The sequence below is a fragment of the Natrix helvetica genome, assembly GCF_964273705.1.
Source record: "Natrix helvetica genome assembly, chromosome: 16".
NCBI classification, from domain to species: Eukaryota; Metazoa; Chordata; class Lepidosauria; order Squamata; family Natricidae; genus Natrix; species Natrix helvetica.
Genome location: NC_138563.1, coordinates 3,553,661 through 3,691,699, shown reverse-complemented (window position 1 = coordinate 3,691,699; position 138,039 = coordinate 3,553,661). Strand labels below are relative to the sequence as shown.

The 138,039-nt window shown below is 46.0% G+C and overlaps 9 protein-coding genes and 1 long non-coding RNA gene across 14 annotated transcripts in view; 7 read left to right on the top strand and 3 right to left on the bottom strand.

Moving 5' to 3' along the window:
• NR1I3 (nuclear receptor subfamily 1 group I member 3) overlaps positions 1 to 12,613 on the top strand; it is an 18,828-nt gene extending 6,215 nt beyond the window's left edge. The window contains 9 exon segments of the mRNA XM_081968236.1: positions 182 to 348; positions 1,524 to 1,654; positions 3,604 to 3,800; positions 5,322 to 5,527; positions 6,330 to 6,475; positions 10,415 to 10,487; positions 10,489 to 10,526; positions 10,895 to 11,000; positions 11,933 to 12,613. Of these exon segments, the coding sequence (XP_081824362.1) occupies positions 200 to 348; positions 1,524 to 1,654; positions 3,604 to 3,800; positions 5,322 to 5,527; positions 6,330 to 6,475; positions 10,415 to 10,487; positions 10,489 to 10,526; positions 10,895 to 11,000; positions 11,933 to 12,071 (1,185 nt within the window). The 5' untranslated portion in view covers positions 182 to 199 and the 3' untranslated portion in view covers positions 12,072 to 12,613.
• Positions 12,614 to 12,845: 232 nt separating this feature from the next.
• On the bottom strand, positions 12,846 to 22,394 carry TOMM40L (translocase of outer mitochondrial membrane 40 like). Its single transcript, XM_081968254.1, has 9 exons — positions 21,809 to 22,394; positions 21,330 to 21,397; positions 19,918 to 20,010; positions 18,369 to 18,470; positions 17,906 to 18,011; positions 16,877 to 16,999; positions 15,275 to 15,351; positions 14,530 to 14,632; positions 12,846 to 13,910 (listed from the first exon to the last, which is right to left on the bottom strand). The coding sequence occupies exons 1-9, from the start codon at positions 21,912 to 21,914 to the stop codon at positions 13,771 to 13,773; spliced, it is 918 nt and encodes a 305-aa protein (XP_081824380.1). The 5' UTR covers positions 21,915 to 22,394; the 3' UTR covers positions 12,846 to 13,770.
• Positions 20,042 to 30,769, top strand: LOC309400000 (apolipoprotein A-II-like). Of its 2 annotated transcripts, none has more exons than XM_081968299.1 (4): positions 20,042 to 20,051; positions 27,570 to 27,654; positions 29,022 to 29,199; positions 30,501 to 30,769. In XM_081968299.1, exons 2-4 carry the CDS (start codon positions 27,603 to 27,605, stop codon positions 30,619 to 30,621), a joined length of 351 nt encoding a protein of 116 aa, XP_081824425.1. In that variant the 5' UTR covers positions 20,042 to 20,051; positions 27,570 to 27,602; the 3' UTR covers positions 30,622 to 30,769. The 2 variants fall into 2 exon arrangements, with proteins under 2 accessions (XP_081824425.1, XP_081824426.1); XM_081968300.1 differs by lacking the exon at positions 20,042 to 20,051 and adding an exon at positions 26,510 to 26,560 and having other exon boundaries at positions 27,573 to 27,654.
• Positions 30,770 to 33,221: 2,452 nt separating this feature from the next.
• UFC1 (ubiquitin-fold modifier conjugating enzyme 1) lies at positions 33,222 to 36,075 on the top strand. The gene is made up of 6 exons (XM_081968608.1): positions 33,222 to 33,381; positions 33,662 to 33,729; positions 34,439 to 34,502; positions 34,650 to 34,726; positions 35,090 to 35,180; positions 35,532 to 36,075. The coding sequence occupies exons 1-6, from the start codon at positions 33,259 to 33,261 to the stop codon at positions 35,601 to 35,603; spliced, it is 495 nt and encodes a 164-aa protein (XP_081824734.1). The 5' UTR covers positions 33,222 to 33,258; the 3' UTR covers positions 35,604 to 36,075.
• A 1,016-nt stretch (positions 36,076 to 37,091) lies between these two features.
• USP21 (ubiquitin specific peptidase 21) lies at positions 37,092 to 53,995 on the top strand. Its single transcript, XM_081967953.1, has 14 exons — positions 37,092 to 37,307; positions 40,584 to 40,677; positions 41,865 to 42,702; positions 46,058 to 46,117; positions 47,799 to 47,922; positions 49,184 to 49,295; positions 49,763 to 49,900; positions 50,324 to 50,388; positions 50,661 to 50,764; positions 51,517 to 51,603; positions 52,273 to 52,351; positions 52,531 to 52,638; positions 53,354 to 53,468; positions 53,778 to 53,995. Exons 1-14 carry the CDS (start codon positions 37,112 to 37,114, stop codon positions 53,866 to 53,868), a joined length of 2,211 nt encoding a protein of 736 aa, XP_081824079.1. The 5' UTR covers positions 37,092 to 37,111; the 3' UTR covers positions 53,869 to 53,995.
• Positions 53,996 to 60,991: 6,996 nt separating this feature from the next.
• Positions 60,992 to 72,540, top strand: PPOX (protoporphyrinogen oxidase). 2 transcript variants are annotated; one of them, XM_081968225.1, is made up of 13 exons: positions 60,992 to 61,075; positions 62,460 to 62,553; positions 63,411 to 63,545; positions 64,477 to 64,592; positions 65,262 to 65,394; positions 66,938 to 67,082; positions 68,173 to 68,360; positions 69,237 to 69,297; positions 70,019 to 70,137; positions 70,449 to 70,562; positions 71,376 to 71,525; positions 71,611 to 71,653; positions 72,127 to 72,540. In XM_081968225.1, the coding sequence occupies exons 2-13, from the start codon at positions 62,467 to 62,469 to the stop codon at positions 72,261 to 72,263; spliced, it is 1,428 nt and encodes a 475-aa protein (XP_081824351.1). In that variant the 5' UTR covers positions 60,992 to 61,075; positions 62,460 to 62,466; the 3' UTR covers positions 72,264 to 72,540. The 2 variants fall into 2 exon arrangements, with proteins under 2 accessions (XP_081824351.1, XP_081824350.1); XM_081968224.1 differs by having other exon boundaries at positions 60,995 to 61,075; positions 68,170 to 68,360.
• Positions 72,541 to 73,158: 618 nt separating this feature from the next.
• On the bottom strand, positions 73,159 to 87,262 carry B4GALT3 (beta-1,4-galactosyltransferase 3). Of its 3 annotated transcripts, none has more exons than XM_081968215.1 (7): positions 87,133 to 87,262; positions 83,582 to 83,872; positions 83,038 to 83,273; positions 81,945 to 82,135; positions 80,866 to 80,988; positions 76,805 to 76,909; positions 73,159 to 75,629 (listed from the first exon to the last, which is right to left on the bottom strand). In XM_081968215.1, exons 2-7 carry the CDS (start codon positions 83,832 to 83,834, stop codon positions 75,050 to 75,052), a joined length of 1,488 nt encoding a protein of 495 aa, XP_081824341.1. In that variant the 5' UTR covers positions 83,835 to 83,872; positions 87,133 to 87,262; the 3' UTR covers positions 73,159 to 75,049. The 3 variants fall into 3 exon arrangements, with proteins under 3 accessions (XP_081824341.1, XP_081824343.1, XP_081824342.1); XM_081968217.1 differs by having other exon boundaries at positions 83,582 to 83,878; positions 87,133 to 87,200; XM_081968216.1 differs by lacking the exon at positions 87,133 to 87,262 and adding an exon at positions 86,722 to 87,005.
• Positions 87,263 to 90,312: 3,050 nt separating this feature from the next.
• LOC309399971 (palmitoyltransferase ZDHHC3-like) lies at positions 90,313 to 104,898 on the top strand (the record flags this gene model as incomplete). Its single annotated transcript, XM_081968253.1, has 9 exons — positions 90,313 to 90,482; positions 91,403 to 91,491; positions 95,459 to 95,532; positions 96,556 to 96,668; positions 99,015 to 99,076; positions 101,010 to 101,130; positions 101,625 to 101,697; positions 101,874 to 102,003; positions 102,728 to 104,898. The coding sequence occupies 9 exons, from the start codon at positions 90,313 to 90,315 to the stop codon at positions 102,817 to 102,819; spliced, it is 924 nt and encodes a 307-aa protein (XP_081824379.1). The 3' UTR covers positions 102,820 to 104,898.
• Positions 104,899 to 107,014: 2,116 nt separating this feature from the next.
• ADAMTS4 (ADAM metallopeptidase with thrombospondin type 1 motif 4) lies at positions 107,015 to 120,913 on the bottom strand. The gene is made up of 9 exons (XM_081968152.1): positions 119,594 to 120,913; positions 116,341 to 116,664; positions 115,527 to 115,659; positions 115,262 to 115,429; positions 113,931 to 114,217; positions 112,843 to 113,029; positions 110,997 to 111,172; positions 110,645 to 110,820; positions 107,015 to 108,498 (listed from the first exon to the last, which is right to left on the bottom strand). Exons 1-9 carry the CDS (start codon positions 120,215 to 120,217, stop codon positions 108,084 to 108,086), a joined length of 2,490 nt encoding a protein of 829 aa, XP_081824278.1. The 5' UTR covers positions 120,218 to 120,913; the 3' UTR covers positions 107,015 to 108,083.
• A 14,732-nt stretch (positions 120,914 to 135,645) lies between these two features.
• LOC309400009 overlaps positions 135,646 to 138,039 on the top strand; it is a 3,593-nt gene continuing 1,199 nt past the window's right edge. Inside the window, exon 1 of the long non-coding RNA XR_014176590.1 lies at positions 135,646 to 138,039. This exon is cut by the window's right edge and continues 682 nt beyond it. This is a non-coding gene — a long non-coding RNA (uncharacterized lncRNA).

The window sequence follows — 138,039 nt, the reverse complement described above, 5'->3', positions numbered from 1 at the left end:
AGATCCGCTTTAGTCAGAGAAGCGGTGAGTTAGTCGTTTCCTCTCGGCCAGCCTACCTCGCTGGGTTGTTGTGTGTGTGGGGGAAACACAGCAGCCCCGGCCGGCCTCTTCCTCACCCAACCAGCAAATCCCTTAAAACCATCAAGAAAGAAGGCAGATGAGACTCTGGCATTTCCCTTAGGGAACCGGCCCTGGCACCATGGAGAATTCCTCGGATGGCGAAGGCAGGAATCTCTGGAGTGAGGCTGACCCAGAAGGGGAGGAGAAGACCTGTGCCGTGTGCGGAGACCGAGCCAGCGGCTACCACTTCCACGCCATGACCTGTGAAGGCTGCAAAGGGTTCTTCCGGTACGCATGGAGGCCTTCGGCTTCTCTTCCTCTTCCTCTCTCTCTCTTTCTCTCAGCCTCAACCATGAGGACTAGAGCCTTGCGGAGGCTGCTTATTTCAAGCCAGGCGTTCTCTCAGCAGAGGTTAGGGACCCAAGAAGGGAAAAGAGGCCTTCCTCCTTCCCACCCACCCCACTCTTAGGTGCTTTGCCGGAAATCAAGACTGTGCCAGAAACGCGGGGAAGAATGAAAAGGAAAAAAAAGAAGAATGGAGGAAAGAAAGAAAAGTGAAGCAGCGAAGGAAGGAAGGGAGAGGAGGGAGGGAGAGAAGGGAGGTGGGAGGGAGGGAGGAGGGAGGGAGGAAGGGAAGAAGGATGGAAGGAAGAAGGGAGGAAGGAAGGAAAGGGGAGGGAGAGAGAGAAGGAAGGAATAAAGTAACAAAGGAAAGAGGGTGGGCGGTAGGAAGGAGGAAGAATGGAAGGAAGGAAGGAAAGAAAGAAAGGGGAGGGAGGATAGAAAGAAGGAAGGAACAAAGGAAGGAAAGAAGGTGGGAGGAAGGAAGGAAAGAAAGAAAGTTGGAGGGAGGGAATGAAGGAGGAAGGAAGAAAAGAAAGAAAGTCGGAGGGAGGGAGGGAAGGATGGAAGGAAGGAAGGAAGGGGAGGGGAGAGAAGGGGGAGAGGAGGAAGGAATAAAGGAATAAAGGGAAAAAGAAAGAAAAAGAAAGAAGGTTGGAGCGAGGGAGGGAAGAAATAAGGGAGGGAGGGAGGATCAAAATGGAAAAAAAGGAAGGAAGGAGGGAGGGAGGAAGGAAAAGAAAGAAGATTGGTGGGAGGGAGGGAAGGGAAGGAAGAAAGGAGGGAGGGAGGGAGGGAGGAAGAAAAGAAAGAAAGAAGATTGGTGGGAGGGAGGGAGGAAAGGGAAGGGGAAGGAAGGAAGGAAGGAAGGAAGGAAAGAAGGAAGGAAGGATCCTTTTTAATCCCCAAATCCATAAACCATCAACCCAGTCTTAAGGCTTTTGGTCTTTTAAAAGAAAATCTTGATTATTTTCCCAACCGAACTGCGAACTCATCTCCTCTCTTCATCATCTAAAAGCAAGCTCGGATTCTAGTCCTCGTGGTTCTGGCCTGAGGCAGGCGAAAGCACAGGTTTCTAGCCCTCATGACTCCAGCTCAAGCTTCTTCCCCTTGCCTTGCAGGAGGACGGTGCTGAAGGGCATCCAGTTCACTTGCCCCTTTACTCAGACCTGCCCCGTCACCAAAGCCAAGCGGAGACAATGCCAGGCGTGTCGGTACAAGAAATGCCTCACGGTGGGCATGAGGAAGGACAGTAAGTGGGAGGGGGCCAGGATCTGTCCCTCTGTCTGTCTGTCTGTCTGTCTTCCTTCTCTTCCTCTCTTCTCTTCTCTTTCTTTCCTCCCTCTCTTCTCTCTCTTTGTCTCTCTGTCGTTCTTTACCTCAATCTTTTCCTTCCTTCCTTCCTTCCTTCCTTCCTTCCTTCCTTCCTTCCTTCCTTCCTTCCTTCCTTCCCGTTTCCCTTTCTTTCTTTCTTTCTTTCTTTCTTTCTTTCTTTCTTTCTTTCTTTCTTTTTCTCCCTCTCTTTTCTCCCTCTCTCTGTCTCTCTTTCTTTCCTTCACCTCTATCTTTTCCTCCCTTCTTCCTTTCTCTTTTTTAATTTCTCATTTCTGTTTTCACTTGCTTTCCCATTCCCTTCCCTCCTTCCTCAAACAAAAACAAGAGATTTCCCTCCCAAAACTCCCAGACAGGCTCTCTGGAGCTCCCACTGATTCCATCGAGGTGAAATCAGGATCCGGGCAGGGAGGGGAGGCTGGATTTCCCTCCCACCCCCAAGCCCACAGGGCACAGATGGGGAGGGCGGGGGGGGGAGAGACAGGAACCCGAAGCGCATGATGGCAGCTGCAGCCACTGCAGGCGAGTGAGCGGTTGATGCATTGCAGCTTCGCCTTCTGACCCGCAATCCCAGTTTTGGGCAGGTTGCGAAGCAGGGTAGCAGCTGGCAGGCGCAGCAGCTGGCATCACATGCCAGGGCTGGGGGGCTCCAGGGTGGCCTCTGAATAGCCATTTGGGGTGAGGGGGCGAAGAGAGATGCTCGAAGCACACACACACCCCAAACCCGGGCAGAGACTGGCAGGGCAGAGTAATTTGAGAAAAGGCCAGCTGGAGGGGACTGGCCAACTTTTCTGCAAGCAGGAAAAAAGAGCAAAATTGGAAACCAGCATGCTAAAAAAGAAACGAAAAGCCAACTTAAGATCGGCTTCGGATTGAAAAGGCTGCTGGCGGGAGGGGGGGGGGCTGGCATGGAAGGCAGAAATAGGGTCAGGGTCTTGCTACCTGCCTGGGGGTTTACGGTCCAGGCAGTCCTCAACTTAGGAGCAAAATTGGGGATGCAGAAGGGAGGGAGGGAGGAAGGGAAGAATAGAGAAAGAAGGAGGGAAGGAAGGAAGGAGGGAGGGAAGGAGGGGAAAAGGAAGGAAGGAAGAGGGATGAAATGGAAGGAGGGATGAAACGAAGGAAGAAAAAAGGAAGCAAGCAAAGGGAGAAATAGAGAAGGAAGGAAGGAAAGAAGGAAGGAAGGAGGGAAGCAAAGGGAGAAATAGAGAAGGAAGGAAGGAAAGAAGAAAGCAAAGGGAGAAATAGAGAAGGAAGGAAGGAAAGAAGGAAGGAAGGAGGGAAGCAAAGGGAGAAATAGAGAAGGAAGGAAGGAAAGAAGAAAGCAAAGGGAGAAATAGAGAAGGAAGGAAGGAAAGAAAGAAGGAGGGAAGGAAAGGAAGAAATAGAGAAGGGAGGAGGGAGGGAGGAAGATGGATGTAATGGAGGGAGGGATGGAAGGAAGGAAGAAGAGGGAGACAAAGGGAGAACTAGAGAGGGAAGGAAGGACAGAAGGAAGGAGGGAAGCAAAGGGAGAAATAGAGAAGGAAGGAGAGAGGGAGGGAGGGAGGAAGGAAGATGGATAGAAGGGAGGGAAGGAAGGAAGAAAAGAAGGACGGAAACAAAGGGGAAACTAGAGAGGGAAGGAAGGAAAGACGGAAGGAAGAGTACGGATGTCACGGAAGGAGGGATGTACAGAAGGAAGAAAGAAAAGAAGGAGGGAAACAAAAAGAGAAACAGAAAAGAAAGGAAGGCAAGACAAGGACACTCTTAAGCCACCTTTTTCAGTAAATCCCGATCTGTCACTAAACGAACGGCTCTGAGACGGGGACAACTTGCAAACCAGCATTCGAGCCCCCGATCGTCTTTTTCCTCCCCCCATTTTGCCAGTGATCATGTCGGAAGACGCCCTGGATGCCCGCCGAGCGCTGCGTAAGCGAAAGATGCAGAAATGCCCCCCGATTCTCCCCGCCGACCCCCCGGAGGATCCTGGCTTGTCTCCTGAACAGGAACACCTGATCGAGATGCTCACTGAAGCGCACAAGAAACACTTCGATTCCACTTTCTCCCAGTTCAACCACTACCAAGTGAGCCATTAAGGGGGACCGATCTCCTCCCTTCACACAACTCTCTTAACCCGGGTTAGGCTCTCTTCGGTCGGGGTTTAAGACAGCCCCAGATCGGGGGTGTTGAAACCAAAGTCAGGCCCGTTGATACTGATAGTCCTCGATTTACGATCACAAAAGACCCCCAAATTTCTATGGCGAAGTGACGTCAGTCCCTTTCTGGCCACGGTTGTTAAGCGAATCGCCACCCTTGTTAAGTTAGCCATGCGGCTGCTCAGGGAATCCGGGCTTCCCCATGGCCAGAAGGTCGCAAAAGGGGATCACACCACCACTGCAACCGTCGTAAGTCTATGCCAGTTGCCAAGGCCTGTCTGAATTTGGTTTAGGGGATCGTGAGTAGGCTGCAACGGCCGTAAGTGTGAAACTTGGTCCAGATACACTTTTCTCGGGGCCGTCGTGACTTCCAAGGGGCCCGAAATGAACCGTTGTAAGTCGAGGACTATCTCTAGATGTCATGGTGGTGAGTCCTAAAGGTTAGAGAGTTTAGTTCAGTGCTGAACAGCGAGGAGGGAAGCGGTGATCTGTGCATTGCCCTTCCATAATACAAAATAAAATTAATCACATCAAATAAAAAATGTCAAAATGAAATAAACATCATCATTTAACGACCCCATAATCCCTTGCAAGGTAGAACCTGGGCAACTGAATAGAGTGAGCAGAGTGCTTTTACTGGCCGGATGCCTTTCGTGTCGCCAGTGCGGAGTTTTGTTCGGCAGATAATATTCTCATTGTGCTCAGAGAGAGAGAAATATCTGCCCCTACCTAGGCTCGAGCTCACAGCCTGCCGATTGTGAGGCGAGAGCTCCACCTATGGGCCTCTGCACCGCTCCTCAAAATAAAATAAAGAATCGTAACAAAATACGATGCCATGATAAAATAAAAATAAAAATGCCCAAATAAAATAAAACCAAAGGCAAAATATCAATATGAAATCGAGTACAAAAATATCAACGTCAGATAAGACCTCAGATTGGATCCTGCAAAAGAAGACATCATAATATCTCTATATAAAACTGTGTGTGTGTGTGTGTGTGTGTGTGTGTGTGTGTGTGTGTGTGTGTGTGTACCAGCATAACACTGGAACGCATCGAGCGATTTCAAACAAACTTGGTACACAGATAACTTATTCTCTGGAGAAAAATACTATGGGGATAAGATACCCCTAACACCCTTTGGGGTGTGTGTTCTGTTAAGATACAGCCTGTTGTGCCTTAAAATGGCTTCTACTGTACTGCCCTAAAATGGCATCTACTGTACATCCGACATTAGAAATTACGTTTAGTCCGGACATTTCCCCACTATATATTCCTGGCTAGTATAGAATAAAAAATACCAAACTAGAATATCAAAATGAAGCAATCCAAAATAAAATATCATATCGAGGACTTACCTGTAAGGCAGGATGGGGTTGTCCCAGCTCTGGGGGAAGGTCTCATCCACAGCATCCTCAGTGAAGGCATCTGACCCAGCTTCTCTCTGCAGCCGCCAGTCCGTCTCAGCCTCCACAATCCGGACATCCGAGGTTCTCAGGAGGCTTCCTTCTCTTCTCTGTATCTCCTGTCCGCCCACGAGGACAACCCTGAGGAGGTCCTACCTGACGTCTTCTCCCTCCTGCCCCTGTTTGCCGACCTCAGCACCTTCATGATCCAGCAAATCATCCAGTTCGCCAAGGCCATCCCAGCTTTTAGGTGAGTGTGGAGGAGTTGTGAGGATGGATGGACCATCTCCATCTTCCCTGAATCTAATCCAGGAGAGAAGCAATCTTGGAGTGAAGGAGAAACTTCCTAATGGTGAGAGGAGAATGAACCAATGGAAAGGCTTGCCACTAGAAGATGTCACTGGAGGTTTGTTTAAGGAGAGACTGGACAGTCATTTGTCTGAAATAGTATGGGGCTTCCTGGTTGAACAAGGGGTTGGACTAGAGACCTCCAAAGCTCCTTCAACTCTGTTATTCTGCTATCCTTCCTCCTTCTTTTCTTCCTTCCTTCCCTTCAATCCATCTATTTATCTACTCACCTTCCTTCCTTCCTTCCCTTCAATCCATCTATCTACTCATCTTCCTTCCTTCCCTTCAATCCATCTATCTACTCATCTTCCTTCCTTCCTTCCTTCCTTCCCTTCAATCCATCTATTTATCTACTAACCTTCCTTCCTTCCCTTCAATCCATCTATCTACTCATCTTCCTTCCTTCCTTCCTTCCTTCCTTCCTTCCTTCCTTCCTTCCTTCCTTCCTTCCTTCCTTCCTTCCCTTCAATCCATCTATTTATCTACTCACCTTCCTTCCTTCCCTTCAATCCATCTATCTACTCATCTACCTTCCTTCCTTCCTTCCCTTCAATCCATCTATTTATCTACTAACCTCCCTTCCTTCCCTTCAATCCATCTCTTTATCTACTCATCCGGAAACTGCCCGTTTCCCAACTTCTGGTAGGCTCTTCTTAAGAGCATCCCCACAACCTCCGCTTCTAATCTCGGTCTTCCTCCCTTAGAAATCTGCCCATGGATGACCAGATCTCCCTTCTAAAAGGAGCCACCCTGGAGATCTGCCAGATCCAGTTCAACACGGTATTCAACGAGGAAACGAACACTTGGACGTGCGGCCCCCACTGCTACAGCATCAAAGATGGCGCCCTGGGTAGGTCGGGGTGTGTGTGGAAGAGAATTCATGGTGCCCCTCTTGTGAGTTCACAATTGTGATGCATCACACCAGACACTTCTGCACACAGGGAGGAGCTGCCTCCACCTTCCCCTTACATCAATATTAAGATTGTGTGGACTTCAACCCCCAGAATGCCCTAGCCAGCAGAATGCGAGGGAATTCTGGGAGTTGAAGTCTTAAACCATGCTGGCTGGGGAGTTCTGGAAGTCCTCCCATCTTAAAGATAGGGAATTCTGGGAACTGAAGTCCACCCATCTTAAAGCATGTTGGCTGGGGGATTCTGGGAGTTGAAGTCCATCCCACTTAAAGCATGTTGGCTGGGGGATTCTGGGAGTTGAAGTCCATCCCTCTTAAAGCATGCTGGCTGGGGGATTCTGGGAGTTGACGTCCATCCCTCTTAAAGCATGCTGGCTGGGGATTCTGGGAGTTGAAGTCCATCCCTCTTAAAGCATGCTGGCTGGGGGATTCTGGGAGATGAAGTCCACCCATCTTAAAGCATAGACAATTGGAGAATTCTGCCAATTGGTTCACTATCTTAAAGCAAGTTGGCTGAGGGAATGCTGAGAGTTGAAGTCCACACCTTTTAAAGCATGCAGGCTGGGGAATTCTGGGAGTTTAAACCAAGCTGGCTGGGGGAATTCTGGGAGTCGAAGTCCACCCCTCTTAAAATTGCCAAACGTTGAGAAACACCCCCTACCTACACAACCACTTATGGTTGATGGAACTATTTTTATTTTTTTCCGAGAAAGGAAATGAAACCGAGAAGAAGTTGGACATGAAAGATGAACCAAACAGCCGAGACCATATACATATTTCATTACATACGAGAAATCATTCGCTGCCATTTTTAAATACCCAAGAAACCTAGCTTGTATAAAACTATATCGACCAGGTTTCCCAGCCCTCGGATCAAAGGCCGGGCCAAGCCAATGCGCCCATCAACCATCCTAAATTATAAATATTGTGATTATTTTGGCTGACGCCAGCCCGCTCCATTCTCCCATGTGCACCCGTAATGTTTAATCTCTAAATTTATAGGTCGGTAATGCGGAAACGCGCTCGCTATTTAAATCTCTGGCACATTTTCTAAAGCCACGTATGGATTGCAGAAGAAAACAAGGGCAATGATTAATTTATACGCTGCAGTATAAAAAAAGGCATCGCCTCGTCTGGCACCGTTATTTGTTAAGAGTTTCGTGGTTCAAACCGAGGGCTTGCAAACCCAGCAAGCTACGAAGCGAACAAACCACGATTGGTGGCCACGTTAGGAGGAGCCCCTCTGCCCCCATTGCTGAGTGATTGCAGCAATGATTAGTAGGGTACTAACACCACTCCATAAAGCCCTAGTAAGACCACACCTAGAATCCTTCATCCTGTTTTGGTCACCACACTATAAAAAAGAGATGGAGACTCTAGAAAGAGTGCAGAGAAGAGAAACCAGGATGATTAGGGGATTGGAGGCTAAAACCTACGATGAACAGTTGCAGGAACTGGGAATGGCTTCTCTAGGGAAGAGAAGGACCAGAGGAGACAGGAGAGCATCTTCCAGTATTTGAGGGGCTTCCCCAGAGAGGAGGAAGGGGGTCCAGCTATTCTCCGAGGCACCCGAAGGCCAGAGAAGGAATAATGAATGGAAACTGATCCAGGAGAGATTCAACCTGGAAATAAGGAGGAATTTTCTGACAGTGAGAACAATCAACCGATGGAACAGAAGTTGCCTTTGGAAGTTGTGGGAGCTTCATCCCTGGAAGCTTTCAAGAAGAGACTGGACTGCCCTCGGTCAGAAATGGTGTAGGGTCTCCTGTTTGAGCTAGATGACCTACAAGGTCCCTTCCAACTCCGTTATTCTGGCGAATGGAGAAATTAATTCTCGATGAATTAAAATAGAGAAATCTGCTTTCGTTTAATTCAGACCGGTCAGAGAGGGTATCTAATTGGGCAAAGCTTTGGCTATCCAATAGGGTGGTGGCCTTGATGGAGAATCCTTGATGTACAATGATTTGCTCAAAGTTATGACGGCACTGAAAAAAAAGTGACTTGCTTGTGGTCGTAAGGCGAGAACTGCTGTACCCACATGTAATATATTTCATTCTAGTTTCCCATTGATGAGAAAAACTGATCAAGAAAAGAACGGTTTAGAGGATTAAATGGTTAATCTACCCAAAGGATTAAAAGGGGTGAAATTTGATATATATAAAGGCAAAAGTTCCCCTCGCACATATGTGCTAGTCGTTCCTGGCTCTAGGGGGTGGTGCTCATCTCCGTTTCAAAGCCGAAGAGCCAGCGCTGTCCGAAGACGTCTCCATGGTCATGTGACTGACGTGACTCAACGCCGAAGGCGCACGGAACGCTGTTCCCTTCCCACCAAAGGTGGTTCCTATTTTTCTACTTGCGTTTTTTTAACCTGTTTTCAAACCGCTAGGTTGGCGGAAGCTGGGACAAGTATATATATATATATTATATATATATATATATATATATATATATATATATATATATATATATATATATATATATATATATATATATATATATATATATATATATATATATATATATATATATATATATATATATATTTCTTAGATTTTTTTTTTTCTTAGATTTTTAGATTTTTAGAAGTGACGGGAGCTCGCTCCATTACGCGGCGCGAGGGATTCGAACCGCCGAACTGCCAACCTTCGCGACCAACGAGGCTGCTGGGAATTGTAGTTTGGCAATCTCTGGAGGGGCTACAGGGTTTTTTTTCTCCAAAACCTGGTGTCTCATCCGTCCCTTTCAGAAAGCGACCTCCTATTCTCTCCCCCTCATCCTCGGGATCCCCCTGGGGGATTAATATTAAAAGCATTGGATTAATTAAGAGCCAGATAAACGAGGCTGAACATCTGGATGGTTGGTGTGTGAGTTTGTATTTATTTATGTATTCACGGAGTCCAGATAGATAGAATAAACTGTAATTAATCTCGGGGAGAGATTAAACCACCATGGAGCCAAGGATGGAGAAGAGATTATGGAGATTTCCCGCTGGGAAGGCAGTTTGTGTGTGTATTTCACAAGTGGGTCAAACTGGAGTCGCCTTGGGTTGTGTGAAAGCCCCCTCCTGTGGGCAAACAGGGGTATTTATCCAAAGAAGGAGAGAAAATACCAGGATGGCTTCTAGGATGTCACAAGTCACTGATCCCAGCTTTTCTTTCTTTCTTTCTTTTTCTCTCTAACACTTTCTCTCTTTCCTGCCTCTGTCTTTCTTTCTTTCTTTCCTTCTTTTTTCTTTCTCTTCTTCTCTCTCACACTATCTTTCTCCTGTCTTTCTCTCTCTCTCTCTCTCCTGTCTCCCTTTCTTTCTTTCTCTTTCCTTCTTTTTTCTTTTTCTTTCTCTTCTCTCTCACACTCTTTCTCCTGTCTTCCTTTTTCTCTCTCTCTCTTTCTTTCTCTCTCTCACTTTCTCTCTCTCCTGTCTCCCTTTCTTTCTTTCCTTCTTTCCTTCTTTTTCTTTTTCTCTCTCACTCTCTCTTTCTTCTATCTTTCTTTCTTTCTCTCTTTCTTTCTCTCTCTCTCTCACTTTCTCTCTCTCCTGTCTCCCTTTCTTTCTTTGCTCTCTTTATCTCTCTCTTTCTCCCTTTTTCTTTCTTTTCTCTCTCTCTTTCTCTCTCTCACTTTCTCCTATCTCCCTTTCTTTCTTTGTTTTTCTTTCTTTCTTCTCTTTCTCTTTTTTCTCTTTCTCTCTCTCACACTTTCTCTCTCTTCTGTCTCCCTGTCTCCATCTCTCTCTCTCTTTCCCTCTTTCTTTTTTCTCTCACTTTCTCTCTCCCCTCCCTTTCTTTCTCTCTCTCTCTTTCTCTCTTTCCTCTCTCTTTATTTCTCACACTTTCTCTCCCTTCCTTCCTTCCTTCCTTCCTTCCTTCCTTTCCCGTCCAGCTGGATTTCAACAGATCTATTTAGAGCCGCTGCTGAAATTCCACATCAGTTTGAGGAAACTGAGGCTGCATGAAGTACGTCTTATTGCAAGCCCTGGTGCTCTTCTACCCAGGTGAGACCCCCGCCCCCACCCCGTTCACGAGGGGGCTCTATCCCACCTGCCCAACATTCAGGGGAGATTAGGGTTCCTGCTCTGGATGCAAGGGGTTGGACTGGATGGCCTCTAAAGCCCCTTCCAGTCTTTTAAATTCTATATATAATTCTACTGGATCCCTGCCTTGACCAGGGGGTTGGACTAGATGACCCCCAAGGCCCCTTCTGAAGCTTTCACCTTCTGAGCCTGAATCCTAAGGAGCCTAGGATGGCTTCAGCTTTCCATTTCTTTTCCTTTGCTCCGTTTCGCTTCCTCGGGGACCACCCCCTCCTCCCAGGCCTCCCCCCCTTCTTCCTCCGCACCCCCAAAAACCTCTCCCTTCATAGATCACATGGACGTGACCCAACGGGAGGAGATCGATCGGACGCAGGAGACGATTGCTCTGACGTTGAAGAAATATATCGACCACTGGCATCCCTGGCCGGAAGGCAGGTAAGAATCTTCAAGTCCATCCATCTTAAAGCATGCTGGCTGGGGGATTCTGGGAGTTGAAGCCCACCCTTCTTAAAGCAGGCTGGCTGGGGGATTCTGGGAGTTGAAGTCCTCCCCTCTTAAAGCATGCTGGCTGGGGGATTTTGGGAGTTGAAGTCCACCCATCTTAAAGCAGGCTGGCTGGGGGATTCTGGGAGTTGAAGTCCTCCCCTCTTAAAGCAGGCTGGCTGGGGGATTTTGGGAGTTGAAGTCCTCCCCTCTTAAAGCAGGCTGGCTGGGGGATTCTGGGAGTTGAAGTCCTCCCCTCTTAAAGCAGGCTGGCTGGGGGATTCTGGGAGTTGAAGACCACCCTTCTTAAAGCAGGCTGGCTGGGGGATTCTGGGAGTTGAAGTCCTCCCCTCTTAAAGCAGGCTGGCTGGGGGATTCTGGGAGTTGAAGCCTGCCCCGCTTAAAGGATGCTGGCTCAAAGTCAAGATGGCTTTAAGTGAAATATTTTTAAAGGGATGCCTGAATTATTATAAATAGTCCTCGATTTACGGCCGCAATTGACACCAGAATTTCTGGCAGTGGATAAGCGAGTCACGCCGGATTCTGCGGCCTCGTTTTACCTCAGATATTAAGCAAACCGCTGCCGTTGTTAAGTGAACCACATGGTCATTAAACGAATCCAGCTTCCTCCATTGACAGTTTCCCACAAGCAAATTCAAGAGGGGGGGGAGTCCGATTCACTTAACGACCGGATTCGCTTCGTGACAGCGGCAATTCCCTTAAATTGCTGAGGAGAAATTTACTTTCATCACCGCCTGGCTTGGAAACGTTGGCCCCGGTTACCGTCGTAAGTCGAGGACTACATGGAATGAGGGAAGAAGGAGGAAGGAAGAGGGAACGAACTGGATGGATGGGTCTTTTAATCTTCTTTTTTTCCCCCTAAGGTTTCTCTATGCCAAACTTCTCCTTCTGTTGACCGAGCTTCGGACGTTAAAAGTGGAAAACACCCGACAGATCCTTCATATTGACGACTGTCAAAATCTCTCGTCCATGACTCCCCTGCTCTCCGAAATTATCAGCTAAAAAGGGGAAACCTCTGCTTTGCAAATAGATACAGGTTGTCCCCCGACTTACAACAGCTTGTTTAGTGACCATTCCGAGTCACTAAACAGGAAAAAGGAACATGTTTCACACTTACGGCCGTCACGGCGTCCTCAACTGCTCATATTTATGACGGCTGCGGTGTTCCGGTTTCGGTTGATCTCCTTTTGTGACCTTCTAACCAGCAGAGCCAAGCGGGGTGGGGTGGGAAGTTAGATTCACTTAGCGTCCGTGTTCCATGTTATTAGCAACCACTGCAGTGATTTACTTAACGACGGTGGCCAGAAAGGCCGCACGAGGGGGCGAAACTCACTTAACCGACGTCTCGCTTAGCAACGTACATTTGGGGCTCCGTTGTGGTCGTTAAGTCGGGGGACTGAATTCCAGCAGGCAGAGGATTCTCTTGGAAATGCTATTTTGCTCATTTTAAGAAACGCAACGAGGAAATGGACTCTTCCCTGCTCTCCCAATAGCACTTTAATGGTAGCAATTAATTAAATTAAAACATGGTTTATTTTTCCAGATTGGTTTTTCATCTTTTGTGAGTTCACTCAAAAGCTTTCCCTGCAGGTTTATTGAATATTTTCTTTTATTTATCTTTTCATCTATCTATACATCCATGGAATCGTCTATCATATCTATCTATCCATCTATCTGTGTATCCATACATCCATCCATCCATCATCTCTCTCTCTCTGGAACACGGTGGCTCAGGGGCTAAGACGCTGAGCTTGTCGATCAGAAAGGTTGCCAGTTCAGCGACTTGAATCCCTAACAGGGTGAGCTCCCGTTCCTTGTCCCAGCTTCTGCCAAATTAGCAGTTCGAAAGCATGTAATAATGCGAGTAGAAAAATAGGAACCACCTTTGGTGGGAAGGGAACAGCCTTCCGCGCGTCTTCGGGGTTGAGTCATGCCGGCCACCTGACCACGGAGACGTCTTCGGACAGCGTTGGCTCTTCGGCTTTGAAACGGAGATGAGCACCGCCCCCTGGAGTCGGGAACGACTAGCACAGATGTGCGAGGGGAACCTTTAGCTTTAACTAGAGGATTACTTCTAAACTTTGAGAAAAGTGGCACAGTTTCCCTTCTATGAAATACCAATAAAAGGCGTTAAAAGAACCAGACCGGAGGGGTTTTGAGGGACTAGAAAACTCAGCTTCGTCATCATTTTAATCATATTTAGACTAGTCACCATTGCACTGAACGTCGTCAATTTGGCTTTTTGGTCCTTGCCCCTGAATCGGCCGAAGAGCACAAACTGTCCAGGAAACAGCAGTTGAGTTGGAGGGGCGTCTTCTGAATTTCAGGATCCCCCAACACAAGTCACCCACACCAAAATGGCGCCGATCCCTCGCTCCGCTGAGGAATCTGGGCTTCTGAACTCCCCAAAGACCATCGAACGAAGAAAAAAGGATTGCCACCCCCCGGCCCAAAATCCGGTCTTAACGTTGCCCTTCGAAATCGGAGTCCTGGGTGAGAAATGGGGGAACCTTTCCTGCCCAGGGTGTGTTTCCCTCCGGGCAGGAATTGTGCACGGACCCACGGAGGCGGCTGCAGCACACCTGCATGGGCAGTGATACCCTCCGTCCATCATCCACGGCTGCCCTGCTCTAACCAAACAATGGCCTTTTTCATACCCCAACCGCCTCCTTTGTAAGCGACGCAGGCGGGTGGAAGACTCTCAACCCACGATGACGCTAAAACCACAATGGAATCGGTGCTTCCAATGGTTGAGGAAGGCGCCCAACGCTAAAGTCACGGGCAAAGGGGGGATTTTCTTCTCCAGGACGGCCCCCACGCACCAGTTACTGTCCAGAAAGCCTGAAGGAAGAAGGAGGAGGAGGAGGCGTTAGTGGCAGCTTGGCCTAGGGGTTAAGGCACCGGGGTTAGGCAACCAGGCGAGGGTGAGTTCTAGCCCCACGTTAGTCATGAAAACTGACTGGGTGACTTTGGGCCAATCACTAGAGACTGGGAGTTCTAGTCCAGCCTTAGTCATGAAAACAGATTGGGGGAGAGAGATGATCACCTGGAGACTGGGAGTTCTAGTCCTTGTCTTGAAAACTGACCCTTAGGCACGAAAGCCAGCTGGGTGACTTTGGGCTAATCGCTAGGAGACGGTGAGTTCTAGTCCCACCTTAGCCATGAAAAAGGCTGGGTGACTTTGGGCCAATCACCAGGAGACAGGGAGTTCTAGTCCCATCTTAGGTGTAAAGCCAACTAGCTGACTTTGGGCTGATCACCAGGAGACAGGGAGTTCTAGTCCCATCTTAGGTGTAAAGCCAACTAGCTGACTTTGGGCTGATCACCAGGAGACAGGGAGTTCTAGTCCTGCCTTGGGCAGGAAAACTTTTGGCCAGCAAAATGGAAAGTACAGTTGTCCCTTAGATGAGAAAGGAATAATTGGCAGTGTGGGACCTACTGATGGTTTAATTTCACTCACCCTTGAAAATCATATTGGCTTCGGGCAGGTTGAGTTGATACCCGTAAGCGAAGCTTGTCTCTTGCAGCCGGGTGTTGGCTTCGAATTCCACGCCAACCTGAATCTACCAAGGAGAAGGGGGGGGAAATGGAAGTCAAACTCTAAAGCTATTGGGGCCCAGGAAAAGTGGAGGAGGAGAAGAAAAAGTCAAAGAAAGATGTGGAGGAGGAACAGGAGACATGAAGGAGGAAGGAAGAAGGAAGGAAGAGGAGGAGACAGTGGAGAAACAGAAGGTGGAGAAGAAAGAGATGAAGAAGGAAAGGAGGAGGAGGAGGATGAAGTGAAGAAAGATAGAGAGGAAGAGAAGGAAAAAAGGAGGAGGAAGAAAAGGAGGAGGAGGAGAGAGGAAGGTTAGGAGGAGAAGGAAAAGAAGAGATTAGACGGAGAAGAAGAAAAAGAAGAAGAAAAGAAAGAGATGAAGGTCGCAAGGAAAAAGATGAGAAGAAAAGTAGGGAAAAAAAGATGAAGGAGGAAGAGGGAAATGAGAAAACAAAAGGAAGATGAAAATTAGAAGGAAAAAAGGTGAGAAGAGAACAAGAAAGAGATGAAAATTAGAAGCAGGAGGAGAAAGAGTAAAGATCAGAAGGAGATGCAGAGAGAGCAGAGGAAGAGACGAATAAAGCAATGGAAGAAGAGGAGGGAGAGAAGGACAAGGTGAAGGAGAAAGAAAAGAAGGAGGAGGAGGAGGAATGGAGGCTCAACTCACCTGGTCATTAGCTCGGTGGTAGTAACTGGCATGGGCTCCGGCATACCCCAAATTAAGGGTAGCTATCCATTTGAGAGCTAAAATAAGGCAAAAATATGATTGAATATCATTTCTAATTATTAAATATATGGCATTTCTTCTTTAGGGCAGAGTGCAAATCAAAGAAGCATTAGAAACATGAAACTATCATAAAAACAAGACCTCCTAAGCCTTAATAGATCCTTTTTCCTTGACTCCATCCTGACTCCATCCAGATCCCAGATTCCATACGGGATTTCCAATCACCCAAAAAATACATTTCCTCTTAATTAAACATGACAATTTGGCCGTCTCTGCGAATTCTGTCATCTTCGCCCCACCATTCCCAACGTTCCCAATTATTGATCTACCAGGAATGGAGCCACGGATCCATCCAAAGTCCAACTTAACTCTTCAGCCGAACTTAAATATTTGATTTTGGATTATGCTCAGTGGGAGAGGTCAAAAGTTTCTTTTCTTTCTTTCTTTCCTTCTTTCTTTCCTTCTTTGACTTTCTCTTCTTCCTTCCTTCCTTCCTTCTTCCCTTTCCTTCCTTCTTTCCTTGTTTCTCTTGTATTCCTTTTCTCCTTCTTTTCCTTCCTTCCATTTCTCTTATATTCCCTTTCTTCTTTTCTTTTTCTTTCTTTCTTTGACTTTCTCTTCTTCCTTCCTTCTTTCCTTCTTTCTCTTATATTCCTTTTCTCCTTCTTTTTCTTCCTTCCATTTCTCTTATATTCCCTTTCTTTTCTTTTTCTTTCTTTCTTTCTTTCTTTCTTTCTTTCTTTCTTTCTTTGACTTTCTCTTCTTCCTTCCTCCCTTTCCTTCCTTCTTTCTCTTATATTCCTTTTCTTTTCTTTTTTCTTTCTTTCTTTGCCTTGTCTTTCTCTTCTTCTTTCCATTCCTTCCTTTCTTCTTTCCTTCTGTTTCTCTTACATTCCTTTTCTCCTTTTTCTTCCTTCCTTCCTCTCTCCCTTCTTTTCCTTCCTTCCTTCCATTTCTCTTATATTCCTTTTCTTTTCTTTTTCTTTCTTTTTTCTTTCTTTGCCTTGTCTTTCTCTCCTTCCTTCCGTTTCTTATATTCCTTTTCTCCTTCTTTTCCTCCCTCCCTCCCTCCCCTTTCTTTTCCTTCCTTCCTTCCTTCCATTTCTTATATTCCTTTCTTCTTTTCTCTCTCTCTCTCTCTGTTGTCTTTCTCTCCTCTCCTTCCTTCCTTCCTTCCTTCCTTCCTTCCTTCCACCCCCTCCCCTCTCATTTCTTTCTTTTTCCTGTTTTTCCTGGCTTCTCAACTCCTTCTTCCCCTGAAAAACAATACACTGTTCTTTTCAGAACTGTCTTTGGGACAGGCTGCAAGACAGCGAGGCCTGAAATTTACACTGCAGTTTAGGCATGTTGGCTTCTCTTGCTGTTCTTGTCCCCTGCTGTTTTTGATCGTGGTGGGGGGGGCATTTTTAGAGCACATAAGGTTCTGCAAACCACTCTTATCACTGGGAAATGCAGGAATTGTTGCTCTGATGGCATCCGGAGACCCCTGAATTGGGGACCATCCGATTCTCCCTCCGCGGCCCTAGGAAAGGAGCTACTCACCCGTGTACTTGCCAGCCAAAGTAACAATGGTTCCTTCTTCTCCGGCACGCCGGTGATATACCAGTTCACCCCCTAGGACCAACCGTGACGTCATGCTCTGGAGGAAGTGTGCCACCAGAATGACTGCATGGAACAGAAAACATGGGAATGGGTCACCACTGGCAGGGACGGCTCTTTTAGCCCGGCCGTTAAAAAGTGACCCCTGCATTAACCATTCCCGAGTTGCAAATGACAACTATCCGTTCGGTGGTATTGTTTAGCAGAAGATTTCCCAAAGTCAGTCAGTTTAAAATGTGTGGGAAGGGAGGAAGGAAGGAAGGAAGGAAGGGAGGGAGGGAGGGAAGGATGGAGAGGAAAGAAAAAGGGAGGGAAGGAGAGAAGGAAAAAAGAAGGGAAGGTGGGAGGGAAGGAAGGTGGGAGGGAGGGAAGGAATAAAGGAAGGGAAGAAGGGCGGGAGGGAGGGAAGGAAGGAAGGAAGAAGAGGAGGAGAGGAAAGAAGGAAGGAAGGAACAAAGGAAGGAAGGAGGGAGGGAGGGAGGGAGAGAAGGAACAAAGGAAGGAAGGAGACGAAAGAAGGAAGGAAGGAAAGAGGGAGGGAGAGCAGGAAGGAAGGTTGGAGGGAGGAAGGAAGGAAAGAAAGAAAGAAAAAGAAAGAAAGGAAGGGAAGGGAAAGAGGGAGGGAGGGACACCGAGAAAGGGAGACAAAGGCAGAGAGGGTGGGAGAGAAAGAAAAAGAAAATGGAAGGAAGAAAGGAGGTCGGGAGGGACGGAAGGAGAGGAAAGAAAGGAAGAGAAGGGAAGAAGGGAGGGAGGGAGGGAAGGAGGAAGGAAGATGGATGGGAGGAAGGACGAAAGACTGAGAGACAAAGACCATGAAAGAGAGGGTGGGAAAGAAAGAGAAAAAGAAAGAGAGAGACAAAGAGAATGGAAGGGGGAAAGAAGGAAAGGAAAAGAAAGACAGTAAATGGATGAATAATGGAAGAGATGCCCATCCCTGCCAAAGATTATCTGTGTGACCCACTCACTCACCGGATTCGCTGATCAGATCGGGGTTCCCCAGGGTCAAGGTGGCAGTGCAGTCATCTCCCCGATATTCTGTGTCAAACTGCCAAGTGGTGAATTTAGCCTGTTGAGTCTGGAACAGGGAGAATCAGTCAGGAATGGCCTTTTAAACAAAGAAATACACTTCACATCCTGAGCCATTCACAGTACCAAGGACAGAGAGAAAGAGAGTGAGGGGGAAAAAAACCAGGAATGCCGTAGGATAGAAGGAGGAGAGGGGTGGGGAAAGGCACACTTGAAGAAATCTAGCATCTCAAGGGAGACACTAACTTTCTACATGCAGGGAAATCCCTCCTTTCAAAACCTGGACCTGAACTGCCATCTTTCAAAATCACTATCCCCAATGGTACATATTTATTCCATAATACATAATATTCCATAATCGGTTTTGAATTCCCAACGGAGACGCAGGGAGAGAGGCCGCTGTTACCTGGAAAACTGCTTTGGTTCGTACCCGCTCCGCTATAAGATGGAGAATTTGGGCGCTGAGGCTCCCGACGTTGCTGATATCGCCAATAAGGGTGGGAAAAGTCTAGGAAAAAGAACCAGGGGGAAAAAAAGGATTGAATGAATCTTCTCTATATATAAAAATGACTCTGAGTGTCTGTGTGTACCAGCATAACTCTGGACGCCTGGAGCAATTTCAACCAAACTTGGTACACAGATGACTTACTCTCTGGCAACAAATACTGTGGGGGTAAGACACTCCTAACACCTCTCGGGGTGTGTGTTCTGTTAAGATACATCCTGTTGTGCCTTTAAATGACTTCTACCATACTGCCTTAAAATGGCTTCTACTGTACAGCACAGTGGAGTTGCGATGGTAATGGCTTCACAGTACTCCGCAAGGGGGGCTCCCTCTGGTAAGGGGGAAAATCCAACATTAGAAATTTCATTTGATCCGGACATTTTCCCCCTATAAATAAATACCTGGGCAACGCCGCGTTATCAACTAGTTAAAAAAATAAAAACTCTCTTTCAAAGCTTATAATTTTGGCTGAAATTGCACTGCATTTCCAAGAAACTTTTCAATTATCCAAGAAACTTTTCAATTATTAATCCTTCTTCCAGGGCCTGTTTATTTCTTGATTTCTGGTAAAAGGAAAATAACATTTTTGCCCATTCTAGGAAAATGGGCTTTAAAAAAAAATTAAACATGTAATTTTAATTGAATTGAATTATTTTAAAACTTTAAATATTTAAGTGTTTTTAAAAACATTCTTTGAAATAAATGATTTTAACTGAGTTTTTTTTTTAAATAAATGACTCAAGATAGTGGACAAAACTGATACTTTCTCTTCCTATTTTCTCCCACAACGACAGCCCTGTGAGGTTGGGTTGGGAGAAGAGGGAGGGACTGGCCTAAAGCCACTCAATGGGCTAAGGCGGGACTAGAATTCACCGTCTCCTGGTGATTGGTCCAAAGTGACACAGCTGACTTTTACGCCTAAGGCGGGACTAGAACTCACTGCCACCTTGTGATTGGCCCAAAGTCACAAAGTGGTCTTCATATCTAAGGCGGGACTAAAACTTACTGTCTCCTGCTGATTGGCTCAAAGTCACCAAGCCATCTTCATATCTAAGGCGGGACGAGGACACACTGTCTACTGGTGATTGGCCCAAAGTTACCCAGCGGGCTTTCATGCCTAAAGCGGGACTAGAATTCACCGTTACCTTGTGATTGGCCCAAAGACACCTAGCTGGCTTTCGTGCCTAAGACAGGACTAGAACTCACCGTCACCTTGTGATTGGTCTAAAGACACCTAGCTGGCTTTCGTGCCTAAGGCAGGACTAGAACTCACCGTCTCCTGGTGATTGGCCCACCCTGCTGCCTTTCATACCTAAGGACAGTTAACTCACCTGATTTTACAAGCCATACTTCAAGGGATCCAAAATCCACCCACTCGTAACCTGGGAATTAGGACCCAAAAGACAAATTAAATCCCATTTTGACCGGAAATAAATCTGTTTTCGCTCACCTCTGTAGGACTGAGCTGCTGGTCTCCCACATACGTCGTATTCAGATGGTAACCTGAGTGGCCAACGGTACTCATGTGAATGGTATGGGAAACCTGCAGGGGGAAAAAAAAAACCAGCAGCAAGCTTTAAATCAGAAGACCAGGCATGCAGGTAGTCCTCATTGAGCCCAAAACGTTTGCCGCGAAGTGAAATGGTTGTTATGTGAGCTTTGCCCCGTTTTACGGCCTTCCTGGCTGCAGTGGTTTTTTTTTATATATAAGTTTTTTTTTATTTTCAAAACAAACACAACACATCCTTCTTTACACACTGTAGGAAGTGTATCAGTTCCGTGCTTTCGTGCATCTCTTCCACAGTCAACAAGCATAATTCATATTTTAACGCAAGTATTTTAAACTCAGATATTTATACGTGTTACCGTCATCACACCTCCATTTTCATTTGACTACAATTGTTTAAACGTCCTTCATCATAAAATATGCCAAGATTTAATACATAACCACATACTGGCATTTCATTTACTCTTTCTAAAATCCTCCAATAACACCGAATCCTTATGTCCTATTCTAGCTAAACATCCATAATATTGAATAACAAAGTTTTCTAATCCTTCTTTCCAAATCATTGTTTACAATTTACATCCCATTTCCTTATGTTGTACCCATACATACATACATACATACATACATACATACATATATACGTTGTTATCATTATCCCTCCTTTAGTTGACTGTATCCTGCATCATATCATTTCCCCCCCTAATAAGCAAGACTTAACTGAATCTAACTTAATTCTTTTTTTAATTAACCTTTATATGTAATCCAAAAGGATTTCTAATCTTCCTTTCATGGGTACCATTCAATATTCATATCCAATTATTACTTAGCATAAGACTATACATTGTATACATTATTATCATTAATAATAACAATAATAATAATAATAATAATAATAATAATAATAATAATAATAATAATAATAATATATACAATTATTAAACAGTGCTGGCTGCAGTGGTTAAGTGAAGCCCTGCAGGTACCACAATTGTTAAGCGAATCCGGGGCTGTGGGTCAGTAGGTCGCAAAAAGGGACCATGTGACCTCGCCCCCCCGTCACAAACACGAGTCGGTTGCCAAGTGTCAGAATTTTAACCGTGGGGAGTCTGCAATGGGCGTAAGTGTGAAACAGCGTCCTAAGTCCCGTTGTTCAGTGCTGCTGTAATTTCGACTGGCCACTAAACGAACTTATCCGTAGAAGACAACTTAGTTTAATGTTTGTTTGCTGGCTGGGGTGGGGGAAGAGATAGCGTTCCCTCCTTCCATGACTCCACACAACCACCCCCTTGCGAGGCAGGCTAAGGTATTACGGAGCCCATCATCCACTACCGATCCCTAGAAGCAAGGAGACTCACCTGGAAATGGCTACTGAGAGATTTATTAATTATCAGTTTGACGCCTTCTATTTGTTGCGGGAAAACATCTGGAATGGAAACGGTAAAAAAAAAGAGAGAATTTGAAGCCACCTTTAAATGTATTATTATTATTATTATTATTATTATTATTATTATTATTCATAAACATTTTGAATATAGTGTATTCTCAGGGTATATAAAAAAAGAGAGAATACCACCAAATTCAGAGAGCACCAAACACCCCACAGTCCTTCCTCCTCCTCTTCTTCCCCCTCTTCTTCTTCCTCCTCTTCCCTCCTCCTCCTCCTCCTCCTCTCCACAATCCTCATTCCCTTCTAGCCCTGATAATGCCACCTAGCTGGGCCATGAAACGTCTGGGAGCCAACCACCAGGCTCAGAGAGCCCCCAAGGGCCTGCCAATCAAATCTATCCCTATAGAAGCAAAATAAAAAATAAAATAAAAAATAAATACGTTTTACCTTTGCATTTGCGGTGAAGTTCGTCAAAGCTACCCGGGTTGGAGAGTCCTTCAGCCCGGCGAGCCCCTTTCCGTGGGGCAGAGAAGGGAGCCAATATATTCCCCATATCTTCTCCCTCCCTCCCTCCCTCCCTCCCCCCTTCACCTTAAGCCTGGCTACCTAACCAAGGCTTGTCCCATCCGTTTAACCACGATTGAAGGGTTGTGTTATTTCACACCAGGGAACCCCTCCTGAGCGGCTCCCGGGGAATCCAGGGGTGGGAGGAAAAATAATAATAATAATCCTTTGGCAGACATGAGGATGGAAAATAAAAATAGAATAGATGCTTCCTCTTGCTTGGAAAAATGGGGAGGGGGGGAAGAATGGGAGGCTTGGGTTTTTTTTGGGGGGGCGCAGAAATAATGCTTGAGGGAGGGCTGGGGGGGAACCAGACCCCCTTTTTTTCAAAGGGCAGATTGGCTGGGGGAAAAAAGGGGGGGTCAGAAAGGCGTCAGGCATTCAGAGACACCCCCCCAGTTTTCCTTCCCCCCCTCGGTGATCTTGATGGGGGCAGCCATCTTCCCCGCCCCGCTCCTCCTTTTCTCTCCCCCCCCCACCCCGCCCTCTTTTTCAAAGGATGCGATTGGTCCTCGGAGGAGCGGAAGCCGAGCTGAGCAGCTGATTGGATGGATACAATGTAGCCAGCGGGCCCTTTGATCTCTTCCCCGCTTTCCCTTTCACGCCGCTCTCTGATTGGCTGGAAATGTTGCGCGAACGTTCGGGGGGGGGGCTTTTGGCGGCGGCGGTCCCTCCTCGTGCCCCCCCCCCGGGTAAACCTCCGTTCTCGGGTTTGAACAGACTGTTGTAACTTGTTGTAACTTGATTTTACAAGCCATACTTTGAGGAACCCCAAATCCACCCACCCATAACTTGGGAATTAGGAGCCAAAATGTTTCTACCTACCTACCTCTGTCATCCATCTATATCCCTCCATCCTTCTGTCCACCCATCTATCACTTCTACCTATCACATCTGTCTAATTATCTCTCTCTCTCTCTCTCTCTCTCTCTCTCATCTATCTATCTATCTATCTATCTATCTATCATCTATCTATCTATCTATCTATCTATCAACTATCTATCTATCATCTATCTATCATTATCTATCACTATCTATCTATCTAATCTATCTATCTATCTATCTATCATCTATCTATCTAATCTATCATCTATCTATCATCTATCTATCTATCATCTATCTATCTATCTATCTATCTATCTATCTATCTATCTATCATCTATCTATCTATCTATCATCTATCTATCTATCTATCTATCTATCTATCATCTATCTATCTATCTATCATCTATCTATCTATCTATCATCTATCTATCATCTATCTATCATCTATTATCTATCTATCTATCTATCTATCATCTATCTATCATCTATCTATATCTATCTATCTATCTATCATCTATCTATCTATCTATCTATCTATCTATCTATCTATCTATCTATCTATCTTTCTTTCTTTCTATCTATCTATCTATCTACCTACCTACCTACCTACCTACCTACCTACCTATCTATATGTCTACCCCACCTTTCTCCCCTAAGGTCTCTGAGAGATTTTCCAACCACCATAATAAAATAATATAAAAACAAGAAGACAGAATAATAAGATTGGAAGTGACCCCTCTTGTTCTGTTAAAACAAAAATTAAGTAATAGGTTTGCACACAAAGAAGCCTCAGTGGATTGGTTATAGGTTGTGGACCACCTGTACCTTAGGTGTCCGATTCCCCCAAATTTTGGAAAATGCCACGAAAGCCTTCCCTCTCTCTGACACCTGCCGGACCTTTATTTGATGCCCTTAGCCCCCCAAAAAGCCGTTTCATTTTTTTAAAATTCTAAAACCCCACGAAGAGTGAGCACGGTGTCCCCTAATGATTAATCTTGTACGATTAATGATTGTTTCCAGATCTTGAAATTCAGGGAAGGCCTGGAAAAACCAAGTTGAATGGCCGTGGAGTTTACCACCTACAAGCCACAAGCCAACAACCTCCCCCTCCCTTCCATTTCCCGTGATGCTCAGTTTTCCAGAACTTTGGAATTTGAGAACAAACATTGGGACTCCTCCTGATCCTTTCGTTCCTCCTAGAGTCGGGAACGAGTAGCACGTATGTGCAAGGGGAGCCTTCTTTACCGTACTATTATATAGTTATATTATTAATATCATTGTGGTGAATATAACAACAAATGTGTGGATTATGACTGTTCAAATAACTGTACACAGGTCACACACTGTTTGATGGGAGATGCAGGTCATAGAAATAAAACATGGGAAGGAAAAAAGAAAAAAAAGTACCCCAGAATTCAGGAACCTGAATGAGTAAAAAAAATAAGACTTAATCCTACACTTCCTTGCATTGTTTGGATCTCTCGAAACTGTGACAAGGAGCTCAAAGTTGGTGACAGATTAACTCCTGAGTTAAAAAAGCAGGTGATTGATTGACCCACATATCCTGAACAAGGCAGCATTTTTCCCCCCTACCCTCCGCTTCCTTGTAACGTACCCCAATGCCCATCCTGTTAGCCTCACAATCTCACAACAACAACAAAGTCAATTGAAAGGAAGAGAGGAGCGAAGGGATCACGAGTCCCAGTGTTTGCTCTCCAATTCCGAAGTTCTGGAAAACCAGATTAACCAATTTAATAGGTGAACAGATTAACAGAGTTGGAAGGGACCTTGTAGGTCATCTAGTCCAACCCCCCCCCCGCCCAAGTAGGAGACCCTACATCATTTTTGACAGTCCAGTCTCTTCTTGAAAGTCTCAAGTGATAAAGCTCCCACAACTTCCAAAGGCAACCTCTGTTCCATCGGTTGAATCTCTCCTCGATCAGTTTCCATCCATTATTCCTTGTCTGGCGCTTTGGAGAATAGCTCAACCCCCTTCCTCGTCTCTGGGGAAGCCCCTCAAATATTGGAAGATGCTATTCCTGTCTCCCCTGGTCCTTCTCTTCCCTAGACCAGCCATGCCCGGTTCCTGCAACCGTTCGTCGTCATAGGTTTTTAGCCTCCAGGCCTTTGATCATCTTAGATAGATTCAGATTAACAAGAGTTGGAAGGGACCCTGTAGGTCATCTAGTCCAACCCCCTCCCCGCCCAAGCAGGAAACCTTACACCATTTTTTACATTTTTACATTTATGTTTTCATTTGGGGTGGTGGGGCAGCTGGAGGAGGAGGTGCCCATCGGATGTTTCTCTGCCCATCATGGATTTTCTTTTTAGAAAGCAATTTTCTCTGCTCTGTTTGTTTTAGTCTTTCATAAATCAGTCACCTTGCCGCGTTGGAGGTTAATGTCCAGGAGATAAGAGAAAATTGAGACATTGTCCTTTCCTTGCTCCTAAATTGCCAAAACAGCTGTTTCAGGCTGGCTTTCCCTGCTCCCTCCTGGGCCAAGCCAAAAAACGCCAATCAGTCCTTGATTTACGACTGTTCACTAGTTGACCGTTTGAAAGGGACCAAAGGCCTTTTAATTCGTGCTTACGACCGCCGGGGGCATCCTTACGACCGCTGTGATCAAAATTCAGGCGCTTGGCGATGGACTCATATTGAGAACGGGGGCAGCATCCTTGGGGGGGGGGGTCACGCAATCCCAACGGTGGCCTATTGCAACTTTCTTCCATTGTTAAGGGGGTCACTGCAGCGGTTAAATTAGTAACACGGTCATTAAGTGAATCAGGCGTTCCCCTTGAGTTTGTGGGTGAGAAGGTTGTAAAAGGGGATGACGTGACCCCGGGATGCTGAGACCGTCATAAATACGGGTCAGTTGCCCACCGTTTGAACTTTAACAGATTTAACAGAGTTGGAAGGGGCCTTGGAGGTCATCTAGTCCAACCCCCTGCTCAAGCAGGAGACCCTACACCATTCCAGACAAATGGCTGTACAGTCTCTTCCTGAAAACCTGATGAGTGATAGAGAAGGAAGGAAGGAAGGAAGGAAGGAAGGAAGGAAGGAAAGAGGGAGGGAGAGAGGGAAGGAAAAAAGAATAGCAGAATAACAGAATTGGAAGGGACCTTGTAGGTCATCTAGTCCAACCCCCTGTTCACGGAGGAGATCTAATCAGGTGACCATGGGGAAGCTGCAATGGTCGTGTGAAAAACGGCCGTGCTACTTTTTCCAGTGCTGTCGTAACTTTGAACGGTCACTAAATGAATAGTAAGTAGAGGGGTTTGAGGGGGTTGGACTAGAAGACCTCCAAGGTCCCTTCCAACTTTGTTACTCTTAGTATTACCTGTATTTTTTTTCCCCATAGTGGGTTTTTTTTTTTGAGCTCGCTCATAGTACCTTGATGGGACAGTCTAGATGTCCTTTTAGGAGACACATATTCAGCAAAGACTGAAAACAGGAGAATTGGGATTTCAACCTGTGCTTTGCCCCCTGGCAAACCTTCATTTTCTGGTTTGAACAGAATGTTATCATTCAACTGTGTGTGCATAACGGGGAAAAAGAACGAAGATCACTGTTTACACACACCCAGACAAATCTACTTACACAATTTTTTACGCAAGCCACAATTGTCCCGTTCCCAAGAGAATTGAGGGGGGGGGCTGGTTTAGACAGGGAGGGGAAGGGGACCCACCAAGGGCCAATCGTTTTCTAGGAAAGATTAGCGAGAGGGGCTGTACTTATAGGAAAGGGTATAAAAATTCTTCGACTCGGATTAAAACACATTTCTTCCCCAGATATTCTCCTTTAAATCGCAGGTAAGGCTCAATGGCTTTTCTTTAAAAAAATGAAAAGAAACAAGTAATTTGGTCTCTTAAAATTTAAATCTATGTATCTATCATCTTTCTGTCTATCTATATTTCTTTTTTCCCTTTCTATTTATTATCTATCCTTTATCTATCTATCCTTTATCTATATCTATTTTTAATCTCTCTCCATCTTTTATTTATTATCAATCTATTTATCTATCTAATCTACCTTCTACTTATTATCTCTATCTCTATGTATTTATATGTGTCTGTCTGTCTATCTATCTTCAATTTATTATATCAATCTTCTATTTATTATATCTATCATCTATCTATCTTTTATTATCTATCTACTATTTATTATTTATCTATCTTTTATTTATTATCTATCTATTCTTTTTTATTATCTATCTATTCTTTTTTATTATCTATCTATTCTTTTTTATTATCTATCTTTTATTATTTATCTATCTACTATTTATTATCTATCTATTCTATTTTTTATTATCTATTCTATTTTTTATTATCTATCTATCTTTTATTATCTATCTACTATTTATCATTTATCTATCTTTTATTTATTATTTATCTATTCTATTTTTTATTATCTATCTATCTACTATTTATCATATCTATCTATTTTTTTAATTAATTCTAATTACAATTTCTGAGCGTGTGATTTGCTAAGGCTTTTGAATCTCCTGGCCTCCGCCTTGCGAATTGATTTGCAGTATTCAAGTAAGTCAACTTTCTTTTTATAGCCCTGTCCAAACCTCAAATGCCCATTAAATAAACGGCTTATAAGTTGAGGAGTTTTCTGGCATTTCGAGAATCAAAGTTTCTAGTCCCTTCGATGGCATTAAAAAAAAAACAATCCAAAATTCAACTGGCTGAGTTATAAATTTGCAAATGATAAGCGGGATGAGCTAGGCAAGGAATGGCCTTAAACCTGTTATTTTCCCCCTCTTCTCTGTCTTTCTCTTTCTTCTCCGCAAATTCCCCCATCCCGCTTTCTCTCCAGGAGTAGGGTGAAGTCAAAGCTTGTCCCAAAATGAAGGTTTTTGCCCTGACCGTACTGCTGATTAGCATCTGCTGTGTACAAGGTATGTAAAAGTGTCTGGTTTGGTTCATCGTAACATTAAAAAAAAAGATGTTGAGACTCTGGAAAGAGTGCAGAGAAGAGCAACAAAGAGGATTAGGGGACTGGAGGCTAAAACATAGGAAGAACGGTTGCAGGAACTGGGTATGTCTAGTTTAATGAAAAGAAGGACTAGGGGAGACATGATAGCAGTGTTCCAATATCTCAGGGGGTTGCCCCAAAGAAGAGGGAGTCAAGCTATTCTCCAAGGCACCCGAAGGCAGGACAAGAAGCAACGGATGGAAATTAACCAAGGAGGGAAGCAACTTAGAACTAAGGAGAAATTTCCTAACAATGAGAACAATTAATCAGTGGAACAGCCTGCCTCCAGAAGTTGCAGGTAGTACATCACTGGAGGTTTTCAACCTGGGTATGTATCTGGAATGGTCTCGGGTCTCGGGCTTGACTAGATGACCTCCAAGGTCCCTTCCAACTCTGTTACTCCACGAGACAGAGACATTGGCCGCGACAAGGTTTTGAAGGGGGCCAGCCAATTTCCACCAATCGGGAAAGGAGCCCAATTTTATACGGAATGACAGAATCTACTTACTAACTAAGGGACACGGCGGCTCAGTGGCTAAGACGTTGAGCTGGTCCATCCGAAAGGTGTCGGCGGTTCGAATCCCTCGCGCCGTGTAACGGGGGGAGCTCCCGATATTCCTTCGAAAGGCGGTTTTGCCAGGCCTTTGCTGAAAGTGAAGGAGAGGAATTCACATTTGTTTAATAAAAACAGAGACTAAAACATATGAAGAACGGTTGCAGGAACTGGGGATGTCTAGTTTAAAAGAAAGAAGGACTAGGGGAGACATGATAGCATTGTTCCAATATCTCAGGGGTTGCCACAAAGAAGAGGGAGTCAAGCTATTCTCCAAGGCACCTGAGGGTAGAACAAGAAGCAATGGGTGGAAACTAATCAAGGAGAGAAGCAACTTAGAACTGAGGAGAAACTTCCTGACAGTAAGAACAATTAATCAGTGGAACAGAAGTTGCCTCCAGAAGTTGTGAATGCCCCAACACTGGAAGTCTTTAAGAAGATGTTGGATAGCTATTTGTCTGAAACGGTATAGGGTTTCCTGCCTAGGCAGGGGGTTGGACTAGAAGACCTCCAAGGTCCCTTCCAACTCTGCTATTGTATTATTGTATTGTAAAAGGGTTTTGTCTGCTTCCTGCTTTTGGGGGGAAATCTAGGATTAGAACAATGTTTTTTAATGCTGGGGTAACTTGGAACAGTTGCTAAACGAAGGGTTGGAAATCGAGGGTCAACTGTATTTTATAGTCGCTCCACTTGGCTTTGATTATCATTTGTGCTTCTTATTTTGATTTTATACACAGGTGGCTTAGTGAAACGGCAAGCCGAGGAAGACCCTCAGGGGGGAGGAGTCCCAACTGCCTTTACCGCTCAGTTCAATGAATTTGTCCGGAGGTTGCAACAGGAAAGCCAAGGATTGGCTACATCCATCAAAGAGAGCTTTGGGCAAACCTCCTTACAGGACTTAAGGACCCAATTTGAGTAAGAGCTGGGTTTTTCCCCCCTAAGGCCAGATGCACCAAAGCACCATAGGATAGGATAGGATTTTGGAATATAGAATAGGGATAGGGATAGGGATAGGAATATTGGAATAGAATTGAATTTTGGAATATATTAAAATAGAATAAGAATAAGAATACAATACAATAGAAAATATGGAATAGAATGGAATGGAATAGAATAGAAGAGTAGAATAGAATAGGAATATTGGAATAGAATGGAATAATAGAATAGAATAAACTCTAGAATGGAATGGAATAGACTATAGAATGGAATAGAATTTTGGAACAGAATAGAATAAGAATAGAATAGAATAGAATAGAAAATATGGAACAGAATAGAATAGAATGGAACAGAATAGAATAATAGAATAGAATAGGAATATTGGAATAGAATAGATAGAATAAGAATAGAATAAGAATAGAATAAGAATAGAATAAGAATAGAATAAGAATAGAATAGAATAGAATAGAATAGAATAAACTATAGAATGAACTATAGAAGGGAATAGAATTCTAGAATAGAATTTTGGAACAGAATAGAATTTTGGAATAGAACAGAATTTTGGAATAGAATAGAATACAATACAATAGAAAATATGGAATAGAGTAGAATAGGAATAGAATAGAATAAGAATAGAATAAGAATAAAATAGAATAGAATAAACTATAGAATGGAATGGAATGGAATAGACTATAGAATGGAATAGAATAGAATAGAATTTTGGAATAGAATTTTGGAATATAATAGAATTTTGGAATAGAATAGAATTAGAAATAATAGAAATAGAAATAAAATAGAAATGGAACGGAATGGAATAGAACAGAAGTTTGGAATAGAATAGAAATAGAATAGAGCTGGAAGGGACCTTGGAGGTCTTCTAGTCCAGCCTCCTGCTCAACCACAACCGTCATAAATACGAACTAGTTGTCAAGCATCCAAATATAAATCAAGTGACCCTGGGGATGCTGCAACGGTTATTTGTGTGGGAAACACTCCCCCACCTCTGTCCCCAGACACGTCACTTTTTTCAGTGCTGCCGTGACTTCGAGGGGTCCCTAAAGGAACTGTGGGTAAGTCGAAGGAACTGAGCTGCGTTCAGATCACGCTCGGCGTTTTGGTTTGGTTGAAAATGGAGCCTCCACGTTCTGCATCAGTCTACCTTAGGGGTGGAGCGGCCCCGGGTTAAAAGCTATTCTAAGGCGCTGTTGGGCGGTAGAAAGCGGACAAGCTTCACTCCTGCTTATTATTATTTTTACTTCCCCTCCCCTCCCTCCCTGCAGAACGGCGTTCCAGCAATTCCAGGACAGTTTTCATCCCCTCACCGAACAGGTGAGGGAAAATGTGGGCCAATTGTTCACCATCCCTCGTCTTGTCCAGCAAGCCCCCGAAGAGCAGGTGTAAAGTCGACGCTTCTCGAAATGGAGTCCTCTGTTTCCTTCGGCCCCCGGGATGTATATTTGGCAAAATCCGGGCAACCTTTTCCCTGAATCGAAACTGTTGAGACCCTAAGACCGGTTGCAATAAAGATAATTCAGTTCTTCTTCCCGTATCCGTGTGTCTAGTCGATCGAATATTCGAGTGCTAAGTGGAGACGAGCTTCGGGTCGCGAGGTTGTGGCCCGCCACCGGTGTAGTCGGACAGTGAGGAGGTTGGGGAGGAACATGGGTCAGTCCTGGGGGGTTGAGGAAAGCTCAGATGAGGTCTCTGCGTCGGAGGCAGAGAGGAGATAGACAGCAGTGAGGCAGAGGAACAGCTGGAGCCTGTTTCCATTGTGTGCCTGCGCAGAGCTGCCAGAAGACGAGAACAACTAAGAAAGCAGGGTCGACTTAGGAGTAAAGCTACAACTTGGAGGTGATTGGCCCCTTCCATGGGCAACAAAAGAGGAGCGAATGGGGAGGGGGCTTTTGCAGGAAACAATCCGTTCCTTCGGTCATTTCAAGAGTGGAAAGTTCTGTTTGTGACTATAAGAGACTCTCTGCCAAGTTTTTGCCTTGCCCTGCGTTTGGAAACTAGTTGTCTGGCAGCTGTCCAAGCGAGATAAGGTTCGTGTGGATAAACGTTCCTCGGAAAGACTGTTTGCTAAGCCTTGCAGGCTGTCGTGTAAATAAACGGGGTCTGGCCAAGACTCTGCTTCTTGTTGTTTAAGGAAGCCTGGGTCAGATCCTCCGATTTTGCATTCTGGACAATAACTTCCGCTTTGGTTTCCTGCTTTTTGGGGTGCCTGGCTTCCAGGAATCCCGGCCTGCCAACTAAATCATTACATTAAATCATCAGCCTCGGGAATGCGTTGCCAGGCCTTTGGTTCTATGGGACTCAAACCCCACTTAGAATCATGAGGACTAGTCTCTTTGAATTGTAAGAGAGGCTCCAGGTAACAAGAGCGTACAGAAGGTTTAGTTGCCAATGCGCCCAAGAGGGGGAAAGGCTTGAGGATTAATTTCCCAGATGAAGTAAAATGTTGGATGATAACAATATAGTCAGATAGATCAGCAGGCAGGCAGAGAAAGATGGATGGATGTATAGCTAGATGGAATAGATAGAACTTCTGCCCAACTCACCACATGGAGTTGTTTTGCGGGAAAATAGGGGGAGGAAGGAATATTAGGTATGTTCACCACCTTGAGTTATGTATAAATAATAATAATATATCTATAGCAGTCATGCAATCACTGATACATAATAATAATGTAGCACATTATGCACACATAATAAATATAAGTTTAAGTGGAATATCAGCATACATAATACATACATACATACATACTTATGTAAAGGTAAAGTTTCCCCTCCACATACAGTATGTGCTAGTCGTTCCCAACTCTAGGGGGCGTTGCTCATCTCCGTTTCAAAGCCGAAGAGCCAGCGCTGCCCGAAGACGTCTCTGTGGTCATGTGGCCGGCATGACTCAATGCCGAAGGCGCACGGAACACTGTTCCCTTCCCACCAAAGGTGGTCCCTACTTTTCTACTTGCATTTTTTAAACGTGCTTTTGAACTGCTAGGTTGGCAGAAGCTGGGACAAGTCACGGGAGCTCACTCCGTTACGCAGTGCTAGGGATTCGAACCGTTGAACTGCCAACCTTTCTGATCGACAAGCTCAGCGTCTTAGCCATTGAGCCACTGTGTGTGTGTGTGTGTGTGTGTGTGTGTGTGTGTGTACATACAAATACACTTTATATACTGTGTGTATGTATATTTATATGTATATTTGCTGGTTTTGTTGTATTCGGGTCTTTTCCCGTGTAAGGTTGAGATTGTCTTTGCAACGTTTCGGCAGGATCTCACCTGCCATCTTCAAGCGTGGGCTTAAAAAGACCCGAATACAACAAAACCAGCATACCTACACCCATGAAAATCTACGAAAACAAATATGTATATTTATATATACTGTATATATGTGTGTGTGTGTATATATATATATGCTGGTTTTGTTGTATTCGGGTCTTTTCCCGTGTAAGGTTGAGATTGTCTTTGCAACGTTTCGGCAGGATCACACCTGCCATCTTCAAGCGTGGGCTTAAAAGCTTTTAAGCCCACGCTTGAAGATGGCAGGTGAGATCCTGCCGAAACGTTGCAAAGACAATCTCAACCTTACACGGGAAAAGACCCGAATACAACAAAACCAGCATACCTACACCCGTGAAAATCTACGAATAGGCAGGGGGTTGGACTAGAAGACCTCCAAGGACCCTTCCAACTCTGCTATTGTATTGTATTGTATAAAAGAATACATTGATAGTGCAAACCAACCATCCAGGTTAGGGCTTAGCACGATGCGTCATTCGCATCCCCTCCCATCACGACCTGCCTTCGACCCGCAACACATTCGTTTCACACATACTCTACTGTTAATCTATTATTCTACTAGCTTGCAACTTCCGCCAGCAGTCATTATGGCGCCTCCAGCTCTTTCCCTACCCTGCACTTTCCGTACGCATTTCTGGTTGAAACCCTTCGGCCTTGATGGCTGTGGCTGCTTTGCTCTGACGTTAGTGAAGCCACTTCCGGTCCAGCCTTCCTTCTTTCCCCCTGAGTAAAGATGGCGGACGAGGCGACCCGGCAGGTAGTAGCTGCGTTGCCGTTGCTGAAAACCAACGCCGGTCCGCGGGATCGGGAGCTGTGGATCCAGCGGCTGAAGGAGGAGTACCAAGCGCTCATTAAGGTCCGTGCTTGGTCTACTTAACGGCAGGGAGAATTATATGCCGGAGACTTACGTGGCTTTATTTGAGCTATTCCCTTTGCCGACGGTGGCTCCAGAGGGTCAACGCTTCCCTTCCCTTCTAGTGATGCGAGTTAATACGGTCGTGGGAAAGAAAATCCAGGGAGACCTAGCAGCCTCAAACTTAAGTTGAATTTGCAAAGTTTGAGGCAGGAGCGTGCCTGCTTGAAGCATCCCTTGTTGCTTTGCAAAATGTTTTTTCTTTTCTTTTCTTTTTCTGTAGTATGTGGAGAACAACAAGAATGCCGATAACGATTGGTTCAGATTGGAATCTAACAAGGAAGGTACCAGGTAAGGGAAATGAAGACAAAATACAAATTTCTTGAATGAATGCATAAGGCATCTGTTCAATCTTCCAGATTCGGTACTTGGCATCGCTCAGGATTGAGCAAGTAGACCATTTCTTTTTTTTAAAAGTGAGTTTCATTATTTTTCAATTACAAAAATAAACATTCCATCTTTCCTTAAGCCGTGTGTCGTCTGGGTACAAACATCTCTATGCAATGTCGTTCCTCTTTTGCCACATCTTTCACATTCATAATTAACATTATTTCCCTAAGTTTAGTATTATAATATATTGATCATTTAAACATTATAAAACTCTCCATTTTTCTTCTTAATATCTTCTAGTAATAATATGACATTAAAAATCATTATTCTCATCATACACATACTAACAGTTTTCATCTTATTTATATCTCTAAGTGTATTGTCTCAAGTACATCACTTCTGACATCCAGAAGTCTCCCTTTACTTTCTTCAAAAATTTTGGATGGTAATCCTTGATTTATGGCTACAATTGAGCCCAACATTTCTGTTGCTAAGCAAGACAGTTGTTAAGTGAGTTAAGCCACTGTTTTACACCGTTTCCTTGCCACAGTGGTTCACTCCGGTTGTTAAGGTAGTCACGCGGTTGTTAAGTGAGTCTGTCTTTGACTTGGTTTGTCAGAAGGTCGCAAAGGGGGATCATGCTTATTCCTTTTTGTTTTGCTCTCTGTAGATGGTATGGGAAGTGCTGGTACATCCACAATCTCTTGAAATATGAATTTGCGGTTGAGTTTGATGTAAGTTTTACCCTGTGTATTAGTTGACGTTTTCTTATTCCTTTTCCCCTTTTTCTTATTTTTCTGATTTAATTTGTATTCTTGGTCTCCTCCATCTTGATGGGACTTTTTTTCTCTAAGAATCACATGTTGCTGTTTCCTTTTCAGATCCCAGTTACTTATCCGACTACGGCACCAGAAATCGCTATTCCAGAACTGGATGGCAAAACAGCCAAAATGTACAGGTGAGTTGTGCTTAAAATCCATCCTCGATCAAATACTTGTTCTAATGCCGATGAGATTTCCTTTATTCTGAATCATGGTGTCGCAGTGGTCAGAGTGCAGTACTGCAGGCTGCTTCTGCTGCCTGCTGTCTGCCTGCAATTTTGCAGTTCGAATCTCACCAGCCTCCAGGTTGACTCAGCCTTCCGTCCTTCCGACATGGGTAAAATGAGGACCCAAATTCTTGGGGGCAAGAGGCTGACTCTGTAAAACTGCTTAGAGAGGGCTGTAAAGCACTGTGAAAGCGGTATATAAGTCTAAGTGCTATTTCTATTCTGTCAATTGTGCTTTCTTAACACTTGCACTGTCTCTTTTTTTCCTTATAGGGGAGGCAAGATATGTCTGACAGACCATTTCAAACCCTTGTGGGCTCGGAACGTACCCAAATTTGGACTAGCCCACCTCATGGCTTTGGGGGTGAGTTTCTGACACGTCGGGGAGCGATTGGCTGGAAGGAGAGTAGAATTTGAAAAGAACTAGGAGCAAAGTTTTGAGTCAGATTGGATGCAGAAAATGAATTTCTGTCAGCAAAACAAGGTGTTTTTTTTTGTAATCCTGGACTTACGGCCATTTGTTTAGTGACTGTTTGAATTTGGAACCTTGCTGATGGATGTTGTGGCAGAGGAAATATTTAGATTAAATAAATGTGATATAAGCGAGAAGCATGAAAGATTTGCTAAAAGGTCTTTAAGGGTTAAAATTCTAAAAAGGGCTTCAAGAAGTGATGGAGAACTTTGTGAATTTTTGGTCATTTCCTTTGTCTTACAGCTGGGACCATGGCTGGCTGTAGAGATTCCTGATCTGATATCCAAGGGACTGATTGAACACAAGGACAAATGAAGGCCCTATCTCACTGTTTCTCTTAAGACCCTCCGGCACACGGATCCGTGATATTGACTGTCATATATTTCTGTGTCTTAATTTCTTCTTGTGGATTGTTAGCAAAATTGTGCGTTGTGTCTCTGTAACGAAACAAACAGGGAGGAAAAAAACCCCTGCTGAGCTGCTACCATTACTTGGAGTTCACCGAGATGGATATCTGTTTATTTATTTAAAGGAAAGTACCAGCATGCCAATTTTTCAGAGCGCTGGAGACCAACCCCAACTTACATGCCACTTTTTTTGAAAGTTGTTTTAAAAGTTTATTGAAAACACAGAATGCAAACAACTTAAAACAAGACCAGACAGATTGACCTCTGCAAGGAAATGCCTCAAGGTTTTCTTTCAATTTATGCCATTAAAAAAAATAGCTGGATTGTACAAAACGCCCGTGATCTCATTTCTGATTTGCAAATAAATTCTTTAGCCTCTAGTCTGAGGAAGTCTGTTTGCAACCCTCATTTTTTTTGCATGTTGTTTTCTCAATCTGGTTTTAATTTTGTCCCTGCATTCCATTGATAGATTTCAAGCTTTTGATGGTTTTTTTAAAAATGAATTTTACCTCAAATGAAAGTATAGGTAATCCTCGACTTGGTTGATTATTCGAACTGACAACAGTCCCGAAAAAGTGCATTTAAGGACCTTTGCAGCATTCCTACATTCAAAATTTCATCGCAGGGCAACCCTGCATTATCATGTTGTGGGGCAAATACATACATACATGACAATAAAGATTATACTTATACATACTTATATACCCTTTATTTCTCAATTTTAAAAATCCTATTAACAAAAGAGGTTGCATTTTGTTTCCTTGAGCGAAACCATAATAATAAACACAAGATATATATACCGTGTGTATACTGTATATATATACAATAATACAATAGCAGAGTCTGAAGGGACCTTGGAGGTCTACTAGTCCAACCCCGGAAACCCTATATCGTTTCAGACAAATGGCTATACAATTAATTTATATATGTATGTATGTATGTATATATGTATGTATATATGTATGTATTTGTGTTACAACCCCTGGTATGCCCAAATATGGGAGGGAGCCAGGTTCAAATCCCAGTAAGGGTATGGCTAGCTGATGAGAGCTAAATAGATTGAAATAGATCTATACTAGTCTCCCTTTATTTATTTATCAGCACAAATACAACACACACACACAGACACATATATATATATACATACACACACACATATGTCTTTAAAAAGTTGCTGCCAACTTGTAATTGAGAAATAAAGGCATATATATATATATAATGCCTTTATTTCTCAATTGCAATCTGGCAGCAACTTTTTAAAAACAGGCCGCGGCCTCTTTAAATCCGCGGAAAGCGGCTCCCCGTTGCCATGGCAACGGGAACCGTGCGCAGGCGCTGCAAGGCCCGCCGCAAAAACAAGAAGCGTCTCCTGGATGACGTACCAGAGAGGCGAGCGGAGAACGCGGCGAGCCACGCATGCGCCGCGCAGGAACGCCGCCTCCCTCCGCGGCGGCGCGTCGGAGGGCCGGCCGTGGCAAGTGGGCGCCTGCGCAGAATTCCTCGCCGAAGCCGGCCGCGCTCCAGGCAACGCGCGACGCGGCGCGGGAGGGCGAGGAGGAACAAAGATGGCGGCCGGAGCGGCAGGAGCCGTTGCCATGGCGTCGCGGCGGCGGTGAGGCCCGCGCTCTTGGCGGCCTTCGCGGCGGCGGCGTCCTATTTTGGGGCGCGGAGGGGGGGGGGCGTCGGGGCCGCTGAGGGAGCCGGGGCGAGCGGCCCACCGACCGGGGGGGGGTCCCGAAAGCGCCGTTATAACCGAGGTGCCCCTTCGCTGGGGGGATGCGGATAGGCCTGTGGGGGGCGGGGAGGGGGGAGGAGGGCGTCTATACATTATATAGGTGTCACACGGGGTGGAGAGCGAGGAGGGGCATTATTATGTAACCTGCAGGCGGTGGGGGGGGCGAGGCGGGTGAGTCTCGGCCGCAGGGGAGGGGTCCTTGAGAGGGGGGTGGGCGTCCCTATTCCTGTGGGGGGGGTCACCCTTTGCACCGGCTCAGAAGATGGGGAGGGGTCCCCGCCGTCTGCCCCTGAGTCTAGGGGACCCCCGAGACCCTCCCCAGCCTGTCAGAAGCGGAGGACTCCAAATCCCATCGTTGCTGCCCGTCTCTGGGCCGGAGAGATGGGAGAGGTGGTTCCCACCGCAAAAGACCCCGGGAGCGCCAGGTTGGAGAAGGGGGAGCTCAAAACCCCTGCGGGGGTGGGTGGGGGCTACGTGGGAAGCCTCAAAGAAATCCACTTATTTACTTGATTTATTCTGTCGAGCATGTACAAGAGAACAGATATAAGTATGATTGTGGGGTTTTCCCCCGCAAAAGGATGGTTTATAGCAGTTTATAGGGAGGAAATTTTGGAGGACTACAAAGCCCATCGTTGCTGCAGGGCTCGGGCCTGTCTCTGGGCCAGAGAGATGGGAGGGGTGGTCCCCATCACCAAAGAGCCCCAGGGGCGCAAGTTTGGAGAAGGGTGGGTGAAAAAAAGGGGGGGGCCTATAAATGAAACCCACTTATTTACTTTATTTATTTTGTCAAACGTCTAAGATAACAGATATAAGTATAAACCTGACTTTGGAGTTCCCCCCTCTTCCCATCCCCCAAAAGGATGGTTTATACCAGTGGGCACCAACCACTGGTGGTCGGCAAGAAAATTGAAAAATTATTTGCCTTTTTAAAAAAATTGCACTCAATATTATTGAGGGGGACGTGGGGTCTCAGCGGCTAAGTCGCTGAGCTTGTTGATCAGGAAAAAGTTGGTGGTTCGGATCCCGAGCGCCGCATAACGGAGGGAGCTCCCGTTCCTTGTCCCAGCTTCTGCCAACCTAGCTGTTCGAAAGCAGGTAACAAAATGCAAGTAGAAATGTAGGAGCTACCTTTGGTGGGAAGGGAACAGCGTACTCTGCCCTCCTTCCCTTCCTAAGGATTTCACCCTTTTTAGATACAATCCAATCCAATACAATGGCAGAGCTGGAAGGGACCTTGGAGGTCTTCTAGTCCAACCCCCTGCCTAGGTAGGAAACCCTATACCGTTGCCAAGAACTACAATTTATATTGCTATGTTGACTACAGTAGTGCCTAATACTTACCGAACTTCAGCAAGAGCATGTAAAGTTGAAAGGTTTTTTTTAAAAGATCTCTCTGCTACTCTATTTGTTTGTCTGTCTGTCTATCTATCCACCTATCCATCCCTCCACCCACCCACCTATCTAATTTATATGCTGGCCATCTTACTGTGATGTTCCTCACCTCTTGATAATTAGCTGCTTGCTAATAAGACTGTTAGTAATTGGAACTGTTTACCGGACTGCTCCATTGTTCATTTAGGGAGTTTTTTGTTAGATCTGATCGCTTTGATTCAGATTGTGATTCCTTAGCGAGTTGGATTTAGATGGGAAATGGATTCCTCTTCTTTATTCTCCTTTTCCTTCCTTGCTCTGCCTGGTGTCTTTTTCAGGCAAGAAGGTCTGCTAATTGTCAATAGTTCATCGCCATATTGATCCCAGATTGTGGGGTTTCCTATCCGGCGTGCCTCTATGGTTGCTATTGTAATTTAACTCTCTTTTTAAGGATGAGTAGAGCCATCTGATAAGGATAGATCTAATGACAGTTTATTGGAACCAAAGCTAAAAATAGCCTTTATTTCTGGAGAAAACTGCCTACGTTCTTTGAAGAACGTGTTGCTGTCCACTTCTACAGCTCTACTCGTGGACTAAATATGTATTTGACATAACCCAAATTTTGAATAGTGGCTCAGTGGCTAAGACGCTGATCTTGTCAATCAGAAAGGCCGGCAGTTCGGCGGTTCGAATCCCTAGCGCCGCGTAACTGAATGAGTTCCCGTTCCTTGTCCCAGCTTCTGCCAATCTAGCAGTTCAAAAGCATGTAAAAAATGCAAGTAGAAAAATAGGAACCACCTTTGGTGGGAAGGGAACAGCATTCTGTGGGCCTTCAGCGTTGAGTCGTGCCGACCACATGACCATGGACGTCTTCAGACAGCGCTGGCTCTTCGGCTTTGAAACGGAGATGAGCACCGTCCCCTAGAGTTGGGAAATTTTGAATTTCTCATTTTTATAATATGTCATTCTCGCTCATTTGTTTCACCTGATTTTAAAAATGCGGTGAGCAGATTTTGAAATAATTCTGGAATTTTTGTTTTTACTTCAGTTAATTTAGACGTGCGGTTTTCCCTATACTGACAACGGGGGAAAAACGTGGTTTTCTTGCAGACGTTTCATGACCCAACTAGGAAACGTCATCAGTGGTACAAGGGAATGGGGATTGTGGGGAGGAGGAGGAGGAGAAGAAGAAAAAGGAGGAGGAGGAGGAGGAGGATTGTGGGGTCCTTGGTGCTCTCTGAGCTTGGTGGTTTCCTTGCAGACGTTTCTTCACCCAGCTAGGTAACATCCTCAGTGCTAGAAGGGAGTGGGGTTGCTCTCTCTCTGTTTATATACCAGTGGCTTGCCCTGTCAATTCTTGGTGGAAGTGTGTTTGTGAGAAGCCTTCGCTGTTATTATAGTAGCTAGAACTCAGGAGAAGCTACCTTTAAGCTATAACTTATTTTTCCCCCCTTGGGAGACGGGGTGGAAGAGTGTATTTGTCAGCCAGCAAACAAGGTCAGGAACAAGTTTGTGTGGAATCTTACTTTGTTGACATGGCCTCTAGTAACAAAATTTGCCAAACCTGACTCTGCTTTCCTCTTCTCTTTCTTAACGCCCTGCATGCTAGGGTGGAGCTGAGGCTGCTTCCTAACGTCCCCGAGGCTTAAATCTCGTGTCTCTATTTTTTTGGGTAATCATCTCTCTCTGCGGCGGCGTTTCTCCAAATCTCGGCGCCTATCGGTGTTGTCCGGGAACCGAAAGCCGCCCCGCGTGAGCCCCGCTTCCTGTTCTCTTTTGCAGGGCCACAGCCAAGGGGAACCCCAGTGCAGTCAGCCACCTCTGTGAGGTGTGAACGAGGGGCCAGCAGAGTTGAGAGACACTCCGCTTGCGAGAGGTGTGTATTGTGGTGGAAGGACATTTCACACTGTTTGAGTTTTTCTTTTCCCAGCCGAGCTGTCTGTCCTCAAAGATAGCTTTCGGACATTCAAATCGGGGGGAATCTTTTGCTTTGCGGCGTCAACTTCGAACCGAACCCGGCCGGGGGCATTTTGGAGACTTCAGGGTTGCGATGAAGGGATAGAGAGGGGTAGAAGAGTCAGATGGGGGCCTTGTAGCCAGAATAGAGTAGAATGGAGTGGAATAGAAAATGGAATAGAGAATAGAAAATAAAATATAGAATATAGAATAGAATAGAATAGAATAGAATAGAATAGAATAGAATAGAGAATATAGAATAGAATAGAGAATATAGAATAGAATAGGGAATAGAATAGAATATAGAATATAAATAGAATAGAGAATAGAATAGAGTAGAATAGAACAGAACAAGAGAATAGAGAATAAAATATAGAATATAGAATAGAATAGAGAATAGAGTGGAGAATATATTATAGAATATAGAATAGAATATAGAATATAGAATAGAATAGACCATAGAATAGAATAGAATGGAGAATAAAGAATATAGAATAGAATATAGAATATAAAATAGAATATAGAATAGAATATAGAATAGAATAGAACATAGAACAGAACAATAGAATAGAGAATAAACTATAGAATATAGAATAGAATAGAGAATATAGAATAGAATATAGAATATAGAATAGAACTGAATAGAATAGAGAATAGAGAATAGAATAGAATAGAATTCTTTATTGGCCAAGTGATTGGACACACATGGAATTTGTCTTTGGTGCAGATGCTCTCAGTGTACATAAAAAGACAAGCCAAATAGTTTCCTGTGGGAATCAAGGACATTCCAATGGGAAGGGAAAGGAAGGAAGGAAGACAATGGATCCCCCAGCCATGCCTGAGCCACCACAGGTGCCCCTGACTCGAGTGACATTGAGCTCCCCCCCCCCCCCGGCCCTCCAAGGTCAAACACAACCCTGACGTGGCCCTCAATAAAATCAAATTTGACAGCTCTGCAATACAATATCGCCCATAAATAAAACTCTTCTTTGAGGGATCTTACCTGCTTGGGAGTTCTGCTTTCTATGGGGCCTTGGAACCCCGATAGGGGGACCTTTCGAATGGCGGCCTCACCCTTCGCTCTTCCCTCTCTCCTTTCCCTTCCAGGGCTCTTCACCTCCTCCTCTCCACCATGCCCCAAGCGTCGGAACATCGCATGAGCCGGGCTCGAGAACAAGCCGTCATCACCTCCCAGCCGAAAGCATCCCACAAGCTGCTGAACGGGTGCCGGGCCCCCAGCCAAGAGCACCGGGCCTGCTGCTCCTCTTCCACCCTCTCCAATGGGTTCTCCACCCTCAACACCACCACCGCCGCCTCCAAACTCCGCCCTCTGCCCCCCAGGCCGGGCAACGTGGAGGAACGGAGCAAGAAAATGGAGCTGGAGCGCGGCAGGGCCTCCAAGCGGGGCGAGGTACCCCGCGGCACATCGTCGTCCCGCCGGGGACCCCTCAAAGCAGACCACGCCCTCCGGGTGCCCAGCTGCCCGCAAGCCTGCACTGTCTCCGGCAGCAGCTCGTTCACCATGCCTCCCGGAGTTCTCCTGGGCGGGCCGGACTCCGAGTGCCGGCAAAGCAACCTGCTGCGCTCCAAGTCCATCAGCATCGGGGACTTGAGCCACCCCGGCAGCCGCGGCGAAGAGCAGCTGAGCATGGCGCTGAACCGGCTGGCCCTCCAAGACCGCAACCCATCTTGCAGTCACAAGCTGGGCCTGGGCGCCCTGGCTCTGAAGAGGAGCTCGTCCCTCCGCAGGGTCAACGTGACGTCCGTCCTCGACGGCCGCCCTGCCGCTCCGCTCCTCTCCGTTCGCACGGAAGGCTATCTGAGGACTTGCAACATAGACCCGCAGGCCATGGAGTACGGGCGTCCCCAGGATATCCTGATGACGACGAGCCCGCCTTCAAACAGGACGCCGGTTCTGAGCAGACTAGAAGACAAAGCAACAACCGTAAGTGTTGTGGCCTGCCAGCGGATCTGGCAGCAGAGTCGGACAGTGAGGAGGGTTGGGGAGGAACCTGGGCCAGTCCTGGAGTCTGGGGAAGGCTCTGAGGAGGGCTCTGTGTCGGAGGCAGAGAGGGGGCCAGGGCTGTCTGACAGTTATCAGCTGCCTTCAGAATCAGACATCAGTGAGGCAGAAGAACAGCTGGAGCCTGTTCCCAGTGTGTGCATGCGCAGAGTTGCCAGACACAAAGGGAGCAGCTAAAGAACAGGGGTTGACTTGGGAGGAAGGCCACAGGTGGATGATGAATGGACCCTCCCAGAGGAAATAAAAGAGGAGCGACAGGGGAGTGGAGTTTGCAGGAGACCATTCGTTCGTTTCATTGGTCCGTGACTCTCCGAGACTCCTGGCCAAGTTCTGCAGAGGTAGGACAAACGGCTCCTTCCTTGCAGGCTTGTCGTTGTTGCAGTTCTTGAAGTGTACTGTTGTGGCACTGATGACGTTACCTAGTTGGGTTGTGAAATGTCTGCAAGAAAACCACCAAGGTCAGAGAGCACAAAGGACCCCATAGCTGTCCTCCTCCTCTTCCTCCCCCCCTACGAACCCCACTCCCTTCTAGCCCTGGTGACGTTACCTACTTGGGTCATGAAATATCTGCAAGAAAAATTGGATGACAGAGAGCATTTAGTACCTTTCCTTTCAACCCTGAGCTACAACTATTTCCCTTCCTCGATTCCATTCTTTCGCTTTGCGTCTGTCTTTCTCTCCTGCCGGATTTACCATGATCTGCAAACGGGGAGCAGTTTCTAATCTTCACACTCTCTCTTTCCTTTTTGACTTATGCCTCTCTTTCCACCCTACCTGTCCTACTCAGAAGACTCCCCCACCTTAGTTTGCACGACCGGACGATCCAAATTCTGATTTCCCTTTTAATTTTTTCCCCGGATGCATCTGATTTTTTCAATTTGAAGCGCAAGGCTGATTTGGGGAAGGCACCCAAAGGTAGCCACTGCTCATTAACCTAAGAGAAAAGTGTGTTGCTTCCATAGTAACACGCGTGGCACAGCACACACGAAGTATCTCAAATGTCTCCCCCCACCCCCCAAAAAATCTTCCTTTTAAATACCATATTTTTCGGATTATAAGATGCACCGGAGTATAAGTCGCACCAAGATTTTTGAAGAGGTGTATTTAAAAAAAAAAAGTTTTTGCCCTCCTCGGCAAACTTTCCCCATTTTTGTGTGAAAAAGGGCCATGCAGAGAGTTTGAGAGGCCTGCAAAGTGCCACGGAGGGCAAAAACGCGACGCGTAGGGGGGTTTGGTAGGGGAAAAAGGGGTCTGTTCTTTTGCAAAAACGGGGGGTGCAGAGAGTTTGGATAGGGCGTGCAGAGTGCTCCTGGGGGGCCTTGTGAAAAACGGGCCCATTTTTCGCTCGTTTTTGCACGCCTCCCAAACGGGACGCGGGAAACGGGATGCGCGGGGTGGGGTTTCGGGAGGCCCAAAATGCTGCATTCGGTGTATAAGACGCACCCAGATTTTCACCCCCTTTTGAGTGTGTGTGTGTGTGTGTGTGTAAAAAGGTGCATCTTATACTCGGAAAAATACGGTACATGCCCCGTCATGCTCAAGTGTCTCCTGTTAATTTGTTGTGCATCTGTTGTTTGTTTACCCCCCCCCCCCCGGATTAGAGAGGGTGTCTCTATTTTTACTGTGTTGTGTAGCCAACAATCCCCGCTGAAAACCTTCACTCCCCAAGCGACTCCTCCCAACAACTCATTTGTGAGTCCGCTGTAAGGTGTTAATTAATTCCCCACAGGGGGGGGGGGGGAGAAGAGATTTCTTCTGCAGCTCTACAGGTGGTCCTCAACTTACGACCACCTGCAACTGCCGTTGCTCAGTGTGGTGTTGATGGTTGTAAGCCTGAGTCCCTTTTTTCAGGGCCTTCCTCATTCACAACGGTTGTAAGTCGAGGACCGTCTGTGCAACCGTCTCCCTTGGGGGCAATCAAACCTTCCTTTGATTCCCGCTTCTTCCAGATTAATTTTAGACCCCTTATGTGACCCTTGTCGCCATAGCCTTCCTGCGGTTGGTGCTGGGTTTTTTTGATTTGTTTTTATCGTACTTTCTCTCTTTGTCTCCATCGTTCCCTCGACCCGCCCCGGGTCCCTAAAGTAGCCTGCTCTGCTAATTAATCCCATCGCGGCGAGTCTCCAGAATTGCCAAGAATAGCTGGAAGAAAGGGGATTGGCTCATGAGCTGATGGCTTATAGAGGCAGGTGGGAGGGCTCAGCGGCCCTTTTTCACTCACCGCTGAGCGGGGCGAGGCATAGCACCCTCGTCCGGCTTCAGGGGGTCCAACCGGAGCTATGCCAGAGGTCCAGGGCGCCACTTTGGTGGAACTGCCTCAGAAATTGCACCGCACCTTATGCGCCAAGTGCAAGCTTAATGGGCGAGGGACAGACATCTCCGAGTCGGTCGTCCATACGGCAATGATGGGGCTTCTGCTGATGACCAGCAAGGTAACACTAGGAATATCCATAGAAAAGGAAGATTTGAAGGTCAGGGTTGAAATAACGGGGTGCTTGGTGCTCTCTGAGCATGGTGGTTTTCTCGCAGACGTCTCATGACCCAGGTAGGGAACATCATCAGTGCTAAAAGAGAGAGGGGTTTGAGGAGAGGAGGGGGAAGAAAAGGACTGGGGGGGTCCTTGGTGCTTTCTGAGCTTGGTTGTCTGCTTGCAGACATCTCATGACCCAACTAGGTAACGTCATCAGTGCTTCATTGCCGGAGGTTTTTAAAGAAAAGATTGGGCAACCATTTGTACATAATAATGTAGGGTCCCCTACTTGAGAAGGGGGTTGGTCTAGAGGCCCTCAAAGGCCCCTTCCAAGTCTGTTATTCTGTTTCCCTTCCTTGTTTCCTTCTTTCTCCATTGTCTGAAATGGTGTAGGGTTTCCTGCTTAAGCAGGGGGTTGGACTAGGAGACCTCAAAGGCCCCTTTCAATTCTGTTATTCTGATTTCCTCCCTTCCTTCCTCATTGTATGAAATGGTATAATGCTTGGGCAGAGGGTTGGACTAGAAGATCTCAAAAGCCCCTTCCAACCTTCTTCCCTCCCTCATCACTGGTGGTTTTGAAGAAGAGATTGCAGTACCATTTGTCTGAGACGGGATAGGGTTTCCTGCTTGAGCAAGGGATTGGTCTAGAAGACCTCTAAGGTCCCCGCCAACTCTTGATATCCTGTTATCCTGTTTTGTTTGAGGCAGCTTCAGCAAGGAACAATTGGGTGTGTGTGTGTGGCAACAGTGTGCTGTCCCAACGAAGCTGTCATCTATCCGTTTCCTCTTTGTTTTTGTTTCCTTTAGACACATCACACACTCCTGCTAGGCTCCGGGCACATAGGTCTACGGAACCTTGGCAACACGGTAAGCGAGAAATTGTCAGGCGTATCTCCCTCCCTCCCTCCCTCCTTTTGCCACTCAACGATTTCTTAAATATCTGGGGATTTTGCTTCCCTGGGACATCCTCAAAGGGATGAAGTTGAAAGTTGGGTAAATATATTTTATTTTATTTATTTGTAAAATTTGTTGGCCATGCACGTTACCCCTGGGCGGCTTACAATCTTTAAAAGACAAAAACTATACCGAGGCTAAAAAAAAAACCGACCACCAGTAAATTAAATAGAATAGAATTCTTTATTGGCCAAGTGTGATTGGACCCACAAGGAATTTCTCTTCGGTGCAGATGTTCTCAGTGTACATTAAAAAAAATATTAATCAAAAATAATAAAATACACTTAATGATAGTCATAGGGTACAAATAATCAGGAAACAATATCAGTATAAATCGTAAGGATACAAGCAACAATAATTTGAAGAGCCAAGCACTGTATAAATGAACAAGGTAGTTCTCCTTACAACTTTGGCCATTTTTAAGATAGATAGATGATAGATGATAGATAGATAGATAGATAGATAGATAGATAGATAGATAGATAGATGATAGATAGATAGATAGATAGATGATAGATAGATAGATGATAGATAGATGATAGATAGATAGATAGATAGATAGATAGATAGATGATAGATAGATAGATAGATAGATAGATAGATAGATGATAGATAGATAGATAGATGATAGATAGATAATGATAGATAATGATAGATAATGATAGATAGATAGTGATAGATAGATAATGATATATAATGATAGATAGATAATATAGATAATGATAAATATAGATAGATAATGATATTGATAGATAATGAGATAGATAATGAAAGATATATAAATAGATAATGATAGCTGGATAATGATAGATAGATAATGATAGATAGATAAATAAATAGATAATGATATATAGATAGATAGATCAATAGAAAGGAAGGAAAGAAAGAAAGAAAGAAAGAAAACACACTCAAAACATGCTCTGAAAATGCCCTAAAAACAGTTTGTTTTTTGGGCATTTTTGGGCTGTTTTCCGATGGTCAGCTGGAATCAGGAGGAAATAATAATAATAATGATAATGATGATGATGATGATATTGATGTTGATGCTGATGTTGATGCTGAGCTCGGGTCTTCCGAGCTCCATTTTCGCTAGCAGAGGGTTGCAGGAGGCTGTGATGGCCCAAAACGGAGCCCAGGAGCTCCTTTTCCACTGGCAGAAGCCCAGAAGGGCCAGTCCTTCGCTGTTTCCAGGGTGGGCTTGTGGGCCACATCTAAGCACCCCTCGGGCTGGATTCGGCACCCGGGCCTTGAGTTTGACACCCCTTGGCTATATGTTCCCCTCTATCTCAATCCCCCCCCCCCCTTCTCCCTATCGCTCAGCTCCAGTGTGGCAACCCTTAAGCAGTAAAAAAAACACAACGGCTTCAAGCAGGTCAGCTTGAGGGTTGACGGTGCCTTTGGCACTCAGGCCTTGGGTCCTTCCTCCTTTCCAAGTTGCCGGAGAGACGCGAAGGCTGGAAAAGGGTGAAACCGAAGAGAACGTTCGTTGTATTTTTTTCCTCCATTGTCCCAACATAAAAAAATTATCATTTTATGTACCAACCGAACTGCAACTTAAGGGGCCTCCCCTCGCCTTTTTTCTCCCTCCTCCCAGTGCTTCATGAACGCGGTGTTACAATGCCTGAGCAGCACCAAGCCCTTACGAGACTACTGCCTCCGTCGGGAATTTCGGCAGGAACAACCTTGCACGCTCCGGACCCAGCAGGAATTGACAGAAGGTAAGAGAAAGGGCAGGGCGCCAGGTCTCTCCCCCCCTCCTGTTGTGGCCCACCAGCGGCCTGTGGAGCTGGCAGCCGATTCGGACAGCGAGGAGTGTTGGGGAGGAACCTGGGCCAGTCCTGGAGTCTGAGGAAGGCTCTGTGTCGGAGGCAGAGAGGGAACCAGGGCCGTCTGACAGTTATCAGCTGCCTTCAGAGTCAGACATCAGTGGGGCAGAAGAACAGCTGGAGCCTGTTCCCAGTGTGCGCATGCGCAGAGCTGCCAGATGAAGGGAAGAGCTAAAGAACAGGGGTCGACTTGGGAGGAAGGCCACAGGTGGATGATGAATGGCCCCTCCCAGAGGAAATAAAAGAGGAGCGACAGGGGAGTGGAGTTTGCAGGAGTCCATTAGTTCGCTTCATTGGTTCATGACTCTCCGAGGCTCCTGGCCAAGTTTTGCAGATCTCGGTCTGGCAGCTCTCCAAGCCAGATAAGGTCTGTGACCGTAAATCCTCCCTGGAAAGACTTTGCTGGAGGTGAAGGAGCAGAATTAAATTAACAAAAGGGTTTTTTGCCAAGACAAGCAGTTTGCTTCAGGCTCTTGGGAAGCCTCGGTCAGAAGACCTGCTCATGAATACAGGAGAATTACCTAACCAGATTTCAGAGCAGAGAGCTATATCGGTCTCCAGAGAGGCTTAATCCCAAGTCTTGCAGGCCACGATTATATAAGCACGCCGGTCTTAAAGGGGTATAATTAGAAGCCTTAATGCCAGGGCAATCCCGTCCCTCGGTCCCTTGTGGGCTGTTTTTAGCCTCGGCTGGCAAATTTAAGACCCATCCCCCAGAGGGAAAGAAAGAGGGAGAGAGAATGAGAGAGAAAGGAAGAAAGAGGGAGAATGAGAGCGAGAGAAAGAAAGAGGGAGAAAGAGAGAAAGAAAGAATGAGAGAAAGAAAGTGAGAGAAAAGGAGTAAGAAAGAAAGAAAGAGAAAGAGAGAAAGAAAGAATGAGAGAAAGAAAGTGAGAGAAAAGGAGTAAGAAAGAGAGAGAGAAAGAGAATTAGAGCGAGAGAGAGAAAGAAAGAGAGAGAAAGTTGTGTCACCAATTAAAATTAAGTCCTTCTCAGTTCAATGCGTTTTATAGGAATTAATCCTCAGCAGGAAGGGCAGACTTAGTCTATTAACCTTTGGACCTAGTGAATTAGGTATAAAAATAGAAGAGTCCACGCTGGAATGAGAAGGCAGGTGTGAAACTGACCGGTGGGTGTGTCCCCCTCTTTCCAGCCTTTGCAGATGTCATCGCCACGTTGTGGCACCCCGATACCACCGAGGCCGCCAACCCCAGCCGCTTCAAGTCCGTCTTTCAGAAATACGTCCCATCTTTTACAGGATACAGGTGAGGCATATGCTCTCCTGCGGGGAGAGGGGGCGGTCTATAAATTTAATAAAACCTAAACCTAAACCTAAACCTGCTGTATTTCTACTCCCTATTTCTACTACTGGCAAAAGTTGTCATCTTACAAACCTGTGGTACAGTGTTTCCCAGCCTTAGCCATGTAAAGAAGGGGAACTCCAACTCCCAGAATCCCCCAGCCAGCCTGCTTTAAGAGGGGTGGGCTTCAACTCCCAGAATCCCCCAGTCAACATTCTTTAAGAGGGGTGGACTTCAACTCCCAGAATCCCCCAGCCAGCCTGCTTTAAGACGGGTGGACTGCAACACTGCTCCGAGGCCCGGTCCTTTACTTCCTAGCTATGGCATTTCCTTCCAGGGTTTACAATCGGACTCTCTTGTCCAGGAGTTGCGTTATCTCACATCTCGGGGAAACAGCGCAGCTTTTGACTCTCTCCCTCTTTTCTTTCCAGCCAGCAAGACGCTCAGGAGTTTTTGAAGTTCCTCATGGACCGACTCCACGTGGAGATCAACCGGAAGGGCCGCAAAAGCCCCTGCATCCTCTCCGACACCAAGTGGCCCTCGGTCCTAGAGGAATCCGAAACGTTCAGGTGAGCGGGGACCAGAAGCCGGATATTTAGTTGCACCCTCAACGGAAGACACGTTTTAAATTTATTGGTTGGCGTCGCCACTGCCCTCGTCTTGCTTCCCTTTTTTACTTCCTTCCTTTTTCATTCCTCCTCTTCCTTCCTTCCATCTCACCTTCCTTCCTTTTTTCCTTCCTTTCTTTTTTCCTTCCTTTGTGCCTTCCTTCCTTTTCTCCTTCCTTCCTTTTTTACTTCTTTCCTTTTTTCATTCCTCCCCTTCCTTCCTTCCATCTCACCTTGCTTCCTTTTTTCCTTCCTTTTTTCCTTCCTTCCTTCCTTCCTTCCTTCCTTCCTTCCTTCCTTCCTTCCTTCCATCTCACCTTCCTTCCTTCCATCCATCTCACCTTCCTTCCTCTTCCTCATTGTCTTTCTCTGCTCTCCTTCCAGTGACGATGAGCAAGCCAACCAGATGTGGAAACGCTACTTGGAAAGAGAAGACAGCAAAATAGTAGGTGAGCAGACTCTCCCTCCAATGACATAGGTGGTGTCTGGTGTGTGCGTTTGTGTGCGTGCGTGTGTGTTTGTGTGCGTGTGTGGCCATCAGAACTCAGGAACCAGATTGCGAGTGGCCCTGGAGAGCCCGTCGTCGCTTCAAATGGCCACTAAGCCAGCAGTCGTTAAGCGAGGACTGCCTGTCCCAAGCCAAACGTCTCGATCTCTCGTAAAGTTTCCAGGCTGATCCTTGGAGTGACAGAACTTCCTCTCCCTCCTTCTCTCCCACCAGACCTCTTCGTTGGCCAGCTGAAGAGCTGCCTCAAGTGCCAGGCCTGCGGCTATCGGTCCACCACCTTCGAGGTTTTCTGCGACCTCTCCCTGCCGATCCCCAAGGTGAGACCCCCCAAGGGATTGCCCAGAGCAGCCGGCTGATCCATTCAAGTCCAGAGGTTTGATCGTTGGTAGAGATCAGGGTGCTTGGGGTGCAGAAGGTGGGAGCTCTTGCAGAGGTCATCTCACACACACCCATCCCTGTTCCTTTGCCCCGTTTTTGATGACGTGTTGAAACATTTTTGATAAATGGGAAAGCGACTGCCTGGAGCACGGATGAGGTTACCTAGCTGGGTCATGAAACGCCTGCAAGAAAAAAGCCAAACTCCTTGAATTGATACCAATAAAGGAGGATATTTGTAGCTTGGGGTTGAAATATGGGGGGGGGCTTTGGCTCTCTCTGAGCTTGGTGGCTTTCTTGCAGGCATTTCGTGACCCAACTAGGTAACATCATCAGCGCTAGAAGGGGGAAGGAGAAAGGGGAGAATTGTGGGGTCCTTGGTGCTCTCTGAGCTTGGTGGTTTTCTTGGGAGACGTTTCATGACCCAACTAGGTAACATCATCAGTGTTAAAAGGAAGCAGGGTTTGCAGAGAGGAGGAGGAGGAGGAAGATAACTGATACAGATTAACAGACCTGGAAGGGACCTTGTAGGTCATCTAGCCCAACCTCTCCCCCCCCTCCAGCTGTGGGGTCCTTGGTGCTCTCTGAGCTTGGTGGTTTTCTTGCAGACGTTTCATGACCCAACTAGGTAACATCATCCAGTTGTTAGGGGAAAAGGTCTTTCTAATCAAATGCTCTCTTTGGGTTTATGCAGAAAGGATTCGCTGGCGGGAAGGTCTCGTTGCTCGACTGCTTCAAGCTTTTCACCAAAGAAGAAGAGCTGGATTCGGAAAATGCCCCGGTAAATTTCCCCCCCTTCTCCTCCTCCCCGGGGCCCCCCAGAAAATGTCAACCCATGAGATTTACGAATCAACTATGTAGTCCTCGCCTTACAACGGTTGATTTGGGGACCGTTCAAAGTGACGATGGCACTGAAAAAATGGAGCAAGCATGGTCATAAAACGGGGCAAAACTCGCTTAGCAACAGAAATTTTGGGTTCATTTGTGTTTGTAAGTCGAGGACTACCTGTAACCATTTCTACAGGATTTACACTAAGCCAAACTTACTCCCCCCCCCTTTCTCTCTCTTTCCCTCTCTCATTCTCTTTCTCCCTCTTTCTCTCTTTCTTTCTCCCTCTCTTTTTCTTTTCTTTCTTTTTCTTTCTTTCTCTCATTCTCCTTTTTCTTTCTCATTCTCTCTTTCTCCCTCTTTCTCTCATTCTTTCTCTCTCTTTCTTTTCTCTCTTTTTCTTTCTCTCATTCTCTCTTTCTTTTTTTCCCTCTTTCTCTTTCTCATTCTCTTTCTCATTCTTTCTCCCTCTTTCTCATTCTCTCTGTTTCTCTTTCTCTTTTTCGTTCTCTCCCTCTCCTCTCCAACTTGTCTTTCTTTCTCTGGCTCTCCTCCTCTCCCTCTGTCCTCTCCACTCTCTCTCTCCTCCCTCCCTCTCCCTCTCTCCTTCTCTCTCTCTAGGTATGTGACAAATGCAGACAAAGGACTCGAAGCACCAAGAAACTGACCATCCAGCGTTTCCCCCGTATCCTCGTGCTACGTATCCTTTCCCCGTTATTTGCTTCCCCATCTCCCTCCTGGCTTCTTGAGGGAAGAAAATGCAGGAGAAAGAGGGAGAACGGTGATGTGGAGTCCCCTAACAGCGAGAGGGGCTGCCTAAAAGCCATCAACATGGGAAAAGGCCTGAGTTATCCTCTCCTTGACTTGCTGTTTCCCCAGATCTCAACCGGTTTTCCACCACCCGCTATTCCATTAAGAAATGCTCTGTCTATGTGGATTTCCCCCTCCAGCAGCTCAACCTGAAGGAGTTTGCCAGCGAAAAGTCCGGTAAGTTGATCTCTTGAATTGGCGAGGATTCTTTCTGGGTATCTTTTTTTTTTTTAGAAGGGAATGGAATGGAACAACGAATGAAAGAGAGAGAATAGAGGATGGGATGGGGATGGGAGTAGGATTGAGGAATAGAATAGAATAGAATAAGGGATGGGAAGGGGCAGGGGAGTAGAATAGGAGATTAGAACAGAATAGAGTAGAGTAAATAGAATAGAAACGAAACTAGAATAGAACAGAATATGAAATAGAATAGAATAGAATAAGGGAGGGGAATGGGAATGGGAGTAGAATAGGAGATTAGAACAGAATAGAGTAGAGTAGAATAGAATAGAAACTAGAATAGAATAGAACATAGAATAGAATAGAATAGAATAAGGGAGGGGAATGGGAAGGGGAGTAGAATAGCAGATTAGAACAGAATAGAGTAGAATAGAATAGAATAGAAACAGAAACTAGAATAGAATGGAGAATAGAATAAAAACTTAGTATAGAATAGAATAGGATAAGGGATGGGAAGGGGCAGGGAAGTAGGAGATTAGAACAACAGAAAATAGAATAGAATAGAAATTAGAATAGAAACTAAGACTAGAATAGAGAATAGAATAGAATAGAATTTTAAAAAGTGTTTTTAAACGGAGCCCATCTCACCCTTGGCATCCAGCCTGTTTCCCGGTATCGGTGTACATCCCGTGCCGTTTTCTCTCTTTTGAAGGCACCCCCGTATACAACCTGTACGCCTTGTGCAACCACTCTGGAAGTGTCCATTACGGTCATTACACAGCCTTCTGCAAGGATCAATCCGGCTGGCGTGTGTTTAACGATTCCCGGTAAGTGTGTGTGTGTGTGTGTGTGTGTGTGCGCGCATTTAAACGTAGCACATAAAACAGTTGAAACTTGGGCGGGCGTTCTCCACGATGTGCGGAGAAGTGAAATACATCAAATTACAGCTCGTGCTAGACGTAACCTCCCCATTTTTATGTTTAATATTTTTTTAAAAAATGAAAAACAAATGTCTCGCTTAACCAAAGGAATTTTGGGAGCTCCATTGTGGTCGTAAGTCGAGCGCTGCCTCTACTCACTCTCTCCTCTCGGTGTTCCCCTTTTCCCAATTCCGCCCCCCCTCCTTCCTTCCGCAGGGTGTCCCCCATCAACGAGAACCAGGTCCCTTCCAGCGAAGGTTACGTACTTTTCTACGAGCTGGACGACTTGCACTGGAAGAAACAGTAAAAAAGGAAAGAAAAAACGGGGAGACAAAAGAAGTATTGATTCCCGGCCCTTTTCGACCACGAAGCCCCCTCTTAACCTCACAGAGGGCTCTTTTAAACCTTCAGAAGAAAGGGAAGGTGGGGGGAAAGCAGTGGTGGAAAAAGAGAATTAATAAAACCCAGGAAACGATTACCACGTGAGGAGTTTGGTTCTCCCAAGGCTTGGATCGCCGCTTCTGGTTTTTTTTCCTACCTTTTTAATCCAGGTTTCTTTGGGCTTTTTTTAAAAAAACAAAACAAAATACATTTTGTTTTATTTTTATTTCTTGCCTCTGTGGGGTTTTCCTCGCTCCTCAATTCCCCAGAGTTTTAAGATTAGAAGGGGGAGAGAAAAAAAATGATTTTATGGGGAGGGAAGAAGAGGATCGGAGGGTCGCAACTTCAGAGAGAGGTACACACGCCGTGAAGCAAAGCAGCCTTTTTCCTCGTCCGCGCATCCATTTTTCCCCCTTTTTCACCTTCCTTCCTTCCTTTCCTGGCTCTCTTCCCCCTAACCCTCAGGGCCAAACTTAAGGTGTGCTTTGACACACACACCCCTCAGTCCGAGACTGGGGCGCCGTGCTTGGTTTTAACAACTTTCTACACAATGAAGGGTTTGTTGTACATTTGCAGTAGATGACTTGAAAGAAAATGAAGAGATTGAAACTTTTTGTGAATAAATTTATTTAACAAAAAAAAAAAAGAGGAAACCCCTCGCTTTGTCTTTGGTTCTGTTTGGGGGGGGGGGGAAGAGGGAGGCGTGTTTCCCGAAAGGACCGGCTTTTTGAAAAGTTGTCTTGAGTTGTGGATGTTCCTTGGGGAATTTGTGGGGGCTGAGAATTTCTGAGTTTTCACTGATCCAATAATCTTGACGCGTACAGAGAAAAATTAAAGAAATTATAAGGGGCTTGCTCCTGGGGAGGAAAGCAATGGCAAACCTAGACAGCATCCTAAAAAGCAGAGACATCACCCTGCCAATCAAACGTGCATCTAGTCAAGGCGATGGTTTTCCCAGTTGCAATGGAGGGCTGTGAAGGTTGGATCATAGGGATGGTTGAGTGCCAAAGAACGGAGGCCTTTGAACTCTGGTGCTGGAGAAGAAGACTCCTGCATTGAGTCCCTTGGACTGCAAGGCCATCCAACCGGTCAGTCCTAGAGGAGATCAACCCTGGCTGCTCTTTAGAAGGCCGGATCCTGAAGAGGAAACTCAAAGACTTTGGCCACCTGATGAGAAGGAAGAAGGACTCCCTGGAGAAGAGCCTCATGCTGGGAAGAATGGAGGGCAAAAGAAGAAGAAGGGGACGGCAGAGAAGGAGGTGGCTGGATGGAGTCACCGAAGCAGCCGGTGTGAGCTTCAATGGGCTTCAGAGGATGGTAGAAGACAGGAAGGTCTGGAGGAACGTGGTCCACGGGGTCGTGATGGGTTAGACACAACTTCGCGACTAACAACAACAACAGAAAAAAGACTTTCCTAATTGATATGGAAATCTTGATGAGTGGGAGTCATTCCGGGCAGATGTGAAACACCACTGGAATGGATGAAGTAAGATAGACTGTCTCAGTGTGGAGGTTCCATTAAGACATATCAAGTCTCAACAGCTGTTGAGAATTGCCATGTTCTATCCCGTTAGGTCGCTGCCTCTGTAACTTATTTTTAACTCCTTTGCAACTGGAGAGCAGGTTTTTCCTCTGTCTAGGATAAAAGTCTGTTTGTTTATCTGTCTCTGTGTCTCTCTCTCTCCGCGTAATGGAGGGAGCTCCCATTCCTTGTCCCAGCTTCTGCCAACCTAGCAGTTCAAAAGCACATAAAAATACAAGTAGAAAAATAGGGATCACCTTTGGTGGGAAGGTAAAAGTGTTCCATGAGCCTTAGGCATTGAGTCATGCCAGCCACGTGACCACGGAGACGTCTTTGGGCAGCGCCGGCTCTTTGGCTTTGAAACGGAGATGAGCAACGCCCCCTAGAGTCAGGAACAACGAGCACATATATGTGCAGGGGAGGGGACTTTTTACATTTCCCTATTTTGAATTTAGGCCTTATAACGCCTCCCTAGGGCCAAATTAGTAAAAGAGCTCACTCAGGAGGTAGAACCTCCAGTGACAGAGGGAGTCTATAGGCCTCTTGAGCACCCTAAAGTATTTTTTTTAAAAAATAGCATTTGGTGAATGGAGAGAGCCGGTGTTGGAAACTCACCTGAGCCAAAAAGTAACATTATCTTTTTTTTTTTTTTTTTTTTTATTAAAAGAGTTTTGTACAAACAAATTTTCCCCCTTTTCACCCCCCCCTCCATACAATATAAATCTCATACAAATGCTATACCCCCCCGCAAAAATTCACATTCAAATATTATACCAAACACTTTACCCCCTCCCCACCCCCCATCTTAAAATAGATTACTCATAACCCCTCTCCTCCCAACAAAAACTATAGAGATTAGTCTTAAATTAATAATGACACATTGATCATTTTCTAAGCTAATTTAACATCTATAACTCTTAATATAAATTTCTCCTAGCCTAACAATGTTTCATTAGTCCCATCTTCTAATTTATTCATACATATATATTGCCCCACCCTCCACCCTAACCCTCCCCCACCTCCCGCACAAACCCACCCCCCTGACTTCCGCTGTATACCACTCTAATAATTCCAAACATCCCATATACTATTTACTCTGATCATCTATCGGTCTAAACATTCTTACCTAAAGGCTAGATAATAACTCCTAGTCTGGTATTTATTCTGTATATAATCAATCCATTTTGCCCATTCCTGTGTGTAATCCTCCTGTTTCTGAGCTTTTAAGAAAGCTGAAATTTTTGCCATTTCAGCGAACCCCGCCACCTTCTGAATCCATTGATCAATTGTTGGCAAAAAATCTTTTTTCCAATGTTGCGCAATCAACAACCTAGCTGCTGTAACCATATACAAGGCCAATTTTGTTTCCCCTTTGGTAAAATCCTTAACTATACCCAATAAAAACATTTGTGGAATGAATTGTATTCTTTTCTTAAATACATTCTGCATAACCCACCATATTTTTATCCAAAAAGCTTTAACCTTGTTGCAAGTCCACCATACATGAAAAAAGGTAGCATCTAGACACCCGCATCTCCAACATTTTGGTTGAACATTTGGGTACATGCATGATAATTTTTTAGGATCTAAATACCATCTGTAAAACCGATATTTAAACCTGTCGAACAACGTATTACCAGATCCACGACTAGACAAATGTTAGAATCTCATAAGCGCGTCGACCCTCAAATACAATGTGCTAAGAAAGAAGCTAAGAAGCAAACCGGAGCCATGGGAGGAGCAGGGCTGGAGATTGGTCTTGTGGAGAGAGATCTTCAGCAAATGCTTTCAGCGCTTCAGACCAGATCTAAAGATGCTTAAGCTATTATCTTGGAACGTGAATGGAATGAACTCTCCACAAAAAAGGAAAAAAATATTTTATTATTTGAAGCAATTTAATAATGATGTTGTTTGCCTTCAAGAGACTCATATTAGGCTGCAAGACCAGAAGTACTTAGTGAATTCAAAACTGGGAACATTTTATGCTGCCTCTGATTTGGTAAAGAAAAATGGTGTGGTGATATATATAAATAAAAGATTTTCAACTAAAGTTATAGAGGCAGATGACGCTGGTAGATATATAGCAATTCAATTTGATACAGACTTCGGTTCCATTTTGGTGCTAGGAATATATGCTCCTAACCAATGCCAAGAAAGTTTTTATAAGATGCTCCATTTAAAAATTTTAGACTGGAACTTTAAGAGTATTCTAATAATGGGAGACTGGAATGGAGTGATTTCTCCAAAGATAGACAAGAGTACAAAGACGAAATTCACTACCAAATTACCAAAGGCTTTTTTTGATTTACAAGACGATTTGAAATTAAAAGATGTTTGGAGGACACAACATCTAAATGAGATGGATTTTTCTTTCTACTCAGATAGACATAAATCCTTTTCAAGGATTGATTTCTTTTTGTTAACACCGGATCTACTTCCTAAAGCCAAGAAATCCAAGATTTTCGCCAGGTCACTTAGCGATCATAGTCCGGTGTGGTTACAAATTGAATTAGGGATGAGGCCAAGAAGGTCTTGGAGAGTAAATGAAAATTTATTTAGATATGAAAAAAATGTTGATGAACTTAAAAAACACATGAAGGAATTTTTCAGTTTTAATATGAATAAGGGCACTCCCATTGAAATAGTTTGGGATGCAAGTAAAGCTTATATGCGTGGGGTCCTGATACATATGAACTTTAAACACAAACAAATTAGACAGAAAAGGAGAATGGAATTGGAAGATGAAATAAAACGTAAAGAACAGCTGCTTATAATAAACCCGAATGACCAGGCGCTCCAGATGGCGCTAAAGCTGTTGAAAGATCAATTTCAGATGCTTATAGCAGAACAAACAGCAACCAATTTGCAATTTGCTAAACATAACACCTTTGCCAACGCTAATAAACCTGGTAGATGGTTAGCATATACTTTGAGAAGGAATATGAATGATAGAATTATTGATAAAATTGAGTTTCGAGGGAAGATGGTATATCAACAAGAGTTGATTAAAAAATCATTTGTGGACTATTATACTAAGCTATATGTACAGGATAATATACAGAACAAGTTAATAGATGATTTTTTGGAAGGAAAAAGGGTTGCAAAAATTTCTGTGCTTCAAAAGGCAAATTTGGAACGTCTTATAACCGCTGATGAGATCACTTTAGTTATAAATCAACTTAAATTAGCTAAGGCTCCAGGGACTGATGGTTTGACTGCAATGTATTATAAAACTTTACAACTGGAAATGATTGAATATCTTACACAACTATTTTGTAATATACAACAAGGAGGTAAAATACCTCTCTCATGGAAAGCGGCTTTTATCTCATTGATACCTAAAGATAAAGAGGGCCCTAAGAAACCAGAGGATTACAGGCCGATATCTCTTCTGAACACAGATTATAAAATATTTGCTAAAGTATTAGCCAACAGATTGATGCCGGTTATTCAAGAGATTATTCATCATGATCAAGCAGGATTTATTGAAGGCAGACATATGAAGGAGAATGTAAGGCAACTTATAGATTTAATTGACTATCTTGATAAGAATAAGCAGATCTCTGCAGTGCTGGTTTTCTTGGATGCAGAGAAGGCCTTCGATCGAGTGAATTGGAACTTTCTAACCAAGACTTTGGAAAAGATGGATATGGGACCACGATTGCGGCAGGCGATTGGAGCAATTTATCAGCAACAAAATGCACAACTTATTATTAATGGAAATTTGTCAACAACTTTCGAGATACAAAAAGGCACAAGACAAGGTTGCCCATTATCCCCATTGTTATTTATTTTAACTTTGGAAGTCTTGTTGAACGCAATTCGGGACTCAAAATCCTTAGATGGCATAGCTATCAGGCAAAAGGAATACAGAACTAGAGCATTCGCCGATGATCTGGTTGTTACCCTTTCACATCCTTTGAAATCAATAATCCAGATGAAAAATATCATAATAGAATTTGGCATGGTGTCTGGGTTTAGATTAAATCAAAACAAAACGAAAATGATGGTTAAAAACATGACAGAGACTCAAAGAAAGAGACTTGTAAGTTTAGCAGGTTTTGAAATAGTTTCTAAAGTTAAATATTTAGGAATACAAATTTCAGAATCAAACACAAAACTTTTCTCAAATAACTATGAAGTGTTGTGGCAAAAGATACAGAAAGATCTTGAAGCGTGGAAAAAGTTACAATTGTCTTTGCTTGGAAGGATCTCAGCAATTAAAATGAACATTCTACCTAGATTTATCTTTCTATTCCAGATGATTCCGGTGCTCAAGTCAGATAAAACCTTGTTAAATTGGCAAACAACATTAAATAAATTTGTTTGGAAGGAGAAAAAACCGAGAGTAAAGATGAAGATTATGCAAGATACACGTGAAAGAGGTGGCCTCAGACTCCCAAACCTTCGATTGTATTATGAAGCTGCGGTATTAACGCATGTAGCAGATTGGTTTGGGAAAACAAAAATGGAATTGCTCAATATAGAAGGCCATGATCTTGTTCTGGGATGGCATGCATATCTTTTTTATGAAGACAGGGTGGATAAAGTGTTCAACAACCATGTTCTCCGTAGTGCCTTGATGAGAATATGGAAGAAGCACCGGCCCAATTGGGATTATAAAATACCGCTTTGGTTGGATCTTGCAGACACCATGGGGATTATGAATATTAAGTCACTCGGGGGTTGTTTATATAAAGATGTGCTTATTGCTGATGGGGGCGAATGGAAGTTAAAAACTTTGGAACAGCTGTTGGAAGAAGGAATTACTTTAAATTGGTTACATTACATACAGCTTCAGAAGAGATGGGAGGAAGATCACAGGGTCGGCTTTATGGATAAAGAAGTGGAACTGATTAAGCAGATAAAAGAGACTGGTCCAAAACAAGTTAAAAGAATATATAATGTACTGTTAGAAAGAGACTCAGAAAGTGAATTGGTTAAGGATTGTATGATTAAATGGGCTCAGAATTTCGGGGAAGTGGTTATGTTGGAAACGTGGGAAAAAATATGGGTTCAGAATGTTAAATTTACACAGTCACAGAATTTAAGGGAGAATTTTTATAAAATGTTTTACAAAAAGTAACATTATCAAATGTTACTTTTCATTATCAAAAGAACAAGATGATTTAACAATTGCATTAATTTATAACGCCTTATTCTAAGCCGCACAACAACCCTGCAGAGTTGTGCAATCACACCTTAAAAAGCTGCTGCTCTCATGTTGGAGGTAAAAATCCTAGTCCTCATGAAGTTAGATCAGAAGTGGGCACTCTATTAGATCCGATCGATTTGCTTAATTTTTTTAAAAATTAATTAAAAATTAAAAAGAATTAAATTAAAAATTAATTTTAAAAAAATGGAATTGAAGCGCGATCTGGAGAATAAAATAAAAACAAAATTTGCTCAATGCTGCGTCTCACTACTTCCGTCAACATACCGAAGTCCCCGCCCACGCGGCCTCCTATTGGAAGGAACCGGCCCAATCCGAGAGGGGTAACGTCACCGCCGGTTTCGACCAATCCGGGCGGACAGGGCGGAGCTCGCCTCGCAGTTGCGCTGTTGGGGGGGATCTGGAAACTGTTGAGTTCGCTCGGCGTGGGAACCTCAGGTTAGAGGGGCCGCCGCGACACGCGTGTCATCCCTGGTCGTCTGAATGCACCCGGGAGTTGGAGAAGGCGGGATTTGCATGCGGGAGGGCTTCGTTTGTGCAAAATGGTCAGGAGAGAGGAAAAAAGCGGAGCGAGGGCGAGGAAAGCTTGTAGGGGGTGGATATTGACGCCGCTGGGAGGGTTGGAAGGCAGATCAAAAGATCAGACGGGGGAGGGGAGGGATTATGTACAGGATCGGTGCGACTCAGGGCTTCACAGATTAACACCCTGCAAGGGTTAGGAAGGGAAGAAGATCCGTGAGAAGTGAGAGTTAAGACGCGTGTGCGTGCGTGCATGCGTGCGTGTAATGGACTCATAGCAGGAGGGGCCGTGGGTGGGTTTCAGGGGAGAATGTGGATTAACTTTTCCTTCCTTCTTCCCTCTTTTCAAGAAGAGCCTGGGCAGCCGTTTGCCTGAAATAGTATGGGGTTTCCTGCTGAAGCAGGGGGTTGGACTAGAAGACCTCCAAGGTCCCTTCAGACTCTGTTGTTCCTTCCTTCCTGCTTCCCTCTCTGCCCCCTTCCCACCCCTTCCTTCCTTTCTCTCTCTTTCCATCTCTTCCTCCCTCCTTCCAAGGTCCCTTCCAACTCTTATTCTACCTTCCTTCCTTCTTCCCTTCCCTTCAATCCATCTATCTAGTCATCTTTCTCTCTCCCCCTTCCTTCCTTTTCCTTCCAAAAAAGATGATTTTCAAGAAGAAAACCCGGACAGACATCTGTCTGAAATGGCATAGGGTCTCCTGCTTGAGCAGGGGGTTGGACTAGAAGACCTCCAAGGTCCCTTCCGACTCTGTTATTCCTCGCTCCCTCCTTCCCTCCTTTCCTCTCTCCCCCCTTCCCATCCCTTCCTTCCTTCCTTTCTCTCTCTTTCCATCTCTTCCCCTCTCCCTCTCTTCCCACCTCTTTTTTCCTCTTCCCATCTCTTCCTTTCTTCTTCCCTTCCTCTTTCCCTCCCTCATAACAGAGTTGGAAGGGACCTTGGAGGTCGTCTAGTCCAACCCCTTCTCAAGCAGGAGACCCCTATCCCATTTCAGACAAATCACTTCTTGAAAAACCCCAATGATGGTGAAGGAAGGAAGGAAGGAAAAATAACAATATCGGAGCTGGAAGGGACCTTGGAGGTCTTCTAGTCCAGCCCCGCCGCTCAAGCAGGAGACAAACGGTTGTTCAACCTCTTCTTAAAAACCTCCAGTGTGCAACTGAATTCATCACATTTAATCTAACAATCCCTGCTAGCTTATGGGTTTTTGTCCCGTCACCCAAAGAAAAACTACTTTTACCCAGTTTGGGGGAATTCACCCGGATTTTTGGACACCCAAATTTATCGCATCCTCTCTCCTTTCAGATTCCTAATGCAGCTGCGAGTGGCTGTCCTGGGCGGAGGGGTGACGGGTCTCGCGGCTTGCTATTATCTTGCCAGAAGCTCCCTAGCATCTAAGGTGAGAATTTGCCCGTTGAATCACTCAATCAATGTGATTTATTGCTGTCAAAGATCAGTATTCTATCTATCTATCTAATCTCTCTCTCTCTCTCTCTCTCTCTCTCTCTCTCTCTCTCTCTCTCTATCTATCTATCTATCTATTCTGTCATCTATCTATCTATCATCTATCTATCTATCTATCTAATCTCTCTCTCTCTGTATCTCTCTCTCTCTCTCTATCTATCTATCTATCTGTCATCTATCTATCTATCTATCTATCTATCTATCTATCTATCTAATCTCTCTATCATCCATCATCTCTCTATCTCTATCATCTCTCTCTCTATCTATCTATCTATCTATCATCTCTATTTCTCTATCATCTCTCTCTATCTCTATCATCTCTCTCTCTCTCTCTCTCTCCATATATATATATATATATATATATATATATATATATATATATATATATATATATATATACACACAAAAACATATATATACATATACATACATACATACATACATACATACATACATACATACATACATATATATATATATATATAAATAAATCTCCCTCTCTCTATATATACCCCTCATTTAACGACTCCATAATCCTTTGTGGGGTGGAATCTGGGCAAGTGAATGGAGCTAGTTTTCGTGGCCAGATGCCTTTCCTGTCACCAGAGCGGAGTTTTGTTTCGCAAGATCTATTCTCATTGTGCCCAGAGATAAGAGAGAAATATCTGCCTCTACCTAGGATCGAACTGATTGTGTGACGAGAGCTCCACCTCTAGGCCGCCACTCAATCTATATTTTGTATTATCTTATTTTTCCTCTCTTTTTCCTGCCCCCCCCCCCCCCCCCGTACAGGTCATCCTTTTGGAGGGCAGCCACCGGTTGGGGGGCTGGATTCATTCCACCCAGACGGAAGATGGGGCTGTTTTTGAACACGGTCCCAGAGGGATCCGACCTGCCGGTCTCGTAGGGAAAAACACCCTTCTGATGGTAGGTTGTTCAGGTGAATGAGCCAAATGTAGTCCTTAGATCACAACTACTAGTTTGAGGTTGCAACGGCACTGAAAAAAAAACCCAACTTAGATGTAGTCCTCACCCTTACGACCGTCGCACAATCCTAATCTAAGCGCTTGGCCACTGGCACGTATTTACGACAGTGGCGGGGCCCTGGAGGTCAAACGGTCCCCTTTTCGTGACCTTCCCTGGAGGCGTCCCACAAGCAAGGACGATGGGGAAAGCTGGATTCACTTAACGACCAGGCGATTCACCGAGCCGGGATTTGTTTAACGACTAAGGTGTTGTTGTTGTTGTTTTTTAGAAAGGTCATGAAATCCGGTCAATTTTCTTAACGTTTGAGTTGTTCGGCAAAGGAAATTGTGGTCCCAGTTGTGTTGCTGGGTGTGCAAGGCATGTCTGTGTGTTTCTGTGTGTTGTGTGTGTGTGAGAGAGAGAGAGAGAGAAAGGAAGAGAGGGAGAGAGAAAGAGAAAGAAAAGGTAAGAGGCAGAAAGGGAGAGAGAGTGAGAAAGAGAAAGAGAGAGAGAGAGAAAGACAGTAAGAGACAGAAAGAGGGAGAGAGAGAAAGAAAGAGAGAAAGAAAGACAGAAAGAGTAAGAGGGAGAGAAAGAGAGAGAGAAAGACAAAGAGAGTAAGAGAGGGAGAGAGCAAGAAAGTGAGAAAGAGAGAAAGAAAGGGAGAGAAAGAACGAAAGAGAGAAAGACAGAAAGAGAGGGAGAGAGAAAGAGTGAGAAAGACAGAAAGAGAGCAAGAGAGTGAGAAAGAGAAAGGGAGAGAGAAAGAAAAAGGGAGAGAGAGAAAGAGAAAGAAAGAAAGAGAAAGAAAGAAAAAGAGAGATCATCCCACTTTGAAATTATGAGTTACCTTTCTTGGTTCAAGAGCAACGATGTTGTGATTTTATTCTAGATTTCGGAGCTTGGCTTAGAAGCCGACGTTCTCCCCGTTCCAGGAGACCACCCAGCTTCCAAAAACCGCTACCTCTACGTTGGAGGTTCCCTTCACAAACTCCCTTCCGGCATTAAGTACGTCCCTCATTCCACAAAATCCAATAATTTTGTTTTGTATGGGGGGGGGAAATGCATCCTTTTTCATTTGCACTGACCATAATATTGATTTGTGGGGTCCTTGTTGCTCTCTGAGCTGGGTGGTTTTCTTTCGGACGTTTCATGACCCAACTAGGGAACATCATCAGGGCTAGTAGCCTCATAGCACAAGCCTAGTAGCACTGAAGATGTTACCTAGTTGGGTTATGAAAGGTCTGCAAGAGAGCACCAAGGGCATCACAAGCTTCCTCCCTTTCTTTCCTCCTCCCCCTCCCCTCCCCTTCTCTTCTCCTTCTCCTCCCCTCTTCTCTCCTCCTCCTCCCCTTCTCCTTTTCTTCCTCCTCCTCCTTCCCTCCTCCTTTTCTTTCTCTTCCTCCTTCCTTTCTCCTTTTCTTTCTCCTTCTCCTTCCTTTCTCCTTTTCTTTCTCCTTCACCTCCTCCTCCTCCTTCTCTTCTCCTTTTCTTTCTCCTCCTCCTTCTCCTCCTCCACTCCAGAATCCCATTCCCTTCTGGCACTGATGATGTTACCTAGTTGGGTCATGAAACGTCTGCAAGAAAACCACCCAGCTCAGAGAGCACCAAGGACCCCTCCTTTCGACCCTGAGCTACAAATATTCTCCTCCATCGATAATATTTCTTCTGTTTCAGGGGCATTTTCCAGACAGTGCCTCCGTTCTCCAGGCCTTTCGCCTGGAGTGGGTTGAAGGAACTGTGGGCCCCTCGTGGAACGGAGCCAGACGAGACCATCCACGCTTTCGTGGCCCGTCGTTTTGGCCAGGAGGTATTTCCACGAGTTAAGAAACCCTCCTTAGCTCCCCCAGTCCAAAAATCTCATCGTTTTAGAGGTCACTCTGTTTTCCACCCAACCCTTCACTCTGCCCTTCGGCATTTTAACCTCTGCTTGTCCTACACAAATAAGTCCTTTTTTTCCAGGGGAAAATGCCCTTGCTACGTTTCTTCATCATCTTAAAAACGCAGGAAAACGTAGAAAATAAATCGGAAAGTTCGTTTTCCAAAAATTGGGGGGTTGGGGGGGGGGAAGGGAATTAAACAGCAAAGCTCGTTTTCCAAAAACACAGGAAAAATATAGAAAAGAAACCAGTTCATTTTCCAAACACAGGGAAAAATAGAAAATAACCTGAGAGGCATGTTTCCCAAACACAGGGAAAAATAGGAATTAAACTGCAAAGCTCCTTTTCCAAACATAGGAAAAATATAGAAAATAGACTGGAAAGTTTATTTTCCAAACACAGGAAAAATATAGAAAAGAAACCGGAAAGTTCATTTTCTAAACACAGGAAAAATATAGAAAATAGTATGGTATTCGTTACCAATAAAATGGTAACGAAGCTTAAACCAGAGGAGAAATTTTCTTTTTAAAAAATAGAATATTTTATATTCTGTCAAGGCTAGTATTTGGAAACGGAGGGGGGCAAAGGGGGAAGGGAAATGGGGTGGGAGTCCTTCTGCCTTATCAGCCTGATGCAGGGAAGGCTGTCCTTCTTTTAAAATAATCTTTCTTTCTGTACGAGATGATGTGAGACTAGAGAAATGTAGAATAACTTATGGGCAGCTTCAGCCTGGGGGAAACCAGACTAGCCAATGAATATGAGATGAATACTATTTGTTAAATGTATAAATTGCCTGACTCCCAATGCCTCTATTTTTTTTAGCAAGCTACAACTAGAATAGAATAGAATGTAAAAGATAGAATAGAATAGAATAGAATAGAATATAGAGTAAAATATAGGATAGAATAGACTAGAATATAGAGTAAAATATAGGATAGGATAGAGTAGACTAGAATATAGAATAAAATATAGAATAGGATAGAATAGAATAGAATATAGAATAAAATATAGAATAGAATATAGAGTAAATATAGAATAGAATAGAATAGATAGTAAAATATAAAATAGGATAGAATAGAATAAAATATAGAATGAAATATAGAGTAGAGTAGAACAGAATATAGAATAAAATCTAGAATAGAATATGGAATAAAATCTAGAACAGAATAGAATATAGAGCATCTTATGAACCCCGGTTTTTAAAAAACTGGTGAGTTTTTTTCCTAGAAAAGCTCTTTTAAAAGTTTTTTAAACACGTAAGGCCCGTGGCGAAAGGAAATGCAACAATTGGGGCGACGGGAATGTTGAAATGCAGGCTGTGCTGGTTGTAAGCCCGAGGACTGTTTGTAACTCCGAGGACTGGATTGTACGTTGCTTTTTTTACCCCAGCACCGTCATAACTTGAAACAGTTGCTAAGTGAACGTACGTAAACCGAGGACTGTCTTTAATCTCGTGGTGTTTTTTCTCGTCAGATGGCTGATATAACTATAGATAGCCTCTGTAGGGGAGTCTTCGCGGGAGATTCCCGAGCATTGAGCATCCGTTCCTGTTTTCCGACGTTATTCCTAGCCGAGCGGAAACACGGTTCCGTTATGCTGGGCATGATCCTTGCCAAAAGTGAGTTTTTAAGGGGGAGCAAAAAAGATCATCCAAACCATCCTTTTAACACAGAGGAACATTCATCTTTTTAAGATAAAATAAAATTGCAGCAACCGGAGCTAACCTGGAATCTCCATTTCCCCTGCCGGCTTCCGACAAACAGTGGAGGAAGCAGGATTGGCTTAACGACCTTGTGATTCACTTAACAACCGGCGATTTAACCTAGCAAAAAAAAAAGGTGGTCAAATTATGTGCAGCTCCTTAAAACAACTGCCTCGCTTAGCAACCAAAACGCCAGTCTCCGTTAGGGTCGTAATTCGAGGATTAAACTGTAGGTTAATCCCCAGGATTGGGCAGTTTGAGGGCTGAAAGAGAAGCCGAGCGGGTTACCTGTTGAATTTCTACCTGCTGGACAAGTGCACAAATACCTCTTATCGGCAGAGTGCCAACTTACCAATATTAAATAGATTGGAGGAGGAGAAGGTGATATATTCAGATCATGGCCTGGAACTGGCTGACCCTCTCAGCCCTCTGAGCCTCTAGGCGCCGGTACCTGGCCTTGCATCCCCGCAGGTCTTCCCTCTGCTTGGAAAGCCCATGCTCCTAGTCCTCAGTGAGGTGCCTCTGCTGAGCCTCCTTCTCGGTCAGATCCAATTTGAACTGAGCTCTTTTGCCAACTCTTTCTCCTGGGGGCTGCTTAGCTCCAGCAACTTCTCCCTGTTGGGGCCCTAAGGAGCCCAGGCGGGCAGGCGAGGAAGGGCTAAGAGGGGAGGGGTGAGTAGAGGCCAGTGAGGCGCCCCTAGACAGGAGTGACTTGTCCACGCCCACCCAGTCACATGACCACCTGGCCGTGCCCACCCAGCCGGTCATTACGCACATCATATTAGCGGTCCGCGGGAGTTAAAATTATGAATTTAGTGGTCCCGGAGGTCCGAAAGGTTGGGGACTCCTGATCTAATCCAACCCCCCACCCAGCAGAACCTACCCCATGTTTAACAGATGGTAGTCCAGTCTCTTCTTGGTGGTTGTGGGGGGGGGCGACCCCTAACCAGGTTTGGCCAACCGAGGAAGCGTTTCCAGATTCCCCCCCTCTCTTTCCTTCCAGAAGAAACTTCCACAGTGGATTGCCAGCTGATCCGCCAGGCCCAGGAAGGGCGCTGGAGCCAGTGGTCCCTGCGTGGCGGACTGGAGACCCTTCCCCAAAGTTTAGCTTCCTTCTCGAGAGAGCAAGGGGTCGAAATCCACTGCAACGCTCCTGTGAAGCAACTGAACAGAACGACCTCGGGGTCCTGGCAGGTGGGGAGAAGACCAAAGGGGGATTTGGGGGAGGGGGTGTCCCCTAATGTCCCCCCGCCCCAGTTTTCCTCCTTCCAGTCTTCTATCCTGGGGTGTGTGTGCAAAGATTGGTATCGCGCGACGGCCTCGAGGTGGAGCTCTCGCCTCACAATCGACGGCTGTGAGTTCGATCCTAGGTAGAGGCCGATATTTCTCTCTCTCTGGGCAGGATGAAAATAGAACACCGCTCTGGGGACAAGAAAGGCATCCGGCCACTAAAACATTAAAATTAGCTCCATTCAGTTGCCCAGACTCCACCCCACAAGGGATTACGGCATCGTTAAATGATGGTGATGATGATCGGCAGGTAGTCTTGGGAGTGGAGCGGTGGCATAGAGGTGGAGCTCTCGCTTCGCAATCAGGAGTTTGATCCTAGGTAGAGGCAGATATTTCTCTCTCTGGGCACAATGAGAATATTATCTGCCGAACAAAACTCTGCGTTGGTGACAGGAAGGGCAACTGCCATTAAAAAACACTCCGCTAGCTCCATTCAGTTGCCCACGCTCCACCCCGCAAGGGATTATTATGGGGTCGTTAAATGAAGGCGATGATTGCAAAAAAAAAATACTGGAATCATTTCTCCCAACTTTTGGAGTCCCCATAAAACGGCGCCCGGAAGCAGTGTCGTTTCATCTGGGCCTTAGCAAGAAGGAACCTTCCTCTGTATCGATTAAAATAAGAACACTCATAATCCCTGCACTTAGCAAGGTAGCTTATCAGGCTCGGTTAATGGCGAGCTAGATTTCTAGCTTGGGGGAATCCACGTCCTGAATAGCCCGTAAGCAGATTAAGTCGCCTAGAGAATGTTGGAGCTGACGGTGTTTTATTTTTCCATAGATTGCGCTGCGGGATGGCGTGGTGGAGGCCGATCATGTGATCAGTGCTTTGCCTGCCAGAGGTAGGAGAAACGGTTGTCGTTGTTGCAGTTTTGAAGTCTGCTGTTGTGGTAGACGATTTGGACAGTGAGGAGGGTTGGGGAGGAACCTGGGCCAGTCCTGGAGTCTGGGGAAAGCTCTGAGGAGGGCTCTGTGTCGGAGGCAGAGATGGGGCCAGGGCCGTCTATCAGCTGCCTTCAGTGGGGCAGAAGAACAGCTGGAGCCTGTTCCCAGTGTGCGCATGCGCAGAGTTGCCAGACGAAGGGAAGAGCTAAGGAACAAGGGTCAACTTGGGAGGAAGGCCACAGGTGGATGGTGAATGGCCTCTCCCAGAGGGAATAAAAGAGGAGCAACAGGGGAGTGGAGTTTGCAGGAGACCATTAGTTCGCTTCATTGGTTTGGAGACTCCTGGCCAAGTTCTGCAGAGATCGGCCTGTCAGCTCTCCAAGCCAGATAAGGTCTGTGACCGTAAATCCTCCCTTGAAAGACTTTGCTGGATGTGAATGAGCAGAATTCACAGTCAGTTAATAAAAGGGTTTTTTGTCGGGACAAGGAGTTGGCTTCAGGCTCAACACACACACACACACACCCTTACCTGTTTGAAGGAAATAGCAACCTTCAACGAAGCATTGTTACTTGGTTGATGGCTTTGGTGCAGCTTTGAGGACTAGAAACTTGGGATGGCCCACCTGAAAACAAAACATCCTGATTTTACAGCTTTTTTTTTCCCCTCCGCCCTCCCAGCTCTGGCCGACTTGCTCCCTGCCGGATTCGAACCCCTTACCCAAGACCTGCTGGCTATCCAAGCTGTTTCCGTTGCGGTGGTGAATCTACAATACGAAAACGCACAACTTCCCGTCACGGTAACTTTTCGGCTAATGTGATTCCAAAGAAAGGAATAAACAGATATGGAAAAAGGCCTAAATCTCACCACCACCACCAAGTCACACGGGGGGAAGCCAATTCACTTAAGAACCATTGTGATCTGCTTAAGGACCACATCCCAAAGGGTCCTAAAGCAGGCTCTGACTCATTTAATGACCAGCTTGCTTAGCGACAGGCATCCCGGTCCGCCTGTATGACTTTCAGGGTCTTATGGGTAAGGCTTCCAAGCAAAGCTATGGAGCGGTGTATTTTTTAAATTTTCTTTTTTTCACAATTTTTTTTTCCTCAGGGATTCGGCCACTTGGTGCCTTCGTTTGAAGATCGCCCCTTGTTGGGTATCGTTTACGACTCGATGGCATTTCCCGAGCAGGATGGTCGCAAAGACTCCGCCACTCGACTGACGGTACGAAGGGTGGGGATTATGGTCTCTTAATTTTTCGCCCATTCTTGTTGGACTTTTATTTTTTTGCAAATAGTTTTTCGTTTTTTCCCTTTCAAATCCATTCATAGATATGCATTCTTATAATTGCTATTTTACATTTATCTATTCATCATCAATCTCTATATTCATTTTTACATACATATATATATTCCTCCTTTCTTCTCCTCCTCTCCTCCTTCTGTCGGATTTTTCTACGCGTAACACAAGTGACTTTAAATTTGGAACACGGCCGAAAAAGGAAGGCATCTTGCTAATGGTGGGATTATGGCTAATTTACTTCTCCCTATAGCATTCTTTCTCAACCCACTTTAGGAGGGGTGGATTTTCAACTCCCAGAATCCCCCAGCCAATATGCTTTAAGATGGGTGGACGTCAACTCCCAGAATTCCCTAGCCAGCCTGCTTTAAGACAGGACTTCAACTCCCAGCATTCCCCAGCCAGCATGCTTTAAGATAGGTGGATTTCAACTCCCAGAATCCCCTAGGTGGCCTGCTTTAAGACAGGAGGACTTCAAGTCCCAGAATCCCCCAGCCAGCCTGCTTTAAGACAGGAGGACTTCAACTCCCAGAATCCTCCAGCCAGCCTGCTTTAAGACAGGAGGACTTCAACTCCCAGAATCCCCTCCCAGAATCCCCCAGCCAGCAAGCTTTAAGATAGGTGGATTTCAACTCCCAGAATTCCCTAGCCAGCCTGCATTAAGACAGGAGGACTTCAACTCCCAGAATCCCCCAGCCAGTGTGCTTTAAGGTGGCTGTTTTTGTTTCCGATGATCAGGTGATGCTTGGTGGCGCCTGGTTTACATCCCACCTGGGTGACCCAGACACCATTCCTCACAGTGAGTTGTTAAGCAGAGCTCAGGCGGCTGTGAAGAAGCACCTTGGCATTTCCGGGGCGCCTCTTCGCTCGATCGTTAAAGTCCATAAGGTAAGTTCTTTGAACTTATCTTTTATTTATTTTTCTCCTATCCGACTCAAAATAACTTTGTGATTTTTTTTTCTTCCCTGTGTAGTCCTGCATCCCTCAGTATACGCTCGGCCACTGGAAACACGTGGGTAAGTTTTAAGGCCGGCTCACTTAACAACGAAAGTGATTTGCTTAACAACCAAGACAAAGCAGGGCACGAAATTGGATGTGACTCATTTAATAACTGCCTTGCTTAGCAAAGGCAATCCTGATCTCAATTGCAGTCATAAATTGAGGACTTCTTTCCTCTCCTTTCTCCTCTTTCCTTTCCTCTATCTTCCTTCCTTATTCCTCTTTCTCTTCCTTCCCTTCCTTTTCCTTTCTTTCTTTCCCTCTTCCTCCTTTCCTTTCTCATCTTTCCTTTCCTCTATCTTCCTTCCCTCTTCCTCCTCTTTCCTTTCCTGTCTTCCTTCCCTTCATTTCTTCCTTCCCTCTTTCCTTTCCTCTTTCTTCCCTTCCCCCTTCCTCCTTTCCTTTCTCATATTTTCTTTCCTTTCCTCTACCTTCTTTCCCTTCTCTCTTCCATTCCTTTATCTTCCATTCCCCTTTTCCTCCTTTCCAGAAAGTGCTACTTCCCAACTGAAGCAACACAACCTGCCCCTTAGCCTGGTAGGCGCTTCTTATGCCGGGGTCTCCGTCAACGATTGCATCTTCAGCGCCCAGACGGCAGTGGCTCAGCTCGTGGGCGGCGTCTCCTAAGCATGAGCCAAGTTCTGGATTCCTGGGATCCACCCTCTCTTGAGGACTTCTTGAGGAAAGAGTTGAATAACAGAACAAGAGAGCTGGAAGGGACTTTGGAGGTCTTCTAGTCCAACCCCGTGCTCAAGCAGGAAACCCTATACGATTCCGGGCAAATTATTATACAATCTCTTCTTTAAAACCTCCAGTGATGGAGCACTCACAACTTCTGGTGGCAAGCTGTTCCACAGGTTAATTGTCCTAACTTTCAATAAATTCCTCCTGAGGTTCCACGTTGCTTCCCTCCTTGGTGAGTTCCCATCCGTTACTTCTCATCCTGCCTTCTGGTGCTTTGGCGAATAGGCTGACTCTCCCCCCCCCCCTCTTTTAGGGGGCAATTAGAGCTTTCGCCAAGCCAAGTTGACGAGACCTAACTCGGTTTGCATTGTATCTATATATGTATAAAAATGGCTCTATTTGTGTGTCTGTGTGTACCAGCATAACTCTGGAACGCCTGGAGCAATTTCAACCAAACTTGCAACACAGATGACTTACTCTCTGGAAACAAATACTGTGGGGGTAAGACACCCCTAGCACCCCTCGGTGTGTGTGTTCAGTTAAGATACATCCTGTTGTGCCTTAAAACGGTTTCTACCGTACTGCCTTAAAAATGGCTTCTACAGTACAGCGCAGTGGAGTTGCCATGGCTTCACAGTACTCCACAAGGGGGCTCTTTCTGGTGAAGGGGGAAAATCCAACATTAGAAATTACGTTTGATCCGGACATTCCCCCCCCCCCCCCCATAAAATATCCGGGCAACACTAGGGTATTTAAACGCTAGTTTAAAATAAAACCAAACCATGTTGGTTTGCACTTGGCTTAACTTGGCCAGCCATTCGTAGAGGAAAGGACAGCTCATTCTTTTCATTGGGTGAGGGAATATTTATTTTTGTAAAAAACAAACCAAACCAAATATATATATATATATCAAAAACAAGGGGGGGAGGGGGAAAGGGCACCACTACCGCGAAAAAGGGACCGACGGCTACATAAATAGAATAAATAAAAGGACACATTGGCAGTATCTCGTGATTGTGAGGTGAGCATCGGTGGGGAAATGGAAGGAACAGGCTGGGACCAGCCCTGGAGCAAAGGGGAGGAAAATATATATAATCAATCGATCTTTATTGGTTGATTGATTGATTGAAATATATATATATATCTTAGGGAAGATGGGTGGGGTAAACAGTGGATGATCGTGGTGATTTATTTGTTCTGGTTTTTCTTTTCCTGGGTGGGTGGGTGGGCGCAGGGAGCCAGAAAACACTCCAGCCGCTAAAATAGTAATAAACATATCTCCGGGATGGGGTAGGGGGAGAAGGACTTCTCCCTCCAAGCCTCTGGAACAAGCCAGTGAGCAGATCTGATAGCGGCGTTAGTGAGACCAACTCTAAAAAGCTTTCGCTCGAATAGTATTCTTAAAAAGATTTCGATTGACGGGAGACTTTTCAGAGCCGGCTTCCGCAGCTTATGAAAGCGTTTAAAATTTAAAAGCGAGTTTCCTCCCCGGAGGACGGAAAGGAGAAAGGAGGGAAAAAAAGGATAAAAAATATGTCAAGAGAAGAGATGAAGAAGAAGGAAGAGGAGTATCAAATAAAAGAGATGGAAAAAAGAAAGAAAAAGGAGCAGGAGATAAAGGGAAAGAAGAAAAAGGGAAAAAATATGGCAGAGAAGAGGTGAAGAAGAAAAAGGAAGAGAAGGATGGAGAAGAGATGAAAAAAGGGGAGGCAGATGGAGAAAGGAGGAGGAGGAGAAAGAAAAAATGGAGAAGAGGAAGAGAAGGAGAAAAGATAAAAAGGGAGAAGGAAGGGATGAACAAGAAAAAAGGAGAAAGAAAAAAGATGAGATGGAGAAAAAGGAGGAAGACGATGAAAAAATGAGAAAAAAGATAGAGATGGAGAAGAAAAAAAGATGAAGAGGAGAAGGACTAGCAACAAAGATTTACGAACAAACGGATGTCAGGAGAGCAAGCCTAGCTGCAGCTTCCCAGCTGTTTCTCCTTCGATCCAGGAAGGGGGGAGATTTTCCTGCCCCTGAAAAGACGTTGAGTGTCTCAGGAGGGTCTTTCCATTAGAAAATCTCCCCCCTCCTCCCAGTTCCTTGATTCTGGCTGGTTATTGCTTGTGAGGGGTGACGGGGGCACAGCTAGGGTGAGAGAAGATCCTGCCCCATCTCAAATTCTATTTCACAAAAGTTGAGAAGTCTGGGAAAGCGAGTTATACTTTCCTGGCGCTGGGGAAGGGGGTGGGTGGGTAGCAAGGCTCAGCCCTTCCCCCTTTTTTTAAGAAGGTGCAAAGTGGGCAATGGGGGGCGGTGGGCTTTGATTGGACCACTCTTTTCACCAAAGCTGCAGAGTTCCTCCCCTCCCACAGAAATCTCGGGACACGAGAAGGGGACCCTTTTTCCCACGCCAATCCCTCCTGTACTTCCAGCCGCCTCCGAGCGTGAATTCAGTCTGCGAAGCGCCAGTTAGAAATACGGGACCTTGGTAGATTCCCTGCATCCTGGAAGGAAGAATCAACCGGCGCCCGCGGATACGGGAACCAAATTCTCGAAGGATTCCCGGCGCCGTCCTACCTGCCCCGTTCACCTGCCCCCTTTATTTGTCCGCTCTACCTCCTTCTGGCCCTTGGCTCCGTTGGCCTGGGGAGAAAACCGACGGATCCTCCCCAAACTCCCGAGCAGGGATGAGAGAATGATTCTAAATTTCGACCTCGCGTTGACGCTCTGGGTGTCATCTCGTTCTTTTAATCTGCGGTTCTAGAATCGGTGCGATTTGTAGAGTTGGGTCGGAGAGCCATGCTCTGTGCAGCGTGTCCGGACGAAGGTCGCAGCGAAGATAAACCTATTCGTACGGGTTGGACCGTATCCTCAAAAACTTGTTTGGGGACTTCCGGGCTGGGGACGGCATCACTCAATGTTTTGAGGGTAGCATCTACCTCGTCGTAGGTCGAAGCCGCGGAGCCTTTCTCCCTCTTTTCGGATCTGGTGCTCGGTGTGGGGTTTTCTGAGATCAGGGTGGGCGTCTCCCCCTTTTTATCTGTCTCTGGAGAGGGGTCCTTCCATCCCATGGCTTGGGAGAGCTTGGCGAAAGGAGTCTTGCGCAGCATCTCCTGACGGAAATCATGATTGCTGTCTCGCGGGTAATCCCTCCCGCCAAAGTCAGACAGGGAGCCCTTTCCGATCTTGGTGGCCTGGGGGCTGGTGCCAATATCGGCGGTGATGTTGGTGTAAAGTGGCAGCAGCTCTTTGGACAGGAGCTTGTAGGAGAGAGAATTCATGCCATCTTGGCTCCACGAACGGTACGTCCGAATCAGCAGATCGAACCTGGGAAGACAGAGAGAGAGCAGTCAGCACCCGTATTCAGGGGTGAGATTCTACCGATTTGGACCATATCAGCTGGGAGCGAACCAGTTCGCTCCGAAGATGAAGTGGCTCCACCCTCCCCTGAATTTTACTGACCTCTTTATCTTCTCAGTTGAGTCGCGCAGCAGAGCGGCTGTTTCCCACCCCAGCAGTTATGCCGAAGGTACTGTATTTTTCGGAGTATAAGACGCACCGGAGTATAAGATGCACCAAGAGAAGAGGCCAATTAAAAAAGTTTTTGCACTCTGCAAACCTCCCCAAAAATAACGGCCTGGTTTTTTTGCGAAAACGGGCCCTTTTTTCTTTTTCAAAAAAAGAGCATGCATAGCCTTCGGGAGGCTTATAGAGTGCTCCTGAGGGCGGGGCGGAGCAAAATTGAGCGAAAAACGTGCCTTCCCAGCCCCCAGGAGCACTCCGGAAGCCTCCTAAAGGCAATGCAAGGCCATTTTGATGAAAGGGGGCGGGGTTCCAGGAGCAAAAAAAATGCTGTATTCAATGTATAAGACGCACCCAGATTTTCAGCCTCTCTTTTGAGGGAAAGAGGTGCGTCTTATACTCCGAAAAGGGCAATGTACGCAGTCCCCAGACTGGTGGTTAAACCGGTAGGATCCCACCACGGTTCGTATCCCTAAAAGCCAAAATCTTTCTGAAAAATCTTGCTAGGGCTGAAATCAGATCCTCTCCGACGGTGATTCACACACCAGAACTCGGCAGAGAAGGGCGTCGGTCGTGGTTTATTGCATCTATTGCAACTGGCCACCTTTTCAAGGTCCCAAGGTACAAAATGAAATAACGAGCGAACTATCTTGCAAAGAGGTGCTGCAACATGGGAAACGAGTTGATTCTGGATTTTGCGTTAACAACACTTTCCCCCCCCCTTCCATAGGGTTAACCAGCTCAGTGGACAGGGTTCAACAGCCGAATAACGGAGATGGAAGGGACCGTGGAGGTCTTCTCATCCAACCCCCTGCTCAAACAGGTAGCCCCCGTGCCATTTTGGACAAATGGCTATCTAATCTCTTTTCTTCAAAACCTCCAAAGCTCTTGTTCAAACCTTTCCTCAGCCTGCACGCTGTTGTGCCTGGTGCAACATGGCAGGATCTTACACAAACACACACACACACCTTTATACTGACCTGTGTGGGTTCTGTTCATTGCCTTGGTCGCCCTGGTGTTTCACCATTTTATAATGGCCGACAGATACCGGAGGTCGTAAAATCTTCATTGCTCGGAAGCGCAACCTGGAAAAACGGGATCCTGTTCCTTAACCTTGACAGCTTTTAAGATGGGTGGACTTCATTTCCCAGAATCCCCCAGCCCAGCCTGTTTTAAGGACTTCAAGTCCCAGAATCCCCCAGCCAGCCTGCTCTAAGAGGGACTTCAAGTCCTAGAATCCCCCAGCCGGCCTGTTTTAAGGACTTCAAGTCCCAGAATCCCCCAGCCGGCCTGTTTTTAAGAGGGACTTCAAGTCCCAGAATCCCCTAGCCAGCCTGCTCTAAGGACTACAAATCCCAGAATCCCCCAGCCGGCCTGTTTCAAGGACTTCAAGTCCCTGAATCCCCCAGCCAGCACAATTTAAGATGAGTGGACTTCATTTCCCAGAATCCCCCAGCCCAGCCTGTTTTAAGGACTTCAAGTCCCAGAATCCCCCAGCCAGACTGTTTTAAGGACTTCAAGTCCCAGAATCCCCCAGCCAGCCTGCTCTAAGAGGGACTTCAAGTCCTAGAATCCCCCAGCCGGCCTGTTTTAAGGACTTCAAGTCCCAGAATCCCCCAGCCAGACTGTTTTAAGGACTTCAAGTCCCAGAATCCCCCAGCCAGCCTGCTCTAAGAGGGACTTCAAGTCCTAGAATCCCCCAGCCGGCCTGTTTTAAGGACTTCAAGTCCCAGAATCCCCCAGTCGGCCTGTTTTTAAGAGGGACTTCAAGTCCCAGAATCCCCTAGCCAGCCTGCTCTAAGGACTACAAATCCCAGAATCCCCCAGCCGGCCTGTTTCAAGGACTTCAAGTCCCTGAATCCCCCAGCCAGCACAATTTAAGATGGGTGGACTTCATTTCCCAGAATCCCCCAGCCAACATCCATCTATTTGAAGAGAAATATATAGGGGAAGCTAAATGATTCACAACGCGTCTCTTAAATCAACCAGACACAACATGAACCAAAGCTAGCATCAATCCAAGAGGCTGTGGACTAGATTTTAGATTTTTTTTTTTTAATCTAATCTTAATTTTTAAAAAACAAACAGTAGATCTTAAACCGATGGGCTCCATTTTCCCTGTTCCAAGTCTTGAATAATATTAGGGTACCCCACTTGACTTCCAAATAAGCAGTTAAAAGGTAAAGTTTCCCCTCGCACATATGTGCTAGCAGTTCCTGACTCTAGGGGACGCTGCTTATCTCCGTTTCAAAGCCGAAGAGCCAGCGCTGTCCGAAGACGTCTCCGTGGTCATGTGGCCGGCATGACTCAACACCAAAGGCGCACGGAACGCTGTTCCCTTCCCACCAAAGGTGGCTCCTATTTTCCTACTTGCATTTTTTAACGTGCTTTCAAACTGCTAGGTTGGCAGAAGCTGGGACAAGGAACGGGAGCTCACTCTGTTACGCGGCGTGGGGATTCGAACCGCCGAACTTTTTCTGATTGACAAACTCAGCGTCTTAGCCCCCGAGCCTCAAAATAAGCAGTTAGAAATTCCAAATTGCTCTTCTCTCGCAAGAGATGCCTGGCTGAGCTTCAGTTTAAGAACCACTGTTTTAAAATTAAAATTTGTTTTAAAATTAGGAATATTTTTTCTGAACTAAAAAGGCAGGGGCCAAGGCTCAAAACCATTCGGACATGTTTGAAATGCATCAGAGGTTTTTCACCTCGTCTTTTCCCAAATCAAAAGAGGCCCCCGCAGAGACATTTAAATTTGGCCTGCTTGGGAATTGAGAGTCGGATGGAAGGAGGATCTGGTTTTGAATCTTACAGATACCTTTTTAAAAAAAACAACCCAAATTCTTACCTGGCTGGCATAGCCTCTAATTGTTTACGTGGTGTGAAGGAAAATGAGCATGCAGGACTTCATGAGAGAGAGAAGTTAAGGTGAAGAAGGAAGGAAGGAGGCAGGGAGAGAAAGAAGGAAGGAAGGAGAGAAATGGAGGAAGGGAAAGGAAAGCAAGAAAGACGGAGAACGGGAAGGAAGGAGAAACGGAGGAAGGAAAAAAGGAAAGCAAAAAAAAAACAACAGGAAGTAAGGAGAGAGAAATGGAGGAAGGAAAACAAGGAAAGAGCAAGAGAGAGACAGAACAGGAAGAAAGGAAGGAGAAATGGAGAAAAGAAAACAAGGAAAGAGAGATGGAGAACAGGAAGGAAGAGAGAGAAGGAAAAAAGGAGAAATGGAGAGAAGGAAGGAAGGAGAAACAGGAAGGAAAAAAGGAAAGCAAAAAAACCCGGAGAACAGGAAGTAAGGAAGGAGAAATGGAGGAAGGAAAACAAGGAGAGATGGAGAACAGGAAGGAAGGAAGGAATGGAGAGAAGGAAAAAGAGAAATGGTGAGAACAGGAAGGAAGGAGAAACGGAGAAAGGAAAACAAAGAAAGGAAAGAGAGATGGAGAAGAAGGAAGGAAAACAAGGGAAGGAAAGAGCGAGAAAGAGACAGGGACAACAGGGAGGAAGGGAGGAAGGAAGGAGATAGAAGGAAAGAAAGCAGAGAAAAGAAAAAAAAGAGGTGATGACATGATGGAAAGGCGAAGACAGGTGCCACTCAAGTTGCAAAACTGGAGATGAAGAATGGGAAAAAATGCTGCACGGAGGAAGTGAAAAGGAAGCCCCCGTTACATGCAAGGCAAGAATCAACCAGACAACAAGAGGTGATGCAGAAACAGAAGACAGAAACCATCAAGAAGTTTTTTAAAAAAGACATACAGGCTGACAGGTGTCCAAGAGAGAACATTCTTCTTTCCAATAATGCTGATCCCTCCAATTTTGGTCCCATTCTGACCGGGGCTTCCCAAGAGCCTGAAGCAAACTCCTTGTCCCAACAAAAAACCCTTTTATTAATTGACTGTGAATTCTGCTCCTTCACCTCCAGCGAAGTCTTTCAAGGGAGGATTTACAGTCACAGACCTTCTCTGGCTTGGAGAGCTGCCAGGCCGAGATCTGTAAAACTTGGCCAGGAGTCTTGGAGAGTCACAAACCAATTAAGCGAACTAATGGTCTCCTGCAAGCTCCACTCCCCTTTCTCTCCTCTTTTATTCCCTCTGGGAGGGGCCATTCATCGTCCACCTGTGGCCTTACTCCCAAGTCGACCCATGTTCTTTAGCTCTTCCCTTCGTCCGGCAGCTCTACGCATGCGCACCCTGGGAACAGGCTCCAGCTGTTCTTCTGCCTCACTGATGCCTGACTCCAAAGGCAGCTGATAACCGGCATATGGCTCTGGTCCCCTCTCTGCCTCCGACACAGAGCCCTCCTCAGAGCCTTCCCCAGACTCCAGGACTGGCCCAGGTTCCTCCCCAACCCTCCTCACTGTCCAAATCGGCTGCCAGCTCCGTTGGCCACTGGAGGGCCACAAATAAGATCTCAAGTGCAGGACGAAGTGCAGGTAGACCTCGACTTACAACCATAAATCATCATCATCATTTAACTACCCCATAATCCCTTGCCGGGTGGAGTCTGAGCAACTGAATGAAGCTGAGGGTTTACTAGCCGGATGCCATTCCTGTCGCCAGAGCGGAGTTTTGTTCAGCAGATAATCTTCCCATTGAGCCCAGAGAGAGAAATATCTGCCTCTATTGTGAAGCTCCGCCTCTAAGCCACCGCATCACTCCGACACACAACCACAAATGGGGGCCCCAAATTTCTGTGGCTAAGCGAGACAGTTGTGAAGTGAGTTCTGCCCCATTTTATGACCTTTCCCGCCCCGACGGATAAGCGAGTCACTCCAGCTGTTCGGTTAGTAGCATGTCATTGAGTGAGTGCCCTTTCCCCATGCTTGTCGGAAGTCCGCCAAAGGGGACCCCGGGACTCTGCGACCGTCGTAAATACGAATCAGTGGCCAAGCGTCGAAATTTTGATGGGGAACACTGCAACGGTCTGAAATGTGAAAACGGCGCTGTCACTTTTTTCAGTGCCGCGGTAATAGTCACTAAATGAACGGTCGTAAGTCAAGGACTACCTCTCAGGGAGGGGGAGGGGGGAAGAAGGTCACGCAGGAACTCACCTCATGGCGATGTCGTCGTCCTCACCCCCCCAGCCCCAGTACTGGTTCGGGAAACCATTAATCTTCATATACTGGTCTGGGGTTAAAGCCGAAACCCCTCCGAAGTATTGGTAATACGGGAGCCTAGAAACAAGAGAGTAAGAAGGTTGTTAAGCGAGCCGTGCCCAATTCTACAGAAAACGTTTCATTTGTCACGGTCGTTAAGCGAATCAGGCAGTCGTTAAGCGAGCCCGCTTCCCTTCCATCGACTTTGCTGGCTGGGAAGGCCGCAAATGGCGATCATGTGACCCGGGGGGAGGCCTGCAAACCTCACACACGTCGGTCACTTGAATTTTGATCATATGATTGCGGGAATGCTGTGCCGGTCATAAGTCTGAGGACTGGTCGTAAGTCACTTTTTTCTGTTGCAAAGGGAGGACTGCTTGGAACAACGCCTCCCATCCCTAAGAATTACTTTTCCCAGATGCCAAGCCCTCCCGAAAAGACCTATTATTATTATTACTATTATTATTATTCATCCTATGTCACATTTACACATCACGTTTTGATTTTTAAAAAAACCAACAGGAGATAAAAATATGACAGCTAAAAATCTAAACTCCCAAATGACACCTATAAGGGGGGGGGTGTTTCCTCGTCTTATGACCCACAACCGAGCCCCAAATTTCTGTTATTAAGTGAGACATTCCTTAAGGGAATCGTGTCCTAGGTTACTTGCCACCGTCTTTAAGGGAATCACTGCAGTTGGTAAATTAGTCACGGGGTCTTTAACCGAATCAGGCTTCCCCACAAACTTGGCTCATCAGAAGGGGATCAGTTGACACCCCTCCAGAATGCTACGACCGTCATAAATACGAGTCAGTGGCCCAGCCTCTGAATTTTCATCCCCTGAACACGGGGATGTTTCAACCATCATAAGTATGAATAGGGTTCCCAAGTCCCCTTTTTCCCCAGTGCCATTGTGACTTCGGTCACTAAACGAAACTGCTGTTCAGTCGAGGACTTCCTGTAGATCCCAGGAGCCGCAGGTCAATCCCCCCCTCCCCCCCGGCCGCCCTTCAGACTCTCTCTTCCCTCACTTGTATTTGAACTTATTCATAGCCACGGAGACGTGTCTGGGATTCCACTGGTCGCAAACGTAGAGATTGTGGTCGTTCTCGGGGATGAGATCCACGTCGTGAAGGAAAAGGCAGTTCCACTCTTCGTCCTTCAGCGCTTCCTTCACCCCGACGTTGAGAAGTTTGGCCCGGTTAAACGTGGCGTTCCCGGCCTGCGGGAAAAGAGGCAAAACCGTGAACGGGGATGTGTTGACCCAGGCTTCCTTAAAAAGCAAGAGTCTTGGTCCCTGCAAAACATCTTTTATTCACACGCCTGTGAATTCCTTTCATCCACAGTCCCCACGGCTTAGCTAACAGTCTTTCCGAGGAATGTTTCTCCACACGAACCTTATCTCGGAAGGAAGAATGAGCTCAAAAGGTCACACATGAATCTATTACACAATGCAAATAGGTAATCTTCAACTTACGACCACAATTAAGCCCAAAAATTATGTTGCTAAATGAGAAATTGGTTAAGTGGCTTCATTCTTCTTGCTCCATTTCTTAAGTGAAATCGGCGCACTTGCGATTAAATTTATTTGCTGCCACTCACTGTTCATTCCCTGCCTTTTTAATATGTATATGTATGTATATATATATATATATATATATATATATATATATATATATATATATATATATATATATATATATATATATATATATATATATATATATATATATATATATATATATATATATATATATATATATATATATATATATATATATATATATATTTTCAAGTTTCTATTTTAAGTTATTTATGCATATCAAGTCGTGAATGGTGTGATACCCAGGTATCGTACGTTTCAATTCAGATAAAGATAATATTATTACCCCCAATTATTACATTTCGTTTTCATTGTTTCATATTGTTCGCCCTTACCTTTTATTATTGCCCTTCAGTTCTATACCTTTTTGTTCTTTCATATATCTCTTAACATCTTAATATATTTATATACTATTATTTATTCCCCTCTTAGACTATCTCAAGTTTAACTCTTTTTTTTCCCACTCCTCGTTCGTTCCTTGCCTTAAACCACCCGTCCCCTGCTTTTTCATACATGCGTACCTGGTGCACAATATAAATTCCGTAATGGAGCTGCTGGCGCTGGAGGAAAGGATGCAGGTAGTATAACAGGTGTCGCAGGTGTGTCTCCCGGTTGCGGTGAGGAATTATGATGGCCGTGCGGGAACGGGACTCGCAGTTGAAAGGACGATACCTGCCCCCTAATTCGACGGCCGGATTTTTCTCCTGGATCTGCTCCAGCGTGGGCACCTGGCTGAAACTCACTATCAAAGGGCCGACTGAAGGGAGGAAGGAAAGAAAGAAAAAGGAAGGAAGGAAGAAGGGAAGAAGAGAAAATAACAGAGTTGGAAGGGACCTTGGAGGTCTTCTAGTCCAACCCCTGCTCAAGCAGGAGAACCTATACCATTTGAAACAAGGGATTGCCCAGCCTTTTCTTTAAAACTTCCAGCATTCACAACTTCTGGTGGCAAGTTGTTCCACTGGTTAATTGTTCTCACCGCCAGGGAATTTCTCCTTGGGAGATCCCTGCCACCTTGGACATGGCAAGAGATTTTGGGGACCCCGCGGCAGGAAGGGCCGGACTCACTCAAGTACGGCGACCGATCCGGGCAGTAGGGCAAAGGTTTGCCGGTGCTGGGACGAGCCGGCAGCTGGAAGACCAGGCTGAGGTTGGCGTAGACATCGTGCCGGCGGGAATAGTCAAAGGAAGGGCTGGTGTCGCGGCCGAAGATGGACGCCAGGTTGCGGAAGCCGCCGAAGGAAAAGTAGGCCATGAAGAGGAACTGGAAACCGATCAGGACAGCCAAGGTGCAGGGCCGGTCCAGGAATCTGCGGAGCATGGCGCTGGGAGCATCGGATCAGGTGCCGCCACGGGGTTCTGTAGCTGGGAGAGGAAGGAGAGAGAAACAGCCCATCTCAAAGCAGATATCGTTTATTCGATTTCCATCCTGCTTCTCCCCTCCCTCCTCCTTTTCCTCACAACGACCCCGCGAGGTGGGGCTGATCGGGCCCAAAGCCACCCAACCGACTCGTCCTCTGTTCCTAGTCTCAAACTTGGTACACAGGTGACTTACTCTCTGGAAACAAATACCGTGGGGGAAAGACACCCCTAACAACATGGGGTTGTTCTGTTAAGATACAGCCTGTTGTGCCTTCAAATGGCTTCTACTGTACTGTGGTAAAGTGGCTTCTATTGACAGCGCAGTGGAGTTGGCACAGTAATGGCTTCACAGTACTCCGCTCAAATCCAACATTAGAAATTAGAAGTTCTCCCTATAAATAAATACCTGGGCAACTCCAGGCTATCGACTACTTTCTATCTATCATCTATCTATCTATCTATCTATCTATCTATCTATCTATCTATCTATCTATCTATCATCTATCTATCTATCTATCATCTCTCTATCTCTCTATCATCTATCTATACAGGAAGGAGGAAGGAAAGAAAGAAAAAGAAAACAGAAAGAAGAAGAGAATATATAGAAAGCATTACAAAAGCAGATATATTTGAGTCAACGCTCAGGAATGTAGGACGCCAGCCATTCCTGCTTGGTGTCTGTGTTTGCCAAGTTTCTAGTCCTCAACTCCAAAGCGAAGGGCTAGAAACTTAAAATTTCCACCCCCGCTTCCTTCTGGCCTCCCAATACGCTTGCAAATAGCCAAAGGCACGGATCAGCCTGCTCATAAAACGCCATCTTTCGTAGCCCCCCCCCCTTTTAAAAAAGTATTATTAATTTACAAAGTTGCTCCAACATCTTGAAAGCAATCTTTTCCGCCCCAACCTCAGGCAAAAGGCAGATTTTTAAATGCCCTATTAACTAGCGAAAACCAGTTCCGTTTTTCCTTGTCCAGCAAATTTGGAATTTCTTATTCCCATCCGCCCAAAACTCCCTCTATGAGCAAGCAATCCCCAGCAGCAAATAATAATAATAATAATAACAACAATAATAACAAAATAGCAACAAGAAACTACAGTATAACTTTCATTTCCTTTAGCAACAACAATATATCCTCTATTTCCTTTCCACGTAGTAAAAAGGGAAGTAATATTTAAAAGAGAAAGGGCATTGATTGGGCAGATTTAACTATTAAATACAGGCAGTTCTCAACTTACAAGAGTTCATTTAGCGACCGTAAGACGTTAGAACGGCACTGAAAAAGTGACTTATGACCGTTTTTCGCGCTTACGACCATCGGGGCGTTCTCTGTGCTCTCGTGGTCAAAATTCAGACGCTTGGCCAGTGTCTCGTATTTACGACGTGCTCATGGGTTATGCGATCCTCTTTTGCGACCTTCTGACAAGAGCCAAGTCTAATGGGAAAACTAGATTCGCTTCAGAACCACGTGTCTTACTTAACAACCAGCAGCGATTCACTTAGGAACCGTGTCAGGGAAGGTCGCAAAATGGGGCCGAGCGCCCTTAACAAACGTCCGACAGAAATCTTGGGCTCACTTGCAGTCGTAAATCGAGGATTACCTGGGTAGGGAATCTGTTTATTTGAGCCTTTAAATGTTTCCCATTTTTATTGCGAAATCTGTGTGGGAAGAGAAGGCCACAGGGAAGGGCTATTCATGTAACAAATCCAAATTAAATTAAATAAACAGAAGGGACCACCATTTTTGCCCAGTTTCGGCTCCGGATTCCGGATACAGGCTTGGGAAAAACTGGGATTAATCTCGGAAGGCAGCTGGAGGAGATGAGCTTTAAATCCAGATTATCCAAATAAGGTTGCAAAAAAAAGAAAAAAAAGGAATTAGGGAAAATAATCACATCTGCTTTCTGGACCAGACATCATAAATGTCCTCCAGATGAGGACATATATACAGATAATCAGAATCGAGCTGGAAGGGACCTTGGAGGTCTTCTAGTCCAACCCCCTGCTCAAGCAGGAGACCTTCTACCATTCCAGACAAATGGATATCCGGTCACTTCTTTAAAAACCCCAGTGATGGAAAAGGAAGGAAGGAAGGAAGGAAGGAAGGAAGGAAGGAAGGAAGGAAGGAAGGAAGGAAGGAAGGAAGGAAGGAACAGAATAAGAGAATAACAGAATTGGAAGGGACCTTGGAGGTCTTCTAGTCCAGCCCCCTGCTCCAGCAGGAAACCCTGTAGTATAGGAGTCTACACCATTGCGGTCCTCGACATACAACCACAAACGAGCCCAACCCTTTTGTGGCTAAGGGAGACATTGGTTAGGTGAATTTCCTCTCCGACTTTATGAGCTTCCTTGACACAGTCGTTAAGCAAATCCCTGCCGTCGTTCAGTCAGTCCCGCGGCCGTTAAGAGAATCAACCTTCCCTATTGAATTTTGCGGGTGGCAAAAGGGGAACTCTCGTTAAGTACGACTCCGAATTCCTCTCACCGAGTACGCTGCAAGTGTGAAAAACGAGCGTAAGTCACCTTTCCCAGGGCCGCTGTAACTTGGAACGGTCACTAAAGGAACCGTCGTAAGTCGAGGACTCCCTGTTAATCCTTTCCTAATTTTTTTTCCTGTTTCCCCCCGCCCAAAATTTCCTTCCTTGCTTCCCAGCCTCCCCCCCCCAACCCAAGATCAGAGCCCAAGAGCTGGCACACTTGATCCCCAAATTCATGCCGGGGAAGGTGGAAAAAAAGGAGGGGGGGCTTTTTCCTCCCTTCTGCTCCCCTTTTAAACACCCCCCAGGTGGAAAATTGGGGGGGGGGGAAGCAGGAAAAATAAGGATATTCTAGCTAGCTCTCCACTTACAACAAGGATCCTTCCAAGTGGCACACTCCAATCCTGGTTTAACCACCCAGGAAGAGTTTCACATCCACCCTGTCCCAATCGTGAAGCCAGACGCGTGTCCAGTCTCTGTCGTGTGAACGCAGCCAGGGAAGGGAGGAAACCCCCTTCGCACAGGTTTCCCCACCTCCCCCGTCCCCCTAAACCGCGCTTGCAAGGGATGCTTATTGGCTTATAGAGCCCCAGATCTGCAGCTCCTCCCCAACCACGCAAGGATCGCCGCTCCCATCTTCCCCAGCCAGCCGGCTCTTTTTGCAAAGGCAAGCAATGCAATGCAATGCAATGCAATGCAAGGCCGGGGAGGCCGCTTTGCGGAGGGGGCCAGGGCTGCACCCCGATATGCTCCTGCAAGGGCCGGATTCCGACCCGGGGTACCTGAACGTGGGGGTGGGGAGAGACCCGGATCTCAGCCCCGCCCTGGGACCTGCATCTTCAGCCTTCCGCAGGTGCAGCTTCTCCGGAGGGGCGGAGAGAGAGGGAGCGAGAGAGCAGGGCTTGTGACGTCAGACAAAGGAGGCGGGGCCGCCCCCTTCTCGCCCCCGCCCCTTAAAGCGGGCTTCCTGCAGAAGGGAGTTGATTATTGTTGTTGTTGTTGTTGTTGTTATTGTTATTTTTGCACGATGTTAGGCTGTTTGTTTGAAGGGGGAGCAGGATTGGAAGGAGGATGGGGGGGGGGAGAATGCGATGCCCGCACTTTTGCAAAGCTGTTGCAAAAAAAGATGTTGAGACTCTAGGAATGGGATGGAATAGAATAGAATAGAGTAGAATACAATGCAATGCAATACAATACAATAGAACAATTAGAACAGAATAGTATAGTATAGAATAGAATAGAATAGAATAGAATAGAATAGGAGAAAGAACAGCATAGTATTACCTAGCATTCTTTATTGGACACACAAGAAATTTGTCTAATGGAATGGAATAGAATAGAATAGAATACATTACAATGCAATGCAATGCAATGCAATACAATACAATAGAACATATAGAACAGAATAGTATAGTATAGAATAGAATAGAATAGAATAGAATAGGAGAAAGAACAGCATAGCATTGCATAGAATTCTTTATTGGACACACAAGGAATTTGTCTAATGGAATAGAGTAGAATAGAATAGAATAGAATAATTAGAACAGAACAGAATAGGAGAATTAGAACAGCGTAACATAGCGTTCTTAATTGGACACACAAGGAATTTGTTTAATGGAATAGAATAGAATAATTAGAACGGAACAGAACAGAATAGGAGAATTAGAACAGCGTAGCATCCTTTATTGGACACACAAGGAATTTGCCTTCGGTGCAGAAGCTCTCAGTGTAACATAAAAATTGCATTCATCAAGAACCATAAGACACAACACTTAGTGATAGTCATAGGATACTAAATAAAACAATCGAAATCAGACTAGGAAACTCAATAATAAAGTGGGAGCGTCATCCGTGGAAGCTTTGAAGAAGAGACTGAACTGCCATCTGTCAGAAATGGTGTGTAGGGTCTCTTACCTGGCCGCAGGGTTGGACTAGATGACCTACTAGGTACCTTCCAAGTTCCAACTCATCGGTTAAAAAGTGAGAGTGTTCCTAGGAGCAAATGAATCTGAGCCCCCCTCTCCACACTTTTTAGGATGGAGATTGTGGGAAAGGGGCAACCGAGGAATGGGAATTAATTAAAGAATGGGTGGGTTAAGAAAGTTTTTTTTCTTCACCGGGGGACATTAAAACAGGTGGACTTAAACTCCTAGAATCCCCCAGTCAGCATGTCAGGGACAAGAGATTAGAGTTGCTCATGAATATCCCAACGGTCGTTCCCAGAAGCAACTGGATTTTCGGGTTATTCTTTGAAGAAAAAAATATATCCAACCTGTCAAACCAGTTTGCTTATTGCAGGAAATGGGTGGAAGGAGAAGGTGCCAGGTTTACTATAATAATGAAAAATAAATAGAAAGCTTCCTGCCCAGGGGAGTAGAAATGAAGAGAAATCCCTAACTTTTTTAAAAAAAAATTATTATACTTTTTTTTTCTTTAAAGTACATAAGTGCTTAATAAACAGTGTATTGTCTGGATCAATTTACTTACACAATAATAATAATACTGATAATGATAGTAGTTATAATAACAACATTTGTAGTAATAATACTGTTTGCTTATGTATTAGTTCAATTCTTGCATCCTTTGCTTATACACATCCGTGATCTTTTTACCTTCTAATTTCTACCTCTTTTATCTAACGATTGATAAAACAAATCCCACATTAAAAAGCATTCTGTTTCTTCCTTATCTTTTATTATTACCGTCAGCCTATCCATCTCAGCACATTCTAATATTTTTCTAATTATACTCTCCGCTGTAGACATATCCTCATTTTTCCAATATTGGGCAAACAGAATTCTTGCTGCCGTCAACCTATGCATTATTAAATATGTCATCCTTTTATGATAGCTTTCTGGTAATATACCTAACAAAAGAAATAAAAGAAAAGAAAAACCTGAAAGAGAAATTCCTAATTTTGTATCCATGGGCAGGGTGTGTGTCTCTGTGTCTGTCTGTCTGTCTGTCTGCCTGCGTGCTTATGTCTGTGTGTGTGTAAGCAGTGAAGTTGCTTTTAGAGGTTGTGGGAGCTTAATCCCTGGAAGCTTTCAAAAAGAGACTGGACTGCCACCTGTCAAAAATGGTGTAGGGTCTGCTTGGGGGGGGGGGAGGGTTGGACTAGATGACCTACAAGGTCCCTTCCAATTCTGTTAACCTGTAAATCTGAAATCCTAGGTTTAAAATGCTGCCCTGTCAATTGCATAAAGGAATCAAATTGGAAGCTTCTTGTGATTTGAAGTAGAAATGGAGAGGAAATGCTCAGTTTTGCATCCAGGGCACTGAGGAAAGCTGCAGATTTCCAGCTTTCTTTCTTTCTTTCTTTCTTTCTTTCTTTCTTTCTTTCTTTCTTTCTCTCTTTCTTTTTTCCTTCTTTCTTTTTTCTTCTCTTTCTTTCTTTTTCTTTCTTTCTTTCTTTTTCTGAATATGCGGATTTTGCTGCAGAACTGTCTTTTTAAAAATAATAATAATATTGTTTTGCTTTCCTTTTGTTGGGGGTGGATTTGCTTAATGCCAGGCAATGACTGTCGTTAAGTGAATGAATGCATGAATGAAATCTTTCCAATTACTAGAAAAAGCTCAACCCATCCAATGAAAGAGGGGGAAACATCTGCACCCCTCCAGATGTTGTCGCTCTCCTGCCACCCAGGATTGTTACTTGTTTATTTAGTGTATGGCAACCTTAAGGCTGAGCCTTCAGACATTTTTAAAAAGGTGCTTCTGGGGGTCCAGAAGCAGCTAATAGTGCCGTCACAACAACCCTGCCAGGTAGGCTGGTCTGGGAGGAGAAAAAAAAGGCGGGTAAGAAGCGGCAGGCCCCGTCTCCATGGCAACGGGAGCCGGGTGGCTGTATGCGCCTGCGCTTCCTTCCTCTCGCCCCCCCCCCCCCGTTCCACGGGCCGGCGCGCCGATTGGCCGAGTAGTGGAGCGAGGGGGCGGGACCGGAAGCGGCGGCCGGGGTTGCCATGGGGGCGGCGGCGGCGGGGAGCGGGGCCCGGTGCCGGTGCGGCGGGAAGGGGCGAGCCCGGCTGGACCCCTGCGGGGGGTTCTGCCTCCTCCTCACGTACCTGAGCGTGGGCTACGCCGATTACGTCATCCTGGAGCACGTCCTGCTCCAGCCGGGCTTCCGGGACAGGTAGGCCCGCCCACAGCCCTCTGTACATGCTCAGGAGCGCCGGGTTTGGGGTTTCTTTCCCCGGGGTGGGTTGAGGCTTCTCGATCTCCTTTTGGGAGGGGAAGGGAAATGATTAGGTGGAGGGGGAAAGGAGCCCTCTGCACATGCTCAGGAGGTCACCGACCTAGCAAGAATTTGCCCTCTGTATATGTTCAGGAGCTCAGTGATCTAGGAGGAGAAAGATGCGCTCTGCACATGCTCAGGAGCTCACTGTCCTTGTAAGAAGATGCCTTCTGCACATGCTCAGGAGCTGGATGATCCAGAAGGAAGATGCCCCATGCGCATATTCAGGATCTCAGTGCTATGGAAGGAAGATACTGTCTGCACATGCTCAGGAGCTCGGTGTCCTAGAAGGAACTTGCTCCCTGCACATGTTCAGAAGCTCAGCGATCCAGAAGGAAGGCACCTTCTGCACTTACTCAGGAGCTCACTGGCCTAGCAAGAAAGTGTCCTCTGCATATGTTCAGGAGCTCAATGATCTAGGAGAAGGAAGATGCTCTCTGCACATGCTCGGGAGCTCAGCGATCCAGAACGAAGGTGCCTTCTGCACATGTTCAGGAGCTCAGTGACCCCACAGGAGGAAGAATCTCTCCGCACGTCTTCAAGGGTTCGCTGATTTAGAAGGAAGATCCTCTCTGCACATGTTCAGGAGCTCCTTGACCCAGAAAGAAAGTGCCTTCTGCACATGCTCCCTGGCTCAAATCCTCCCGGTGGGTCAAAATAACCCCGCTGTCCAATCCGCAATCGGATAATAAGAGATTATTTTAAACATTTAACATCTGTCCAGTGCCGAGGGTGGCCAGCTGGTGGCGCTAGACATGCTGCAAATATGTGCCTGATCTTCCCATATTCATTCTAATCATCTTTCTCTTTATTTCCAGCTTCTGGTGTCCTTTCCATGCGGCGGCTTTCAACCTCGTCGTTCTGATGCTCCTGATCTGTCACACCAGGGCTGTCTTTGGTGACCCAGGTGATACTCCAAGTCTCTAGTTTTGGCAAAACTTGCACCCCTGTTGCACCCAGGCCATCGTAACTCCATAACGGTTGTGCTGAGTTGTGTATTGTTTACTTTTCCTGCCACTGGTGAACCAAATTCGGTTTCGCTTCTTGGGTGGCGCGTTAAACATTACAAAAGTTCGTTTAGCGACCGTTCGAAGTCCCTGAAAAAAAGGGGACTTATGGTCATTTTTCACCCCACTGTCACGCAAAGATTGCACGATCCAAACTCAAACGCGTGGCCACTGACTCGTATTCATGACGCTGTCCTGGGTCAGGTGATCCAAACTGGTGGTAACAAAATGTGGAACCCACCACGGACGTGTTCCTCTTAACGACCCTGTGACTGACTTAACACCTGCAGGGATTCCCGGGGTCGTAAAACAGGGCAAAACTCAACGGTCTCGCTTAGCAACAGACAGTTGGAGTTCCATTGTGGTCGTAGGTCGAGGACTCCCTGAACCTAGCCAGTGGTAACTTTCCCTCTCCGGTCAGTAGCTTAGGGCAATCTTTTCCAAACTTGACAACTTTTAAGGCGTGTGGACTTCAACTCCCAGAATTGCCCAGCTCTCTTGCAAATGTATTAAAAGTATACTGGCTGGGCAGTTCTGGGAGTTGAAGTCCACCCATCTTAACACTGCCGATGTTAAGATGTACTAAATAAATAATAAAATCCACATTGCAATATTTTTTTGCTTTCGCTGTTCTCTCGGTATCGTGTTGAAATGGGCTCCTTGATTTTTAAGGAGTGTCACTTACGGATTTATTGTCGCTTTGACAACTTCAGTTTACGCATCTTTAGAAAGTGGGGTGTTTTTTTAAAAAAAAATCTGCAGTCTGAACAAATAATTTTATTTTCTATTTTTTAAAAACTTTTAATATCCTTTTTGCTTTTTCGTTGATTTCTTTCTTTTTCCTTTCTCCCTGCTTACTACAAAGAATAGAATAGAATTAGAATAGAAAATAGAATTAGAATAGAGAATAGAGAATAGACAATGGAATAGAATTAGAATAGAGAATAGAAAATAGAATAGAACATTAGAATAGAGAATAGAATGGAATAGAATAGAAATAGAATAGAAATAGAATAGAATTAAAATAGAAAGAATAGAACAGAAATAGAGTAGAATTAGAATAGAGAACAGAACAGAAAAGAGAATGGAATGGAATAGAATAGAGAATAGAAAGAATAGAGAATAGAATGTAATAGAATAGAAACAGAATAGAATTAGAATAGAGAGTGGAATGGAATAGAGAATGTAATAGACAATAGATAATGGAATAGAAAATTAGAATAGAGAATAGAATGGAATAGAATTAGAATAGAATTCGAATATAGAATAGAATAGAAAATGGAATGGAATAGAAAAGAAAAGAGAATAGAATTAGAATATAGAATATAGACTGGAATAGAAGAATAGAGAATTGAATGGAATAGAATAGAATTAGAATATAGAATAGAATAGAAAATAGAATAGAGAATGGAATGGAATTAGAATAGAGTAGAATAGAATAGAGAATAGAAATAAAATAGAATAGAAAATAGAATAGAGAACAGAATAGAAAAGAAAAGAAAATAGAATAGAGATTGGAATAGAATTAGAATAGAATAGAATAAAATTCTTTATTGGTCAAGTGTGATTGGACACACAATGAATTTGTCTTTGGTGCAGATGCTCTCAGTGTACATAAAAAGAAAAAGAAAATGCATTCCTCAAGAATGATAAGATACAACAGCGACAGTCATAGGTTACTAAATAAGCAATCAAATCATACTAGGAAACGAATAAAACAATACAAATCATAAAGGCAGAAGCCACGAGGTCCATTCGTTTTCGTTTGGCTGCCAAGATTGATTTATAGACCTCTCCGCTTGGGCTTGTCCCTCCGGATTTATCGTCCTTTCATCTTGACTTCAGTTTGCGCATCTTTAGAAAGTGGGGTTTTCTCGTTTGTTTGTTTCTTAAATCCACAGTCCAAACAAGCCGTCCCTTAGTTTTAGATTGGCCGCCCCCGAGACTGATTTATGGAGCTCTCAGCTTCTTGCCTTCCTCATCCCAAATCAAAATATTTATCAGGCCGGAATTCTCCAGCTGCGTCACTGCCAGGAGAACATCTTCCGTTGAGCAATCGTTCCGTTGTCAAAAGTTTGTCCTGTTCCTGTTTCTGGAGAGAGGCTTTTTTTTTCCTTTGCAAATGGAAAGGGGGGGGAGAGACAGAGAGAGGATGAGTCTTTCTCTCTGCTACCCCCCCCCCCTGTCAAAAAGCTGGCGTGTTTTTCCATTTGTTTGCTTCAAAGATGTACTAATGGGCTCCTTGGATGAGATCTGAGATCGAGAACTGGAACCGTGGCCAAACAGATGCTGCCGAACAGGATAAGAACAGTCCTGTGACGTAAAAGCCACCTACTTATCCCTCTCTCTCTCTCTATCATCTCTCTCTCCCTCCCTCCCTCCCTATCTATCTCTCTACCTTTATCATCTTTATCTCTGTCTATCATAACTCCCTCCCCCCTCTCTCCCTCCCTCCCTCTCTCTCTATCTATCATATCTCTCTTCCTCCCTCTATCTATCTATCTCTATATCTTTATCGTCTTTATCTTTATCATATCTCCCTCCCTCCCTTTCTTCCTCCCTCCCTCCCTCTCTGTCATATCTCTCTTCCTGTCTGTCTGTCTGTCTGTCTGTCTGTCTATCTATCTATCTATCTATCTATCTATCTATCTATCTATCTCTATCTATCTATCTATCTATCTATCTATCTCTATATCATCTTTATCTCTATCATATCTCTCTCCCTCCCTCTCTCTCGCTATCATATTTCTCTCCCCCTCCCTATCTATCTATCTATCTATCTATCTATCTATCTATCTATCTATCTATCTATCTATCTATCTCTATCTACCTTTATCATCTCTCTCCCTCCTTCCCTCCCTCCCTCCCTCCCTCCCTCTCTCTATCTTTATCTCTCTCTATCATATCCCTCCCTCCCTCCCTCTCTATCTACTTTTATCTCTCTTTCCCTCCATCCTTCCCTCCATCTCTCTCTCTCTATCTTTATCTCTCTCTCTCACCTTGCTCCATCTCTCTCTCTCTCTCTCTCTTTATCTCTCTCTATATCTATCTATCTCTCTCTCTCTCTCTATCTCTCTCTATCTATCTATCTATCTATCTATCTATCTATCTATCTATCTACACACACCATGTTTTCCCGAAAATAAGACAGGGTCTTATTTTCTTTTGAACCCCCCCCTGAAATAAGCGCTGGACCTTATTTTTGGGGAGATCTTATTATTTTGGAGGCTCAGGAGGCCCCTTAACTTCAGCCCGCGGATCAGCTGATCCAGAGAGCGCCGAAAGTTCTGTCTCTCTTTCTGACACACTCTTGCCAGCCCTGGCCTCTCTGGGACGGCCGCTCTTTTTGTGGTTGCCGCTAAGAGAAGCGGTGCGGAAGCTAGGGTTTGTGAGAATGGCCTCACTGGTGTCTGACTCCGAAGGCAGCTGATAACTGGCATACGGCTCTGTCCCCCTCTCTGCCTCCGACACAAAGCCCTCCTCCGAGCCTTCCCCAGACTCCAGGACTGGCCCAGGTTCCTCCCCAACCCTCCTCACTCTCCAAATCGGCTGCCAGCTCCGCAGGCCGCTGGCGGGCCACAACTCCTTGCAGTTGTTAAGCGAGCCACACGGTCATGAAGTGAATCAGGCCAAAGAGTTTAGACTCCCAAATTAAAGGAATAACCGGAGCTATCCAGGGGGGGGGAAACCCCCAGAAACAAGTTGTGTAAAAGCATTATTGGACAATTATTCTTGCCTTTCAACCTTCATTTTTGCTTTCTCAACTAGAGATGGGGGGGAAGCCACAGCCATCTCGGGCGCACAAGCGTGGCGAGGCGAGGTTTTAAATTCAAGTTGAGCTAAGATCTTGGCCTCTTGCTTTTTCAGGGGTGGTGCCACTGCCGGACACGGCCCTCGATTTCTCCGATCTCCGGAGCAGCAGCAGCAGCAACAACAGCCGTGTGAGTTGTGAAATTAGCACGTTTTTCTCTACCCGCAAGAGGTCAAAGGTCTGCACGGTGGGCCCTATTGATAGCCTTGGGGGGGGGAGAGAAATGCACATTATTTCCTGTATTTTTCCTTTATGGATATTTATTGTGCATCCACCTAGATCAATCTCTCCCAACTTTGACAGGTTTATGATAGGTGGACATCAGCGCCCAGAATTCCCCAGACAGCTGGCTTTTGTGTCTAAAGGGGGACTAGAACTCCCCGTCTCCTGGTGATTGGCCCAAAGTCACCCAGCTGCCTTTCATGCCTAAGGCGGGACTAGAACTCCCCGTCTCCTGGTGATTGGCCCAAAGTCACCCAGCTGCCTTTCATGCCTAAGGCGAGACTAGAACTCCCCGTCTCCTGGTGATTGGCTCAAAGTCACCCAGCTGCCTTTCATGCCTAAGGCGAGACTAGAACTCCCCGTCTCCTGGTGATTGGCTCAAAGTCACCCAGCTGCCTTTCATGCCTAAGGCGGGACTAGAACTCCCCGTCTCCTGGTGATTGGCCCAAAGTCACCCAGCTGCCTTTCATGCCTAAGGCGGGACTAGAACTCCCCGTCTCCTGGTGATTGGCCCAAAGTCACCCAGCTGCCTTTCATGCCTAAGGCGAGACTAGAACTCCCCGTCTCCTGGTTTCTATCCTACCACCTTCACCCCCCAGTTCCAAACCAGCTCTGATGTTTCGAATGCCAGATTATTTGGAAGTGGGGGGGGGGAACGGGGGTGTCTCACCATAGAGTCCTTGGCCCAGAGCCCTCCTGAAACCTGGAGCTCTCTCCAGGAGGTACGCTCTATGGCAACGTAAGTCTCATCCTACAGCTGTCAAGTAGCGCACACTGGCTGGGGAATTCTGGGAGTTGAAGTCCACGAGCCTTAAAAGTAGCCACATTCGGAAATTCCCAGCTTAAACAAATTGGAGAAATGTTCCCTACAAATATCTCTTCCATCGTTTCATCCAGCATTCCCATTTAATTTAATTTTATTTTATTTTAGAATAACGAGGACTGGACCGTTTGCAACCGGTGCGAAACCTACCGGCCGCCCCGGGCTCATCACTGCCGGATTTGCCACCGGTGCGTCCGCCGGATGGACCATCACTGCCCTTGGTGAGGCTTCAAGATCTCTGCACCATGGGCCCTGAGCTGCTTAGCCTGATGGGTTCTGTTGCAGTTTGGTTTGAGGTTTTTCCATCCCACTTGTTTCCCTAAATGACCGGCGCGGCCGGCCTCCAAGTCAGAAACAACGTTCCGCTTTTACAGAAAGTCCTCGGCTTATAACAGTTCACTTAGTGACCGCTGGGAGTGACAAATGACCGCTTTTCACTCTTAACGACCGTTGCAGGTCACCTAACCCAAATTTCACACCGTTGACCATGGACGCTAATTTACGACGGTCGCAGCATTCCCGACTCACCCAATCCCCTTCCAAACGAGCTGAATCAACAGGAGAGTCCGTTTCGCTTAACAACCACGTGACTCACTTAACCACGGGAGCAGTTTTTATTTTATTTATTTTATTTTTATTTCTTGGATTTCTAGACCGCCCCCTCTCCCAAAAAGGGACTCGGGGCGGTGTACAGTCAATGCAGATAAAAATACAATCATAAAACAATTAAATGCATTTGGATGGAGGAGATAGGCTGTACAAGAAATAAATATATTCTAAAACCCTAAAAACATCCCCAATTAAAAACCCAAACCCAATTAAAATAAATCCCCGGGAGGTAAAACTAAGAAAGTGCCAGGCCAGCTGATTGAAATAGGTGAGTCTTTAACTTTTGACGGAAGGAACGGAGGTCGGTGGTGGTTCGAATGTCGGGGGGGAGGTCATTCCAGAGGGTTGGGCCCATCACAGAGAAGGACCTACTCCTAGGTGTCGCCCGCTGGCATTGCCTAGCAGACGGCACCAGGAGGAGCCCCTCTCTGTGTGAGCGGATAGGTCGCAGGGACGTATGTGGTAGGATGCGATCCTGCAGATAACTAGGTCCTATGCCATGGAGCGCTTTAAAGATAGTGATCAATACCTTGAAACGCACCCGAAAGGCCACAGGTAGCCAGTGCAGCTCGCGCAGGAGCGGTGTTACATGGGAGTAACGTGTACTCCCCATGATAACCCGCGCGGCTGCGTTCTGAACTAGCTGCAGTCTCCGGATGCGTCCCAAGGGAAGCCCCATGTAGAGGGCATTGCAGTAGTCCAGGCGAGACGTCACCAGCGCATGAGTGACCGTGCGCAGGGCACTCCGGTCCAGTAGGGGGCGCAATTGGCGCACCAGGCGAACCTGGTGGAACGCCCCCCTTGCCACGGCTGCCACATGGTCCTCCAGTGACAGCTGGGCATCAAGGAGGACGCCCAAATTGCGCGCCCGCTCCACAGGGGACAGTTGTTCGCCCCCTATGGCCAGCGATGGTGTCAGCTGGCTGAACCGAGGTGCCGGTACCCACAGCCACTCGGTCTTGGAGGGGTTGAGTTTGAGTCTGTTGTCCCCCATCCAGACCCCGACGGCTTCCAAACACCGGGACATCACTTCGACAGCCTCGTTGGGGTGGTTTGGGGTTGAAATGTACAGCTGAGTGTCATCAGCGTACAGGTGGTACTCAACCCCAAAACCACGGATGATCTCACCCAGCGGCTTCACATATGCGTTGAACAGGAGAGGCGAGAGGACCGACCCCTGCGGCACCCCACAAGTGAGTGGCCTCAGGGACGACCTCTGCCCCCCTGTCAACACACATTGCTTCCGGTCGGAGAGGTAGGAGCCGAACCACTGCAGAACGGTGCCTCCGACTCCCATCCCCTCCTACCGGCGCAATAGGATACCATGGTCGATGGTATCAAAAGCCGCCGAGAGGTCTAATAGGACCAGGATAGAGGAACAACCCCTATCTCTGGCCCTCCAGAGATCATCGACCAACGCAACCAAGGCTGTCTCTGTGCTGTGCCCGGGTCGGAAGCCGGACTGGCGTGGGTCTAGATAGTCGGATTCGTCCAGGTGTTGTGGAAACTGCTGCGCCACCACATTCTCAACAACCTTCGCCAAGAAGGGGAGGTTGGAGACTGGACGGTAATTAGCTAGCTCCATTGGGTCGAGCGAAGGTCTCTTGAGCAAGGGCCTCACCACCGCCTCTTCCCTTAAAGTTCCCTTAAAACGGGAGCAAAACCCACTCAGCCAATTTCTCATTAGTACTTCCTCTGCCCATCTCCCTCGTCGGATGTTGGCGGTCCTTTTTCGATCAACGTTTTTATCAAAGATTGATAAAATCTTTGATAAATCTTTCCTTGGAGGATGAAGGGAAGGATGTCGTATTTTTCCGGGTGTCGCATCACCTGTCGAAAATTTTGGGGCTCGGGTTGTGGTCGTACGCCGAGGACCTGCCTCTAATGTGATTTTTGACGCCGCTGTGTGTTTCTTTTTTAAAAAAAAGAATAGTAATAATATTTCTTTTCCTTCGCAGGATTAACAACTGCGTGGGAGAACTAAACCAGAAATACTTCATCCAGTTCCTTTTCTACACAGGTATTGTTTTAAGAAGTGGGATCCACCCGCTGGGGTCCAAGGAAGGGATCATGCATGGGAGGGGAGTGGGAGAATCAGATCTCACACAGATTTAACAGAGTGGGGAAGGGACCTTGGGGTTCATCTAGTCCAACCCCCCCAAAACAGGAGACCCCACACCATTTAAGCTTTAGCCCAGATTTAACAGATGAACAGAGTTGGAAGGGACCTTGGAGGTCATCTAGTCCAACCTCTCCCCCCCCAAAAAAAACAGGAGACCCCACACCATTTCTGACAGATACCAGTCCGGTCTCTTCTTGAAAGCTTTAGCCCAGATTTAACAGATGAACAGAGTTGGAAGGGACCTTGGAGGTCATCTAGTCCAACACCACCACCCCCAAACAGGAGACCCTACACCATTTTTGACAGATGGCAGTCCAGTCTCCTCTTGAAAGCTCCCACAACTGCTCCCCCCTCGCCATTAAGGATAAGAGAAGCCCCAGTGGTTTACACAGGTAATCCTCAACTTAGGACCATTCATTTAGCGACCGTTTGAAGTCAGCCAAAACTGACTTACGGAGGCTAAGAGGAATTCGGCTTTTTGGGAAATTGGAGGCGCACTTGCAGCCTTCGTCCACTAGAGGCTGCTCTGGCCCCACGTTTCTTCCCTTACTTATTTCTCCTATCCTCCAAAGCCTACAATTGGTTTGCACTTCGTAGTAAGGGTAGTCTTCGACTTACGACAGGTCGAGGTTAGGACGGCAGTGAAAAAAAAGGGACTTAACTCAGTGATTCATATTGCAGCAGCCCCATGGTCGCGTCCTCGAAGTTCTGACGCTCGGCAACTGACTCGTGTTTATGACGGTCGCAGTGTCCCCGGGGTCGCGTGTTCCCCCTTTTGCGACCTTCTGACAGGCATTTCACTGTCTCGCTTAGCAGAAGAAATGTTGGGCTCGAGGGAGGCTCGAGGTCGAGGACTACCTGTGCAGAATCACAGAGTTGGAAGGGACCTTGGAGGTCATCTAGTCCAACCCCCTGCTCAGAGGACAGGATAACAGAGCGGGAAGGGACCTTGCAGGTCATCTAGTCCAACCCCCTGCTCAGAAGACAGAATAACAGAGCTGGAAGGGACCTTGGAGGTCATCTAGGCCAACCCCCTGCTCAGAGGACAGGATAACAGTTGGAAGGGACCTTGGAGGTCATCTAGTCCAACCCCCTGCTCAGAAGACAGAAGAATAACAGGGTTGGAAGGAACTTTCGAGGTCTTCTAGTCCAACCCCTTGCTCAAGCAGGAAACCCTGTCCTGTTTCAGACCAAGAGTCCTCCAATCTCTTTAGGCTAGATTAGATTAGATGGTTATATTAGATTAACAGAGTTGGAAGGCACCCTGGGGGTCTTCTAGTCCACCCCCCCCCCTGCTCAAGCAGGAGAGCCCCTCTCATTCCAGACAAGTGGCTGTTCAGTCTCTTCTTAAAAACGCCCAGTGACTGAGAAGGAAGGAAGCAAGCATAAAAACATAATTTATATTAGATTAACAGAGTTGGAAGGGACCTTCAAGGTCTTCTAGTCCAACCCCCTGCTCAAGCAGGAGACCCTCTCCCATTCCAGACAAACAGCTGTCCAATCTCTTCTTTAAAACCCTCCGGTGTCGAAGCCCCCCCCCCACATCTGGAGGCCAACCGTTCTCGCCGATCCCACCGATTTTCCGACGAGGGTTAGAAAAAAAAAAAATCCGAAACATAACACTGGAAATCCCACCCGCCCCCCCCCCCATCCTCCCCCAAAACCCCTGCAAGGGGAACCCCTTTCTTCTCTCGGTTGTGGGAACGGACCAGAAGGAGGCTGCAAGATTAATGAGGGATCCAGAGAGGGAAAAGTTGGCTCGGAGACTTCCTTTTCCCCTCCCCTCTTCAATTATCTTCGGCGTCGGCTGACCTATTTCTCCCGGCCACAGGCTTGGCGAGTCTCTACGCCATGGGCCTGGTGTTGGCTACCTGGGTGTGGCCCCTGGACAGGATCTCGGCCAGCAGGGCCGAAGGCTACGAAGGCGGCGTGGCCGGCACCCCGGTTCAAATGTAAGTTAATGAAATGAAAAATTAAAATCTGAATTTATTTATTTTTTATTTCAACCCTCCTTCCCTCGGCCCTAAAAAATATTAAAAGAAAATAGAAATACAGTGGAGAGAAATTTCCCATGTCACCCGGTCCTTGCCAAGAACAACTGGCGGGCCAGATTTTTGGCACCGGGACGGAGAAGATCCAGCCAATTTGGCAACCGGATGGAAACGGGACGATCTCTCTCTTTCTCTCTCTCTCTCTCGTTTGATGGGAGCAGAAGAAAACGAAAAAATCATAACTACATTGGAGGGTTTCGGGTTTCAGCTCTTCCCTCGTTCGAACATGGGGGTGGGCGGGAAGGTGGACGAAAGGTGGGCTTTGCTTCTGGGGATCGCTAAATGAGGTTGTCCTCGTTTAGCGACCGACGTTAGAACGGCGCTGGGAAAAAAGGGCCGTAAGGCCGATCGACCCATCACCGATTCTCTGCTTTTCTCCCCCCTTCCTTTCCCAGTGCTCACCGGATTCTCTTACTGGTGGAATCCATCCTCTTCGGCCTCTTCGTCACGGTTATATTTTACGACCAGGTGAGGTTGTAACTCGGGGCGGGTGGGGAGGGGGTGGTGGTCGAGAAAGCCTTCAGGGGCCACGCGGTCTTCTACTCGCCGGTGGGAGAAAACGTCATCGCCCAAGACCGCCTCAAACCTTCTCGCCCCTTTCAGCTGCCCCCTCTCACACACCCCCGCCCCGGTCTGCCTTCCAGGTGGTCTCCATCATCACCGACGAGACGCCCGTAGAGCAGCTGCACAACCGGCTCCAGAAAGAGGGTCCCCGGGGAGGGACCCCCAGGCGCAAACCGAAGATCGCTCTCCTGCGCGAGGTCTTTGGCCGAGGTGCGTCGGGACTCCAGGACAAAGGTCCTTTCTATGTGTTTGCCTCCTCGTCCTTCTCCTCTTCCTTCTCCTTTTCTTCCTCTTCCACTTCCTCCTCTTCTTCCTCCTCCTCTCCTTCTCTTTTTCTTTTTCTTCCTCCTCCTCTCCTTATCTTCTCCTTTTCTTCTTCCTCATCTTTTCCTCTCCTCCTTTTTTTCTTCTTCTTCCACCTCCTCCTCTTCTCCTTCTCTTTTTTTTTCTTCTTCCTCCTATTCTTCTCTTCTCCTTTTCTTCTTTCTCTCCTTCTCCTTTTCTTTTTTTCCTTCCTCCTCTCCTTTTCTTCTCTTCCTTTTCTTCCACCTCCTCCTCTTATTCTTCCTCCTCCTCCTCTCCTCCTCCTTTTCTTTTTCTTCCTCCTCTCCTCCTTTCTTTTTCTTCTTCCTCCTCTCTTTCTCCTTTTCTCCTTATTCTTCTCTTCCACCTCCTCCTACAGCTCCTCATTTCCTCCTCCTCCTTCCCTTCCTCCTCTTCCACACCTCTTCTTCTCCCCCTTCCTCTTCTCCTCCACCTTCTCCTTTTCTTCCTCCTCCTTATTTTCTTCCTCCTTCATCTCTACCTGCTCCCCTCCTCCGCCTCTTTTCCTGTTCCTTCATAACCTCCTCCTCCTCCTCTTCCTCTCTTCCTCTTGGTCATGGAGGGAGGTACAAAGACTTAAAACCCTCCCCTCCGCTCTTCTCCCACCCAGGCTTTGTCATTTGCTGGTTTCTCCCTTGCAACTTCACCTCCTCGTCCTCCAGCGGGCCGTCTTACAGCTACCTGCCCAACTACGACGTCTGAACGTCCTCTCGCTTCTCTTTCTCTGTTGAGTGGGGGGAACCAAGGCACGCGCCCCCCCCCACCAACCCAATTCATCCACTGCAACAAAAGAAGGCCACCAGACAAGGCGACCCTAAGCTGGAACGGCTCCCTCCAAGGCTGAAAGAGGCTCGGCCGATCGGCTGGCCTTGGAACCTCGCCCCCCCTCTTACCTCTTCTTTCGAACTCCTGGCCCACGGTGCGCCTCTCCGAACAGCGTCCGCGCTTATTGGCCTGCCCTGCAGGGAGATTTTTGGTATGTGTGTGGGGGAGGAAACAGCCTGGACTGCAAAACAGAAATGGGACGTCCGTGACCCAGGAGAGAGATTCCCTGGGGTGAATCGTTTCTGTCCTTGGTAGATCAGTGGGTCGTTCTTAATCTTGGCCTTCCCTGACGAAGCCACTGGGCCCCAGACAGGAGTTCAACAGGTAGGGAAAGCCAAAAATGTACACCCCTTTCGGCTTGCCCCACCCACCCCGATTAAATCACAGCTGCTCCCCCCGCCTTAACACAGTTGGGAAGCGTCACTAAGCAAGGCACTCGTACGGCGATTGGCAATGATTTGACGACCCCCTTTTTAAAAATTATTTTTTAAAGTTAATCGCTGCAGTCTTTAAGCGAATCACCCCGTCCTTAACCAAATCCAGATTCCCTTGTTGGGAATTGGCTGGGATGCTCATCAAGGACAGATCCCAAGATCCTTTGCCACCGTCGTAAAGGCGAGCGTCCAAATTTGACCCTGTGACCCAGGAAAGTCCACGGACTGTCTTTTAAGCGCAAGGACCCCACAGTCGTACGGCGCTTTTTTTTCTCCGGTCCCGTCGTAACTTTGGTCACGAAGCAAAGGGTTGCTAAGTGGAGCACCTGCTGTATTTTAAATCGGGGGGGGGGTGTCGGGATTCCAAATAGCATCCAAAATTAAATCAAGAGTCCGAGGCAAAGGAAGGCTTTGATCTCCCACTCTAGCATCTGTGGGAGGTACAACTCGATCCCCCTTCTTCCTGAAAGAGCCAGCTCAGTCCCGAAAAATAAGGACCACGCCTTCCCAAAAGGTGGCTCAGTGGCTAAGACGCCCAGCTTGTCGATCAGAAAGGCCGGCAGTTTGGCGGTTCGAATCCCTAGCGCCGCCTAACGGAGTGAGCTCCCAGTTACTAGTCCCAGCTTCTGCCAAATTAGCAGAATCCTCCAAACTCACCCCCGAGCCCCTGTTTACCTGTAAATAGACTTTATTTATTAACTTTATTTATTGAGGCTGCCCCATTGGTGTTTTTTTACAAAAAGACAAATAGGTAGCTCTCACCCTTGCTGTTCAAATTGGGTTACAGCTGGCTGTTCCTCCCCTGTTTTGGATCCCTGGGACTGATAGAAGCTGGGATCTGTTATAGCTAGTATGTTATAGTATTTCTCAACCTTGGCCAATTTAAGGTGGCTGGACTTCAACTCCCAGAATTCCCCAGTCAGAATGCTTTAAGATGGGTGGACTTCAACTCCCAGAATTCCCCAGTCAGAATGCTTTAAGATGGGTGGACTTCAACTCCCAGAATTCCTCAGTCAAAGTGCTTTAAGATGGGTGGGCTTCAACTCCCAGAATTCCCCAGCCAGAATGCTTTAAGATGGGTGGACTTCAACTCCCAGAATCCCCCAGTCAACAGCTTTAAGATGGGTGAACTTCATCTCCCAGAATTCCTGAGCAAGACTGTTTTAAGGTGTGTGGACTTCAACTCCCAGAATTCCCCCGCCAGCAACCCTGAATCTGGGATGAAAAAGGCCGCTCCCTACCCTCAGAAAGATGGAGCCCAGCCCTGCCTCCTGGTCGCCTTAAAATCCCCAACGGAGGAGCAAAGCTTTGAAAACCACGAGTCGAGCTGCAAAATACATTGAATAATTCAAGACAATAACCATAAACTATCCAGCAAACAAAAGACTCCAATTCCACGCAACTTTCATGACAATCCCCGAGCCGCATCCAAAGGAGCCACCATCCGCGGGCGAAAATTTGCGAAACCGGCAATTCATTTTAAAAAATAAAATAAAAACCCACAAAAGCCTGGACTTCCAAATGTGCAAACTACACACCTGCTTTTTACTCCTCCGAGTAAACATCCCTTATCAAGATAGGTTCGGAGTAAAAAAAAAATCTCGCCCTTCCTTGAGAAAAATCCTATTTGCAGATTTTATTTTTATTTTTAAAGGCTGGGAGGAGAGCTGAGATGGAAAAGATTTTGAAGCAAAAGGAGTTTATTTTTTTTTCTTTTTAAAGCAGGCTTATCCCATTCGTACGTTGCAAAAGCCCATCTAAACTTGCAGGAACATCTGTCGGAGGCAAACACCTGCATGGGTAGATCGTGCTGGGGCGGCAAAAACATGCCCCTGTGTCGTTACTTGCCACTTGGGCATCTTGCAAAACTGAATTAATTCGGCTATCGGGATCTCAAATGAACCCATCCCAAAAGAATTCAATCTACAGCTGCTCCTCGACTTGAAGGCCCTATTGGAGGACCAGATTCCCGTTTTCTCTAAGTGAGAAACATTTGTTAAGCCCGCTTTGCCCCATTTTTACGATTTTTTTCCCCTTGCCACCCTTATTCAGCCAATCGCCGCTGTTGTTAAGTTAGTCACATGGTCGTTAAAACGAATCTGTTCTTCCCATTGACTTCGCTGGTCGCTTGACCCTGCGAGTCTCTGAATTTTGCAATAGTCGTAAGCGTGAAAAATCTTTTTTTTTTCCCCCGTTGCCGTTGTCATTTTAAAACGGTCAGTAAGCAAACTGCGGTAAGTCGAGGGTTACCTGTATTTGCCTCAAAGGCTCTTCTCACCCATCCCCTCCGTCTGTCCAATTTGGACAATTGGGGAGACTGCTGAACATCGGTGCCTCGCGTGTATTTTGGCGTTAATTTGTGGATCCTCCCCCCAAAAATATTTTTTCTCCAAAAAAATATCAACTGGACTTTCTTGTTTGTTTGTTTTTTTCTGTTGAAAAACTTTCACTTCTCCTCCGGGAAGCTTCTTCGCTTCGTTTCTTGGATGCGAAAGCGAGATGTTTTCAGGGGGGGGGGGGAGAACCGGTTGTATTTTTGGGAAGAAAACAAACAAACGCAACCTTGACCTTGGATGATGGAGAACCTCCCAAGACACTTAATTTGGGAATGTTTTGCTCTTGGGAAAATCCAGGTGCGTTTCTCATATCTACGAAACATTTATCGTGTCATCTCTGTGCGAGGAAGAGAAATTCAGGAAAAGCTGGAATCGGGCCGTTTCTTGCATAAATTGCACCTGTTGTAATTATAGGGGATGGGACAGGAAAATTTTTGATTTCTGCAGTTGGATAACCTGGGAATGCGTATCGGCGGGTCCTTCCCAGGTCTCACTCCGCAGTCTTCAAAGATCCGGCTGACTTGGGGATCCTGTCCATGGGACAGAGGGGAATCCTGGCTGAGCAGGAACCGGGCAAAAAAGATGGGCACCGCTGTGGCATTGTGGGAAAAAGCTAAAATCCCTGGCTCGCATCCTCCCGCTAACCCGGAGTGAGGAAGGATCTGAAGAAGCCATAAAGTAGGCAGTGAATCTCCCCCTCTCCCCTTTTCACAGCTGCAGAGGCCAGCTGTTGATCCCATCAACGTCTTTTTCCAAGCATCCTTCCCGGCCAACAGCTGTTTTTATAACTCATCTCAGTTCCTTGAATGTCCCCAAAACGAAATTCCAGATTGGGCTGGGCAGGAGATGCTCAGAGGTCAAGACTCCCCTTCTTAGTAGGATCGTGTGTCATCTCTTTTGTGGGTCTCTGCTTTCCGTATATCGGTGTTTCTCAACACGGCTTTCAGACCGGCGCACTTCAGTCCCCAGAATTCCCCAGCTAGCGTGCTTTAAGGAGGGTGGACTACAACTCCCAGATTACTCACCAAGACTGCTTTAAGGTGTGTGGACTTCAAACCCCAGAATTCCCAGTTAAGGTGTGTGGATGTCAACTCCCAGAATTCCCCAGTCCGCCTGCTTTAAGATGGATGGACTTCAAACCCCAGAATTCCCAGTGTGTTAAGCTGTGTGGACTTCCACTCCCAGAATTCCCCAGCCAGCAGACCGACTGTCTTTTCCGCCCCTCCCTCCTGCCTCAATCTGGGTCCCATCCCCATCAAAAACCATGCAAGCACCAGGAGCTATTGTATAAATCGCCTTAAATAAATAAAACAGCTTTTTATTGCTTTGCAGGAAAAACAACAACAAACCATTAATAAACCATAATTAATAATATTAACATAATGCTTATTAAAAAACCCAACGGATACCCAGGCTCTTCTTCCTGGCCCCCCGGGGGACTCGCCGCAGGGTTTCACGAGACCTGGAATGCTGCTGCTTTCACTGCCCGTTAAATTATAACTTAATTAAATTAACTTCGGTCGGCTGTCCCTTTGGCCACAGGATAAAACTGGGGGTGGCATTGAAGGATGTCCCCTCTGGTTCTACAGAGGGCTTAAATAGATCCACCCCTCCAGGGGGAAATTTTGGGGAGACTCTCTGGGATGGGGAGGACTACCGAGGGAAGGAACCGTGCGGGCGCCTGCTTGATTCTCTCAAAAGGGTGCGTGGCCAATTCCCCTTTCCCCGGCTCCTTCCTGCTTCCCCAAAGGGACAAAATAAATAGCTGAAATAATAAATATACTACACAGGAAAGGCCGGACACAAACCGTCCAAAGGTCCAGCCGCAGTACAGAATTGAGCCGCAAGAGAGCTCGGATCCAGCTTTGCAAATTCGCTCTCGTTTTTCTTCGGCTTCTCGCTATTTCTGTTCCACCGAGTCCCCAAGAAAGCTTTTTTTTCCCTCTCCTCTTTTTTGGCTCTGGAAAAGATTTTTCTCGTTTTGTCTTTTCCGTCCATTCTTTCCTCGTTCTGCCCCCCCACCAAAATCTCCCCACAAGTGGGAATTCATTCAACTTGAACAAACCGGTGCTAAATTGAGCCCAGTGGTGACCATTCCTGGCTTTTTCCGTTGCCTTTCCTCCCCTCTCTCCCTGGTCCTAGATCCGGCTCCTGCTTCACTTAGCGTCCAAGCCCATTGTCCGTGGCAAGACGAGAAACAATGTATGTCTTTCGGGCCCGGTTCCCTCGCAATGGGGGGGGGTCCTCTTTGCAAAGACAAGCAAGGGGGAAACCTCTCTCCCCCGGGAGCTCCCGGCCTCCCCCAAGGTGGGGAGAAGGGGGAACGGGAAGAGTTTGAGACCCCTGCCCCACATCCTCGTGTCAAGAGGCCCTATTTGCGCCCTCGTCGACTCTGTAGCACCTCCAGAATTCGGGCCTTTTGCTTCAGCCACTGGTTGGAGAGGCGTTTCGTGGCCTTGGGGAGGAAGAAGGTGTATTTCAGACGAGGGGTCTTCTGATCGGACACCACCAACGCCTGCACGGTGAGTGGCTCTTTCAACGGACCCGGGCCGGTGATCATCTCCATGGGTTTGGTGGCCCCGCTGTAGCGCAAAGTGACGCCGCCCCGGAGGTGGACATCTTGTTCGGAGGGGATCAGGACGTAGTTGCCGTTCAGGGCGTAGGAGCCGTCCTGCCGGCGGAGGGCCAGGTAAATGCCATCACTGGACGAGGGCGAGCTGCTAATCTGGCAGATTAGGATGCTGGTAGCTCCGGCAGGGATGGTGACCACGTCGTTGTAGCCGTACCTGCGGGGCGGAGAAATGAGAGGCAGGGAGGTGAAAGGCTGAACTTGGACAGGAGGGAGATTCAGTACGATGTTTTATTGTTTTATAAGTCGCTCGAGATGGTGGGCGTCCTTAATGCACCTCCCTCCTCCTATTTTCCTCAGAACAACAAACCTGCGAGGTGGGTTGAAGATTCACCTGGCTTTCATGCTTAACCCAGGACTAGAACTTGCCTCTCCTAGTAATCAGCCCAGAGTTATCCAGCTGGCTTTCCTGTCGTAAGGCGGGGCTAGAACTCCCAGTCTCCTGGTGATCGGCCCAAAGTCACCCAGCCAACTTTCATGCCTAAGGCGGGACTAGAATTCCCAGTCTCCTGGTGATTGGCCCAAAGTCACCCAATTGGCTTTCCTATCTTAAGGTGAGGCTAGAACTCACAGTCTCCTAGTGATTGGCTCAAAGTCACCCAGCCAACTTTCATGCCTAAGGCGGGACTAGAATTCCCAGTCTCCTGGTGATTGGCCCAAAGTCACCCAATTGGCTTTCCTATCTTAAGGTGAGGCTAGAACTCACAGTCTCCTAGTGATTGGCTCAAAGTCACCCAGCCAACTTTCATGCCTAAGGCGGGACTAGAACTCCCAGTCTCCTGTTGATCAGCCTAAATCTCCCAGCCAGCTTTCATGCCTAAGGCAGGACTAGGACTCCAGTCTCCTGGTGATCGGCCCAAAGCTTAGAAACCAGGAGACTGTGAGTTCTAGTCCTGCCTTAGGCATGAAAGCCTAAGGCAGGACTAGCACTCACAGTCTCCTGGTTTCTAAGCCAGCACTTTCACCCTGCCATTAAACTCCCCTCCCCCCAGTTCTAAAATAAACAGCGGGACGGGCATTGCAAAAATTTGAAATAAATCGATAAATAAAAGCATCAAGTTTCCCCCTTTTTTTTCATCTGCTTATTTTGCCATATTTATAGCCCACCCCCACCACCCCCAAATCCTACAGGACTTTCAGCCGGGCATCACACAGCAAGAGCAAAATTACAATTACAAAATTAAAAAAGGGTTGAAAAAGAGTCAGCATTTACAGTAACATTTAGCTTTTTTGAGGGGTATCGATTTCCCGTCTCCCCCTCAAATCTCAGGGTGGAGGAGGACCGTCAGCCCTCCCACGTGCCCAGATATTCTGGTGTCACTAACACCCGAAGCAAGTTATAATCGTGCAAGCTCCTTGTACACGTGGCATCGAGATTTATAAAAAAAAATAAGTATACAGGAGGAGTGGTTAGCTTGGCAGCTGGGCAGGCAAGCTTGTTGGACAGAAAAAAATCAAAACCCTTGCTGGATAGGAGAAGGTGACTCATAATTTACAATTTGTAAGAGATTTGGGGGGGGGGGGGTTGTGGAAACCAAAGAGAGAAAAAGAGGCTTTGAAATCACAGGGGATCCCAGCATGTTTACATCTGGAAAAACCAGATGTTCCAGCATGACTTTGCTCGGGCCGCTGCAAAGCTCCAGCCCTTCGTTTTAAAATTGGATTAATCCTCTCGGGGAAAACACGCTTGGATGAACGGTTGGGTCGCAATAAGAGAGGGAAACGTGGAATCCTTTTCGGATTTGAAGGGCTGCCACAAAGAGGAAAGAGGGGGTTCAGTTTATTTTGCAAAGCACTGGAGGGCAGGACAAGAGGCAACGGGTAGAAACGAATCAAGGAGAGAAGCAGCCTGGAATTAAAGCAAAATTTCCTGAGTGAGAGGAAATCACCGGTGGAACAACTTGCCACCAGAAGTTGTCACTGTAGGTTTTTAAAGAAGAGACTGGATAGCTACTTGTCTGAAATGGTAGAGGGTCTCCTGCTTGAGCAGGGGGCTGGACTAGAAGACCTCCAAGGTCTCTTCCAGAATCTATACTGATTCTGAACTGGTGCTTCAGTGCTCTCTGCTGCTAAAAAATGCTAAGGGGGGAACGGTGCAAGCCTCCAGTGATAAGGAAGGAAGGAAGGAAGGAAGGAAGGAAGGAAGGAAGGAAGGAAAAAAATAGCAGAACAACACAGTTGGAAGGGACTTTAGAGGTCTTCTAGTCCAACCCCCTGCTCAAGCAGAAATCTTTACACATTTCAGACCCACGGTTCTCCAATCTCTTTTTTAAACCATCTTTTCAACATCTTAAGCCACTTACTGAGGCTTGGTGAAAGAGCGATAGACTTTGGTGCACCGCGAGTTGTCTCCGCCGCACACCATGCATTTGTCAAACTTCTTCTTGGACCCGATGACGCGGTCGCAGCCGGCGTGGATGCAGCGTCCCTGGACACAGACCGAGGTAGAGTCTGGAGTGCAGGGCGTCCCATCAGCCACCTGAAAAGGAAGAGGCAATCCAGATTTAGACCTGTTGCCTCGATCGGCGGTGTTCCAGATGATGGTGGCCACAGGAGGAGAATTTGGTGACCACCGGAGCACCTCTGGAGCACGATACCCCCAAACGTTCCCGTACGACAAAGACTGAAGGGCCGGTTTCCTGGCTTAGAACTTACCCTTGGCTCCAGTACATAATAGTAGCCCAAGGCATGGGATTGGCAAGTCAGCTTGCATTGATCACGCTTGGCCACACCGCTGTAACGTGGCACCCAGTCCATGGGCGATGGATAATCTTTGAACATGTCCGTTCGGTGGTTATACACAGCACACTGTTGTTCACGGAAAGTCAGAGCTGGAAGGGGGGGAAAATCCCATCCTTGAATTAATTTGGGGGAGGCAGAACAGGTAAAAAGTCCCCTGTCGTACCCTGAGGACTACCTTCTTCCGGTCGCAAGTTGAGGACTTTACCGGTGGTCCTTGACCTACAACCTGCATTGAGCCCAACCTTTCTGTGGCTAAGCGAGACAGAGGTTAAAAGCGGATTTTGGCTTGCTTTCACCACCTTTTTTTGCCACAGTTGTTAAGGGAATCACAGCGGAGTTAGTGTCGTGGTCGTTAAGTGACTCTGAGTTTGATCGTCAGAAGGTCACGTGACCCCCGGGAACCCCGCAACCGTCGTAAATATGAGTCAGCTGCCAAGCATCTGAATTTTAATCACGCCGCCACGGTTATGCTGTAATGGTCATAAGTGTGGAGAAACGGTCCTAAGTCCCATTTTTCCGCCCCGTTGTAACTGAATGAACCATCGTAATTTGAGGACTATCTTTTTTTTTAGATCACTTCCCCCCCCCCCCCACATTCTATATTATTAACCACTGTTGAATAGAAATATATTTTTTTTCTCTTCACCCTAGCAAGCCAAGCGTGTTTCGTTCTGGAATCTCGCTCTGAAATTCCTCCTGGCTTGGAGCGAACATCTGTTGCCAGAGCATAGTTTGGCTCGGGTCTCGCATTCATGGCTGGTCATAACTCGGAAAAATGGGACCCTCCCTTCTGCTGACCCTTTTGTGCTTCGAAATTGTTTTCCCTGGCTCGCATCCTCCCATTGTTCATGGTTTTTTTTTAATGAGACTCTGTTGCACCCATCCCAAAAAACCTTGAAGGTGGATCCTTGGGAGACCTGGGGGCTTTTGGGTGAAATAAAGCACCTTAGCTACAAGTAAGACCAGGAAAGTAGCGAAGATAGATAGATAGATAGATAGATAGATAGATAGATAGATAGATAGATAGATAGATGATAGATAGATAGATAGATAGATAGATAGATGATAGATAGATGATAGATAGATAGATAGATAGATAGATAGATAGATGATAGATAGATAGATAGATAGATAGATAGATAGATAGATAGATAGATAGATGATAGATAGATAGATAGATGATAGATAGATGATAGATAGATAGAAAAATAAATAGATAGATAGAAGAGAATAATATAGATAGATGATAGATAGATAGATAGAAGAGAATGATAGATAGATGATAGATAGATAGAAAGATAGATAGATAGAAGAGAATAATAGAGATAGATGGATAGAAAAATAGAAAGATAGATAGATAGATGGAAGAGAATAAGATAGATAGAGAGATAGATAGATAGAGAATAATAGATTAGATAGATAGATAGATAGATAGATAGATAGATAGATAGATAGATAGATAGATAGATAGATAGATGATAGATAGGAGAGAATAATAGATTAGATAGATAGATGATAGATAGATAGATAGATAGATAGATAGATGAGAATAATAGATGATAGATAGATAGATAGATAGATAGATAGATAGATAGATAGATAGATAGATAGATAGATAGATGGATGGATGATAGATAGAGATTGGAGAGAATAATAGATTAGATAGATGGATGGATGGATAGATAGATAGATAGATAGAGCTATTATATAGATATATAGAGATAGATTAGATAGATGATAGATATATCTCTGAGCTTACCGTTTCCATCTGGGCACTCCTGCACGTTGCAAGAACGGAATTGGGTCCGCTTCCCCTCGCAGTATTTGCCGCCGTTTCGTGGAACCGGTTTGTTGCATTCGCGGGTCGAGTACTGAACCCCACCGCCACAACTGCGGGAACAGTCACCCCACGGCCCCCAGGGGCCCCAACCTCCATTGGTGGGAATCTGCAAAGGTTAGAAGGGATCGAGTGAAGAGAACGGTGCAAAATGCAGAAGAGAATCTTTTTTTAAAAAAACAGCAAACTCGGATCCTGCTTTCTAAATCATAATCACAGAGGGGAGATACATGTAGAATAGAATGTAGAGGATAGAAACAGAATAGAATGCAGAATAGAATAGGATAGGATAGAATAGAATAGAATAGAATGCAGAATAGGATAGGATAGGATAGAATAGAATAGAATAGAATGCAGAATAGAATGGAATGGAATAGAGAATATAGGAAGATAAGAGAAGCGAGAATAGAAAGTAGAATATAATAAGATTCAGAATAGAATAGGATTTAGAATAGAATAGAAAATAAAAAATAATATAGAATAGAAACTAGAACAGAATAGAACAAAAATAGAATAGAATAGAAACTAGAATAGGGAATAGAATAGAATTGAATAGAAAATAGAAAATAATATAGAATAGAAACTAGAATAGAACAAAAAATAGAATAGAATAGAAACTAGAATAGAGAATAGAATAGAATTGAATAGAAAATAGAAAATAATATAGAATAGAAACTAGAATAGAATAGAATAGAAAATAGAATACAATAGAGAATAGAATAGAACAGAAAAGAAAAGAATAGCGGAATGAAGAATTAGGATAGAATAGAAATAGAAATAATAGAAATAGAAATAATAGGATAGAGGGTAGAGAATAGAAATAGAATATAATACAGAATAAAATTAGAGCAGAGCAGAGCAAAAGAATAGAAAATAGAAAAACTGAAAAGAAAACAGGATAGAATGGAATGGAACGGAATGCCTTCTTTGGCCAAACGACCGCTCAGAACTCGCAGGGGGTGGGGAGGGGAAACCTGTACAGGTTTTTCCCGATCCGACACGCCACTTACATTGTAGGCCTTCAGCTGCGTGTGGCTGATGCATTCTCCGCTCATGCAGCTCTTCCCTTCCCCGCAGGGCGTCCCGTCGGCCCAGGGGAAATATTTGGTCTGGCACATGAACTGCCCGTTGATCTGGCCGGTGCACCAGAGGGAGGAGCAGGGCGGGTGCATGTTGGGACAGTGGCGGGATTCGGTGCCAAAGCTCAGCTGGCACTGCTGGTCCACGTTGTAATTGTTGCCAGGGAAGACGGCGGGCAATTTCAGGGGTTCGTGGGGCTTGTCTAAGAGGCAGGAACCTAAACGGAGAGGGAAGAAAGAAATTGAGTTTTTAGAGGTTGCCATATCAAAAATCCAATTTTTTTCAAAATGAGGATCTTTTCTCTGGTGTGAATTATGTACAAATACAGATAGTTCTCGACTTAGAAACATTCGCTAAGCCACCAAAGACATGATGGCACTAGAAAAACGTGACTTATGACCGTTTTTCACACTTACGACCGCTGCAGCATCCCCAGGGGTCATGGGATCAAAATTCAGACGCTGGGCAACCAACTCGTATTTATGACGGTTGTAGTGTCTCGGAGTCGAGTGATCCCCTTTTGCGACCTTCTGGGTGATTTATGACCATTGTTCACAGATGTGATTCATTTTTATGATGGTCATAACACCCCGGGGTCACATGATCCTCTTTTTATGACCACCTCCAAGTCAATAGGGAAGCCGGATTCACTTAACGACCGTGTGATTGATTTAACCACTGCAGCGATTCACTTAACAAACGTGGCAAGAAAAAGTCGTAAAACGGGGCGGAACTCCCTTCACCAATTTCTCGCTGAGCAACATAAATGCCAGGCTATGGTGCGGTTGTAAGTTGAGGAATAGCTGTATTTTATTTTTTACAAATATCTATCTATATATAAATGTGTGTGTGTGTGTGTGTGTTTCAGCATAACTCTGGAACGCCTCGAGCAGGTTCAGCCAAACTTGGTACACAGATGACTTACTCTCTGGAGACAAATACAGTGGGGGTAAGACACCCCTAATAACCCTTGGGGTGTGTGTTCTGTTAAGATACAGCCTGTTGTGACTTCAAATGGCTTCTACTGTACCGCCTTAAAATGGCTTCTACTGTACAGCGCTGTGGAGTTGCCACAGTAACGGCTTCACAATACTCCACAAGGGGGCTCTCTCTCTAGTAAGGGGGAAAATCCAACATTAAAAATTACGTTTGGTCCGGACGTTTCCCCCCTATAAATAAATACCCGGGCATCGGGCAGTTTAAGGAGAATGGTGGGCCAAGAATGGACACGATACGGACGAGAGGAGAGACCGAATTGTACCATGGCCGTTGTCCAAGAAGTCGGTAATGAAGCGACCGCTACACGGGGACCACATCTCGTCAGGATTGACCGGAGACATGACGGAAGCCATCATGTGGCGGGTTTTGCTGTGCCGATTTAGTTCCTTGCAGTGTTTGTCGTCGTCATGCAACATATTGAAGACGTGACCTGTGGGTCGAGAAGGATTATTTTAATTCTGCTTAACCAGAGTTAAGCCACTTCGTTTATTCAGATTAGGGGTATCTGCCGATATGATCCCACTTACCCAATTCATGGGCCGCAGTGAAGGCCGACTGGAGCCCATCATCCTCAACTATGGAACAACTACGGGCCGGATCACAGACGGTGCCCACATCTGCCATGCCCAGGGTACCACAGCTGGAGCGTCCGCAGAGATCCTGCCAGCAAAGAGAGAAACGTGGATTGTGAATTATTGTTTTCCCCTCGCTCCAATGATGAGGCTTAAGTAAGTTCCTCATGTGCCATCGGGTACGAAAGAAACCTATTTTTCAGGAAAAATACAAATCGAGCTAGAAGCGGACATTTCTTTCAAAGCTTTCAAAACTCAACAGCATAACTTATATCTGTAATTGCAGGAATTCTAGGGAATTGAAACGGCAAAGAGGTGCAGTCAAAAGCTGGAAGTGCCTGTTTTTATTAAAGCAATCTAAGTTGATCAAGAATATCCTAGAGTGGTGTTTCTCAGCCTCGGAAATTTGAAAATGGGCGGACGTCAAGACTTGGACTCCCAGAATTCCCCAGAAAAATGCTTTGAGAATGGGTGGACTTTGATTCCCAGAATTCCCCAGAGGCATGCTGGGAGTTGAAGTCCACCTGTCTGAAAATTCCCCAAGGTGGAGAAACACCATCCTAGAAGGAACTTCAGGTAGCTTTTCTTCCAATTTCCTTTTAGGAAATCGATCTTCGGCGCCTGGCCATTCCTGCGTTCTTCATTTTGTGAAAGCGCACATGAGATGCCCTTAAAGACCCTCCCCCAGGTTTTCATTGCCCCTCAAAAGATTCAGGCCTCTTTTACCCAACTCAGGTGCCTGGGAGATGGGACAGGTGGAGCTACTCACCTGTCTGGTGAAGAGAATGGCCGTGTCGAAATGCTCGGGGTCTTTGTCGCTGGCCTTGTTGAGCCCTTTCTGCCAGGCGCAAAAGTTGCGGAGGGTCTCGGCCGCGTTCGAGGTGACCCTCAGCCCGTCCTCGGCTTCTCCGATGACCACCAGCCTGGTCACCACCAAATTGACAGGGTTCCTGACGCTGGGATGGCGGAAGAACTTGGCGGCCGCCGCCATAATGGTGAGCAGGTACGGCTTGAGTCCTGCGCCATGAAACCGCATCATTTCTTCGTCGGCCACCACCAGGGTCTCCACGTAGGATGGGACGGAAGCAAAGCGCTGCGGGGAGGAAGGAAGGCCGAAGAAAGGTTGAGTATAGGCAGTCTGGCCTAGTGGTTAAGGCACCAGGCTAGAAATCAGGAGACGGTGAGTTCTAGTTCCCTCTCAACCACGAAAGCCAGATTTGGGTGAATCACCAGGAGACTGGGAGATCTAGTTCTGCGTTAGCCAGCTGGGTGACTTTGGGCCAATTCCCAGGAGAGTGGGAGTTCTAGCTCCGCTTTCTCCACGAAAGCCAGCTGCCTGACCTTCAGCCAATCCCTCTTTCTCTCATCCCCGCCCACCTCATAAGGAGGAGCACTGTGGGGTCCTTGGTGCTCTCTTGGGCGTGATTATTTCCCTGCAGACGTCTTATCACCCAACTAGGTAACACCATCAGTGCTGGAAGGAAGGATATTTTTTAAGTTCAGACCTTTTCCAGGGCGATTTCAATCAGAGGGGCATTTTGCGGAGGGCGTGCCGGTTTCAAAACCGCAACCGAATCCCCACAAGCTGACTCGATTCGTCTCCCAGCCCCAGCGAAACCCCCCCCCCCCCGTTTAGCTTTTCTCTGGCTCCCTGAAACTCCACTCGGCCCTGCGAGAGTTAACTCTCTCTCTCTCTCTCCGTTGCATTCCAGGCAGCCAAATTTGGCTGCTGCGCTACGACTCTCCCCCCTCCTCCTCCCCGAGCCAAGAAAAGGGCGCGGGGAAGTCTCCACATCTGGCACCAAGCCCTGAATCCCTCAAAACTTCGGTACGGAAGGAGAACAGGCTTGGGAGATGCTGCAGCGAAAGGCTTGCTGTGGGGTTAAGAGCCCTCTAGCACTGTGAGCACAGCTGCATTTCCAGGGGGAGCTGACTCTGGGTGCGCGAACGTCACCCAATTCCTGGGGGTACGAGTCCGCCAAACAGCTCAGAGTTCACACGCCCCAGATTTTGACACCCCAGCCTTTTTGCAGCCATCCCTTATGGTGCATTTAAACCCCCCACATTTCCACACGGGAGCGAGTTGAGGAAAAAAGCAGATGTTGAAATCAGTCGGTTGTCGTGAAAAACCTAATTCCCCCCCTCCTTCCCATCCCATCCCCCCCCCCCCCAAGTCTCTGGCTCAGAAATTCCTTCCTCGGAAAAATCTGCTGTAACAGCCGGGGCGTAGCCGGGGCCAGGCACAGCCTGGGACGATATTCACACAACTGTTAAAACCAGTGGCCAGCTGTTCTTCCTTCCGGGCAAACAAATAGGAGAGGTTTTTCCCCCGACAAGCTGCAAGACAGGTATAGCATCTGCTTTTTCCCCTGTCCAACACTTTGGGATGGGGGGAGTGAGTTTGGGGGTTCGGAGGGAGAAGCCGAAGCCACCCCCTCCAAAATGGAGCGAAAGCTTACGGCAAGTGGGGTCCAGGCTGTGGGGCTGGATTAGACAGTGGCGGGGGTCTCGCCCCGCCTGGAAAACGTCGTCCCGCTTTGGGCATCTTAATTTTTTTTTGTTTATTTTCTTTCGACCGGTTTGTTTGTTTATGTGGTGCCTTTACTATGAATTGGTAAACAATTCGGGGAGGTGAAGGGATCTAATCCTCCTCTTGTTTTCCCCGGCGCAGACAACAACCCTGTGAGGTGGGCTGAGCTGAGAGGGAGGGACGACTGGGTCAAAGCCACCCAGCTGGCTTTCATGACTATTACAAGACTAGAACTCCCCGTCTCCTAGGGATTGGCCCAGAGTTATCCAGCTGGCTTCCGTGCCTGAGGCGGGACTAGAACTCACCGTCTCCTGGTGATCGGCCCAAAGTGACCCAGACAGTTTTCATGCCTAAGGCGGGACTAGAACTCACCGTCTCCTGGTGATCGGCCCAAAGTGACCCAGACAGTTTTCATGCCTAAGGCGGGACTAGAACTCACCGTCTCCTGGTGATCGGCCCAAAGTGACCCAGACAGTTTTCATGCCTAAGGCGGGACTAGAACTCACCGTCTCCTGGTGATTGGCCCAAAGTCACCCAGCCGGCTTTCCTGCTTGAAGCAGAACTAGAACTCACTGTCGCCTGGTGTTTGGCCGAGAATCACCCAGCTGGCTTTCCTATCCAAGGCAGAACTAGAATTCACTGTCTCCTGGTGCCTGAATCCTTAGATCAGACTCTTTTATATTAATAATGACTACAATAAATTGTAGGACCCCGTTTTCAGCTTCAGATCTCCACCTCGCCGCCCCGAGTCCCTTTGTGGAGAGGGAGCGGCCTACAAATTGAATTAATAATAATAATAATAAACCTAGTTCCCAGATTTTCAGTCATCCGTGACTGCAAATCTTAATTTGGGATGCCCTCGTCTGGTCTGTCCCATGTCTGTTCTGGAAACTCAAGTCAATGTTGAGAACTAGACTTCTCTCTTTGCTGCTTTCCAGAAATGATAGTTATGTTATGTCTCTTTACTGGGCTGTCCTTGGTGCTCTCTGAGCCTGGTGGCTTTCTTCAGACATCTCGTGACCCAACCAGGTAACGCTATCAGTGCCACCAACCCTCTTCTCTCGATGTTACCTAGTTGGGTGATAAGAAGTTAGCACCAGTCTTCTTTTCAGCCATATTGCGGTTTAGTCCTTGTTAACTCTGGCTATCCTAGGTGTTTATCTCCTACTTGAGCCATAATTGACAGCCTTCTGGGGCAGGAGGACCCTGCCCCTGCTGGATCTGAGGGATAATCTTGGCACCAGACATGGGCCACCAGGTCTGACGATGACTCTGGTGCTCTGTTGAAGGAACACACGGTAAACTGGGTCCGTGGGATGGAGGAGACACCAAGAAATGTTTTACTCTCCAAATGTGGGATTCTAGACCAGAGAAAGCTGTCTAAGAATGAATGTTCCCTCAGAAGATGCAACCGAGACCTCAACCCACCTGAGAAACCTTGAACATCTTCACCAACCACCCCTTAATGAAGCTGGTGGACTTATCAACCTACCTTGGCTCTCCTGGGAGATGCGCCCATCTTCTCCCACAGCTTTCCTTCTTCGCTGGGCGCGCCTTCCGGCGCCTGCGCGCCGACCCCACACATTGGCCCATCCTCTTTCTCCGACATCTTCTTCCTCACCACGTGGGCCTCGGCTCCTCCTGCCATGTTCGGGGTTCCCCCACTCAGAGGCTGGATGTGATATTCGGTGCCCCGATATTGCAGCACCCCGATCAAAGAGACCCCATCAAAGTTGATTGCCACGATCGATTCCGGATCCGAATTGATTGTCCCGGTGAAGTAGTTGCCCCGTTCGGTTAGCGTGTCCACCACCGGCTTCAATCTGCCCAAATATTGGACGGTCAGGTCCTTGGAGAAAAAGCTAGGGTCTTTCTCTAAATTGAGGGTCAGTTTTTCTCCAAACATCTGCAGTCGAAACGACAGATGTTGATCTGAATTCATGTTATAATCGAGGGAATTTTCATTCTCAAGCATGCCAGATGGGTCTTCCTGACCCCCCAAAACCGTGACATTCAGTTTTTCAGGATAAACGATTTCTTCATCGTATCTGCTTGAATGACCCCTTTGGGCTGTCGAGCAAGCCAGGTTCAAACAGATGATCAGCAGAAGAAACATGGATAATTTGGGGGGGGGACAATCTATTAAAGAAGAAAAAGAGGGATACCCCCAAAACTTTTCTCCCTTGTCGGGGGAAAAACCAGGGATAAATTTAAAAACAAATCCCTTCCACCCAGAGTCACCCAGCAAGAAGGCCGTCGATCATGTAAAGTTGCCCCAGGGATAAATGCAAAATAAAAATGACCAAGGACAGCGTATTCCTTCTCCCCTTTGTTGCAACTTCGAAGTTGATAAAAACTTAACAAAATGGGAGTGGGGAAAAAAAATTCAGATCAAATGAGAAGCGATTCCGCTTTGCTTTTTTTCCTTTTGAAGTTGCCGAGAGAGAGAAATAATTGCAAAATGGGCTTTGACAGATATTCTTCCTCCTTTTCTTTTTCCTAGCTGCCAAAGTTTCCCCTCTCTTCCTGCAGCTGACTTGGGTTTTCTGCGGGATGCAAACGAGAAGTTTTACTTGCTCCGGGCCGCTTCTCTTCTTCCTTCCAGATCTTAGAAAGTACCAAGAGAGAAAATATACATATATATTGTTACCCTTGGCTTTTCTTCTCTTTGGAAATGTAGAATCAAAAAATCGGTTAGAAAAAAAAGAAAAGAGGAATAAACTCGATCCCAGTTAGTTAGTTTTCTCTTCTCTTGTAATCCTCGGCACTTTCTGAGTTTTAAGCGGTGTGGAGGTTGTATACATATCCATGTAAATATATATATATATTGAATTACCCTGCAATTCGCCACGCCTCCTCTATCTTTCCATTGGCTTGCAGAGCTTGGTCCCAAAAAAAAGGATGATGCTCAAAGACGTAACGCTATGAATAAGAGGAAAAAGGGGTTTCCCCCCCTTTTAAAATTTTCTTTTCCTCTTTTTTTTTTTTTTGCATAACAAAAGCAAAGATGCTCTTGAGAAACGGATGGGCTGAGAGATTAACGAAGGATGGGAATTGCAGATGAGTTGGCAGAAATGTGACACACACACACACAGGGAGGGGGGAGGCTGTGGATGGGTGTGTGAGTGTGCAAATGGGGATTTTCCTTTCCCCCTCCCCACTTCCCCCCCCCCCAAAAAAAAATTCTGGCTGGACAGATCTCGTCTCTAAGGATGAGAAATCTTGGAAGTGGAGTCAGCTTCCCTGCCTCTCTCCATCAACGTTTTAAGCCGTTCCTTCTTGTCAAAAGTGAAGCAATTTCTCGGGAGTGGATCTGCTCCGGTGGGAGAATGCAAACTTTCTTAAGTTGCCAGTCCACAAGGGTTCGCCTAGAAAAGCTTTCGAATCGTTGGAGGTTTTCGCGGGAGGTGGGGGCAGAAAGAACGTAAATCACTTGGACCCTGGACGCAGCTCTCCCCCTTCCTTTTTCTAAGTCTTGACCATGAGATGACATTAAATTAAATAAGAAGTTTTGGATTGATCAATCATTGGAAATTGCATCTTGTCAAAGCAAAAAAAATCTCCTTGAATCTTATGAATTATGTTGGTTTATGTGCGAAAGCCGGCTGGGTGACTTTGGGCCAATCACCAGGAGGCTGGGACTTCTAGTTCTGGCTTAGGCATGAAAGCCAGCTGTGTAACTTTGGGCCAATCACTCTCTCTTAGCCTAACTCACCTCGCAGAGTCGTCGTTATGGGGGAAAATAGGAGGAGGAAGGAGAATTGGGCGTGTTCACCGCCTTGAGTTATCTACAAACCATAGTAAAGGCGGTATAAAAATAAATAAAAATAATAATGCACCTGATCACTAGGGGCAGCGCAGGGGAAGGTGAACAAGGCTAGCTCTTGGCTGCCATCTAGCGGTGACCTTGCTTTTTGCAAGCCGAATCTGGAAGCCCTACTGTTTTGTGGTCATTGCAACCATCTCGTGAACTTTTTGAAGCTATCTTCTGCGTAGAGAACGTAAGAGTTTCATGGCCTCCTCGCTCCCCGTTTTACCAACCATGATTGGGTGTGTGGCAACCTTCTAATTTCCAGTACTTTTTAGATCTTTTCTCCATGGTTGATTGGCAGTGTGTCCTCTTCACCACCAAGGTCAACAGATGTTTGTAAAGCCACCACGAACATGTTCTGAGGCGTGGCCTTAGGGTTTCTCATCCTAGGAGGAAGTTCTCTGTTTCAAAGATAAGAATTCTTGATTTTTTTCAACGGCACCGTTTGGGAGTGGTCCATATGCTCTCGGTGGGGTGGGGATTGAAGCCACCTCATTCTCCCTTTCTAATTTTTTCCTCCTAAAACAAAGAGATGTGAGCTCGGAGACTCCAAAACACGTCAAATCATTTGGAATCAAGACATCTCTCTTGGAGATACAACCATCGTTGCAAAACCAGGAGAACATCTAGTCCTGGACGTTTCCGACGCTTGGATTTTCATCGGGATTCCTGTATTTTTTCCCCCCACTGCCTAGGGAACATATGTGAGAATCCCTTTCCAGAATTTATTTTTATTTTCGGCGCTGTGCTTTCGTGGTTCGGGGTGACGTGGCCTCCCGGTGACGTGGGTGACATGCCTGATGGAACATCAGCTCGTCATTGGGGATTCTGACCCGTCCCAGACGGTTCTGGTCAGAAGAGGACCATGGGAGGGGTGCGTCTCGTTCATCCGACAGCTCTTTGCTACCTTCCCCAGAGAGCGGGGAAGATGGATCTGCTGGGAACGGAGTGTCCCCATTTTCTCCACAATCTCCCTCGGGGCTCTCCCAAGAAACTGGGATGGAGGCCAAAGCTAACTCTGGATCCCAAGGCAGCTGTGTCCAGAGGTTAAGACCCCGGAAGGAGGAGGAGGAAGAAAGCAGCTGCTCCAGGAAAAGTCTGTCTGGACTTTGCAGCTGTCTTTCTTTCTTCTTTCTTCTCTCATTTCTTCTCTTTCTCTCTTCTCTCCCTTTATTTTGTGTTCCTTTCTTTTTCTCTTTCTCTCTCTCTTTCATTCTTTCTCTTTCTCTCTCTGTTCCTTCCTTTTTCTTTTTCTCTTTCCTCTTCTCTCTGTTCACTCCTTTCTTTCTCTCTCTTCCTCTATTTTTTGTCCCTTTCTTTCACTCTTTCTCTTTTTCTTTCTTTCCTCTCTCCTTCTTTCTTTCTTCCTCTTACCCCTTTTCCTCCTTCACTTCTACTGATTCCTTCCTTCCCCCCTCCCTTCCCTCTAATCCTCCCTTCCTCTCTTTCTCTCTCTCTCTTCCTTCTTTCTCTCTCTTCCTTTTCCTCCTTTGTTTCCTCCTTTCTCTCTCTTTCTCTCTCTCTCTTCCTTTATTTTTTGTTCCTTTCTTTCTTTTCTGTTTCTTCCTTTACTTTTGTTCCTTCCTTTCTTTTTCTCTTTCTTTCTTCTTTCTCTTTCTTCCTTTTTCTCTCTTTGTTCCCTCCTTTCTTTCTCTCTTTACCTCTCTCTCTTTCTCTCTTTTGTCCTTTATGTTTTGTTCTTTTTTCTTTCTCTCTCTCTTTCTTTTTTCTCTCTCTTTCTTTGTTCCATCTTTTGTTTTTCTTTCTTTTTCTCTTTTTCTTTCTTTCTTTCTTTCTTTCTTTCTTTCTTTCTTTCTTTCTTTCTTTCTTCTCTCTCTCTTTCCTCTATTTTCTGTACCTTTCTTTCTTTTTCTCTTTTTCTTTCTTTTTCTTTCTTCTCTTCTTTCTTCCTCTTACCCCTCTTCCTCCTTCACCCTCCCTTCTTCTCCTTCTTCTTCCTCAACCTCCTTCTACACCTCTACCCTTTCCTTCATTCCCTCCCTCCCTCTTTTTTTCATTTTCCCTTCTTTCTCCTTCTCTTCCCCTTCCTCTTCTTTGCTTCATATGTTTCCTTTCCATCTTTCTGCCACCGATATACCTTATCTTCCCAGCAAAATTGAGCATCCTTATCATTAGGTGATCAAAATTCAGATATTGGCAACTGGCATGAAAAGACAATGGAGGAAGCCGGATTTGCCTTACGGTGACCTCGTGCTTCACTTAACAACCACAGCGCTTGGCTTAACAAACCGTGGCCAAATGGTTGCGAAATTGGATGCCACTCACTTAATAACCCCCCCCCCCCCTAAAAAAAGATTCTGATATCCTCCATTGTGGTCGTAAGTCGACCTGTAACGTGGGGAAGGGAGCGATGGGCCAGTCTATCCTTCTGTGTTGGGAAGAGATCCACTTTGGGACCGTGGATCCTTTCCAAACCACGTCGATTCCAGCCCCACTAAATGGCTGAAACAGCATTCACGAGACCCTCGGTTTGTGGCCGTGAGGTTCGAGCTGCTGTTTCAGCCATGAGTCACATAAAATATCTCAACAACAATTGTCTACAAAGTTCATCACAATAGATCCATGCGGTTCTTTCGACCTCCTTCGCCTGGCTTCTCTCCCCTCGCGCCTTTGTGTCTTTCTCTTTGTCCTCCGCTGACCCCTGATTCACTCCCTTTTTCCGCTGCAGCTCGGGGGGGGGGGGGGCAACTGGACTCTCGGTGTTGAGAGGGTCTTCCAAAGCGATTCGAGAACATTACTAGGGGTTGGGTGACCCTGTTAGAACCCTCAGGGTTACAAAAATCACGTCAAGGATCTTTATATTGTCCTCATCAGTGTCCAGCACTTGTCTTCTTTGCTCATGTTCTCCCCTCTTCTCCTTCTTCTGATTTTGTTTATCCTCCTCCTGCGTGTTCATTTTTCTCCTCCTCCTCCATCATCTCACCTTTACCATCACTTTCTCTTCCTCCTCCTCTTCCTCCATTGTCTTCCTCTTCTCTTCTCCTCCTCCTGCATCACCTTTTCCATCTCCTTCTCTTTGTCCTCCTTCTTCTTTTCCATCTTGTCCTTCGCCATCTTCTCCTCCATGTTCTCCTTGTCAATCTTCTCCTCCTGTTCTTCTTCTCCTTGTTCTCCTCCTTCTCCTTCTTTTCCATCTTGTCCTTCTCCATCTTCACCTCCATCTTCTTCTCCTCCTTCTTCTTTTCCATCTTCTCCTCCTCCTCCTTTTCCCTCTCTTTCCTTCTCCATCTTCTCTTCCTCTCCATCTCCCTCCTCTCTCCTACATGTTCTCCTTCTCCTCCTTCCTCTCCATCTTCTTCTTCTCCTCCTCTTTCTTTTCCATCTTGTCCTTCTCCATCTTCCTCTCCATCTCCATCTTTTCCTCCATGTTCTCCTTCTCCTCCTTCTCCTTCCTTCTCCATCTTCTCCTTCACCTCCTCCTCCTCCCCCCTCTTCTCTGCTACTTCATTTCTCTTCCCCTCCTGATCTTTCAACCTCCTGGCTAATTGTTTCCGAAGTGTTTCCTTTGGCTTATTCTCTGTGTCACCCACCACATCTGTTCTCCCGGCCCCTAGGTCCTCCTCCTCCTCTTCACCCCCCCCCATCAACTTTTAAAGATTTATTTCTTGCACAGCTGGGACCTACAGGAACGACGAGAAGTGGGATCTTGTTGCAATCTGGATCCTGAAGCAAACTCTTGATGCTTTGGCACACCGGCTGCCAATCTCATTACCCCAACTTTTTTTTTTTTTGCCCGACGCTTCTTTCTTGGAAATTCGCAGCCTTCCTGCTTCTCCTTTTTCTCTCCAGTTGAATTATATCCAATTTTATTTTATTTTATTTTATTTTTTGCATCAGGCGAATCGATACCGTGGAGTTAGGAAGGGCCTGTTTTTCACCCTTTTCTCTCCCAAATCCAACTTTTCCCCCTCCTTCCCATATACGTGCCATCTGAAGCCCAGCCAAGGATTGAGACAAGGAAGGTGGGTCTGACATTTTTAATAGCTCTGCAGATATGCAGGGAAGCGAATTGGAATATCCTAAGAGGCTGCCAATATCCAGGGTGCTTTTGCAAAGAAGAAGAGGGAAGGGCCAACCTATTTTCCAAAGCACTCGGGCAGGGATTGCAAATCTTTTCAGCACCCAGTGCCCAAGCCGGAATGCACATGTATGTCCATGCCCATGTATGTGGATGGGCTGGGCTGCCGGAAGCCCAAAGACCAGCTGGCTGGCACGCACATACCTGTTTTAGGCCGTTTTTCAGGGTGTTTTCAGGCTGTTTTACAACCTGAAAATGCCCCAAAAAACCCAGCCTATAATGCCCCCAAAGGACAAAGAAAGCCAGCCTGAAAATGCCCCCAAAATGGCCAAAACAATCAGCCTGAAAACAGCCCAAAAATGCCCAAAAAACCCAGCCTGAAAATGCCCCCCAAATGGCCAAAAAATGGCCAAAAACCCAGCCTGAAAATGGCCCAAAATGGCCAAAACCCCAGTGTGAAAATGGCCAAAAATGCCCAAAAACCCCAGCCTCAAAATGACCCCCAAATGACCCAAAAACCCAGCATGAAAATGGCCCCCAAATGCCCCCAAAATGCCCAAAAATCCCAGCATGAAAATGCCCCCCAAATGCCCAAAAATCCCAGCATGAAAATGCCCCCCAAATGCCCAAAAATCCCAGCATGAAAATGCCCCCAAAATGGCCCAAAAATGCCCCCAAAACCCAGCCTGAAAACGTCCCCAAAAAAGGTCCGAGAAACATCCTTTTGGGAGAGGGGATATTTTGGGGGGTTTTAGGCTATTTTTCGGGGTGATTTTGGTCATTTTGGGGGCCATTTTCAGGCCGTAAAACAGCCTGATAACGCCCCCCCAAAAAAACACTCTTGGAGGGGGGCATTTTTCGGGCTGTTTTCAGGCTGTTTTTAAGTTTGCCATCACAGCCTTAGGGGGTGACCTGATAGCAGGGTTCCAATATCTCAGGGGCTGCCCCATAGAAGAGGGGGTCCACCTATTCTCCAAAGCACCTGAGGGTAGAACAAGAAGCAATGGATGGGAAATAATGAAGGAGAGAAGCAACATAGAACTAAGGAGAAATGTATTGAAAGTGAGAACAATTAACCAGTGGAACAGCTTGCCACCAGAAGTTATGAGTGCTGCATCACTGGAGGTTTTTAAGAAGAGACTGGACAACCATTTGTCTGACATGGTGTAGGGTCTCCTTCCTGAACAAAGGGGTTGGACTAGAAGACCTCCAAGGTCCCTTCCAACTCTGTTACCCTGCGATCCTAACTCCAGGTGGCAGGACAAGAAGCAACGGTTGGAAACTAATCCAGGAGAGAAGCAACCTAGAACCAAGGAGACATTTATTAAGAGTTAGAACAATTCATCAGTGGAACAACTTGCCACCAGAAGTTGTGGATGCTCCCAACACTGGAAGTTTTGAAGAAGAGACTGGATAAGCATTTGTCTGAAATGATGTAGGGTCTCCTGCTCGAATGAGGGGCTTCGACTCATATTAATGACGGTGGCAGGGTCCTGGATCCCCTTTTGCAATCTTCTGACAAGCCAGATTCGCTTAACAACCGGGCAACTAACCAAACAAACGCCACAATCCGTTTAACAACGTTGGCCACAAAATTCGTCAAACGGGGCAAAGCCAATGTTTCGCTTCGCTTTCACATCCATTCTGGGCTTGTGGTCGTAACTTGAGGATTGTCTGCATTACGGAAGGGCGAGTCGCAGCTCACCGCTTCCCTCCTCGCCGTTTGGCGCTAAACTAAAACCTTCTAACCTTTGGGACTCACCGCCGCGATATCTATTTATTGGCCTATATTTGGCACAGAAGTTGAGTCTGGGGAAAAAAACAAAACACGGATCTGGAAGAATCATTTCGATCGGGTTTCCCCCCCCCCCCCTCTGGGTTTTAGAGAGGAAGGAGAGGGAGGTGTGGAGATCCGATTATTCACACAGCTAAGGAAGGAAGCCTTGGCTATCCGCTCCGGAACCGAATCTCATTTCCGCTTTTTCCCCACAGATTGTGAAAAGGTGATTCAGAGGTTTTGGGGGGGCTGGGGGGGAACGAAAGAAAGTCTGCAGAGAAAACTGTGCCTTAAAAAGGGAAAAGCTGCAACAAATGCTCTGCCTTGCACGTCGGCAACAAAAACCAGAGCACCAAATTGGGCGTATACGACCTCATAGACGAGCGTCGCTCTGTCGAGGACCTTGGAGTCCTCGTCTCAAACGATCTAAGCCCCAGAGCCCACTGTAACAGCCTTGCTAAAAAGGCATTAAGAGTTCTTAACCTAATTTTGTGAAGCTTCTTCTCCGGTAAGATTGTACTGCAAACTAGGGCATGCAAAACCTTTGCCAGACCAATCCTCGAATACAGCTCGTCTGCCTGGAATCCACACTGTATATCGGACTTTAATACGAGTGAGCGAGTCCGGAGGTATTTCACGAGAAGTGTCCTCCACGCCTCTGCTCACAACAGAATCCCGTATGCCACCAGGCTCCAAATTTTGGGCTTAGACAATCTGGAACTACGCTGCCTACGCTCTGAGCTAAGCGTCGTACACAAAATTGCCTGCTACCACATCCTACCTGTCAACGACTACTTCAGCTTCAACCACAATAATACACAGGCAAACGATTGTTACAGACTCAAAGTAAATCGCTCCAAACTCGATTGCAGAAAATACGACTTCAGCAACAGAGTGGTCCACGCCTGGCATGCTCTACCCAACTCATCCAGCCAGCTTTCATGCCTTATGCAGGACTAGAACTCTCCGTCTCCTGGTGTTTGACCCAAAGTCACCCAGTTGATTTTCATGCCTAAGGTGGGACTAGAACTCCCCATCTTCTGGTGATTGGCCCAAAGTCACCTAGCCGGCTTTTATGCCTAAAATGGGACTAGAATTCCCAGTCTCCTGGTGATAGGCCCAAAGTCACCCAATTGACTTTCATGCCTAAAGCAGGACTAAAATTCCCAGTCTCCTAATGATTGGCCCCAAATCACCCAGTTGGCTTTCATGGCTGAGGCGGGACTAGAACTCCCAGTTTCCTGGTGATTGATCCAAAGTCACCCTTTCCTACCTAAGGCGGGACTAGAACTCCCAGCCTCCTGGTTTCTCACCTTTTTGCTTTACCCACTAGCCCATACTAGTTCTTTCATCCCTTCTCCTGCTTTCCCATCAGTCACTGTTTTGGAAACGTCTTTTCCTGTCTTTTCGTACGGCCGCAAGCTTCAGACGTCGGTACAAGTCAGTTTCACAACCGTTCCCTCGGTGGTTTTGACGATTTTCCCAGCTGTTTTAATTCCCAGCAGAACGAGAATGAAAGGCCATTCATCGGAAGCAGGAGTTGAAAGGATGGGTTGAGAAGAGGGTCAACTTTGCCACGGTGACCTGGCAGGAGACTTCCCAGAGGAAACCAGCCGGTCCCAATCTTTTGTGACCGCCAAATTGGTGAAACATCTTGCCCGGAAAGGAAACTCACCGATTTATAACAGCAGGACATTTCCCAGCTCTTCCTGTCCAACAGCTCAAACCCATTCCTCTCGTGCCAAGCCAAGGTGATGAGGCTTATCAAGGGTGGGGCAGGGAAGGAAAAGCAAAGGTTTTGGGGCGGGGTGGGTGGGTGGACGATTCACTGACTTCTCGTAAGGCGAGAGAATATTTCTAGGAGAGAGAGAGAGAGAGAGAGAAAGAGAGAGAGACAAGGGTCTCGGCTTTGCAGTGGTGATGGGAAGAGACAAACTCCTTGGGTGTGTCTAACCGTATAAAAAGAATAAACTTTATTCTATTCTACTTTACTTATCTGAAATAGTGCAAGTTCTCCTGCTTGAGCAGAGGGCTGGACTAGAAGACCTCCAAGGTCCCTTCCAGCCTATTCTGTCCCATTCCATTCTGTATTCTATATTTTAACCTATCATTATAGGAAGCTTTTCAGAACAGACTGGTAACTTTTTGTCTGGAATGCTTTAGAGTCTCCTGCCTGAGCAGGGGGTTGGACTAGAAGACCTCTAAGGTCTCTTTCAACTTGGTCATACTGTTAGTGTTGCTATCCTATCTTAGTCTATATTCTATATTCTATTCTATTCTATATTCTCTGTTTGTTCTATTCTACTCTACTGTATTCTAATTTTATTCTGTATTCTATTCTATTCTATTTCTATTCTCTATCCTATTATTTCTATTTCTATTCAATTCTTCATTCCGCTATTCTATTCCTATTCCTATTCCTATTTCTTATTCTAGTCTATTTTACCTTCTCTGTTTGTTGTATTCTACTGTACTCTAATTTTATTCTGTATTCTATTCTATTTCTATTCTCTATCCCATTATTTCTATTTCTATTCAATTCTTCATTCCATTATTCTATTCTATTCTATTCCATTCCATTCTATTCTATTCTACTTTATTCTATTCTATTCTTTTCTTGTCTGCTCCATTTATATTCCATTCCATTCCATTGCAGGTTGTCAGGAGACACTAGATAGAAGAAAGAGAGGAGAGAGCACATCTTAATCAGGAATTTCAATAACAGAATAACAGAGCTGGAAGGGACCTTGGAGGTCTTCTAGTCCAACCCCCCCCCCCCCCGCTCAAGCAGGGGGACCCTATACCATTCCAGGCCAACGGCTGTCCGATCTCTTCTTAAAAACCTCCAGTTCAAGGGATGCCTTAAGGCAGGGGCGGCCTCGGCGCCTTTGAGAGTCCACTCTAGCACTCTCCTAGAACTTTCCTTTCTCGGTTTTTCTCCTTTCCCGCCCGCAGAAGACAACATGGTCCCCAGGGGAATCTTCACCAAAGGTCGTACGTAGAGGAGATATCGCTCGGCAGGCAAGATAGATCACACCCGTGGAAAAAAAGGAGCCCTTGGAAAACAAAAGAGGAGATGATGACGCCATCCCACAAGCCAACCATCGCTGGTGCCAGCCGGCGACCAGTTATGGAGCAAACAAAAGCTCTTTCACTCCATTGTTGGCAAGCGAGAACGTGGCCACCTCTCATCCACCCGAACAAGGACGGTTGTACATTTTAGCCCCGCTTCCCACTCAATGTGGGATGAGATGAAGCTTCGGACAACAGCTGCTCAGGAGCAATGACTAACCCTGGCCAAATTCCGCGGGACCCAGCCTCGTTCAAAATGGTCCATTCGTGGTTGGGCAGATGGTCCCTTTGGACGCCACGATTTCAGGCCACGTTTCTCCCTTTCGGTGGGACTCGAGGGGAGAGGGGGGAAGAGGCTCAGTTTGCTGATGGTCAGGAATAATAATAATAATAATAATAATAATAATAATAATAATAATAATAATAATAAAAACCACCCTACTTGGAACAGCTTATATCCTCCGACGTAACAGTTCCTAGGTAGTCCTTGGTTAGGACTCGAGCTGTTGAGCTACCAACCAGCCCCAAAGCTGTGAATCTCACCAAAGATTAACCACATAATAATAATAATAATAATAATAATAATAATAATAATAATAATAATAATAATAATAATGAGGAGGAGGAGGAGGAAGAGAATAAGAATAAATAAGAATAAGAATAAGAATGAATAAGAATAAGAATGAATAAGAATAAAGATAAATAAGGATAAGAAAATGAATAAGAATGAATAAGAATAAGGATAAATAAGGATAAGAAAACGAATAAGAATGAATAAGAATAAGAATAAAGAAGGATAAGAAAAGGAATAAGAATAAGGATAAATAAGGATAAGAAAACGAATAAGAATGAATAAGAATAAGAATAAAGAAGGATAAGAAAAGGAATAAGAATAAGGATAAATAAGGATAAGAAAACGAATAAGAATGAATAAGAATAAGGATAAAGAATAAGAATATAGAAGAATAAGAATAAAGAAGAATAAGAATAAAGAAGAATAAGAATAAAGAAGAATAAGAATTAGACATAGAAGGAGGAGGAGGAGGAGAAGGAGAAGAAGAAAGAGGAGGAGGAGGAAAAAACCAAAACCAGCCAGAAAATGCCCCAGAAAACAGTCTTGAGTGGTTTTTTAGCTGTTTTCAGGCCATTTTTCTGGAACTCCGGCGCCCGCAAAGACCAGTTGGCGACGTTGCCCGTGCCCACCGAGCGGGCTCTGCGTTCCACCTCTGGGACGCGATTTCTAGGTTCACCATCATCGTAACCTCCTATATTTTGGGGGGCAACGAATGGAACCCAAAAACCCTGGAATTATAAACCCTGGAATTTCCAGAGCTCCCTCCCTCCCTCCCTCCCTCCTCTCCTCTCCTCCTGGGTGAAGTTTCGCAGACGTGGCAAAGGTCCATCTCTTGGCCAAACAGCGGCATGAATTAATTAGGCCAAAAAGGATGACTTTGCTAAATGGGGGCCGGCAAACAGCTGCCGATTTCCCCCTTCTTCCCCCTCGGGAAGCATAATAGGTGTGTTTCCACTCACGTGGAAATGGCAGAAGGGGTGGCGTTTTTCTTCTTTTTCCCAATTTCTCTTTCTTTTCCATTCTTTTTTCTTTCTCTTCCTTCCTTCCTCTCCCAGTCGCTCCCTCACTCCTTCCTTCTCTTCTCTTTCTTTCTTTCCTTTCTCTTTCTCTCTTTCCCTTTCTTTTTTCTTTTTCTTCTCTCTCCCTTCTTCCTCCCTCCCTCCCTCCAATCGCTCCTTCTTTCCTTCCTCTTTCTTTCTTTCTTTCTTTCCTTTATCTTTCTCTCTTTCTCTTCCTTTTTTCTCCTTCCTTCCTTCTTCCCTCCCTCCATTTCTCTTTTCCCTTTCTTTCTTCCTTCCTTCCTTCCTTCCTTTCTTATCTCTCACTCTCTTTGTTCTCCTTCCTTCCTTCTTTCCTTTCCTTTTCCTCCCCCTTCCTTCCTTCTTTCCTTTCCTTTCTTTTTCCTTCCCCTTCCGCCCTCCCTCCCTTCCCGTTTCACCAAAGTCTCAAAATCCCTTTTTTGCAAAAGCCGAGGCCCAGGAAATGATCTAGTCAGGGCTGGTTTTTCACCCCCTCCGAAGACGCCAACACATTCTCAAAGCTGAAAGAGCTTCTTGATCCAGGGGCCGAGAGGGCCACATGGGATGCTGAGGAGGTCATCTGTGGCCTGCAGTCTTTGTTTGGCTTGGGGTGAATAATTGGGGAGCCCAAAAGCAGTGATTGGGGAAGGCTAAAACATATGAAGAACGGTTGCAGGAACTGGGGATGTCTAGTTTAATAGAAAGAAGGACTAGGGGAGACATGGTAGCAGCCTTCCAATATCTCAGGGCTGCCACAAAGAAGAGGGAGTCAAGCTATTCTCCAAAGCACCTGAAGGGAGGACAAGAAGCAATGGGTGGAAACTAATCAAGGAGAGAAGCAACTTAGAACTGAGGAGAAATTTCCTGACAGTGAGAACAATTAATCAGTGGAACAGAAGTTGCCTCCAGAAGTTGTGAACGCTCCAACACTGGAAGTCTCGAAGAAGATGTTGGATAGCCATTTGTTTCCTGCCTAGGTTTCCTGCCTAGGCAGGGGGTTGGACTAGAAGACCTCCAAGGTCCCTTCCAGTTCTTTCTTTCCTTCCTCCCTCCCTCCTTCCTCCTCCCTCCCTCCTTCTTCCTTCCTTCCTCCCTCCCTCCTTCTTCCTTCCTTCCTTCCTCCCTCCCTCCCTCCCTTAAAGAGTTGGCCTTTCAGATGCGATGGTGGTTTGAATGGGATTTAAGCCCCAGAGTGGTTTGCCTTGAGAAATTAAAATTATCCATCATCCTAGAGTGGCTGCTGGAGTCATTTTTTCTTTTGTTTTTAACGTGACAGGAAAGAAGGAGAGAGGGTGGAAGAAGCATGGAGCCAGGATAATTAAATGGAAATAAAAGTTTAATTAATTCTGTCCTTGCCTCCTGTGCACACACACACAAACACAAATACACACACACTTTTGCTTGGCCCAACCTACAATGACAGAAGAGGCCCCCGAATGAGACCAAAGCTTTGAGTTGAGGGAGAGGAAGGGGGGGGGGATGAACTGGCCATATTGGGGGTGGGGAGGTGGGCTTCTCCCCTGGGGGCGGGCTATTGGAGAGGAGGAGAGAGAGTGGTTAAGGGAGCTTTGCCCCGTTTTACGACCGTTCTTGCCAGAGTTGTTAAGAGAGAGACAGCAGCTGTTAAGTTAGTGAGATGGTTTTTAAGTGAATCATTCTTTCTCTTTCTTCCTTCGTCCCTCCCATTTTCTTTCTTTCCTTCCTCCCTCTCTCCTTTCTTTCTGCCTTCCTTCCTCTTTTTTCTTTCTTCCTTCCTTTCTTCCTTCCTTCCTTTCTTTTTCCTTTCTTTCTTCCTTCCTCCCATTTTCTTTCTTTCTCCTTCCTTCCTTTCTCTATCCTCCCTCCCTCCCTCTTTCTTTCTTCCCTCCTTCCTTTCTCTTTCCTTCCTTTCTTCCTTCCTTCCTTCCTCCCTCCCTCCCATTTTCTTTCTTTCCTTCCTTTTTCTTTCTTTTCCTTCCTCCCTCCCTCCTTTTTTCTTTATCTTTCTTTCTTGCTTTTCCTTCCTTCCTCCTTTCTTTCTTGCTTTCTTTTGCCTTCCTTCCTTGCTTTTTCTTTCTTGCTTTTTCTTCCCTCCCTCCCTTCCCCTCCCTCTTTCTTTCCTTCCTTCCTTCCTTCCTTCCTTCTTTCTCTCATGACCTGAGACATTGCGACCATCATAAAAACACAAGTCAGTTGCCAAGCACCTGAATTTTGATCGCTTAAACACAGGGGATGCTTGCAACCGTGTGAAAAACAGCCGCAGGTCGCTTTCCCCAGTGCCGTTATAACTTCGAACAGTCGCTAAACAAACGGCTGTAACTCAAGGACCGCCTCTCCATGTTCTTTACCAGAACCTTCCTATAGATTTCCCCCCCTAGAGGTGCTGAGTATCCTCCCCATCCCCATTGTTTAAACTGAGAATGTTCAGTTTTAGTTTTCACTAAGGTGTTTTTTTTTAAACTTCTGTCCTCTTATCTATTTGTATGAATAGTTTCACACATCTGCTCTGTATCAAACCCTCTTTTGCAGCTGGTTCTCGTCACGCAGCTGGCCGTTCCCCGATGTTTTCTTTATCGCTTTGATGGATGGCCCTTCTCTCCGTCTTTTTCTGCCTTTCTCCTTCTCTCTCTCTCTCTCTCTCTCTCTTTCTCTCTCTCCCTCCTGCCTGTCCCTCTGCTGCTTTGCCAGTATCCACGCAGCTTTCGGGACTTGTAGGTCAGAGCTCGGCACGTTTGTGACGTCTCTGGAGGCCTGGCCAAAAAGTTGACATGGGAATTTCTCGGAAAAAACAGTTGTAAAAGCTCTCCGAGTACAGCCCTGGGAAGAGAGAGAGAGAAGGAGGAGGAGGGAGGAGGAGGAGGAGAAAGAGGAGGAAGAAGAGAAGGAAGGAGGAGGAGGAGGGGAGAAGAAGAGGAGGAGGAGGAAGAAGAAAAGAAAGAAGAGGAGGAGGAGGAAGTGGGAGGAGGAGGAAGAAGAGGAAGAAGAAAAGGAGGAGGAGGAGGAAGAAAAGGAAGACTTCTTACCTCCCTTCTTTCCTTCCTTCCTTCCTCCCGCCCTCCCTCCTTCCTTCCCTTCTTACCTCCCTTCCTCCCTCCCTCTTTCCTCCCTCCCTCTTTCTCTTCTTACCTCCCTTCTTTCCTTCCTTTCTCCCTCCCTCCCTCCTTTTCTCCTCCCTCCCTCCTTCTTTTTCCCTTCCCTTCCTTCGTTTCTCCCTCTCTCCCTCCCTTCCTCTCTCCTCCTCTCCTTCCATCCCTCCCTGAAGCTTCATCTTTCCTTTCTTCCTCCCACCCTCCCTCCTTCCTTCCCTCTCTCCCTTCTTCCTCCCTCCCTCCCTAATTCTTATCTGCCATTGTTTTCCATTTCTCTATCAAGGAAGTCCCCACCTCCGAACCAATATCGGCAGAGCAAGCCATTCTCTCTAAGCATCCCACCCCTTGCACTCTCCCTGATGACGCAACCTAGCCTGGTCACGAAACGTCAAACCACGAAATCCCCTGCCGGAGCCCAACAGCTCAAACCCCGAGCTCCATCTCTTCTCTACTTGCGGCCCCTTTTCTGAAATCCAGTTTGCGTTGCTGAGTAAACACACACCCTCATGGGAGAGTAGCAGAGGGCCTCCGTTTGAAACACAAGCGCACCAAGGACTCAGAAGGAGGAGCTGCAAAAGAGCGAAATAGTTGTGGGGCGAAGATCCAGAAGTTGTTGACTTTTTGTTGAACTAACCAGGAATTTCCTGACTGCGAGAAGGGTGAAACAACGCAGCTGTTACCCTCCCGAAATTTCTGGGTCCTTCATCGCTAGAGATTCCCCCCCCCCCCCAAAAAAAATAAGACTAAGCCCTTGGTCCAGAACGTTCTAACAATTCCTACTCCAGGGGCTGGACTAGATGACCTCTAAGACCCCGTCACAACTCTTATGATCACTTTCGCTAACCTTCCTGCTTGTTTCCTCCCCAAAGCCTCAGTTCTAAGCCTCCAATGTTTTCTATTCGCTCTTCTTAAAACCAGGCACAATATTCTTCTTATTCCTTGCTTAACAACGGAAATTCTGGTCGTAGGTCCGGGACAAGCGTGTTGTGTTCCAAATGACAATCCGTCTGTATTCAAAAGTCCCCCAAGATCTTCACCTTCTCATTTTCGGCAACTTTTCCCACTTTGGGCTCCCGTGACTTTTTGGATACAGGTAAATTGTATATATATATATATATTTTGCATAATGACCAGCGGATTAATTTAGGAACTCGGTCTTGTCTAGCTTTGTAATCAGTTTGTGTGATTTTTGCTGCATTTTAAATGTGAAAGAGTTTCGACTTTGTGGTTGCAAAGTTGGTGGATTGTCGGTGGATTTTTGTATCTTTTTTTTTTTTTGGCAGCAGATTTTTTTTATTGTTTTCCTTCCATAACATCTTACAATCCTCACATCAACATTGTTATGTCCTCGTACCTGCACATATGGATCTTATTTCACTTCTGTATTTATATACGTTTATCTACAGTGCTGTACATTTCTCTATTGTTTCTCGGCCGAATTGATTGTATTCCTGTTTTGCAACCATTTGCACCAATTATCCCATCTTTCATAATATTCAGACTCTTCTCAATGGATTTTTGAATCTCTGGATTTTTGTGATATCTGGCGTGTTGTATTTCAAAAGACGATCCGTCTGTATTTGAAAGTCCCACGAGATACAGACAGATTATTATTATTATTAGTAGTAGTAGTAGTAGTAGTATTAGTATTAGTTTTGTTAGTGTTAGTATTGTTAGTATTGTTAGTATTAGATTATTATTATTATTATTATTATCATTATTATTATATACTTTATTCATTAAATATGAAACTCAGTCAACTGAACATTCAAAAATGCATCACAAATACCAGTGACTGGGGCTAATGGTTGATACGATTTGCTGCCAGCGTCCTAGGGATCAACCAAGGACCTTCTTTAAATATATGATATTCCGAATAGCGCAGGTTTTTTTGCAGTTCCGCTGGTGTCATTGCAGGAAGCTGCAATTTCTTGATGTAAATTTCTTGGACATGGTACCAATTGCCCCGATGACAATGGGTATCACTCTTACATGCTTCATCCATAGCCGTGTAGTTTCGATGGCCAGGTCATGGTATTTCATGATTTTTTCTAGTTCTTTCTCTTCGATTCTGGCATGTCCAGGAACAGCGATATCAATAAACTGTACACTTCGGTCCTCTACAACCGTGAAATCTGGCATGTTGTGCTCAAAATTATTATTATTATTATTATTGTTGTTGTTGTTGTTGTTGTTGTTGTTATTGCATCAACAGAATTGTATCACAGCGGCCAGTTGTTTCGCCGGATTTGGCATTAATTACTAGTTGGGCATTATTATTATTATTATTATTATTATTATTATTATTATTATTATTATTATTATTATTATTATTATTATGTGGTTAATCTTTGGTGAGATTCACAGATTTTGGGGCTGGTTGGTAGCTCAACAGCTCGAGTCCTAACCAAGGACCTAGGAATGGTTAAGGTAACGTCAGAGGATATAAGCTGTTCCAAGTAGGGTGGTTTTTCGTACAATCAGAATGTTTAACATTAACATTTATGCAATGCATATTATTGTAAACACATGGATTATTATTTCCCTTTTTTTCCCCCCTTAAAAACAAAACAAAACA

Excerpts from the sequence above, each read along its gene's own strand:
- ADAMTS4 (XM_081968152.1), bottom strand. The coding sequence starts at position 120,217 with ATGTTTCTTCTGCTGATCATCTGTTTGAACCTGGCTTGCTCGACAGCC. Across the intron at positions 111,173-112,842 it reads GGAGTGCCCAGATGGAAACG|CTCTGACTTTCCGTGAACAA; the intron begins GTAAGCTCAGAG and ends CCCCCCTTCCAG. Across the intron at positions 110,821-110,996 it reads ATTATGTACTGGAGCCAAGG|GTGGCTGATGGGACGCCCTG; the intron begins GTAAGTTCTAAG and ends CTTCCTTTTCAG.
- LOC309400000 (XM_081968299.1), top strand. The coding sequence starts at position 27,603 with ATGAAGGTTTTTGCCCTGACCGTACTGCTGATTAGCATCTGCTGTGTA. Across the intron at positions 27,655-29,021 it reads TAGCATCTGCTGTGTACAAG|GTGGCTTAGTGAAACGGCAA; the intron begins GTATGTAAAAGT and ends TTTTATACACAG. Across the intron at positions 29,200-30,500 it reads GACTTAAGGACCCAATTTGA|AACGGCGTTCCAGCAATTCC; the intron begins GTAAGAGCTGGG and ends CCCTCCCTGCAG.
- B4GALT3 (XM_081968215.1), bottom strand. The coding sequence starts at position 83,834 with ATGCTCCGCAGATTCCTGGACCGGCCCTGCACCTTGGCTGTCCTGATC. Across the intron at positions 80,989-81,944 it reads ATGAATAAGTTCAAATACAA|GCTCCCGTATTACCAATACT; the intron begins GTGAGGGAAGAG and ends TCTTGTTTCTAG. Across the intron at positions 76,910-80,865 it reads GACGACGACATCGCCATGAG|GTTGCGCTTCCGAGCAATGA; the intron begins GTGAGTTCCTGC and ends CCGTTTTTCCAG.
- UFC1 (XM_081968608.1), top strand. The coding sequence starts at position 33,259 with ATGGCGGACGAGGCGACCCGGCAGGTAGTAGCTGCGTTGCCGTTGCTG. Across the intron at positions 33,730-34,438 it reads TCTAACAAGGAAGGTACCAG|ATGGTATGGGAAGTGCTGGT; the intron begins GTAAGGGAAATG and ends TGCTCTCTGTAG. Across the intron at positions 34,503-34,649 it reads AATTTGCGGTTGAGTTTGAT|ATCCCAGTTACTTATCCGAC; the intron begins GTAAGTTTTACC and ends TTTCCTTTTCAG.
- USP21 (XM_081967953.1), top strand. The coding sequence starts at position 37,112 with ATGCGCCGCGCAGGAACGCCGCCTCCCTCCGCGGCGGCGCGTCGGAGG. Across the intron at positions 40,678-41,864 it reads AGACACTCCGCTTGCGAGAG|GGCTCTTCACCTCCTCCTCT; the intron begins GTGTGTATTGTG and ends TTTCCCTTCCAG. Across the intron at positions 50,389-50,660 it reads AGAAGACAGCAAAATAGTAG|ACCTCTTCGTTGGCCAGCTG; the intron begins GTGAGCAGACTC and ends CTCTCCCACCAG.
- PPOX (XM_081968224.1), top strand. The coding sequence starts at position 62,467 with ATGCAGCTGCGAGTGGCTGTCCTGGGCGGAGGGGTGACGGGTCTCGCG. Across the intron at positions 68,361-69,236 it reads CGACCTCGGGGTCCTGGCAG|ATTGCGCTGCGGGATGGCGT; the intron begins GTGGGGAGAAGA and ends ATTTTTCCATAG. Across the intron at positions 70,138-70,448 it reads ACGCACAACTTCCCGTCACG|GGATTCGGCCACTTGGTGCC; the intron begins GTAACTTTTCGG and ends TTTTTTCCTCAG.
- TOMM40L (XM_081968254.1), bottom strand. The coding sequence starts at position 21,914 with ATGGGGAATATATTGGCTCCCTTCTCTGCCCCACGGAAAGGGGCTCGC. Across the intron at positions 21,398-21,808 it reads ACTTCACCGCAAATGCAAAG|ATGTTTTCCCGCAACAAATA; the intron begins GTAAAACGTATT and ends TTTCCATTCCAG. Across the intron at positions 15,352-16,876 it reads TTTGGCTGGCAAGTACACGG|CTCTCAAATGGATAGCTACC; the intron begins GTGAGTAGCTCC and ends GCCTTATTTTAG.